The sequence below is a fragment of the Dryobates pubescens genome, chromosome 41 (genome assembly GCF_014839835.1).
Source record: "Dryobates pubescens isolate bDryPub1 chromosome 41, bDryPub1.pri, whole genome shotgun sequence".
In the NCBI taxonomy this organism is placed as follows: Eukaryota; Metazoa; Chordata; class Aves; order Piciformes; family Picidae; genus Dryobates; species Dryobates pubescens.
In genome coordinates this window covers 412,073-541,942 of record NC_071652.1, presented here as the reverse complement: position 1 = coordinate 541,942, position 129,870 = coordinate 412,073, and the positions used below count along the sequence as shown (strand labels likewise).

General features: G+C 60.2%; 27 protein-coding genes across 27 annotated transcripts in view; 14 read left to right on the top strand and 13 right to left on the bottom strand.

The window, feature by feature from the left end:
• The first annotated feature begins 18,124 nt into the window (after window positions 1-18,124).
• On the top strand, window positions 18,125-19,896 carry LOC104305799 (claw keratin). The gene is made up of 2 exons (XM_054177620.1): window positions 18,125-18,225; window positions 19,111-19,896. Exon 2 carries the CDS (start codon window positions 19,120-19,122, stop codon window positions 19,438-19,440), a length of 321 nt encoding a protein of 106 aa, XP_054033595.1. The 5' UTR covers window positions 18,125-18,225; window positions 19,111-19,119; the 3' UTR covers window positions 19,441-19,896.
• Window positions 19,897-24,111: 4,215 nt separating this feature from the next.
• On the bottom strand, window positions 24,112-24,774 carry LOC104305798 (keratin-associated protein 19-2-like). The gene has a single exon (XM_009906706.2). It carries the CDS (start codon window positions 24,686-24,688, stop codon window positions 24,404-24,406), a length of 285 nt encoding a protein of 94 aa, XP_009905008.1. The 5' UTR covers window positions 24,689-24,774; the 3' UTR covers window positions 24,112-24,403.
• A 5,184-nt stretch (window positions 24,775-29,958) lies between these two features.
• LOC128899194 (keratin-associated protein 21-1-like) lies at window positions 29,959-30,381 on the top strand. The gene has a single exon (XM_054177544.1). It carries the CDS (start codon window positions 29,959-29,961, stop codon window positions 30,379-30,381), a length of 423 nt encoding a protein of 140 aa, XP_054033519.1.
• A 15,511-nt stretch (window positions 30,382-45,892) lies between these two features.
• On the bottom strand, window positions 45,893-52,657 carry LOC104305797 (claw keratin). Its single transcript, XM_054177565.1, has 2 exons — window positions 52,438-52,657; window positions 45,893-46,487 (listed from the first exon to the last, which is right to left on the bottom strand). The coding sequence occupies exons 1-2, from the start codon at window positions 52,609-52,611 to the stop codon at window positions 46,095-46,097; spliced, it is 567 nt and encodes a 188-aa protein (XP_054033540.1). The 5' UTR covers window positions 52,612-52,657; the 3' UTR covers window positions 45,893-46,094.
• Window positions 52,658-55,904: 3,247 nt separating this feature from the next.
• LOC128899193 (claw keratin-like) lies at window positions 55,905-56,288 on the top strand. Its single transcript, XM_054177543.1, has one exon. It carries the CDS (start codon window positions 55,905-55,907, stop codon window positions 56,286-56,288), a length of 384 nt encoding a protein of 127 aa, XP_054033518.1.
• Window positions 56,289-57,606: 1,318 nt separating this feature from the next.
• LOC128899192 (claw keratin-like) lies at window positions 57,607-59,352 on the bottom strand. Its single transcript, XM_054177542.1, has 2 exons — window positions 58,989-59,352; window positions 57,607-57,683 (listed from the first exon to the last, which is right to left on the bottom strand). The coding sequence occupies exons 1-2, from the start codon at window positions 59,350-59,352 to the stop codon at window positions 57,607-57,609; spliced, it is 441 nt and encodes a 146-aa protein (XP_054033517.1).
• Window positions 59,353-63,041: 3,689 nt separating this feature from the next.
• Window positions 63,042-63,425, top strand: LOC128899191 (claw keratin-like). The gene has a single exon (XM_054177541.1). The coding sequence runs from the start codon at window positions 63,042-63,044 to the stop codon at window positions 63,423-63,425; it is 384 nt and encodes a 127-aa protein (XP_054033516.1).
• A 2,247-nt stretch (window positions 63,426-65,672) lies between these two features.
• Window positions 65,673-66,161, bottom strand: LOC128899190 (claw keratin-like). Its single transcript, XM_054177540.1, has one exon. It carries the CDS (start codon window positions 66,159-66,161, stop codon window positions 65,673-65,675), a length of 489 nt encoding a protein of 162 aa, XP_054033515.1.
• A 5,711-nt stretch (window positions 66,162-71,872) lies between these two features.
• Window positions 71,873-72,256, top strand: LOC128899189 (claw keratin-like). Its single transcript, XM_054177538.1, has one exon. The coding sequence runs from the start codon at window positions 71,873-71,875 to the stop codon at window positions 72,254-72,256; it is 384 nt and encodes a 127-aa protein (XP_054033513.1).
• Window positions 72,257-74,424: 2,168 nt separating this feature from the next.
• Window positions 74,425-74,913, bottom strand: LOC128899188 (claw keratin-like). Its single transcript, XM_054177537.1, has one exon. The coding sequence runs from the start codon at window positions 74,911-74,913 to the stop codon at window positions 74,425-74,427; it is 489 nt and encodes a 162-aa protein (XP_054033512.1).
• A 3,724-nt stretch (window positions 74,914-78,637) lies between these two features.
• LOC128899187 (claw keratin-like) lies at window positions 78,638-79,021 on the top strand. The gene has a single exon (XM_054177536.1). It carries the CDS (start codon window positions 78,638-78,640, stop codon window positions 79,019-79,021), a length of 384 nt encoding a protein of 127 aa, XP_054033511.1.
• Window positions 79,022-81,269: 2,248 nt separating this feature from the next.
• Window positions 81,270-81,758, bottom strand: LOC128899186 (claw keratin-like). Its single transcript, XM_054177535.1, has one exon. The coding sequence runs from the start codon at window positions 81,756-81,758 to the stop codon at window positions 81,270-81,272; it is 489 nt and encodes a 162-aa protein (XP_054033510.1).
• A 3,643-nt stretch (window positions 81,759-85,401) lies between these two features.
• Window positions 85,402-85,785, top strand: LOC128899185 (claw keratin-like). Its single transcript, XM_054177534.1, has one exon. It carries the CDS (start codon window positions 85,402-85,404, stop codon window positions 85,783-85,785), a length of 384 nt encoding a protein of 127 aa, XP_054033509.1.
• Window positions 85,786-87,942: 2,157 nt separating this feature from the next.
• Window positions 87,943-88,431, bottom strand: LOC128899184 (claw keratin-like). Its single transcript, XM_054177533.1, has one exon. The coding sequence runs from the start codon at window positions 88,429-88,431 to the stop codon at window positions 87,943-87,945; it is 489 nt and encodes a 162-aa protein (XP_054033508.1).
• Window positions 88,432-92,189: 3,758 nt separating this feature from the next.
• LOC128899183 (claw keratin-like) lies at window positions 92,190-92,573 on the top strand. Its single transcript, XM_054177532.1, has one exon. The coding sequence runs from the start codon at window positions 92,190-92,192 to the stop codon at window positions 92,571-92,573; it is 384 nt and encodes a 127-aa protein (XP_054033507.1).
• Window positions 92,574-96,089: 3,516 nt separating this feature from the next.
• Window positions 96,090-96,488, bottom strand: LOC128899204 (claw keratin-like). Its single transcript, XM_054177558.1, has one exon. It carries the CDS (start codon window positions 96,486-96,488, stop codon window positions 96,090-96,092), a length of 399 nt encoding a protein of 132 aa, XP_054033533.1.
• A 1,366-nt stretch (window positions 96,489-97,854) lies between these two features.
• Window positions 97,855-98,238, top strand: LOC128899205 (claw keratin-like). Its single transcript, XM_054177559.1, has one exon. It carries the CDS (start codon window positions 97,855-97,857, stop codon window positions 98,236-98,238), a length of 384 nt encoding a protein of 127 aa, XP_054033534.1.
• A 5,031-nt stretch (window positions 98,239-103,269) lies between these two features.
• On the bottom strand, window positions 103,270-103,659 carry LOC128899214 (claw keratin-like). Its single transcript, XM_054177581.1, has one exon. The coding sequence runs from the start codon at window positions 103,657-103,659 to the stop codon at window positions 103,270-103,272; it is 390 nt and encodes a 129-aa protein (XP_054033556.1).
• Window positions 103,660-105,130: 1,471 nt separating this feature from the next.
• LOC128899210 (claw keratin-like) lies at window positions 105,131-105,514 on the top strand. Its single transcript, XM_054177576.1, has one exon. It carries the CDS (start codon window positions 105,131-105,133, stop codon window positions 105,512-105,514), a length of 384 nt encoding a protein of 127 aa, XP_054033551.1.
• A 4,037-nt stretch (window positions 105,515-109,551) lies between these two features.
• LOC128899216 (claw keratin-like) lies at window positions 109,552-109,941 on the bottom strand. The gene has a single exon (XM_054177583.1). It carries the CDS (start codon window positions 109,939-109,941, stop codon window positions 109,552-109,554), a length of 390 nt encoding a protein of 129 aa, XP_054033558.1.
• A 1,452-nt stretch (window positions 109,942-111,393) lies between these two features.
• LOC128899209 (claw keratin-like) lies at window positions 111,394-111,777 on the top strand. Its single transcript, XM_054177574.1, has one exon. It carries the CDS (start codon window positions 111,394-111,396, stop codon window positions 111,775-111,777), a length of 384 nt encoding a protein of 127 aa, XP_054033549.1.
• A 3,578-nt stretch (window positions 111,778-115,355) lies between these two features.
• On the bottom strand, window positions 115,356-115,763 carry LOC128899219 (claw keratin-like). Its single transcript, XM_054177587.1, has one exon. The coding sequence runs from the start codon at window positions 115,761-115,763 to the stop codon at window positions 115,356-115,358; it is 408 nt and encodes a 135-aa protein (XP_054033562.1).
• Window positions 115,764-117,225: 1,462 nt separating this feature from the next.
• LOC128899211 (claw keratin-like) lies at window positions 117,226-117,609 on the top strand. The gene has a single exon (XM_054177577.1). It carries the CDS (start codon window positions 117,226-117,228, stop codon window positions 117,607-117,609), a length of 384 nt encoding a protein of 127 aa, XP_054033552.1.
• A 3,604-nt stretch (window positions 117,610-121,213) lies between these two features.
• LOC128899212 (claw keratin-like) lies at window positions 121,214-121,621 on the bottom strand. The gene has a single exon (XM_054177578.1). It carries the CDS (start codon window positions 121,619-121,621, stop codon window positions 121,214-121,216), a length of 408 nt encoding a protein of 135 aa, XP_054033553.1.
• Window positions 121,622-123,062: 1,441 nt separating this feature from the next.
• On the top strand, window positions 123,063-123,521 carry LOC128899213 (claw keratin-like). Its single transcript, XM_054177580.1, has one exon. It carries the CDS (start codon window positions 123,063-123,065, stop codon window positions 123,519-123,521), a length of 459 nt encoding a protein of 152 aa, XP_054033555.1.
• Window positions 123,522-126,151: 2,630 nt separating this feature from the next.
• On the bottom strand, window positions 126,152-126,535 carry LOC128899182 (claw keratin-like). Its single transcript, XM_054177530.1, has one exon. The coding sequence runs from the start codon at window positions 126,533-126,535 to the stop codon at window positions 126,152-126,154; it is 384 nt and encodes a 127-aa protein (XP_054033505.1).
• Window positions 126,536-129,812: 3,277 nt separating this feature from the next.
• The window catches only part of LOC128899245 (claw keratin-like), a 318-nt gene continuing 260 nt past the window's right edge, over window positions 129,813-129,870 (top strand). The window contains exon 1 of the mRNA XM_054177624.1: window positions 129,813-129,870. This exon is cut by the window's right edge and continues 260 nt beyond it. Within this exon, the coding sequence (XP_054033599.1) occupies window positions 129,813-129,870 (58 nt within the window).

Genomic DNA, 129,870 nt, shown 5'->3' with positions numbered 1-129,870 from the left:
GCTCAGTCCACCCAAGCAGCCTCCCTGCCCTGCAAGCCACCCCCCCCCCCCCAGCAGATGTCCTTCAGCCAAGGCAGCAGAAGGGCTCCCAGCTGGCAGCAGAGGACAGGACTCACCCTGGCTGGCTCTGAGGGAGATCCACAGGGAGCAGCGAATGGAGCTCTGGGAGAGCTCCACCGACTTTTATAGCCTGCCCAGTTTGCCCTGGTGGGAAGTGAGGCACCCAGAGGAATGGTGATGGTTTTATTTACTGCCCCAAGTGTCCTCCTTCTGCCCACTTGCCCTGACTCACTCACCCCAGCTGATCGATGCCTCCCCAGTGCCTCACTTCCGAGGCTGCCTGCAGCTCTCCCATGTGAGCTCAGCTCCCACACTGCCTGCCCAGGGAGGGCTGTGGGGCTCCGGCTTGGACCTTCCCCTGCAGCTGGGACAGGCTGCTGGGGGGGACCCTGGCAGCACCCTTTGGGTCTTAGAGGCCTGCACCAAGCCTGGCTGCTGTCACTGGGACCCCCCAGTGCCTGAGGGACTGCCCAGGGCGGCAGGGAGGTGTTGGCCATGGAGCCTGTGGGAGTGGGCAGCACAGAGGTCAGCCAGGAGGGGCTTGGGCTCTGCTCCCAAGGGACAGGGCAAGAGGAAACGGCCTCAAGGTGCCCCAGAGGAGGTTCAGGGTGGCCATGAGGAGCAATTTCTGCCCTGCAAGAGTGGTCAGGGCCTGGCCCAGGCTGCCCAGGGAGGTGGTGGAGTCCCCAGCCCTGGAGGGGTTCCAGAACCCTGTGGCCATGGCAGCTGGGGCCAGGCTTTGGTGGCCCTGGTGGGGTTGGGGGGGTTGGGCTGAGGGTTGGCCTGGGTGAGCTTAGAGATCTCATCCAACCAAAACAATTCCATGACTCTAGGGGTGGCACTTGCCACATGTGGAAGATGATGGTGCCTGGAAGCAGGCTGGAGCAGGGGCTTGGCACTGCCACCTCCTCCTCCAGGCACAGAGCAGCTCTGGTTCCTGTGCTGTGCTTTGGTGGCCGTGGTGGGGTTGGGTTGCTGGTTGGAGTGGATGATCCCAGAGAGCTTTCCCAGCCTCCATGGCTCTGTGTGGGAAAGGACTTGAAGTGGTGTGGGCACCCTGAGTGCCCATCAGGGGGGCTGGGATCCAGCCCAGGCTGGCAGCTGGCTCTGGAGAGGCAACAAGAGCTCAGGATGGGCACCTGAGAGCCTCTGAGCCTTGCCCATGCCTGGCTGTGTGGATGTCCAACAGCAGCACTCCCACCCCTTGCCAGGGGGCACCCCCAAGGCTCCCTCCAGCACTGTCCAGGCAGTGGCAGTGCTCCTGCAGCTCCCAGCCAGTGGAATTTTGTCCCCCTCTGACTGTCCACAGCAAGGTCCCAGCAGCTCAGCTGTCCTGGGGGCAGCCCAGGCTGGAGGAGCCTGTCCAGACCTGCTTTGAGAGCCTGCACACCCCTGGGCTCCCCAGGAAGGGGAGAGCTGGAGGGCAGAGGACCTCAGGAACGTGAAGCTCTTCACCTGCTGCAGCTCTGGGTCCCTCCTGTCTCTGCTGGGAAGCTTCCAGGCCTCTGTCACCTGCCTGGGGCAGGACAGGACAGCTCAGGAGCTTCATTTCCCTTTCCTGCTAATTGCCAGAAGCTGCCACATCAAAGGGAGCTCTTCCCTCACCGGGCTGCCACTGGAGACTCATCCCTGGGGCTCTGTTCTGTTCCTGTGGCAGGGAGAACCTCTCTGGTCCCTCCAGGCTGAACTTCTCAGCCTTGGGAAGAGGTTTCCTGGAGCCCTGCTGCGGGCTCCAGTGGGGGCTCAGGGCTGGAGAAGGCTGGGGGCAGCCCCCCCCCCCCCATTTCATGGGACCATGGAATGCTGCAGGCTAGAGGCAGCTTCTGAAGCTCATCTCATCCAACCCCCCCCAGCCCTGCAGGGGCATTCTCAACATCTTCAGCTGGGGCAGGCTGCCCAGGGGCTGCCTTCCAGAGCTGGAGCTCCTGCACCATGCACCGGGCAGGGCCTCAGCTCCACGGCCCCAGGAGCCCCTTGGCAACCTCTGTGCCAGCCCTGGCAGCTTTCCTCCTTCCTTGGGCACTTGAGCCTGAGGAGAGGTTGCCCTGGCCCTGTGGTGCCTTGGGCAGCAGTCAGGATCACAGAACCAGGGACTTGCTGTGGTTGGAAGAGGTCTTTCAGATCACTGAGCCCAACCTTCAACCTCAGACCACCATGGCCACCAAACCACGTCCCCAGGTGCCACATCCCCAGGTCTCAGCACAAGACCCTAAAAGCTGCCCTGGGGAGGTTCAGTGAACCCAGCAGCTCCTCCCAGGGGGCTTCTCAGTGCTGCTGTGCACTGGAGCTCCACCACAACAGCCCCAGCTCAGAAGTCCAAGCCCAAGCCCAAGCAGTGCCAGGGCCAAGCAGGCAGACACAGAGGCTCTCCAGAACTGCAGCTTTTATTGGCTTGTGTGGCACCAGAAAAGAGAGGCAGGAAACAGACAGAGGGAGCAGCCCTGGCTGGCAGTCCTTGGCATGGCACCAGCAGAGGTTCTGCTCAGCTGGGCAGCTGCCCAGGACGATGCCAAGGGAGAGGAGAAAGGGAGGAGGCAAAAAGAGTCTTCAGCTGAACAGGGAAGGAGATGTGAGGTGAGTCCAAGCCTTGGGCTTCCTGCAGCTCCTCTGCAGCCTCTACTTGTGCTTGGTCTGTGGTGGCCAGGAGATGGGTTGGGTCTGCTGCTGCATGGACTGAGCTCCAGAGCTGGAGGAGCCTCCTCCTCCCCCTCCTCCAGAGCCACCTCCCCCAATGATGCAGATGGATCCTTGGCCCTGGTGGCCTGAGCCACCTCCACCACCACCACCACCACCACCACCACTGATGCAGATGGGGCCTTGGCCCTGGTGGCCTCCACCTCCACCACCTCCACCACCTCCACTGCTTCCTCCACCAATACAGATGGGGCCTTGACCTTGATGACCTGAGCCACCACCACCACCACCTCCACCTCCACCAATGCAGATGGGACCTTGGCTCTGGTGGCTGGAACCACCTCCTCCTCCTCCTCCCATGCCACCACCTCCAATGCAGATGGGACCTTGGCCTTGGTGACCTGAACCACCTCCTCCTCCTCCTCCCATGCCACCACCTCCACCAATGCAGATGGGACCCTGGCCTTGGTGGCTGGAACCACCACCTCCTCCTCCTCCCATGCCACCACCTCCAATGCAGATGGGACCTTGGCCTTGGTGGCTGGAACCACCACCTCCTCCTCCTCCTCCTCCCATGCCACCACCTCCAATGCAGATGGGACCCTGGCCTTGGTGGCTGGAACCACCACCTCCTCCTCCTCCTCCTCCCATGCCACCACCTCCAATGCAGATGGGACCTTGGCCTTGGTGGCTGGAACCACCACCTCCTCCTCCTCCTCCTCCCATGCCACCACCTCCAATGCAGATGGGACCCTGGCCTTGGTGGCTGGAACCACCACCTCCTCCTCCTCCTCCTCCCATGCCACCACCTCCAATGCAGATGGGACCCTGGCCTTGGTGGCTGGAACCACCACCTCCTCCTCCTCCTCCTCCTCCTCCCATGCCACCACCTCCAATGCAGATGGGGCCTTGACTTTGTTGGCCTGAACCACCTCCACCTCCTCCTCCCTTGCCACCACCTCCTCCTCCCATGCCACCTCCACCTCCTCCCATGCCACCACCTCCAATGCAGATGGGGCCTTGACTTTGTTGGCCTGAACCACCTCCACCTCCTCCTCCCTTGCCACCACCTCCTCCTCCCATGCCACCTCCACCTCCTCCCATGCCACCACCTCCAATGCAGATGGGACCTTGACTTTGTTGGCCTGAACCACCACCACCACCTCCTCCTTCTCCTCCAACAATGCAGATGTGTCCTTGGTGGCCTGAACCACCACCACCACCACCACCTCCACCCCCAATGCAGATGGGACCTTGGCTTTGTTGGCCTGAACCTCCACCCCCTCCTCCTCCCATGCCACCACCCCCAATGCAGATGGGACCTTGGCTTTGTTGGCCTGAGCCACCACTGCCTCCACCACCTCCTCCTCCTCCTCCTCCAATAATGCAGACATGTCCTTGGTGGCCTGAACCACCACCACCTCCTCCTCCTCCTCCTCCTCCTCCAAAGGGTGATGATGAAATGTGGGTCTGGTAGATAGCAGCTCCGCCGCCGCCGCCGCTGCCTCCGTGGCATCCCTGGGACTGGTATCCTCCTCCACCACCCCCGTGGCAGGAACCTCCTCCTCCTCCTCCTCCTCCTCCACAGCCACCATGGCATCCACCAGACTGCTCAGACATCCCTTGGCCATCTCCTTTCTGCTGATGGGACCCCATTGTCCCAGGCAAGTCCTGCAAGGGAGAGAAGAACCAAGCCTTAGAGACCCATGGGAGGAAGGTTTGTGCTCCTCTGCCTCCCCAGCCCCTTCCACAGCAGGAAAGGTCTTCCTCTGTCCCCTGTTTGCCCTCCCTCCACCTTTGACAGCTGCTGCTCAGGAGCCTCAGGAGCTGCCAGGAAGGACCTGAGACCTTTTCAGCTCATTCCATAGCCCTCAATGAGGCTCTTCTTCAGGTCCTCCTCCGGTCCTTGGGTGCCCAAGGTGGCTTCAGCCATAATCCCTGCTGAATGATTCCTTCTAGCAGCAAGTTGTTGGAGCAGGAAGAGACACTGGGCAGCACAGGTCCGTGCTGCAGGCCCTGCAGGGAGCGCTGGGCTGGGGTCATCGTTTGCATGACAATAGCTTCATCACCCTTGGCAGCTCTCCCACCTCTGCCTCGAGGAGCAGCGGAGAAGCCATCAGCAAGGCCACCTCCCCCCCTGCTTCAAACAGCCACACAGAGCCTCGGCAGGAGGCTCCGGGCCACCCCCTGCAAGCCCTCGGGGGGAAGCCTGCCTTGGACTCTGCGAGCCTCAAGCTGCTCCCCCCAGCAGCCACCCCCCCCCCAGCGGCTGGCAGGACCTTACCGTGTCCCACGGCAGGACCTGGTGGAGAGAGCGCAGGGCAGTGAGGAGCTCTGCCTCGGGAGAGCTTTTTATAGCTCGGCTGAAGCCTCCTCCTGGAAAGAGAACTCTGATTGATTTATTTACAGCCCAGCCCTGCGCCGCTGCCCCCCTCCCTGCCTAATGTGTGGCTGTCACCGCTGATGCTATCTACCTCCGGGGCTGTCACCTCCCTCCCACCGCCTCCCTCAAGGTCCTGCCCGGCTCCACCTGCCCGCGGGGGAGGAAGCCCGAAGGGAGCTGCTGCCGGGCAGGACCTCCGCAGCCGACCCCCGCGGAGGGGTCCGGGGAGGGGCTGCCAGGAGCTCTTGCTCCCGACAGACACAGAACCTTCATTTCTGGCTGGAGGAAACGTGTCTGAGCAGCGGGACGTGGCCCTGGCCCTGTCATTATGGGATGGTGTAACCTGGTAGGAGTGTTTGATATGCTCCCGGTGGCCACCCACGTCCCTGCCAGGGCCTGCAGGGGCTCAGGTCCCACGAGCTGGAGCTCCCCAGAGGACAACAGCTGCCCACAGAGGCAGAGGAAGGAGGTGATGCAAACCTGGGAGGCTCCAGGGGATTTACAGCCTTGCAGGCTTTGACCTACAGAGAGAGGAAGGACAGAAACCCAGGGAGCCAAGGATGCAGTGAAGAGCTCTTCCCCTGGGCTTGCAGGGGTGGGGGTTGGACTCCAAGACCTCCAGAGGTCCCTTCCAACCCCTAGCATCCTGTGATCCTTGATCCTGTGATCCCTGATCCTGTGATCCTGTGATCCTTGAGCCTGTGGTCCTTGAGCCTGTGGCTGTGATCTTTGCTCCTGTGGTCCTGTGATCATTGCTCCTGTGATCCTGTGAGCCTTGATCCTGTCATCCTTGATCCTGTGATGCTGTGAAATGGCCTCAGGCTGCCCCAGGGCAGGTTCAGGTTGGCCATGAGGAACAATTTCTGGCCCTTGAGGGTTGTGCAGCCCTGGCCCAGGCTGCCCAGGGCGGTGGTGGAGTCCCCATTGGCCACATTTTCTCATGGGCTGAGAGCCAAAAGAGGTCACCTTTGCCAGCCTCCTCTTGGGACCTCCTCACCCCCTGGCTGCAAGGCCACAGCTGCTTCTGCTCTCCCTCCCCAGGACTTTCTTCTGCCAGAGTGGAGTCATTAGGAAGAGCAGCAGGAAGCTCCTCCACCACCTCCCTCCAGCTCCATGGCTCCCTCTCTTTCTTCTGCCAAGCTGGGATCATCACCAAGAGCTGCAGGAGGTTCCTCCACCACCACCCTGCAGCTCCAGGCAAGCTCTGCAGGGCAGCTCTGGAGGGATCCTCACCCAGCTCTGGCTGGCAGAGGCTGCACTTTGCTGCATGCCCACAGAGCCACAGGGCTGAGGGCTGTGCCAGCTGCAGCCTCTGCCAGCTGCAGCCTCTGCCCAGTGCCTCCTTCCCTGCTTTGCCCAACTCTGATCCTGCCCTGCAGCAGGAGCCCTGCTCAGCCTCCTCTCCTCTCTGCCCTCCCAGGCGGTGCTGTGCCAGCGGTGCTGTGCCAGCGGTGCTGTGCCAGCCTGGGGGGCCTGCCAGCCTGGCTGTGTGGCCAAGCACCCCGGGAGGAGGCACCCAGGAGGGTGCTGGGGACCCTGCAGCAGGGAGGTGGCTGAGGCTCCATCCCTGGAGGCACTCAGGGTCAGGCTTGACACAGCTCTGAGCCACCTTGCTGTGGTGGAGGCTGCTCCCTGCTCCCCATCCTCCTGGCCTGGCCCTGGGGGCTTGCTGCAGGGCTTCCAGCTAGGAACACCCAGAGGGGAGCAAGAGCTTCCTCATGGGATGGAGGCACAGGGAGCACCAGAGGCCCTCCTGGCTGGAGGAGAGCAGGGTGGGGCGGGGCGGGGCAGGGCGGGGCAGGTGTTCTGTGTTGGCAGGGCAGAGGAAGGGCTGTGGCTGCAGTGGGAGCAGTTTGTTTGTGCCTTGCTCTGCAGATCCAGGGCAGCCAGGATGCAGTGGGAAGAGGCTCAGCACATCCTGGCACATAGGAGAGGTCCTCCTCAGAGAGCAGCGATGCTGGGGAGGGGCTGGAGAAGAGGGCTGGGGGGGAGCAGCTGAGGGGCCTGGAGGGGGGGTGGGGTGTGAGGCTGGAGAAGAGGAGGCTGAGGGGAGACCTTCTGGCTCTCTTCAACACCCTGAAAGGAGGCTGGAGGCAGGTGGTGGTGGGGGTGTGTGTCACAGAATCATTATCAAAGCTTCTCTGAGGCCATCCAGCAACCACCACCCCAGCACCACCCTGGCCCCAGCTGCCATGGCCACAGGGGTCTGGAACCCCTCCAGGGCTGGGGACTCCACCACCTCCCTGGGCAGCCTGGGCCTGGCTCTGACCACTCCTGCAGGGCAGAAATTGTTCCTCATGGCCAAGCTGAACCTGCCCTGGGGCGACTTGAGGCCTTAAGGTGAGGAAAAGTCCATGGCAGGGGCTGAGCTCTCTCTCTCTTCCAGCCACTTCCTGCAGAAGCCTCCCAAGAGCTCTTTGTGCTGCCAGCTCCAGGGCTGGACCAGCAGGGTGGGGCAGGGAGATTGCCACAGAGCCCTGATGCCATCCCCTGCGTGGGAGCTGGGAGCCTCACATCCATCCTGGCTGTGGGTGAGGGGCACACTGCTGCTGGTGGCATGGCCTGGACGTGGCTGGGACCAAGGAAAGCTCTGCCCTGGAGCTCTGCCCAGCCCCTGCAGCCCTCAGCTTGTTTCCTGTTTCAGCCTCTCCTCCAGCTGTGCTTTTTGCACCCCAGGGGCTGGTGTGGGGAGGGTGAGGAGGCAGAGGTGATGTGGCCGGAGGGAGGGAGCAGCACAGGAGCAGTAGGGTTGGGGAAGCTCTTCTGAGACCATCCAGCAGCCCTCAGCCCAGCACCAAACCATGGCCTTGAACCCCTGCAGGGCTGGGGACTCCACCACCTCCCTTGGGCAGCCTGTGCCAGGCCCTGACCACCCTTGCAGTGAAGAAAATTCCCTTCCAGCCCAACCCATTCCCTGCCTCTCTGAGGTGGTTGTGAGCCAAGGGCAGGACCCAGCACTGCACAGGAACCTCCAAAGCAGCTGACCTCAGAGCATGGCTGCAGGTTCATGAAGGATGTTCAGAGCAGCTTCATCTCCTCCCCAGCTGAGTGCCAGCAGAGCAGGACCTGCCCAGCTGTGCCCCGGGCAGGCAGCCTGCCCGCGCTGCCAGGCGCCTGGGTGGTGCCAGGCTGGCTGCTGGGGGTGGCAGACAGACAGACAGCCAGCTGCAGAGTGCCTGGTGTGCACAGCTGACAGCTCCTGCTGATGGCCCAGGCTGCTGCCAGGCTCTCTGTGGTGGTGGCCCCTGCCCAGCTGTGCTCTGAGGACATGGATCCAGCTCTGCTCCTCCTTCCAGAGCACTCAGTGACCTTAGAGGTCTCTCCTCCAGCCCCTGGGATCCTGTCCTGCTCTCTGCCCTCTCTCCAGACAAGCCACAGCCTGCCCCTGCCCAGCCCAGCCCTGGTGTCTGAGTGGTGCAGGGACTGGAAGGCAAAGGATTAGCTTTAATCTGGAAGGGTTTCTGCCTCCACCCCTTGGCTTCTGCTTCTATTTTGGGGATCTGAACTTTCAATCCTTTCCTGTCCTCACTGCCAGCTTCCCCCCAGGTCTCACCACTGAGGAGTTGCCCTTTTTGCCCTTATTCTGATCCTTAACAGCCTTGGCCAGGGCCCTTGCTGAGCTTTTCTCCTCCTTTCCACGTGAGCCATTTGCTCTCCAGGACTCCCTTGAAAGGAGGCTGGCGAGAGCTGGGGACTGCTCTCAAGCAGCAGGTGATAGGGTGAGAGGAAAGGGCCTCAAGCTGCCCCAGGGGAGGTTCAGGGTGGCCACGAGGAACAGTTTCTGCCCTGCAAGAGTGGTCAGGGCCAGGCCCAGGCTGCCCAGGGAGGTGGTGGAGTCCCCAGCCCTGGAGGAGTCCAAGCACCTCCTGGCCATGGCACTTGGGGCCAGGCTTTGGTGGCCATGGTGGGGTTGGGTTGCTGCTGGGCCTGGATGACCTCAGAGGCTTTTCCCAGCCTTGATGATTGCCTGCTTTGTGCCTCTCTGCCCAGGAACATGGACAGAGGTGGCTGAGGTTTGGGTACCCCGAGCAGAGCGACTTTCCCCGGTGGCAGGCAGCAGCCAGGCCTCCAGCACTGCCTCCCTGCCCTGGTTTCACTTTTTTTTTGGCTGGTGCCTGCAGCTGGCCTCACACATCCCAGCCACAGCCCCACCCTGCTTTCTGCTTCCTTCTTTCCCCATCTCAGTTCCTCAGCCTTGGGAAATGGCTGGAGCAGCAGTGGGGATGTGGGAGGCAGGGCAGAGGAGGGCTTGGGACTGCCCTGGCAGCAGCAGCAGCAAACAGAATTGGTTGCTTCCAACCTGGGGAATTGTCTGACACCAACATCTTGGTGGGGGAGGGAGGGGGAAAGCCTTCTGTGTGAGCTCAGCCTAGGAACAGATCTGACCAAGTGAGATGGCCACAGGCAGAGAGAGCAGAGAGGAGGAGAAACCAGAGTTGAGCAAGATGCCTGCTGCAGGAGAGCTGCAGATCTCTTATCACACCCACGGGCTCCTCACTGGGAGGTTTTGTAACCACAGCAAAGCTTTGGAGCACGGAGGGGAAGGTGCTGAAAGGCAGCACAGAGCTGCTGGCAGCCTGCCCTCTGCCACCACGGCTGCCCTGCCCCTCCTCACGCTGCTGCTGCTGGAAGCCATGGGCTGAGACAGAGCCAGGAGCAAGCTCTGGGCTGGAGGGAAGCTGCAGGAAGGCTGCAGAGGGACTTTGGATGAGGATGTCTGAAGCAGGCCAAGGGGGAATGGCTTGGTGCTGAGGCAGAGTAGGGTCAGGCTGGAGCTGAGGGAGAGAAGTTCTTCATACCAGGGTGGTGGAACACCAGAACAGGCTGTCCAGGGAGGTGGTGGAGGCCTCATCCCTGGGGACATTCCAGGTCAGGCTGTTTGGGGCTGTGAGCAGCCTGCTCCACTTGGGGATGTCCCTGCTGGCTGCAGTGGGGTTGGACAGGATGAGCTTCAAACCTTCCCACCCAGCACATCCTCTGGTCCCATGGGATGAAGGCCATTCCTCAGCAGCTTATTGTTCATCCAAACATCTCCAGCAGTTCCTCCTTGTGCCCTCTCCAAGAGGGAGCAGGAGCATTGCTGAGATGCCAGGGGAGGAGCAGGCCTGGGGAACCTCTCATTTGTCACCTGGGCACCAGCACCACTCAGGATGTGTCACGGCCAAGCTCAGCTGCGTGGAGCCCTGGTGACAGAGGCTGTGCAGAGCAGCAGCTCCCTGGGCAGCCCTTGCTGCTCATCCCCTGGCCAGTTCCACTGCATAGCTCCCTGGTTTTGGGACCCACCCAGTGGGTCACTGCCCAGCCTTTACCTCTGCCAGGAAGGCAGCTTCCTCCCCCCGTGCCCCAGCCCAGTAAATTACAGTCATCAAATGGAAAGTCTTAATTGCCCCATTCATTAACTCCACTGCTCATATCCCACTCTTAATTTGTTTGCCTGGGAACTCCCCACAGGCTTCAGGGACTCCTCATGAGGGTGTCTCAGGCAGGAAAGGGCTGAAGCTGAGGCACAGCAGGCTTGGAGTGGAGCTGAGGAAGAAGTTCTTCAGTCCCAGGGTGGTGAGACCCTGGCCCAGGCTACCCAGGGAGGCTGTGGATGGCTCCTCCCTGGGGGTGTTCAAGGCCTTGAGCAGCTGAGTGTAGCTGAGAGGTGAACCTCAGCACCACAGCTCTGCCTCCCTGAAACCCCTCCAGGGATGGGCATTCAGCCACCTCCCTGGGCAGCCTGGGCCAGGCCCTGAGAACCCTTTCAATGAAGAAGTTTCTCCTCATGTCCAACCCAGACCTCCCCTGGGGCAACCTGAGGCCAATTCCTCTTGTCCTGTGCCTTGTTCCTTGGCAGGAGAGCCCAACCCCACCTGGCTCCAGCCTCCTCTCAGGGAGCTGGAGAGAGTGAGGAGGTCTCCCCTCAGCCTCCTCTTCTCCAGGCTGAGCAGATGGAGGCTATGGAGCTGAAGTCAAGCAGCAGCTTCCTCGGGGAGGGGAAGGAGTTGGCACAATTGGACCAAGGATCTTGCAAGGTTCAGAGCTGTGACCTCCACGGCTGAGGGAGGCTCAGAGCTTTGGAGCTGAACCTTTCTGTTCCTCACCACAATCTGATGTTTGCCAGCTCTGCCACTTCTCTCCTCCCGAGGCTGTCCCAGTGCTCCACACCTCCCTGGCTCACAGGCAGGCCAGTGCCACCACGCAGGGCAACGCCTGGCACCACGCAGGGCAACGCCTGGCACCACTCAGCTGCTCTTCCGCATCTCCACCGCTGCCTGGGCTCGCAGCGCTTCGCGGCCGGAGTTTGCCACCAGCAGGCTGCAGGCTCCACAGCAGGACACCTTCCCTCCTGCCGCTCTGCCTCCCACATCCTCCTCCAGCTGCCAGCATCCCCTGGCGCCACACCCCCGATGCTGCCTTCCGAGCCGGGAGCCGCGAGGTCGCCTCTTGCACCGGCACAAGCCGAGGGCTGAGCCCCGCAGAGCCCCCGCGGAGAGCAGCGGAGCTCGCAGGGGCGCTGAGCAGGGGTGCGGAGCTCCCGGGGGCGCTGAGCAGGGGTGCGGAGCTCGCAGGGGCGCTGAGCAGGGGTGCGGAGCTCGCAGGGGCGCTGAGCAGGGGTGCGGAGCTCCCAGGGGTGCTGAGCGTGGTTGCTCAGCTCCCAGCCTCAGCCCGAGCAGGCTCCGGGCTGGGGAGCAGCTGAGCTTTGGGAGCTGCAGCAGCGAATCACAAGGGAGCAGCCGAGGCAGGAATGAGGAAGCGGTGGGGCAGGAGGGGACACATTCCCGCGGCTCAGCACCTGCGCTGCCGCAGGATGGTGCTCTCTGACCGCCTTTGCTCGGGAGAAGCCTCGAAGCAGGGCAGGGTTCGAGGTCTCCGCAGCTGCCAGAGCGATTGGGAAGTTAAAACAGCTGCAGGGAGACCTGGAGACGCCTTCCCCAAAAGCTGCCTCAGCCGCTTGGTGCCACTGCTCCCCAGGCTTGGCAGAAGAGCCTGAACCCCACCTGGCTCCAGCCTCCTCTCAGGGAGCTGGAGAGAGGCAGAAGGTCTCCCCCAGCCTCCTCTTCTCCAGGCTGAGCTCCCCCAGGTCCCTCAGCTGCTCCTCACAAGATGCATCTTGGCTTAGCAGCAAGGGAGCAGCTGCTGGAACTCCTGTGGAACCCAGGGGCTGTGGAAGCTGGAGGTGCCCAGAGGAGGGCCCAGAGAGGGGCACAGCCCAGCAGCCTTAGCCAGGCTGTGACTGCAGAGCTGGGGCCCAGCAGACACAAACCCCAAGCAGGGGTCCAGGAGTGGTGGAGCTCAGCAGAGCTGGGGGGGGGGGGGGGGGGGAAGTGCTGGTGGGCAAGGGGTGAAGAGACCACAAGGAAGGGAGAGAGGAGCTCTGGGAGCAGCTCCCCAGCTGAACACACAGTGGGGAGGCCTTTGGCCAGCCAGGACCCCTTGGAGTCTGATGGGTGCAAAGCCCCAGGGAGAGCTGCAGAAAGGCTCCTTGGCTCCTGCTAGGCATCATCCTGCTGAGGTGCTGAGGCCACAGGGTGGCAGCCAGGAGAGGCAGAGCCCTTGCTGGGCACCACCACGGAGCTGCACCCTCCCTGGGACGCCACCACATTACAGCTTTGCCCTTTGGCTGCTTGGTGTGGAGCACAACTTCATCACTTCCCTCCCAGCAGGCAGATCTGGAGCAGCCTCTGTTGGCTCTGGGGGAGGCTCTGCCACGTCAGAGCTGCTGCCTCTGGGTTTCAGCCAGGGCTGGGCACCAAGGCTGTCTGCTGCCTGTGCTCTGGGCACCAACCTCGGGGCCCTTCACCAGGCACTCCCCTGCTGCTCAGAGCAAACCGAGTTTGGAGCCCTGGAGCCTGCCCAATCGTCTCATGATGTGACCTCACTGCCAGCAGGACACTGAGGGGCTGGAGTGGGGCCAGAGAAGGGCAAGGAGGCTGGGGAAGGGTCTGGAGGTGCTCAGCCTGGAGAAGAGAAGGCTGAGGGCAGACCTCCTGGCTCTCTACAGCTCAGCAGTGGGGCCCAGGGGTGGGAGCACTGCCCAGGCAGCTCCAGTGCCTGCTGGTAGCTGCTTGATTCGTGGCCTTGGTCACCCCAAAGCTGCCTCAGCTCTTCTGGAAGCTGCTTGGAGATTCACTGTGGGGACCTGAGCGTGTGTCAGCTGCTCTCCATGGTGGCTCTGCAGCTGTGGAAGCTCAGCTCTGAGTCAGTGAAGTGGGAGGGAAGGGAAAAGAACAAAAAAACCCAAAGCAGAACAGGAATTGGTTGGTTGCAGGAGAGGCTTTATTAGGGGAGGTGTTAATTCCACAGCAGTTAGTGCAGACTGCAGCAAGTGTCCTGCAGCTGCTGCATCACAGCTGGGGACTGGAAGAAGTTAGGAGGAAGTTCTTCCCCATGAGGGTGGTGAGAGCCTGGCACAGGCTGCCCAGGGAGGTGGTGGAAGCCTCCTCCCTGGAGGTGTTTAAGGCCAGGTTGGAGGTGGCTCTGAGCAACCTGCTCTGGTGTGAGCCCATGGCAGGGAGGTTGGAACTGGATGAGCCTTGAGGTCCCTTCCAACCCTGACCATTCCATGACTGCAAAGGGCTTCCAGAGCCAGCTGCTCCTCACAGCAGAACCCCTTGGCTTCAAAGCCAGGTCCTGCTTGGCACCAGGTCAGGTTTGCTCGTCCCATGCCTGCTGGCTATGAGGAAGGAAACTTCAATTTCTATGCAGAATCTCCTCTGGAGCCATGCTGAGAGCAGCAGTGAGGCCTCAGCAGGGGCAGTGTCTTCATGCAGCTGAGGTCCAAGCCCAGGAGACTGCAGAGGTGAAGCTATGGGACCTTGAAACTGAACACAGAGGATAAGGTGGAGAGGACTAAAGGGGGGCTGGTTTGGGGAGCTGTCTGTCCAGGAGCCTCAATGCCTGCAGCAGGAGCTGTGAGCTCAGCTCTGGCTGTGCTCTCCATCTCCTGCGTCTTCTGTGGGCGCCTCCAGGGAGCTCACTGCTAAACACACTTGTAGTGGTAGCAGTTGGACCACTGGTAGGAGCTGTGCTGGCACACAGGGACTCGAGCACAGGGCTGGGAGCAGCCCACGAAGCTCTGCCCTCCGCAGTAGGGCACACAGAGGGCAGGCGCGGGGCCGCAGGGGGAGCAGGAACGTTCCACAACCTCCACGCAGCCTGAGCAGCAGGGGGCGCAGCAGGGGGCAGAGCAGGGGGCAGAGCAAGGGCTGGAGCAGGGGGCGGAGCAGGGGGGGCTTCTCTGCAGGGTCTTCTTCACGGTGCAGGGCTTGGCGACCTTGGCAGTGCAGGGGGAGCAGGAAGCACAGCACCCAGAGCAGGGGCGGTGGCACTGGGTGGCACACTTCCCCCCACACTTCCCCCCACACTTCCTCCCGCAGGGCACAACGCACTGCTGCTGGTACTGGTAGTCGTAGTAAGACATCGTCCTGGGCTGGAGGGGGACCTGAGAACCAAAGCAGGGAAGGAAGGTGAAGGAATCCCCTGCAGGGCTGCTCTGGAAGCTGCCTTGCTGCTGCTGGAGCTTCCTGCTCTCAGCGTCGGCTCTGATCTGCTCCAGCCTGTGCCAGCAGGGAGCAATTCCAGCGTCAGCAGCCAGAGAGCAAACAGTGACAGCTCCTGCCAGGGAAGGATGAGAACCCCAGCACCGACCCCCACCCACCACTGCTCACTGACTGCAGCAGCTGATGCCTCCAGGCTCCCCCCACCCTGGTACTGAAGAGCTCCTTCCAGTCCAACCCTGCTCTGCCTCAGCTCCAAACCCTTCCCCCTCAGCCTGTCTCAGACCCCCTCATGCAAAGTCCATCTGCAGCCTTCCTGGAGGATCCCTTCAGGTCCTGGCAGGCAGCTCTGAGGTCCCCCTGGAGCCTTCTCCCCTCCAGGCTGCACACCCCCAGCTCCCTCAGCCTCCCAGCAGAGCTGCTCCAGCCCTTGGCTCATCCTTGTGGCCTCCTCTGGCCTCTCTCCAGCAGCTCTGTGGCCTCCTCCTGCTGGGGCCACTAGAGTTGGAGGCAGGATTTGAGGGGAGGTCTCACAGACACAAATCAGCCTCTGGTACCACAGCAGTCACCTACCTCAGAGGGGGGGGGGTCAGGGTCAGCCACTGAAAAGAGAGGAGAAAAACAGCAATTCAGAAGCTGCCAAAGCAAGTTGGAGTTGTTGGTCCCTGAGTTACCAGGCTCAGAGGGGAGAGGTCAGCTCAGACTGGCTGAAGCTCTGCAAATCTCAGGCTCAAGCTCAAAGCCCCTGAGCTGGCTGTGGGTGGCAAAGGACAGAGAGGCAGAGATGGCCCAAGGGGGGCAGAGGGAGAGGAAAGAAGAAGGACAGAGGAGGCTCTGGGGGGCCCAAGAAGCCTTCAGAAGCAGCAGCAGCAGCAGCCCTCTTCATCTGCAGTGCCAGAGCAGCTCTGCAGGACCCAGCTCCAGGCTCCCAGTGCCACCAGAGGTCAATTTTGCTGGCTGGGAACAGAAAGAAGTCAGCAACTCACCGAGCTCCCAGCTGGGGGGGGATGAGACCTGGGCTGGCAGCCTGCAGCCAGGTGGTTTTTATATAGCCTTTGAGGGTGCCTGGAAGAGCTGAGCCACCCTGGCTCAGACCCTAATTGGGCACAGGGGGGGATTTGCTCCTGCCCTGCGTCTCCCCTGCTGTAATTACTTACTTTACTCACTTGGGAGCATCATGAGATTGTTATCCCCAGAGGAGGTGAGGTCCTCCTCACACCCTGCACCGGATTTCCAGGCCAAACCTTTATGGGAGAAGCAGAAGCCACCTCTGGTCCTTTGACCTCATTAGTGGTCACCTTGCCCTCCTCTCTGGAAGCTTCCTTCAGCAGGCTGAGGAGCAGGCAGCAGTGGTGGGCAGGGTCAGTGCTCATCATCCTTACTCCCTTTCCCTCTTCTTCACAGACCCCCAGCATGGTGGGAAGGGACCTTCCCCCAAGCCCCCTGCTCCAGCTGGGCTCCCACAGCAGCTTGCCCAGGGGCACAATGCCTGGGGGGGGGGTTGGGTCTGGAAGCTCTCCACACCAGGAGACTCCACAACCTCTCTGGGCAGCCTGCTCCAGGCCTCCAGCAGCCTCACACCAAACAAGTTTCTCCTCCTGCTCAGCTACAACCTCCTGGGCTCCACTTTGTGCCACTTGCCCTGGTCTGGGGCACCGCTGAGAAGAGCTCAGCCCTGGCCTTGGGGGTTTGTCCCTTCCCCCTAGGTGATGGAAGGGGAGGAAATGGCCTCAAGTTGCACCAGGGGAGGTTGGACATGAAGGACAATTTCTTGACTGAAGGACAATTTCTTGACTGGAAGAAGGGTCAGGGGCTGGAGCAGGCTGCCCAGGGGGGTGGTGGAGTCCCCATCCAGGCAGGTGCTCAAGAGGAGCCTGTGGCCGTGGCACGTGGGGCTGTGGTCTGGTGGCCACGGTGGGGCTGGGCTGGACTCAATGATTCCAACCTCAACGATTCTATGAGGTCAGGATGGAGAAGCTGCTGCCCCTCTGCCCTGCTGGCAGTGCCTGCTGGCTCAAGCTCTTGCCATCCCTGGCATCTTGCTGCCTCTGCTGAGCCTCAGCTTCCTGCTCAGGCTCCCATTTATCAGGGGTGAGAGCCCCACTCTGGCAGCTGCCACTCAGCACTGATTGGAGGGTTCCAGGGAGGCATCTTCCACTCCTTGCTCCCTGTTGCAACACAGCTTATGAGCATCACAGCTTCAGGTGACCTTTTATTGACCAAGCCACTCGCTGGAATAAATGCCTGGGAAGATCCTGCCTGGGCCACACCTTAACTGTGCTCCTTTTGTTTTGGTTTTATTTTTGGCCAATTCACTAATCAGGTCAGGATTTACAGCTCCCCAGGAGGGGCTGCTTCACCTCCCTGCCATCTGCCCTCTCCCTTTGCTCTCTTTTTTCAGCTTGGTTTTTACATTGCTGAAGCCTGGGTTATGGTTTTTGAGGTGTTGAAGAAGCATGAGGTTCCAGAGCTCCAGAGAGGGGCAGGAGGTGGGTGGGAAATGGTAAACCTTCTGTATTTCAATCCCACAAGGCCTGCATCTCTATAAAACCCAGCCTTTGGGGTTTGCTCTGCTCTCTTCAGAGGGAGAATCAAGCCAGTGGGGGTGTGATGGAAACACTGAAGCTGTGTCTGAGCCTTGCAGCTTCACAAGCCTCAGTAATCCTTGGGGATGGAGAATGTGACACTTCCTGAGCTGAAACTCCCTGCAAGAGTTCCCTCTTTCCAGCCCTCTGTCCATGGGCTGCTGGCTCAGTGGTGTTAATTCAGCTCAGAGGATGTTAGGGGTTGGAAGGGACCTAGGGTTGGCCCAGCTGAGGGCTGAGGCCAGGAGAGGTCTGGAGAACCTCTGCTATGAAAACAGCCTGGGAGAGCTGGAGAAGAGAAGGCTCCAGGGAGACCTCAGAGCAGCCTTCCAGTGTGTGAAGAGGGCTCCAGGAGAGCTGGAGAGGGACTTTGTGCAAGGGCCTGGAGTGACAGGACCAGGGGTGATGGCCTCCAACTGGAAGAAGCTGCACTGAGATGGGACATGAGGAGGAAGTTCTTCACCAGGAGGGTGCTGAGGCGCTGCAACAGGTTATCCAGAGGACTTGTGGAGGCTCCAAGCCTGGCAGTGTTCAGAGCCTGGTCTGATAGGAAGTGGCCATGGCAGGGGGTTGGAACTGGAAGATCTTTCAGGTCCCTTCCAACCCAGCCCAACCCAACCCAACCATTCTGTGACTCTATCACAGATTCCTCCCCCCCCCCCTCCAGCTTCTGCAACCCTTCCTGGGCTGACTCAAGGACATTTTCTCCCAAGCCAATTTGCTGTTCAGCAGCTGCCTTAGGCACAAGCCCATCCATGGAGCACATCAGCAGGAACCAGATAAACTTCTTGCCTCTCTCTGCAGGGTCAGCAGAGCAGCCCTGTGCAAAGCTCTGACACAGCAGGGGCTGGAAGGGCAGGGAAGCAGAGGGCAGGGGGGTGGGAGCTCAGGCTGCTAATTACAAAGGGCAGCTCCTGTAAAGCTGCTGCCATCGATTAGCAAAGGTAAGGACAAAAAAACGTGCTGGGGAGGTTCGTGTGGGGCTGAGTCATGCCCTGGGCACTCCAAGGGCGGTATAAAAGAGCTCCTCAGCAGCTCCTGGGCATCAGTTCCCTCCTTTGCTTTCTCTTTGTGCACTAAGGTAAGTCTGAGCTGAATTCCTCCTCCTAACCAACCCTCTGCTTGTGGTTCTACGGCAAGGTGCAGCCTGTGCCCTGACACCAGCCTGAGGCTTTCCTGCTGTAGGCTAAGTGTTGACTTTCCAGCTGTTGGCTTGCTGGATGCAGAAGTGGCTGATGAGCTCCAGCTGACGTTCTGGGCAAGCCTCCTGCCCGGCTGTGGTGGTGCCCGGCAGAGCCGCAGGGGGCTCCCAGGAGCTGAGCTCTGACACTTCTGCCTCTGCTGCTCAGCTTCTCCTGGGATGCTTGAGGACAAAACTGTCAGGAATTTGCCTTTTTTCCCCCCTCCTCTTTTTAAAGCACTCTTCCCTTGTGCCTCAGCTTCCCCTGGGCTGAGCTCTGACATTTCTGCCACTTTCCCCTGCTGCTCAGTTTTTCCTGGGAGGTTTGAGGACAAAACTTCAGGAATTTGCCTTTCTTTCTCTCTCTCTTTCTTTTAACACTCTTCCCTTGTGCCTCAGCTTGCCCAGCCCTGAGGAATGCACTTGCTGAGCTCCTTGGGATTGAGCTCCTGGGCTTGAGCTCTGACACTTCTGCCTCTGCTGCTCAGCTTTTCCTGGGAGGTTTGAGGACAAAACTGTCAGGAATTTGCCTTTCTCTCTCTCTCTCTCTCTCTTTCTTCTAACGCTCTTCCCTTGTGCCTCTGCTCGCCCAGCCCCGAGGAATGCACTCGCTGAGCTCCTTGGGCTTCAGCTCCTTGGGCTTCAGCTCCTTGGGCTTCAGCTCTGACACTTCTGCCTCTGCTGCTCAGCTTTTCCTGGGAGGTTTGAGGACAAAACTGTCAGGAATTTGCCTTTCTCTCTCTCTCTTTCTTCTAACGCTCTTCCCTTGTGCCTCTGCTCGCCCAGCCCCGAGGAATGCCCTCCCTGAACTCCTGCGCCGCCGGCGGTGCCTCGCCGTGCGGGGTGGCCGCGCCTCAGCCCATCGCCGACAGCTGCAACGAGCCCTGCGTGCGGCAGTGCCCGGACTCCACCGTGGTCATCTACCCCCCGCCCGTGGTGGTCACCTTCCCCGGGCCCATCCTCAGCACCTTCCCGCAGCAGAGCGTGGTGGGCTCCGAGGGAGCCCCCGAAGTCGGGAGCGCCGCCGGCGCTGCCCGGGTCCCGGGGGGCTCTCGCGTGTACGGCGGTGCCATCTGGGGTCGGGGGTACCCCGTTGGAAGCTGCAGACCTTGCTAGACCCGGCGGGGGCCGCTGCTGACGGAGGAGCCATGCCCAGGGGATGGCAAAGAGGACGGGGGCTGAGCACCGCAGAAGGGTTGGGGCTTTGGGGCTGCCATTAAACGCATCTGGAGGTGCTCAGATCTCCTGCACAATGCCTTTGTGTCCTCACATTGTCCTTTCCCGGTTTGCTGATGGGGTTTTTTTTTCCTGCTGCCCTCCACGGGGGCTGGGGTTGGATCATCTCCAAGGTCCCTTCCAACCCAACCCATTCTGTGGCTCTCAGTGCTCTGCTCTCAGTGGCCTGGACGGTGCTGCTGCCTCCTTCCTCGGGGCATGCAGGACTCACTGTGGGGTGAGGGATCTGCTATCAGCTCCATCTTAGCTCTTTGTAAGCTCTTTCTGTGGCTGCTGATGCAGGGCTGTGGAGTCAGCCAGCCCCTGCTCCTTGTTCCCCTCCTGCATTGATCAGGGCCCAGGGAGGTGGTGGAGTCCCCGGCCCTGGAGGTGTTCAAGAGAGGATTGGAGCCATGGTTTAGTTAGTCAGGAGGGTGATAAGTTGGATTTGATGATCTCTGAGGTCTTTTCCAACCTTGTTGATTCTCTGATCACCACAGGGCTTGGAACAGGGCAGCAGCATCAGTGGTTAGGTGACTCAGGGAGCAGCAGAGCAGCTTGTGGGCAATCTGTGCTCTGTCATCCTGCTCATTAAGCAGCACCTTGCAACACCCCTGTGCCTGCCTCTGCGTCCCCCCCTGCTGCTCCTGGCTCAGCAGCTTTCTCCTGCTGCACCAGGCTGGTCCTGCTGGGCTGCTTCAGCCTCCTGGAGAGGCTTAGCAGTGGGGCTCTGAGCAGCTCCTTCCCACAGCAGCCTCCAAGCTGTGGCTGCCACTTGGTGAAGCTGCTGCCCACAGCTTTGCTTTCGTTGCTCCTGGGGGTGCTTGGCTCTGTGGAGACCTTTCCTCAGCCTGGCTCCTCCTGATGCTGTCACCTGGCATCCCCAGGCTCATCCACAAGGAGCAGAGCTGCTGGGGGAAAGAATCTGAATGCCAAGCCTGGGCCAGCAGCTGCTTTGGGTGGGAGAATGCATTCCTGGCACTGTGTGCTGGGTTAACACAGCCCAGGCCCTGCCTCTGCTGCTCTGCTCCAGCTTCTACACCACCTGGGGCTGGTGATGCCCATCCATGGGATCTGGAACTTCCCCAGGACTGTGCTGATAATAAAACCTTTAACAAGATCTGTGCTGCTGCCTGTCTGTGCTGTGCTGTGTTGGACATTTTGCCCAGGAGGAAGCAGAATTCAGAATTCAGATGGGGATGGGAAATGCTGACTCAGCTCCCAGCAGTCCCTCCTTGGCTGGGTGCTGGCCAGGAGCTGGGGCAGTGAGTAACTGACTGCTGGGGAGCCTTGCACCAGGTGATTAAAGCAGATTCTCACCAACCACAGGAATCCTGCCCTGCAGAAGAGAAATCCCCCAAAAGCTAGGCTGGAGGGATCCTCTTTGTGCTGCTCATGGCTCATTGGGAAAGGAACTGGAGGTTCTTGGTGGTGGTTGGACTGGATAATCTGAGAAGGCTTTTTCAACCTTCATGATTCCATGAGGCCTCCCAAGGGCAGAGGGTTGGCTTGGAAGGGACCTTCAAGATCATCTCTCCTTCTCTCAAGCAGTTCCACAGAGATCATCTCTGCTTGAAAGCCTTCAGATGGATTATTGCTCTCCACCTGCTTTATAATGGTGAAACACTGCAGGGACCTTCAAAGCTTACCCAGCCCAGAGCCTCTGCAGCCAGCAGGGACAGCCCCAACCAGAGCAGGCTGCTCACAGCCCCAGCCAACCTGAGCTGGGCTGGTGCCAGCCAGGGGGCATCTCCCACCCCTCTGGGTGACCTGGGCCAGGCTCTGCCCACCCTCAGCAGCACCAATTGCTCCTTCTCTCCACTCTCCATCTCCCTCTTGCACTTCCAAACCATCCCCCCACTTGTCCTGCCACCACAGGCCCTGCTCCAAACTCTGTCCCCAGCTTTCTGCTCAGGTTTCCAGAAGGTCTCCCTGGAGCCTTCTGTCCTCCAGGCTGAACTCCCCCAAGTCTCCCAGCCTGGAGCCTCCCAGCAGAGGGCTTCCAGCCCTGCCCCAGCACTGCTGTGGCCTCCTGCACCTGCAGCTCTTCCCCTCCCAGGCTGCTCAGCAGTCAGGGATAGGTTTGGGACAAATTTCCTCTTTCAGGAGGTTCTCAGCCCAGCAGTGAAGCTCAGTGCTGGAGGCAGGTCCTGTGGCCTGCCTCATCCCTGGGTTGCTCACAAGGTCCATTTAAATGTCTAATGGGATAAAGACATCCTGCTCTCAGGAATTTGAATGGAATGAGAGGAGCTGAGTTTCTGTTAGCTAAATGAGCCTCCTGCCTCTGTTAGGATAACGTCTGGGAGGCAGGCAAGGAGCTCCTCTCCTCAGCTTTCCTTCAGCCTTAGGGCTTAAAGCCCCAGGGAAGGGGGGAAAAATGCTGCTCTCACCCCCAGCCAGCTCTGTGCTGACCCTGCTGGAGCAGGGGCTTGGACTGGATGATCTCCAAGGTCACTTCCAACCCCTCTCTGTGAAGGGAAGCAGCAGCAGGGGTGCTGCTGTGTTGGCAAATGTGGTCCTGATGCTGTTGGCTCCAAGGGACCTTGAGCAGGTTGAGAATTTGACCCAAATCTTTGGCTCTTTCCCTTCCTTTCTCCCCGCAGCCTCCTCCCTGGAGCCTCCTCCCTGCAGCTTCCTGTGCTGTGCTGCAGGTGGGCAGAGCTGGGCAGGGCAGCCGAGGCAGCAGAGCTGAGTTTATGGAGCTGGGAGACTCCAACATTTCCTCCACCTTTCCCAGGGGCACCCAGCCCTGTTTGCTGCTGACTGCAGCGAGCTGCAGGATTACTGAGGATGTCTTAAGAGCTCTGCCAGCAAGAAAGGGCTGAGCTGATGTCCTGCCAAGCTGCCCTCCTAGGAGGCCAGGGTGGAGGTTGCTGCCCTTGACCTGATGCAGCTCCATCTTGCCCCAGTTAGGACACAGAGTTCTGAGCAGCGAGGCAGCAGGCCAGGCACATCCCTTGGCTGTGGCTGCTCCTTCCTGCAGCCTGATGGAGTTGAAGGAGTCCCTGCTGAGGACTTGGACAGGATGCCCTTGGAGGGTTCCTCCTGACCAGATGCATTCTGTGGCTCTGTGACTCTCAGGGGCTCTTCTCCTGCTGCTCTCCAGTTCAAGGTGAAAGGGTTGAAGGAAAGCAACGGCCTGGGTGTGGAGAGATGGACTTGGGACTGCAGCTGGGGAATGCAGAACTGCCTGAGTGGCCTCCAGGAGAAGGGAAGGGGAAAGCAACTCTTGAAAATCAGCCCCAAGGTGCCCCCTCACAGTCACTGCTGTCAGGGCTTTGGGATGACATCCCTGGGATGTCTTTGATGCTGGGATCCCTGCCCAGGCTGTGCTTGCTGAACCTCTTTCCATGCTCCACCATCACCCTTTAATGTTCCAAATCTGAGCTCAGGCTGCTCTGTCTCCTGAGGTGACCTGGCAGAGGCTGGCAGGAGCTCCCTGCAGAACCTGGCTGCTCAGTTTGCAAAGGAGATGAACTCTGCAGCAGCTCCTCCTGACTTTGTTCCCTTTGGTCTTTCCTCCCAGGAGTCTTTAACCTTGGCTGTCATTGCCCTCTTTGCTTGGCAGCCCAGGAGACTTCCACCTATTCCCTAAGATCATTGAGTCCAAGCACTGACCCAGCACCACCATGGCCACCAAACCATGGCCCCAGCTGCCATGGCCACAGGGTTCTTCAACACCTCTCTGGATGGTGACTCCAGCACCTCCCTGGGCAGCCTGGGTCAGGCCCTGACCACTCTTGCAGGGCTGAAATTGTTCCTCAGGTCCAACCTGACCCTCCCTTAATGCAACTTGAGGCTATTCCCTCTCCTTCTGCCACCTGAGACTAGGGAGAAGAGCCCAACCCCCACCTCACTCCAACCTCCTCTCAGGGAGCTGTAGAGAACAATGAGGTCTTGCCTCAAACTTCTTCCTATGGGAAGTGAGTTGGGATTGGAGCATTCCAGGTGGAGATGTGGTGGTGCTCAGTGTGGTGATGCTCAATGTGGTGATGCTCAATGTGGTGATGCTCCAGCATCTCCCTTTTCTTCTCTGCTTGCTCAGAGCAGCATCCTGGCTGGTCCCTATGCAGTGGTGTGTGAGCAGAGACCAAAGAAGCCTGGAGCCCAGGTACTACCAAGCAGAGAGATTTTAATGAAGATAAGGAGGAGTGACAGAGAGAAGAGGTTCAGAGTTTTACAGAAGGGTCTTCAGCAAGCAGAGTGAGCTGGTTGGATGCTGGCTGGGTGCTGGCTGATGCCATCTCCCTGTGGAATGCTGGAGTTTGGCAGTCCAGATATGGTCCTTGCTCACAGAGCTGCTCACAAGATGATGTGCAGATGAGGCACAGCAGGGATGCACAGCAGGGAGGCACAGCAGGAACCTCTCTATCAGATGTGATCTGTGCTGAAGCTCAGAGCTGAGCACAGAGGACTTGCTCATGCTGGCTGCAGAGACTCTTTTGCTCTGGCTGTGTATTAACTCAGGATGCACTGGGCCCACACCTGAGAGTCTCTCTTTGCTCCACCAGTGTGGAGCTGCCTCAGTGCTTGTGCTCTGGAGCTGCCTCAGTGCTTGTGCTCTGGAGCTGCCTCGGTGCTTGTGCTCTGGAGCTGCCTCGGTGCTTGTGCTCTGGAGCTGCCTTGGTGCTTGTGCTCTGGAGCTGTCTCGGTGCTTGTGCTCTGGAGCTGCCTCAGTGCTTGCTGTGATTCATGTTGCCCTTTTTTTTTAGAGGAATAGCTGCAGAAAGAGGAGAAGTCAGAGAGGGGCCTGGGGCAGCCTGGCACCCCCTGGCCTCAGCCAGAGCAGGGGTGCTCAGCGTTTCTCAGCGCCGTAACCTTAGCCGTGAGCCTGGGTCCTGCAGGTCAGTGCTGGGCTGCTCAGTCAGTAGAAGGCTCTGTTGCCAAACCCAGAGAAGAAGGGGTAGCCAAACCCAGAGCCATACAGGTCCCCATGCCCATAGAAGCTACCAAACCCAGCCCAACCCCTGCTGCCCTCCAGGTTCCTGAAGCTTCCGTAGCTGGAGGGGCTGCCGTAGCGGTGATGCTCCTGGTAGTAGCCGTAAGGGCCTCCAAATCTGTAGCCATTCAGCCCCCCAAAGCCATAGAGGTCTTCCCAGCCCAGCAGGGAGCAGCAGCCAGCATCGTAGAAGTCCCTGTAGAAGGTCATGGTTGGTGGATGCAGGCAAACCTGAAAGGCAGAGCCAGGAGCAAGGTGAGTCCACAAGCTGCTGACAGCAGGAGGAGAGGCTCAGAGCTTGCTGAGAGCGGAGGAAATGCAGCCTGCTCCCTCCTGCAGGCTTCTTAATACTCCTAAACACAGCTTATTACTGCTCCTAATCTCCTCAATCCCAAACAACTTCCCTGTTTTGTTTTCCCCCCACACCCCCCCACACCCCTCAACATTTCAAAATGGCTTCAAAGTTCACAGGATGCTAGGACTTGGAAGGGACCTCTGGAGACCTTCGAGTCCAAGCCCAAGCTGGGCTTTTGCCAGCTGAGAACTGAACTTCCCCGGCCCAGAAGTCAAAGAAATTCGAATGAATGAAAGAAAAAAGACACAATTCAGGCAGCAAAGCTTGAGAGCAGCAGCAGCAGCCTGCCACAGGCACCCCCTGATCCCCTGCAGCTCTGTGAGCCACTCACCAGGGGATGAGCTCCAAGAAAGCAACAAAAGGGCAGAATTCCCTGCCGGGTGTCTGCCTGCAGCAGGCAATGCCTCAGGAAGGGTTAACCCAAGGGGCTGAGTCCCAGCACTTCATCATCTGAGTGAGTCCCAGCACTTCATCATTTGAACTGTTAGGCTATGGTTGGAATCAGTGAACCGAAGGCCTTTTCCAACCAGGCAACACTGTGAGCTCCCAACACTTCGTGATCTGAGCTCCCAACCCTTTGTGATCTGAGCTCCCAACCCTTTGTGATCTGAGCTCCCAACCCTTTGTGATCTGAGCTCCCAACCCTTTGTGATCTGAGCTCCCAACCCTTTGTGATCTGAGCTCCCAACCCTTCGTGATCTGAGCTCCCAACCCTTCGTGATCTGAGCTCCCAACCCTTCGTGATCTGAGCTCCCAACCCTTCGTGATCTGAGCTCCCAACCCTTCGTGATCTGAGCTCCCAACCCTTCGTGATCTGAGCTCCCAACCCTTCGTGATCTGAGCTCCCAACCCTTCGTGATCTGAGCTCCCAACCCTTTGTGATCTGAGCTCCCAACCCTTCGTGATCTGAGCTCCCAACCCTTCGTGATCTGAGCTCCCAACCCTTTGTGATCTGAGCTCCCAACCCTTTGTGATCTGAGCTCCCAACCCTTCGTGATCTGAGCTCCCAACCCTTCGTGATCTGAGCTCCCAACCCTTCATGATCTGAGCTCCCAACCCTTCGTGATCTGAGCTCCCAACCCTTCATGATCTGAGCTCCCAACCTTTCCTGATCTGAGCTCCCAACCCTTCGTGATCTGAGCTCCCAACCCTTCGTGATCTGAGCTCCCAACCCTTCGTGATCTGAGCTCCCAACCCTTAATGATCTGAGCTCCCAACCCTTCATGATCTGAGCTCCCAACCCTTCGTGATCTGAGCTCCCAACCCTTCCTGATCTGAGCTCCCAACCCTTCCTGATCTGAGCTCCCAACCCTTCGTGATCTGAGCTCCCAACTCTTCGTGATCTGAGCTCCCAACCCTTTGTGATCTGAGCTCCCAAACCTTCGTGATCTGAGCTCCCAACCCTTCGTGATCTGAGCTCCCAAACCTTCGTGATCTGAGCTCCCAACCCTTCCTGATCTGAGCTCCCAACCCTTCGTGATCTGAGCTCCCAACCCTTTTTGATCTGAGCTCCCAACCCTTCCTGATCTGAGCTCCCAACCCTTTTTGATCTGAGCTCCCAACCCTTCCTGATCTGAGCTCCCAACCCTTCGTGATCTGAGCTCCCAACCCTTCGTGATCTGAGCTCCCAATCCTTAATGATCCGAGCTCCAAATCCTTTGTGATCTGAGCCCCCAACCCTTCGTGATCTGAGCTCCCATCCCTTTGTGATCTGAGCTCCCAACCCTTAATGATCTGAGTTCCCAACCCTTTTTGATCTGAGCTCCCAACCCTTTGTGATCTGAGCTTCAAATCCTTCATGATCTGAGCTCCCAACACCCAATGAACATAACCTGGACCTGCAAACGCCTCACATCTCACCTTGTGGCACCAAACTTTCCTCCTTCAGAGCCTTTCTAAGCTCCCTCTCTATCTGCCCCACATAAACCCTCCCACAGCCAAGCATCTGCACCTCCAAGCAGAGGGACCTCAGGGAGAGGCCAGAGTGGCACCGACTCACCTGGTGCTCCGAGGGGGATGAGGTGAGAGCAGTGACTGCAGCCCTGGGTGCTGTGGGTCCCTATATATGGGGTGCCGGTGTCCAGCTGATGTCCTTGGCCGCCTTGTGCCCTCAATTGGTGTAATTGGAGGGGCTGATTTCCATAGGTTTGAAGTCTGTGACGCAGCAGCTGACACCTCCAGACCTCCTTTCATCTCAAGAGCGGAAGGAAAGGGGCTCAGCACATGGAGTGCAAAATTGCTGGGGATGCTTTGTAGCTGGCTGGGAATCATTTTGGGGAACATTTAGATCATTCCTGCTTGCTCAACCTGCTCCTGGGGACTTCCAGTGGCTTGGATGAGCTTTGGCTTCGCTGCTCCAGAAGGCAGCAGAGCCTCTGCTCAGCGTTGGAGGACCACAGAGGTGTTTGGGTTGGAAGGGAGCTCAAATCCCATCGAGCCCAACCTCCAACCTGAGGTCACCAAACCACGTCCCCAGGTGCCACCTCTCCACGTGGCTCTTGACCATCGTGGCCTCTGACCTTGGTGGAGACCTCTTGCCACCAGCTTTCTGTCTCTCTGCTTCCACAGCAGGGATTTGGAGGAGGTTTTGCTGCTGCCTTAGGAATTGCTTACAGATTCCACCCCCCTCACCCCACTCCCTATTTTAAATGAATCTTCTAGCAGCTTTGGGCTTTTTTGTTGGTGTGTTTTGGCATCAAATTCTCAGGGCTTGGAAAGAGGAGACCTCAATGTGCCTGGGCTGGGAGCAGGTTATTAAAAGTGGGGGTGTCCCTGGGTGACAAACTATTAATATTGAAATAGTGCAACACTTTGCAAATTGGAAACATTAATGAGTGCTGAGGAAGGGCTTTGGCATTCAGAATTCTGAGGCAGCCTCAGCATCCTGCTTGCTCATTATTGCCTTTGTTTTTCAGTCAAATTAGTGCCAGGAACTAGGTGAAGGTCACCCAAGGAGCTTTGCAGCCAGCTCCTGCAGCTGATGCAGGGAGGTTTGAGCCTCTGAGAGGCAAAAACTCAACACAAGCAGCAGCTGAAAGTCTTTTATGGCTTAGCCTTTTCCAGCCCAAGTTCCTGCTTGCTTCCTTCCCTTTGCTCTGCTGGGCTCAGGGTCAAGCCCTGCAGCGAACTCCAGCACCAACCAGGCTGCAGCTTTCAGTTTGGGGCTTTTGGTTGTTTCCCTGCCCAAAGCTTTCCTTCTGCTCAAGCAGCAACAGGATCCTTCCTGGGGCAGGAATGCAGCTGCAGCTGATTCGTTGTTTGTGCTGCTCCTGTTTCCTGCAATCTTGCAGTTTGACATCAAATGCCTGAATCCCTTGGAGGTGTGCAGGAAATGGGTGGCTGTGCCTCTCCCCCCCTACCCCCCCCCCCCCAACCCCGGGGATGTGGCTTAGTGGCTGTGGGGGGGTCTTAGGTTGAAGGTTGGACTTGACCTGGGAGGACTTCTCCAACCCCAAATGCTTCTAGGATGCATCAAAACTGCTTTAAGCAGGGAGCCTGTGCCCCAGTGCCTCAGCTTCAGGGATTTTCAGACCTGTGGAGAGAGCCTTTTTTTTCCCCCACTGTTTTGACTAAAAGTTTCCTCTCTCTCTCCCCAAGGGCTTCTGAGGGAAGCTTGGAATGGGAAGGGGAAAAAAAAACAAACCACAACCCCAACCTGACAACAAAACCAAACCCAAACCCAGACCCAACCTTCAGTTTTGACAGCAAAGACAATAAAATGCTATCAGGAATGTGGTTGGCCCAGCACATTTTTCAGATGAAAGAAACCTGTAATATGTGTGCCAGGGGAGGCTGGGAACACAATAATAATCCCAAACAAAGAGGAAAATTACATTAATTGAAGATATGACGCGGAGAGGCAAATTTGTTTTCCAACCAATAAGGCTCCAAAGCTTTGGGCTCCTCAGGGCAGCTCAGATAAGCCAGGCAGGCAGAGGCAGAGTATAAAAAGGGCTCAGGACTGCAGCTCCTCATCAGCTCCTCTCCTGCCATCCTCCTCCCAACTAGCTTGGTAAGGCTCTGCTCCTGGCTGTCTCTTCCTAAGGCTCAGAGGTTTTGGGGTTGGTTCGTGTCAGGGTTGAGGCTTCTCTGCTTGGGGACCTTGTGGCTGCATGCAGGGGTTTGGGGGGGGGGGGGCTCAGGATTTAGAGGTGGGGATGAAGCTGTCCTGGTTCTGTTGGCACATTCTGAGGGCGTCTTGGTTGCCCAGCAAAGGTGATGAGGTCTGCAGAGATGCTTCCAGCAGCGGCAGGGAAGGGTTTCCTCACCCCTTCCCTAAACCTTCTGCTGGCTGCCTCCAAAACTCTTCTGCTTTGTCTCAAGGGAGGTCTCCAGCTCTGCTGGCAGGGCAGCAGCTGTCCCTGAGTGCTCCTTGAGCCTCTGGCACCTGCTGCCAGCATTGCCAGACACAAAACTGCTGTAAATGACTGAAATGGGACTTGGAGAAATGGCCCCAAAAGCTGAGGTGTGTGAGCAGGGCCAAGATCAGACACTGCCAGCTTGCCTGGGGACTTTCTTGGAGGATTTGGGAATGCAGAGCTCAATTCAAAGCTGACAGCCTACAAGAAATTTGGGGCTCTTCACTCCTAACAACGTTCCCCAAAGAGCAATCCTGGGACAGCCACAAGGAGGCTTTGGTCCAAGCTGGCAGGTTCCAGAGTCAGCCCTTTCCCCAGCAAGAGAAGAAATGGTTTGAAAGCAGAGGGGGAGTGAGGGAAGGGCAGGAGCAGGAGGGAGCTGAGTGAGAGAGGGGCAGGAGCAGGAGGGAGCTCAGGAGTGACCAGGAGGGAGCTGAGTGAGAGAGGGGCAGGAGCAGGAGGGAGCTCAGGAGTGACCAGGAGGGAGCAAGGAGCTGAGGAGTTTGCTCCTCATTTTTCTGGAATAGTTTGGGTTGGAATGGATCTCCAAGACCATCCAATCCCAACCCTTCTGCCATGGGCAGGGACGACTCCTCCTCGAGCAGCTTCCTCAAGGCTCCGTTCTTTGCTTCTGCCCTTGCTCCGCTGGGGCCAGGGAGGAGCTCTCTGTGTCCGGAGCCTGCTCCTGCCGCTGCAGGCATTCACTGACGACTCCTCCTCCTTTCCTCCCCAGCGCTGCATCCCAGGCTCACCTCCACCTCAGCAAGATGACTTTCCTCCAAGGGCAGTGTGAGGACGACTGCTACTCCCCCTGCAGCTACGGCAGCGTCTACACCTACCGCAGCTACGACTGCGGCAGCCCCTGCGGCTCCCGCAGCTACGGAGGTCTCTACGGCTCCCGCGGCCTCTGCGGCTTTGGGGATCGCTATGGCTGGGGTGGTCTCTACGGCTCCCGGAGCCTCTTTGGCTCTGGGGACTGCTATGGCTACGGGGGGCTGTACAGTGGCTCCCGGAGCCTCCTGGGCTCTGGGGACTGCTATGGCTACGGGGGGCTGTACGGTGGCTCCCGGAGCCTCTTTGGCTCTGGGGACTGCTATGGCTACGGGGGGCTCTACTCCAGCCGCTACGGCTACCCCTTCAGCTCTCGCTACGGCCAGAGGTTCGGCTATGGGGGCTGCTACTCCTGCTAGACACCAGGAGGGGAAAAGCTTCCTGAGGTGAAGCTCAGCCCAGGCCTGCTGGGCACGGAGTGCTGCTGACCCTTGGCAGCAGCAGCAGCAGCCCCTGACCGGCAGAGCCCTGGTGCTGGCAGCCCTGCAGCGCGGGGCCCCGGAGCGCTCCGCGATGCTGCGCGGAGGCTCCTGATGGCCTCTCCTGGTCCTGCTCTGGGGCTGCTTGATCTCAGGCCACTCAAACTCTTTCCTCTTGATCAAACAATGTTCCTGCTCCTTGGGTTCTTTGTAAATGGCCTTACTGTTTCTGGGAGAAGACATCAGCTGTGAATGACTTGGGGAGGGGGGGAGGGGAGGGAAGGGTCTCTGGGGATGTTGGATTTCAGCTCTCTCTGTGCCTTCCAAGGTGTCTCTGTCTCTGACTCACAATAAAAACCTGCTGCATCACTTCTGCATTTCTGGGTTTATTCCTCATTGGTGTCTCTGGAAACCTCTCCAGCACCACAGGGGCTGCGTGGCACAGCTCTTAACCTGCTGTGCTCAAGGGTCTGCCTGCTGCAGGGGAGCTGCAGAGGGACTTTGTGCAGTCTGGAGTGGGGAGTGTGGGGGGGGACAGCTTCAGACTGGGAGAGGCTGGGCTGGGAGGAGATATGAGGAGGGAACTCCTCCCCATGAGGCTGGCGAGGTGCAGGAACAGGTTGCCCAGGGAGGTTGTGGAGGCTCCAAGCCTGGCAGTGTTCAAAGCCAGGCCTTGAGCAAGCTGCTGGAGGAGGAGGTGTCCCTGCCCATGGAACTGGATGATCTTGAAGGTCCCTTCCAGCCCAAGCCACGCTGTGATTTCAAGCATCATAAAAGCTGCTGCAACCCCATGGGGCTGAAATGTGCTCACACGAAGCTGGGCAGAGGTTCAGGGAGGTAAAGGGAAATCTTGTGGCTGAGGGACAGAAGGGAGGAAAGATTTGCACCCAGTTTGGTGGTGAATGGTGCCACATCCAGCTGGCAGCCAGGCACCAGTGGTGTCCCCCAGGGATCAGTGCTGTGCCCCATGCTGTTCAATATCTTTATTGATGACCTGGATCAGCAGTGAGTTTGCAGATGACACCAAGCTGGGGGCAGGAGTTGAGCTGTTAGAGGGCAGGAGAGCTCTGCAGATGGATCTTGCCAGGCTGGGCAGATGGGCAGAGGCCAAGGGCATGAGGTTGAACACATCCAAGTGCCAGGTTCTACACATTGGCCACAACAACCCCAGGCAGTGCTACAGGCTGGGGTCAGAGTGACTGAGACCAGCCAGGCAGAAAGGGACCTGGGGGTAATGGTTGACAGCAGCTGAGCATGAGCCAGCAGTGTGCCCAGGCAGCCAGGAGGGCCAATGGCATCCTGGCCTGCAGCAGGAAGAGTGTGGCCAGCAGGAGCAGGGAGGTCATTCTGCCCTATACTCAGCACTGCTGAGGCCACACCTTGAGTCCTGTGTCCAGTTCTGGGCTCCTCGGGTTAGGAAAGAGGTTGAGCTGCTGGAAGGTGTCCAGAGAAGGGCAACAAAGCTGGGGAGAGGTCTGGAGCACAGCCCTGTGAGGAGAGGCTGAGGGAGCTGGGGTTGCTTAGCCTGCAGAAGAGGAGGCTCAGGGGAGACCTTCTTGCTCTCTCCAACTCCCTGAAGGGAGGTTGTAGCCAGGTGGGGGTTGGTCTCTTCTCCCAGGCACCCAGCACCAGAACAAGAGGACACAGTCTCAAGCTGTGCCAGGGGAGATGTGGGATGGCTGTTAGGAAGAAGTTCTTCCCAGAAAGAGAGATTGGCCCTTGGGATGTGCTGCCCAGGGAGGTGGTGGAGTCACCATCCCTGGAGGTGTTTGAAAAGAGCCTGGCTGAGGCCCTTGGTGCCATGGTTGAGTTGATCAGATGGTGCTGGGTGAGAGGTTGGACTGGATGACCTCTGAGGTCTTGCCCAGCCTGGTTCATTCTGTATTCTGTATCCCAACCAATTGCATTCCCTGGGACCAGCAGCTCTGGAAGTGGAGGGCTGTGAAGTCCTTTGCCACCACTAGGGCCAGAAAGTCCCTTCAGGATGCCACCAACCTCACATCCAGGCAAGGTGGGGGGCAGGGAAGGAAAGAACTGCAACTCTGCTTCGGCTTAGGGTTTGCTTTTGCATGCAGGAAAATTTTAATGCAATAAGAAAAGAAGGTGACAGAGGTGTGGGGAGAGGACAGCTTGGGGATGCTGGGAAGAGCTGCAGGAGATGACTCACTGCAGTCTGCACCAGGGAAGGTTTCTGTCTGCCTGGGCTGTGGTGTTCAGCCTCCAGGCGCTTGTAAATCCAGATCAAAGGGGAGCCAGCTGCAATCCTCCTCCATTACTCAGCACTGCAGCAGCTCACTGCAAGCAGCTGTGGAAAATGCAGCTGACAGCAAAGCTGAGTCTGCAGAAGTCCTTCGAGTGAGCTGCAGGAGGCTGCTGGAGGCTCGGGAAGGGGCTTCCAGGCAGGAGGGTTTGAGGAGAGGACTCACAGCAGAGAAAGGCAGGAGGGAGCAGGCAGGAGGGAGAAGAAGAAAAGCAGAGGTGCCAGGAGGGTTTGGTGAGCAGCCAAGCTGCCCTCGGCCAGGAGCCTCAGCTGCTGCCACAGGGGCTCAGGGCTGCCCTGAGCTCCGCCCCTGGGCTCAGCCTTCCGTCGGCGCTCGCCGGGTCGGGTCCAGTCGGGTCGGGTCGGTGCCGGTCCTGGGGACATTGCCTCTGGGTTTAGCAGCAGGGGTAGCAGCAGCTGTAGCTGCAGCAGGTCGGGTAGTAGTAGCGAGTGGTGCAGGAGGTGCCGCAGCTCCTGCTCCGGTAGCTGCAGAGGGTGCGGTAGCTGCAGGGGCTGCAGCAGCTGTAGGTGCGGCGCACGGTCCGGTAGCAGGGGGAGCAGCAGAGGCTGTAGCAGGGGGAGCAGCGGACGCTGTAGCAGGGGGAGCAGCAGAGGCTGTAGCAGGGGGAGCAGCAGGACATCTTGGGGTGCTGGGTGGAGCGGGGGAGGCAGCAGAACCTGAAAGAAGGCAGCAGGTTAAGGGTAGGCTTCAGCCTGCAGGCAGCAGAGGCTTGGTGAGGGTGTGGTGGGTCTGGAAAGAAACCTTGAGCCTGGCCCTCAGCCTTTGGTGCCATTTTGGCTTTCCTGGTACCCAGCCCCTCTCTCTGCCCCCTCCAGATTCGACCCCCAGACCCAGTTTCCACTCTTTAGCTCCTCCTACTGCAGACCAGAGCTGCTCCACCGACTGCAGAGAGCCTGAGGCAGCTCCTGTGGCCTGCCCACACTCCTGGGTGCAGCACCAAACCCACTCTGTGTGCCACACAACTCTGCCCACAGGACTCAGTGTCAGGGGGAAGGAGCACCAGGTTCAGCAGGAAATCTCAGTTGCATTTAGAAAGCCAAAGAAGCAGAGCTGAGGATTTTTCTGTGGCCAAGACAGAACCATACAGGTTGGAGAAGAGCTCTGGGATCAAACCCAGCTGTCCATGGCCACCAGACCATGGCCCCAAGTGCCATGGCCCCAGGTTTCTTGAGCACCTCCAGGGATGGCGACTCCACCACCTCCCTGAGCAGCCTGGGCCAGTCCCTGACCACTCTTGCAGCAAAGAGATTTTTCCTAACCTCCAACCCAGCCCTTCCCTGGCACAGCTTCAGGCCATTTCCTCTCATTCTATCTGAGACTGGGCAGAAGAGCCCAGCCTGGCTCCAGCCTCTTCTCAGGGAGCTGTGGAGAGCCAGGAGGTCTCCCCTCAGCCTCCTCTTCCGCAGACCAAACAACCCCAACTCCCTCAGCCGCTCCTCAGATTTGTTCCCCAGGCCTTCTCCCATCTCCCAGGGCTCCACATCTCCCCACTGACACCTGAGCCTCCCTCCCTCAATGTCCCCAACCGTTTTTCACTCTCCAGAGCAAACCCACGCAGGAGAAAAAGCTTCCCCCAGAGGATGCCAGCAGAGGACTCATTCCCAAGGCAAAGGACCCTCTAGGATAACAAGATCTGAACTTACCAAGCTCAGCAAGGAGAGCAAAGCAAGAGGCAATGTGAGGAGTGTGGGGCTCTGGGCCCTTTTATATGGGTTCCTAGAGCTGGGAATTCCATGCAGCTTTCCAAGCACTTCCACCCTGTTTAGTCACAGCCCCACTTGGGAAGCAGCTCAGCAGCCCAATTGCTGTAATTATTTTCCCTCCACACTTAGGACAATTTTCAGATTCCTCTGGTACCACTTGGTGATTAAATCTGGCAGAGATTCTTTCATCTTCCAACTTTCCAGGACAAAGGAGTTTCGTGGAATTCACCAGGGGACAGCTGGGAATGAGCCTGGAGGTTACGAGGAGCAGCTCCAGAGGGCTGCTTAGCTGGCAGCTCCTGGGGTTCCTTAGGGTATGGCCCCACAAGGGAGCTGCATTCTGCAGGTTATTTGGGGCAGGGCAAAATCCCCCAAGGAGGGCAGAGGCCTTTGCAGGCCTTGGCCCAGGGCCTGCACCAACACTTTTGATTCATTTCCGTCACAATTAATGAAGGGATTCCATCGATTCCTGCAGCTTCTGCTCCTGCCTCTAATTTGGTGTCTGCAGTGTGAGAGGCTCAGGCCAAGGCAGGGATCAATTATCCAAGGGGCTGAGCAAGGAGGCTCACATGTAGGGAATGGATTTGGAATTTCCCACCCCCCCCTTTACTCTGGATGAAATCATTAGAAAAGGATGCTTGAATCAATGCCTCCTGAGACCCCCTCTGCCCTGCTCTGCCCTGCACTGCTCTGCTCTGCCCTGCTCTGCTCTGCCCTGCACTGCTCTGCTCTGCCCTGCTGTGCTCTGCCCTGCCCTGCTCTGCTCTGCCCTGCTCTGCTCTGCCCTGCACTGCTCTGCCCTTCACTGCTCTGCCCTGCACTGCTCTGCCCTGCTCTGCCCTGCACTGCTCTGCTCTGCCCTGCACTGCTCTGCCCTGCACTGCACTGCTCTGCTCTGCCCTGCCCTGCACTGCTCTGCTCTGCCCTGCACTGCTCTGCCCTGCTCTGTTCTGCTCTGCCCTGGGGAGGACACCTCTGGAGTGCTGGGGCCAGGACTGGGCTCCCCCCAAGTTGCAGAGGGCCTGGGAGCTACTGGGGAGGGTACAGGGGAGGCTGGGAAGCAGCTGAGGGGCCTGGAGCAGCTCTGGGAGGAGCAAAGGCTGAGAGCTCCCTGGGGCTGAGAGCCTGGAGGAGAGCAGCCCCAGAGGGTGTCTGAGCAATGCTCAGCAAGAGCTCAAGGGTGGGGGGCAAGAGGCTGGGGCTGGCATCTGCTCAGTGGTGCCCAGGGCCAGGCCAAGGGGCACAAACTGGACCCCAGGAGGTTCCATCTGCTGATTCCCCAAACAGCAGCTCAGAGAAGTGAGGATTTAATACATTTCAGTCAGTACTTGGTGAGTGCACTGCAGCCCCATTTGTGCAGCATTTGAGGATCCAGAGTGCACTGAGACACAAAACCTGAACCTCCCCCAGGCTTCTGCAGCTCTGCCACAAGAAACAAGGCAGGAGAACAGGCAGCAGCTCATGGTCAGCTCTGCCCAGCACCTGCCAAGGCTTCCCTGCTGCCATTTCCCCAGGCAGCAGCTCAGGCTCAGCTCTGCCCAGCACCTGCCAAGGCTTCCCTGCTGCCATTTCCCCAGGCAGCAGCTCAGGCTCAGCTCTGCCCAGTACCTTCCAAGGCTTCCCTGCTGCCATTTCCCCAGGCAGCAGCTCAGGCCAGCTCTGCTCAGCACCTGCCAAGGCTTCCCTGCTGCCATTTCCCCAGGCAGCAGCTCATGGTCAGCTCTGCCCAGCACCTGCCAAGGCTTCCCTGCTGCCATTTCCCCAGGCAGCAGCTCAGGCTCAGCTCTGCCCAGCACCTTCCAAGGCTTCCCTGCTGCCATTTCCCCAGGCAGCAGCTCAGGCTCAGCTCTGCCCAGCACCTTCCAAGGCTTCCCTGCTGCCATTTCCCCAGGCAGCAGCTCAGGCTCAGCTCTGCCCAGCACCTTCCAAGGCTTCCCTGCTGCCATTCCCCAGGCAGCAGCTCAGGCTCAGCTCTGCCCAGCACCTGCCAAGGCTTCCCTGCTGCCATTTCCCCAGGCAGCAGCTCAGGCTCAGCTCTGCCCAGCACCTTCCAAGGCTTCCCTGCTGCCATTTCCCCAGGCAGCAGCTCAGGCTCAGCTCTGCCCAGCACCTGCCAAGGCCATTTCCCTTCTGCCATTTCCCCAGGTCCTGTGTGTGAGCTGCCAGCTGGGACCTTGCCACCCTTGCCCGGGCTGGGCACACAGTAGGGATTGTGCTAAGCAGGGGAAGGAGAAATCCCTCCTTGGATGTTTGGTGGTGAGATGGAGCTGGATCCCTGCCTGCCTGCATTGCAATCCCTCAGTTTTGCTTGGGACAAACCCTGCCTAGCCCCAGGGGTTCCCTTCCCAGAGCTGTTTATTGTAGAGCAACCAGCACCAACCACTCCTGCTGCAGGGACAGAGGCACTGCCAAATGAAGTCCTTTAATGACTGTTTTGGGATTGATACCAGAAATTCTGATGAGGTTCAGCACTTTTGGCCTGTCTGTTATTAAGCTCATTTAATATGCAAATGAGGCATGGCTCACTGCAATGAAGGTCACACCAGCAGGGTAGGGGGGTGGAAAAAAAAGACCCAAAGGTGGCTTTGTGGCTTTGTTGTGTTCCTCTGGGAAGCCAGAGTGGGATGAAGCTGAAACCCAGGGACAGGGCATCCCTCACCCCTCTGGGCAGCCTGGGCCAGGCTCTGCCCACCCTCAGCAGCACCAATTGCTCCTTCTCTCCACTCCCAATCTCCCTCTTGCACTTCCAAACCACCCCTCCTTGTCCTGCCACCACAGGCCCTGCTCCAAACTCTGCCCCCAGCTTCCTGCTCAGCACTGGGAGGTCTCCAGAAGGTCTCCCTGGAGCCTTCTCCTCTCCAGGCTGAACTCCCCCAAGTCTCCCAGCTGAGGGCTTCCAGCCCTGCCCAGCATTGCTGTGGCCTCTTCTGGCCCTGCTCTACCAGGTCCCTGTCTGTGCTGTGCTGAAGGCTCCAGAGCTGCCCCCAGCCCTGCAGGGAGGTCTCAGCAGAGCTCAGCAGTGTCAGAAGTTTCTTCCTTGGATCTAGGTTTGAGTTTCCCTGCCTGTCAGGGGCAGGGTACAAGAAGCTGTGTTTTCCTGCAGGAAATTGGGCTACAATCCAGGCTGATGTGGTAGAAATACCCCAAATCCATGAACTTTGATCCTCAGCTACCTCCTGTGCCAGGGTCTCCAGCACTCCCTTGGCCTGGCACCTTGATCTGAGGATTTAAAGCAGAGGCTGACCCAAAACCAAGGAATACAGAGAGAAGGTCCTCACTTTGGCTCTGTCACGTGGGGCTGAGGACAGACTGCTGCTGATGATGAAGAAACCAATTAAATTAATTGGAGTTGTGACGTGGGCAGAAAAATTTTGGCTTTGTTGCTGCTTGTGCAGGTTGGAAGATGCTAATTTGGGGGTGACCAAGCAGCCTGTGCCATCAGCACTGAGGCCAAGTGTGTGTGTGTCCCCCAGAAATAGCTGGGCACTGAAACCATCCCCAGAGGTCCCTTCCAACCTCTCCATGCTGGGATTCTGTGGCTCTGAAGTGGGAGATCCACAGGATCCTGACAGCTGCTTTTAGCCTGAGCAAAGCAAGGAAGGGCCCAAAGCAGAGGTCCCTGCCAGGGGGCACCTCCAGGTATGAGCTTAGCCCTGGTGACCAGCTGAGGGAAACACTGATTTGCATTTTCCAGCTGCTAGGTCAGCTGAGAATGTCTGCAGGACAAGGCACAGCTCAGCAGGGTGAGCACAGAGAGCCTCTGTCAGGTGGTGATCAGACCCTGGGGTCCCTCTGCAGGAGGCCCAGAAAGGGGAACCTGCAAAGCAGGGTTTGAAGGATGCCCTTGTGGTGCTCACATCCCCTCTGGGGCTGCTCTTCTCCAGCCTCTCAGCCCCAGGGCTCCTCACAGAGCTGCTTCAGGTCCCTCAGCACCTTCCCAGCCTCTCCTGGACTCTCTCCAGTAGCTGCCAGTCTGTCTGGAACTGGGGAGCCCAGCCCTGGCCCCAGCACTCCAGAGGTGTCCTCCCCAGGGCAGAGCAGAGGAGCAGCAGAACCTCTCTGGTTGTGCTCTGCTCACACTCAGTCACCTCAGACCCTACAGGCTGCTCAGAACTGCAGCTCTGCCAGGCCTGGGACTGCCCTCTGTGTGCCACCTGCCAGGCAAATGCTCACCAAAGCCCAGCAGAAAAAACAAACCCCAAGCACTGGAAGGCAGCAGAGAGCAGAACTTGGATGCTTGATCTTTTAATGAGAATCAGAAGCACTGCACACAGCAGTTACACCTTGTAGTAGTACAGAGTAGGAGTACCCAGGGGGTCACACAACTACACAGAGGGTTACTACACTTCACAGCAGATGCTCTGGGGGCCGTGGAGCTGTTGGCTGAGGAGCAGCTCCCTCAGCACAGCAAAATAAAAGGCTCTGCCGGGGGCCTCAACCCCTGCCACCAAGCTGCACAGCCAAGCACAGAGCATCTCCACCACCCAAGGCTACAAAGGAAGAATTCACCCTGAGAGCAGCTTACTCAGAGCAGCTGCGGACATTGAGGAGCAGCACTAAGCCCTCAGCGCCCTCCCTGCGCAGCGCTCAGGACCGTGGCTGGCCGCAGCCGCTGGGGGCTGAGCAAAGCTCCCCCGGGGGGCATCGGCCTCAGGTCGCTTCCCGGGCGCTGCGGGGAGGTCTCGGGGGGCTCGGCAGGGGGAGCAGGGGGAGCAGCTGCTTCCTTGGTGGAGCTTCAGCAGCGGAAAGGTATCCATGGGGACACTGGGACAGGTCCCCTCTCGATGTCACTCAGTCACCTGCGGCAGAGCCGCAGGGGAGTGAAGCTTCCCCCCGTTAAGCCCAGAGTCCCTCACAGCCCCAGATCCGCGCAGGGCTAAGAAGTCAAAAAGAGAGAAAAGGAATCATTTGGGTAGAAGATTGAAGACGTTTCAGAGAAGCAGCGAGACTGCCAAACCCCCAGCCCCAGCTTCCCGCCGCGGGGCTGGGCTCAGCGCTCCCGCGGAGCTTCCTGCCGAGCGCAGCCGCGCTCCGCTGCCGGGGCTGCTGTGCCGGGGGCTCGGGGGGCTCAGCAGGGGTAGCACGGGTAGCAGCTGCCGTAGCTGTAGCGGCCGCTGTAGCAGGAGGCGGAGGGGAAGCAGTAGCGAGAGCTGTAGGACGGCAGGCAGCTGCGGTAGCCGCACTGGGCGCCGTAGCCGCGGGGGCCGCAGGGGCTGCCGCAGTCGTAGCTGCGGTAGCTGTAGACGGTGCCGTAGCTGCAGGGAGCGTAGCAGGGCTCGGCACACTGCGTCTGGTAGCAGAAAGTCATCTTGGTGAGGCGGAGGGAGGCGAGCCTGGAACACAGCAAGGGAGAAATGTGTTTAAGGGGATCTTGATCAACAGGTGGGGGGCAAGAGGCTGGGGCTGGGAACCTTCTCAGTGCTGCTCAGGGGCAGGACATGGAGCAAAGGGCACAAACTGGAACCCAGGAGGTTCCACCTGAACCAAACTTCTTCACTTTGAGGCTGCTGGAGCCCTGCAGTAGTCTGCCCAGAGAGGCTGTGGAGTCTCCTTGTGTGGAGAGCTTCCAACACCCCCTGGCCATTGTGCCCCTGGGCAAGCTGCTGTGGATACCCTGCTGGAGTAGAGGGGGGTGGGGGAGATGCTCTCCAACCCCTCACATGCTGGCATTTTGTGGAGGTTTGTCCCAGAGATCAAGCAGCAGCATCCTGCCTCTAGCAAACCCCAGACAAGCAGAGGAGAGGAGAGAAGAACCAACCAGACAGCTCCGCTCCAGCCTATACCTTGACTCCTTCTTGCCCATCTCACTCCTTCCTATTTTTCCCTCTCTTTTGAAGCTGGGAGAGGGGAGATTGAGATTGGAGATGAGGAAGAAATTCTTCAGAGTGAGGATGGAGAGAGCCTGCTACAGGTTGCCCAGGGAGGCTTTGGATTCCCCATCCCTGGAGGTGTTCCAGGCCAGGCTGGATGAGGCCTTGAGCAGCCTGGGCTGCTGGAGGTGTCCCTGCCCATGGCAGGGGGTTTGGAACTGGATGAGCTCTAAGGTCCCTTCCAACCCAACCCATTGCATGGATCTCTGAGAGAGCAGCAGGAGGAGAGGGCACAGAGCAGGAGGAGCTTGCAGCCTGACTTACCGAGCAGAGGGAGGCTGCAGGTCTGGAGCTGCGAGGAGTGCAGAGCCTGAGCTTCCTCTGCCTTTTATTCATTTATCTGCCCCAGCCCAGAGTGCTTTCAGGTCCCATTCATCACAGCTCACATTTCCTGGTGCCTGTCATCCCCTTCTGTTGCTGCAATTGTCTGCCTTTGTTTGTGACAATTACTCAGCTCTTGGCTTCCCAAAACCATGACCTTGCACTGCAGTTTCCTTTCATCTTCAGACTTCCTGGGTCAATTCCATTTGCAGAACTTGCAGTGTGGTGAAACCTGAGTTATAACAGGACAGGCAAGGGAGGATGTTGGGAGCAGGATGGACTGATGTCCCCAGTCCCAGTTTTGGAGGAATGGGCACATTTCTGGACATGAAGCCTGCACTGCTTTGGATTGGTTTGAGGAAGGAAGATTTTAGGCTTGTTTTGCAGAATAATAATCTTTCAAGAGGTTTTTTTTCTGCTTGGTTTTACTGATGAGACCTCCCTGCAGGGCTGGGGGCAGCTCTGGAGTCCTCAGCACAGACAGGGACCTGGTGGAGCAGGGCCAGAAGAGGCCACAGCAATGCTGGGAAGGGCTGGAAGCCCTCAGCTGGGAGACTTGGGGGAGTTCAGCCTGGAGAGGAGAAGGCTCCAGGGAGACCTTCTGGAGACCTCCAAGTGCTGAGCAGGAAGCTGGGGACAGAGTTTGGAGCAGGGCCTGTGGTGGCAGGACAAGGGGAGGGATGGTTTGGAAGTGCAAGAGTGAGACTGGGAGTGGAGAGAAGGAGCAATTGGTGCTGCTGAGGGTGGGAAGAGCCTGGCCCAGGCTGCCCAGAGGGGTGGGATATGCCCCCTGGCTGGCACCAGCCCAGCTCAGGTTGTCTGGGGCTGTGAGCAGCCTGCTCTGGTTGGGGCTGTCCCTGCTGGCTGCAGGGGCTCTGGGCTGGATAAGCTTTGAAGGTCCCTGCAGTGTTTCATCATTCCAAAGCAGGTGGAAATCAATAATCCATCTGAAGGCTTTCAGGCAGAAAGGATCTCTGTGAAACCTGCAGGATTTGCACCATGCATGAAACACACTGACAGGCTCAGGGCACTTGGAGAGCCAGGCAGATGCCACTGGAGCCACAAATATCTGCTGGGTGCTTGCACAAAGATCTGTCTTGGTCCTTGTCACCAAGGACCAAGACAACAGAGAGAGGAAGATGGCTGTGTGCTGGCTGCTGTCCGTACGAGCAGACCCCCCAGGTGCCACCCATGGCTCCATGTGCCACCCTCAGCTCCATGTGCCACCCTCTTGGTGCTGCTGAGGTGTTTAATTCAATGCTGCTAATGACAGTGAACAATGCTGAGCCCTGTGGATGTCACCTGCTGAGCAGCAACATCCTGGCCTTGCCTGGGTGACCTTCAGCTCCAAGCACTGCTGTTTGCTGGCAGCCAGAGGAAGGATAATGACAGAGGTGCCCAGGTGTCCAGGGCCTTTCTCTGCATGTGGAACATCCAGGCCTTTATTAATACTTATTAAAGATTTACACATCCAGAGAGGGGAATGGTTTGAGGATGAATTCTAGGTGAGAGGAAGCCACCCTGCTCTTGTGTAACCTGCTGTTCAAAGCTATTGATCAGGGGCTCCTGCTCCTGTGCTTCATTAAAGCTGTAATTTATAGCTGCAGAATTGGGGCTTAAAGTTCTTGGGGTTTCCTCCCCTCCCTTCTACCAATGTCACCTCCAGACCTCTTTGATGCTTGCAGGGCAATTTTGGAGCTGAATCAATTGGTACTACAGGGACAGGTTGAGGGATTTGGGCCTGTTCAGCTTGGAGAAGAGAAGGCTCCAGGGAGACCTCAGAGCAGCTTTCCAGTATCTGAAGGGGCTCCAGGAGAGCTGGGGAAAGACTTTGGACAAGGGCTGGGAGTGCCAGGCCAGGGGACAATGGCTTTGAGCTGGGAGAGAGGAGTTTGAGACTGGAGAGGAGGAAGGAATTCTTGACAGGATGCAGAGACACTGGCACAGGTTGCCCAGGGAAGCTGTGGCTGCCTCCTCCCTGGAGGTGCTCAAGGCCAGGCTGGATGAGGCCTTGAGTACCCTGGGCTGGTGAGAGGTGTCCCTGCCTATGGCAGGGGGTTGGAGCTGGCTGAGCCTTGAGGTGCCTTCCAACCCAACCCATTCCATGAATCCCTGATGGCATTGAATCAAAGGCATGGCTGGGCTCCATGGCCTGAAAGATGCTTTCCAACTACAACAACTCTCTGGTTCCAGGAGTGGTCTGTTCCCCTTTGCCAGTCACAGGAAATGTGAGGAGGGTTTGGCAAGAAGGTGCTGGTTCATAGGTCATTAAAGTGATGAAATAGATGAAAAGGGGAGGTTGCCCCTGCCACAAATAGCCCAGAACTAAATTAAGAGCCCACAAAGCAGAGGAGCACAGGGAGGCTCCTGTTGGGTAACTCCTTGGGTCTCTGCACACTCTGCACTGTGCCGAAGCAGTGAGCTCAGCAGGATGAGCCCAGGAGTTAATTGTGCTGAGATGAAAGAGCTCTGCAGGGTGCAGCCTGCACGTCACGGTGCTGGGGCCATAATCAGAGACCCTGTGGAGAAGCAGCATCTCCGTGAGGGGGAAGTGACGAGGGGGGAGTGACGAGGGGGCAGCCGTGAGGGCAGCCAAATGGAATTGGGAAGCTGGGGCTGGCCCAGGCTGCAGACATCTACACACGGGGCGGGACTGGCAGCTCCATAAAAACCCCAACTGCGGAGGGGGAGGCAGCCACTGCTCCTGCCTGGTCCTCCTGTACAGCTGGGTGAGTTGCAGGAGACTTGGGAAAGCCAGGGAATGAGGGCAGAGATGGGACTGACCCTGCAGCGCTGGGCTCAAGGGTGGATGATGGTCTTGAAGGTCTCTTACAACCAAAGATCTTCTGGGATTGTTTTCCCTCCCTCTTTTCCTCCCTCCCACTAATCCTTAAGTGCTGCTCAGGACTGCAGTGGGGGTAAGGCTGTGAGTGGATGAGTTGCTGAGGGGGGAGATGCTCTCTCCTCCCTGGATTTTCATTAATATTGGAGTGTTTGAATCTGTGTCAGCCCTGCAGGGCTCCCTCTTTCCCCTTCAAGCCTTTAGCTCAGCTGGGCTAGGAAGCATTTTTGTTCCCAGCTCATCTCCTGACAGCTCCCTTTGGACACTGGCCCCAGGATTCACAACCCCTTCTCCTGCCACGATCCAGGAGTGCAGCCAGTGGGGCTCTGTGCAGGGCAGCTCAGGAAGGCTACCGAGGAGAAAACTCAGGACAGAAGAACAGCTGAGCACAGAGGGTGCCAGGCAACCTGTCCGGATTTGCTGCCTCTCCCCTCCCGCCCTGCTCAGAGCATTTGTTTGGGATTTACTCACTGGGACCGGTGCCTTACAGCTTCTTCTCCCTTGCTGTGTTCCAGGCTCGCCTCCCTCCGCCTCACCAAGATGACTTTCTGCTACCAGACGCAGTGTGCCGAGCCCTGCTACGCTCCCTGCAGCTACGGCACCGTCTACAGCTACCGCAGCTACGACTGCGGCAGCCCCTGCGGCCCCCGCGGCTACGGCGCCCTGTGCGGCTACCGCAGCTGCCTGCCGACCTACAGCTCTCGCTACTGCTTCCCCTCCGCCTCCTGCTACAGCGGCCGCTACAGCTACGGCAGCTGCTACCCGTGCTACCCCTGCTGAGCCCCCCGAGCCCCCGGCACAGCAGCCCCGGCAGCGGAGCGCGGCTGCGCTCGGCAGGAAGCTCCGCGGGAGCGCTGAGCCCAGCCCCGCGGCGGGAAGCTGGGGCTGGGGGTTTGGCAGTCTCGCTGCTTCTCTGAAACGTCTTCAATCTTCTACCCAAATGATTCCTTTTCTCTCTTTTTGACTTCTTAGCCCTGCGCGGATCTGGGGTTGTGAGGGACTCTGGGTTTAACAGGGGGAAGCTTCACTCCCCTGCGGCTCTGCCGCAGGTGACTGAGTGACATCGAGAGGGGACCTGTCCCAGTGTCCCCATGGATACCTTTCCGCTGCTGAAGCTCCACCAAGGAAGCTGGAAACCATCAGAGCCGATTCGTTGGGCTTAAAGCAAGTGGAAACCATTGGGAATGGCAACAGAAGGCAGAATGCTGCTGCAGCAGCAAATCTGCCACCAAGAAACCAGGAGGTTTCCTGCAGCTGTGAAGGAATCTCTGCAGCCCTCCCTTCTGCTCCTGCATCCTGTGCTGGTTCAGATCCTCTTTGTCAGATTTATTCTTATTAAAAACCTCAAGAGCATCACCACAGCTCCCTGTCTGCATTGTTCACTTGGAGCTGCAGAGGTTTCTGCTCCCCTCCTTGGCTGACTGGGCAGAGCCATGCTGCACCCTGCAGCTTCCATGTGCACAGAGGCTGAACCTCAGCTCCCCTTCTGCAGGCCTGCAAGGTCACCAAGTCCAACCCTTCCCTAACTTCACCAAGGCTGCTGGTAAACCATGGCCCTCAGCACCACAGCTCTGAAGCTTTTCTACACCTCCAGGGATGTGGATTCAACCAATCAATCCTTAAGGAAAATGGGATGTGAATTCCATCTGCACGGGGTGGGGCTGAGGGAGCTGGGGGTGTTTAGCCTGGAGGGGAGGCTGAGGGGAGACCTTCTGGCTCTCTACAGCTCCCTGAAAGGAGGCTGGAGCCAGGAGGGGGTTGGGCTCTTCACCCAAGGAACAAGGGAACAAATGAGAAGAAATGGCCTCAGGCTGCACCAGGGGAGGCTTAAGTTGGACATTAGAAGAAAATTGTTGCCTGAGAGGGTTCAGGCTGCCCAGGGAGGCTGTTGAATTCTCACCCCTGGAGGTGTTTACAAGCCATGTGGATGTGGTGCTGAGGGCTGTGGTTTAGCACCAGGCTTGGCAGAGTTGGAGAATGTTTGGGCTGGAGCAGCTTGAAAGCTCTTTCCAGCCCAAACAATTCTCTGATTCTATCCAGCACAAGCTGCTGAGAGCCTCACAAACCCTGGTCACTGACCCCTGTGCCACTAGCCCTGTGGCTTGAGCTTCACTGTCAGCTTAATCCTGGGGAATGAGGAGAGCTGGCAGAGCAGACTCACACAAAGCAGCCAGAAGCCAAAGTCTTGATGCAAGGCAAACTCTTTAATTCAGATGGAAAATACAACAGGCAGCGAAACAAAGCCACAGAGAAACCCTCAGCTGCAAACACAAGCAGCAGGAGGCTGCAGCAGGGCACAGCCCAGGCCTCCAGCCCAAGGATTCTCCCCTCCTGGTGCAGGTAGGGAGTCCCAGAGCTGGGCAGAGCAGAGGACACTCAGCCGAGGAGCAGCACAGCTCCGCTGGGGCACAGGCACAGAGGAGCTCCTGGAGGCAGAGCTGCAAAGCCTGAAGCCTCCGGCTGGGGCTCCGCAAGGTTGCTCTGAGCCAATAAGGAGGACCAGAAAGGTCAAGCAGCAGCTTGGCAGCAGCCTAGAGAGGGGCTGAGAGCTTTGCATCTGCTGGTAGAAGGCAAAAGAGGCTGCGTGAGCAGGCCCAGGGCAGATGCAGCAGGGAAGTCCAAGGACATCTGGGGCTTAGCAGATCCCACAGCCGCTCCCATAGCTTCCATAGCAGCCATAGGCTCCGTAGCCTCCATAGCCTCCACAGCTGCCATAGCCTCCATAGCCTCCATAGCTGCCAGAGCCTCCAAAGCCTCCGTAGCCCCCACGGCCCCCAGAGCCCCCACGGCCTCCAAAGCCTCCCATCACAGGGGCTCCTGAGGAGCCCACCACGCTGGACTGGGGGAAGTTGCTGAGGATGGGCCCGGGGAAGGTGACCACCGTGGCCGGGGGCTGGATCACCACCGTGGAGTCAGGGCACTGCTGCACGCAGGGATGGTTGCAGGTGTCGGCCAGGGGGGTAGGGCTGCACACCCCACAGGGAGCACACAGGCTGGAGCAGGACATCTTGGCCTTCAGGAAGGAGAGCTGCAAGACAAGGCAGAGCTGTGCTCAGAGTCACAGAGCAATAGGTTTTGGAAGGGACCTCTGGAGATCATCAAGTCCAACCCAAAGCAGTGACCCAGGGCAGGGCACAAAGGAACTCACCACAGAATCACAGAAACATTCAGGTTGGAGAAGAGCCTCAGGATCACCAAGTCTAACCCAGAACCCTACTCTACAAGGTTCACCCCTAAACCATATCCCCAAGCACCACATCCCAACCACCTTTAAACACATCCAGGGCTGGTGACTCCACCACCTCCCTGGGCAGCACATTCCAGTGCTTGACCACTCTGGCTGGGAAAAAAATTCATCCTAATGTCCAGTCTGATCCACACAGGTCTGGAAAGTGCACAGAGAAGGAGACTCCACACCTCCTCTGGGCAGCCTGCTTCAGGGCTCCAGCACCATCAAATAAAGAAGTTGCCCCTCGTGTTGAGGTGGCACTTCCTGGCTTCCAGCTTACATCCATTGTCCCTTGTCCTGTTCATGGGCACTACTGGAAGGAGCCTGGCACCTTCCTCTGGACACCCACCCTCAGATATTTATAGACATTGGTAAGGTCCCCTCTCAGCCTTCTCTTCTCCAGACTAAACAGCCCAAGCCCAAAGCCCTCCTGGCCCTCTGCCCTGGCAGCCTGCAGCCCAGGACCTGCTCTGCAGCTGCTCAGGAGGCTGCAGCACAATCCCTTGGGAGCACAGCTGCAATGCTGCTTCCCAGCTCTCCCTCCCCTCATGCTCCCTCCTGCTTCCTGGCCCACAGCAGGCAGCAACAACTGCCCCAAGCTGCCCAAGGACTGGAGTCCAGTGGAGCACTCAGGACCTTGGGGCTCCAAGCTGCCATTTGCAGCCCTGACAGAGCTCTCAGGCAGCAGCATCACATCCCAGCCCTGTGCTGGGAGAGGCAGAGGAGAGCCAAAGAGCCCTGGAGAAAGCCTGGGCTGGGCAAGGGAAGCTGCAGGCAGGACTTGGCCTTACCTGGGTGCTGAGGAGAGTGGAGTGGAGGAAGGTGGATGGAGGCTGTGGGGCCCTCAGCCCTTTTATACCATCCCAGAGCCCCAGGGGGCATCGGCCAAGGGGTGGTGGCACAAGCCCCAGCTAATCCCCTCACCAAGTGGACCTGATGAAACAAAGCCAGATGCCAGCCAATTACATGCACTCTAATTGGCTACAGAAGCCAGCAAAGGTGCCCTGGAGAAGCCAGAGCTGGTGGGAGGGCTGCAGGGTGACACAGAGACATGAAAGGCTCAGTGCTGCTGGGGGTGACCTCACGGCTCCCACAAACCCCAACCTGTCCCTAATCCCCCTGCAGGACCTGCTGTGGAGGAGTCCTGGGCAGCCTGCAGGAGCTCTCTCCACTGTTGGGCACAGCCTCTCATTACCTCTCTTTTACAAGCTGCTAAACAGGGGCTTGGGCAAGTGAAGCCATCACACCCCAGCCAGGAAGCTCCCAAGGGCCAGCCATTGCCCTACGCTGGCACAGGCTGAGGAGATGGCAGCAGTGCAGCCCAAGTGCAGCCTAAAGCCTTGGGCATTTTCCTGTCACTGCAGGAAAGGCTAAGTTGGAGCTTGACTGCTGCCTTGGTGGTCGTGCCAAGAGCAGAGGAGATGAAGCTCCGTGTGTGAGGAGTGGGGGCACAGAAGTGGGGGGGCTGTGGTGGCACAGAGGAGGGAGGGAAGTGGTGGCAGAGAAGTGGGAGAGCAATGGTGGCACAGAGGTGGGAGGGCAGTGGTGGCACAGAGGTGGGAGGGCAGTGGTGGCACAGAGGTGGGAGGGCAGTGGGACACTGGGCACCTGTGTGAGGGGAGATGTGCAGAGAGTGTCAGGAGGACAAGGACAGGAGCAGGACACTCTCAGCTGCTTTAGCTAAGTCTGTCAGTGAGGGCTTCCCTCAGCCCTCCTCTCAGGCTGCTTGGGCCCAGAGATCTTCTGCAAGAGGCCCAGGACCCCTGCCCATGGGCAGAGGGGGGATTAGGGGCACCCTGGGGCGTCTGGGTGCCGCCAGCTCAGCTCCAGAAGCCCCTGGTCTGTGCTGCTGCTGTGTCACCTCCTGACCCTCCCTCCGCGTCCCCTCTGCAGCTCAGGAGTGCAGAGCAGTGCTGCCAGCACCAAGCACATAAATGTCTCAGCCCAGTGTCATGAAGCTTCTCTGCTTGGCTGCAGCAGCAGCTGCACTTTTACAAGCAGCCCTTGGCTGTGGGGTTTCTGGGATGGTATAAAAGGGCTGAGGGCCCCACAGCCTCCATCCACCTTCCTCCACTCCACTCTCCTCAGCACCCAGGTAGCAGCTTCCCTTGCCCAGCACAGGCTTTCTCCAGGGCTCTTTGGCTCTCCTCTGCCTCTCCCAGCACAGGGCTGGGATGTGATGCTGCTGCCTGAGAGCTCTGGCAGGGCTGCAAATGGCATCCTGAGTGCTCCACTGGACCCCAGTCCTTGGGCAGCTTGGGGCAGTTGTTGCTGCCTGCTGTGGGGCAGGAAGCAGCAGGGAGCATGAGGGGAGCGAGGGCTGGGAAGCAGCATTGCAGCTGTGCTCCCAGGGGATTGTGCTGCAGCCTCCTGAGCGGCTGCAGAGCAGGTCCTGGGCTGCAGGCTGCCAGGGCAGAGGGCCAGGAGGGCTTTGGGCTGGGGCCCTGCAGTGATCACAGCTCTGCCTTGTCTTGCAGCTCTCCTTCCTGAAGGCCAAGATGTCCTGCTCCAGCCTGTGTGCTCCCTGTGGGGTGTGCAGCCCTACCCCCCTGGCCGACACCTGCAACCATCCCTGCGTGCAGCAGTGCCCTGACTCCACGGTGGTGATCCAGCCCCCGGCCACGGTGGTCACCTTCCCCGGGCCCATCCTCAGCAACTTCCCCCAGTCCAGCGTGGTGGGCTCCTCAGGAGCCCCTGTGATGGGAGGCTTTGGAGGCCGTGGGGGCTCTGGGGGCCGTGGGGGCTACGGAGGCTTTGGAGGCTACGGAGGCTCTGGCAGCTGTGGAGGCTATGGAGGCTCTGGAGCCTATGGCTGCTATGGCAGCTATGGAGGCTCTGGCAGCTGTGGCGGTTGGGGCCGAGGCAGCTGTGGCATCTGCTAAGCTCCACGCTGCATGCAGCCACAGCTGAAGGAGAGCTCCAGAGATGCTCCTGGCACCTCCTGACTCCTGACACCTCTGCAGGAATGCCTCTGGCACTGCTGGGCTCTGGAGCTGCTCCCCCCAGGGCCTGCCTGAGGCCCAGCTCCGCACTCCTCCTGCTCCTCCTCTCCATCCATTCAGGATTCCCTTCCCCTGAGCACGCAGCCCTGTGCTGCCTGCCTGCTGCTGTGGCTCAGCCCATGGCAGCCTCCCTCTGCCCCATGCCAGGAGCCGTGAGCTGCTCTTGCTGAGGGCACTGCTCCTGGCCCTGCCCCCTCCTCCCCTGCCCCTTCAATAAAAGCTTTCTTGCATTGCAACATTGATCTTTGCTTGGAGTTGATCCTTCAGCCACAGCCAAGAGCCCAAGGCTCAGGCACTTTAGATCAAGACACTCTGAGGTGTTGAAGGAGAAGAAGGAAGGACCAAGAACAGCCATGGGTCAACACTGCACTGTCAGAGAGATTTTCTTACAGCTCCAGGGGAGTAGGGAGGTGAGAGAAGAGCAGGGCCAGGGCCAAGGGCAGGAGACAACTCCTGGCAGCAGGCAGAGGGACAGCAAGCAGGAGCTGTGCCAAGGCAGCAGGCATCCAGTCCAGGCCTGCAGCATCTGGAGGCAAAGTCTTGGAGGACAGCAGAGATGCAGGAGGGGAGGGCAGAGTTGGTCCCAGAGCCAGCATCAGAGTCCTGCAGCAGAGCAGTGCAGCAGGGGAGTCCTTCCTTGGGTGGTTGACCTGGGACGTGCCAGGGCACCCCTGGAGATCTTCATCCCTGGCTAGCTGCAGCCTGGGGCTCAGCAGGGGCCAGAGTTGTCATTCAGGTCCTGGTGGCCTCGGCACCAGCCCCCCCAGCCCTAGCTGCCAAAGCCTCCAGAGCCCCCCCAGCCCTTAAAGCCTCCAGAGGCCCCCAGCCCCCAAGGCCTTTAGAGTCCCCAAAGCCTCCACAGTCACCAAAAGTACCACCAGAGCCAGCCCAGACCCCTGCGCTCCTGCAGAGCCAAAGTCACTGGAGAGGGGCAAGGAGCTGAGGATGGCCCCAGGGAAGGAGACCACAGCAGGAGGGGGCTGAGCTCAGGCACTGACACGGAAGGGTCTCCCGAGCCCGGCCCTAGCACCGGTGGGAACCTGCAGCACACCAGGGCCGCCCAGCACCCCCTGCAGCGAAACCTCTCCTCAGCCTCGAGGTGTGGTGTGGCTCAGTTGGTAGCACCTAAAACCCTTAATGGAAAGCTTGTGAGTTCAAGCCTGCAGTGGGCACTATTGTCCTCCCTACTCTAGTCATGAGGTCTGTGGTGACAGGTTGGACTCGATGATCTTTGAGGTCTCTTCCAACCTTAGTAATACTGAATACTGAGCCCTGTGGCATCCCCAGCCTCAGCTGCTGGACTCCCACTAAGACCGCCCTGGCTCCGCCCTGGCTCCGCCCCGGCCCCGCCCCGCGGCTCCATTGCAGCTCTCCCAGCAGCCTCGGGAGCTCCTTGGGACGTTTGCAGCGGAGCCTGCGCCGCCTGCTGGCGGGGACGGTGCAGCAGCACCGCGAGGATGCCCTAGGGAGCGGCGTTCCGGTGTCCTTTAGCAGCAGCCTGGGGGCACAGCTGTGCCCAGCAGCCTCTGCTCCTCTTGCTTCTTGCTTGGGACAAGGAACTGAATCCCCCCTGCCTCCAGCTTCCTTGCAGGGAGCTGTCGAGAGCCAGGGGATATCCCCTCAGCCTGTTCCAGGTGCAGCAGCCCCAGCTGCCTCAGCTGCTCCTCCCCAGCCCTCTTCTCCAGACCCTTCCCCACCTTCCTTGCCCTTCTCTGGTCCTGCTCCAGAAGCCAAGCTTCTGAGCTGCCCCCAGCTCTGGGCTGCAGGGTTAGAAGGGAAGCATCAAGCACAACCAGGAGGCAATGTTGTGATGCAAGGGAGATTTTATTGCAGTCCCAGGGCAGGACGAAGCTTAGAGAAGAGCAGAGCTGTGGCCAAGGGCAGCTCACGACCCCTGGCAGGAGGCAGGCAGCCAGCATCAGCTGTGCTGCAGGAGCAGGTAGCCAGCAGGGACCCTCCCCAGCAGTGGGCCAAGGGTCCTGCAGGGATGCTGAGGCAGAGCAGGGGAAAGGCAGAGCTGGGCTGAAAGCAGGAAGGAGGCAGCCAGGCTCCAGAGCCCAGCGCAGACAGCAGCAGGTCCTTTCCTCAGGGCTGAGTGGGGACCTGCCAGGGGTTTTCTGGAGCTCTCCTTCATCTGTGGCTGGATGCAGGCTGGGTCTTAGCAGGACCCACAGCCACGGCCCCAGCCCCCATAGCCACCCCAGCCCCCATAGCCCCCACAGCCCCCAAAGCCTCCATAGCCTCCCCAGCCTCCAAGGCCTCCATAACCACCCCAGCCCCCACGGCCTCCATAGCATCCGTAGCCCCCAAAGCCTCCATAGCCCCCAAAGCCTCCATAGCCTCCATAGCCACCAAGGCCTCCATAGCCACCCCAGCCCCCAAAGCCTCCATAGCCACCCCAGCTTCCATAGCCTCCATAGCCCCCACGGCCTCCAAAGCCTCCCATCACAGGGGCTCCTGAGGATCCAACAAAGCTAGACTGGGGGAAATTGCTGAGGATGGGCCCAGGGAAGGTGACCACAGCAGGAGGGGGCTGGATCACCACGTTGGAGTCAGGGCACTGCCGCACACAGGGCTCGTTGCAGGTGTCGGCCAGGGGGCAAGGGGCGGCCACCCCACAGGGAGAGCACAGGCTGGAGCAGGACATCTTTCAGGCAGGCAAGAGACCTGGAAAAGGGAGCAGGGGTGAGGGGAGGCTGGGCAGGGCAGGGACAGGTCCCCAAAAGGCTTCCAGGAGCTGGACTTACCCAGGAGATGAGGAGAGTCGAGCGGAGAAAGCTGGATGGAGGCTGTGGAGCCCTCAGCTCTTTTATACAGGTCCCAGAGCGCCTGGGGCAGCGGCCAAGGGGTGGTGGCACCAACCCCAGTAGGTAATCACCCAAACAAGCCAGGCCCACCCTCTGCACCAGGGGCACTGCCATGATAATGGTGCTGGGGAAGGAAGGACAGGAGGGACGCGCCGTGACACACCAGGGCATGCCAGGCACGAGGCTGCTGCAGCTGATCTGGTGCCACCACCGCAGCCTTGATCTGCCCTAATCCCCCCCTCTGCTGATGCTGCCCAACCCCAGGCACAAGGCTCTGCCCACCCGTGCCCTGCACACCTCTCATTAGCTCTCTTTTACAAGCTGCCAAACAGAGGCATTGCAGCTGGGCAGCTCCAGGTCCACCTGCTCCACTCCGTCCCAGCTGCCCTGGGGGCTGGGGCCCTGCTGGGGCACGTGAGGAGCATCCCTGAACCTTGGCCACTTCTAAGCCCCTGCTTGCCTTGGGCTATTTGGAGCTCCCTGACTGAGATCCCTGTGATGGGCAGGGGAGGCTCTGCTGTGTGGGGTAGGGACCCGATGGTGCTGGGGCTCAGCCAGCAGGTGGCGCTTCAGACACCTCCTGCCCTGCAGACCTCACCCGAATCCACTTCCTTCTCCTGCCCTGCAGCCACCCCTGTCCCCCACAGCCACCTCCTGCCCTGCAGACACCTCCTGTTCCTCTCCCACAGCCCCCTCCTTCTCCTGCCCTGCAGCCACCTCCTGATCCTCCAGATCCTCCTGCTGTCCCCGCTCAGCCAGCTGCATCTTCTCCCGGGAGGAGGGATGCAGTGCTCGCAGTCATCCTGCAGCTGCAGGAGAAGCTCACTGGCAAGACAGAGAAGCTGCCTGCAGAGATGGCAAAGCTGGGAGAGCTGGAAGGGAGGATTGAGCAGGTTGGCACAGCTGTGTCTAGATGGGAGAGGGAGGATGACACTTCCCCTGCTCCTGCTGCATGGCTCTGGGGCACAGCCAGCAGGGAGTGCAGTGCTGCAGAGCGGCCAGCTCAGGCTGGGCCCTGCCACTCCCCACAGGCAGTGTGGAACCTCCTGGGTGCCCCTGGGAAGGACAGGAAGTGCTGGCACCATAAGGCCACCTCTGAGCTTCCATCCAGACCCAAGGAGCTGCTAGATGGCAGCGCCAGGGCTGGTGCTGCAAGGGGGTAGCTGTCACTGAGACACTTCCTCAGCACTAGAGGGGCCCTGGCTCCAGGCAGAGGGAGGGAAGGCACTGCTGGACCTGCTGCTGCCCTGCCTGGAACTGGGGGCTTGGCAGGTTGAAGAGATGGAGCCTGGCTGTGACAGAGGCCTCTTGGCTCCTGCATACCTTGGAAGCTGAGAATGCAAAGGAGGCCACAGATTGCTTCTCCCTGGAGGGCTGAAAAGTCACAGGACTCAACTGCTTGACTCAGATGCCCCAGGGCTGGAAACAGCACTTGGGAATGGTCCAGACTGGGACTGACCCAGGTGCTGGAGTTCCAGAGAATGTGCAGTGAGCAATGTGCTGTGCTGCACAGAGGGACCTCACTCTGAGTGAGGATGGCCAGGGACTGCTCCTTGCTGTCCATTGTTGGATGCTGCTTGGTGCTGGGCAGGAGACCAAGTGAGACTTAAGCTGGAAATGCTGAGGGGAACTGCTCTGAGCTGGCTGGGCTCAACATTTCCTCTGCTCCCGGGGAAGTCCTATTTCATGTCCTCTGAGCAGAGCAAGACCTCTTTCCTGATCCTGAGGGGTGAAGAATGATCTCCTGCTGGGAAGCTACTGAATGTTTCTTGTTTGAGGCTGTGTTTGGCACAGGAACTATGGAAGGAAATAAAGGCTGGGATGTCAGGGTTGGAGATGGGTGCCTTTACGAGGCATAAAGATGAGGCCCTCCAGGAGGTGCAGAGTGTGCAGGGCTGGAGAGGACATTGTGATGTTTGTCATTTCATTCCCAGAATGCCTGCATCTGGCCTTGAGAAGGGGACAGCACAAGCTGCCTCTTCTCCCTCTCCTCTCCCTGCTTCCTTCTGACCTGGCTCCCTTAGCTGCCCTTTATAATGGGGGAGGGGTTAGGGCTGGGGCAGCCTGCTGGCAGCCTGGGCAAAGCTCATTTTCAGCTGAGTCATTTTGGGCCTGGCATCTGGGGCAAGCCCCTGCCCAGCACACCTCTCATTTTCTATTACAAGCTGGTAAACTGAGGCAGCATGAGGCCAAGCCGAGTCAGAAGCCATTCCACACACTCAGAGTGGCTTCCAAATGCCACCAATGCCACCATGAGTGCCAGCACTAGCTGCACCTCTCATGGCCTTGGGCACCACAGACATCTCTGCCAGCTGCCTGCTCTGAGGCACTGCAGCACAATGGCACTGTCATGTTGGGCACACAAGGAGGAAAGTCTTCAGGGACTGCAAACACACAGGGGGCTGTCAGAGACACACTGGGCATGGAGATGGGAATGGCATGAATGGGGGAATGGCACAGGCATGGGATGGAGCGTGGGAGAGCTCCAAGGGAGGGGATGTGCATGGAAGAGCTGAAGGGCTGCAGAGGGAGCAGGGCACTGTCAGCTCTCACAGCCTCATGTCTGTGGGCAGAGAACCTCCCTGGGCACTGCTGCCTCATGGCCTGCAGCTGAGATGCTGCTGAGGTGACCTGCTTGGGCCCAGAGATCTTCTGCAAGAGGCCCAGGACCCCTGCCCATGGGCAGAGGGGGGATTAGGGGCACCCTGGGGTGTCTGTTTGCCACCAGGTCAGCTCCAGAAGCCCCTGGTCTGTGCTGCTGCTGTGTCACCTCCTGACCCTCCCTCCGCGTCCCCTCTGCAGCTCAGGAGTGCAGAGCAGTGCTGCCAGCACCAAGCACATAAATGTCTCAGCCCAGTGTCATGAAGCTTCTCTGCTTGGCTGCAGCAGCAGCTGCACTTTTACAAGCAGCCCTTGGCTGTGGGGTTTCTGGGATGGTATAAAAGGGCTGAGGGCCCCACAGCCTCCATCCACCTTCCTCCACTCCACTCTCCTCAGCACCCAGGTAGCAGCTTCCCTTGCCCAGCACAGGCTCTCTCCAGGGCTCTTTGACTCTCCTCTGCCTCTCCCAGCACAGGGCTGGGATGTGATGCTGCTGCCTGAGAGCTCTGGCAGGGCTGCAAATGGCATCCTGAGTGCTCCACTGGACTCCAGTCCTTGGGCAGCTTGGGGCAGTTGTTGCTGTCTGCTGTGGGTCAGGAAGCAGCAGGGAGCATGAGGGGAGCGAGGGCTGGGAAGCAGCATTGCAGCTGTGCTGCCAGGGGGTTGTGCTGCAGCCTCCTGAGCGGCTGCAGAGCAGGTCCTGGGCTGCAGGCTGCCAGGGCAGAGGGCCAGGAGGGCTTTGGGCTGGGGCCCTGCAGTGATCACAGCTCTGCCTTGTCTTGCAGCTCTCCTTCCTGAAGGCCAAGATGTCCTGCTCCAGCCTGTGTGCTCCCTGTGGGGTGTGCAGCCCTACCCCCCTGGCCGACACCTGCAACCATCCCTGCGTGCAGCAGTGCCCTGACTCCACGGTGGTGATCCAGCCCCCGGCCACGGTGGTCACCTTCCCCGGGCCCATCCTCAGCAACTTCCCCCAGTCCAGCGTGGTGGGCTCCTCAGGAGCCCCTGTGATGGGAGGCTTTGGAGGCCGTGGGGGCTCTGGGGGCCGTGGGGGCTACGGAGGCTTTGGAGGCTACGGAGGCTCTGGCAGCTGTGGAGGCTATGGAGGCTCTGGAGCCTATGGCTGCTATGGCAGCTATGGAGGCTCTGGCAGCTGTGGCGGTTGGGGCCGAGGCAGCTGTGGCATCTGCTAAGCTCCACGCTGCATGCAGCCACAGCTGAAGGAGAGCTCCAGGGATGCTCCTGGCACCTCCTGACTCCTGACACCTCTGCAGGAATGCCTCTGGCACTGCTGGGCTCTGGAGCTGCTCCCCCCAGGGCCTGCCTGAGGCCCAGCTCCACACTCCTCCTGCTCCTCCTCTCCATCCATTCAGGATTCCCTTCCCCTGAGCACGCAGCCCTGTGCTGCCTGCCTGCTGCTGTGGCTCAGCCCATGGCAGCCTCCCTCTGCCCCATGGCAGGAGCTGTGAGCTGCCCTTGCTGAGGGCACTGCTCCTGGCCCTGCCCCCTCCTCCCCTGCCCCTTCAATAAAAGCTTTCTTGCATTGCAACATTGATCTTTGCTTGGAGTTGATCCTTCAGCCACAGCCAAGAGCCCAAGGCTCAGGATGGATTCCCATCGGTGTCCCAGGCAGCTCCCAGCTGGGGCCTTGCCAGGGCAGCCTGCAGGAGCTGCCTCCTTGGCTCCTCCTGCCTGCCCTCAAGCTTCACAACCTCTGCAGCAGGTAGCCAGAGTGGGGACTTCTTCCCAGCCCCTGGCCGCAGCTGCTCCTTCCTTGCCCTCCTGTCCTCTCCCCACTTTGCTCTCCTGCACTCTCAGCCCCAAGAAGAGCTGCAGAACCCCACAGTGGCCTTGCTGCCAGCCTTGGCCATCACCCAGGGGATGCAAGCTGGCTGCTGGCACAGAGGAGATGCTGGAGCAGGGCACCCATGGATCTGCCAACTCCTCAGAGTGGCCTTTGGGGATGTGTTGAGTTTAGGGCTGGAGGGAGGGCAGAGGGAGCTCAGAGTCACCCAGAGGGGACTGTCACCACCAGCTGGAACACACTGAGCTCAGAACCCACCTGCTCCAGAGAAGGGCACCCTGGGGCACTCAGGCTGTGTAGATCAAGACACTCTGAGGTGTTGAAGGAGAAGAAGGAAGGAAAGCAAAAGAAGGAAGGACCAAGAACAGCCATGGGTCAACACTGCACTGTCAGAGAGATTTTATTACAGCTCCTTGGGAGCAGGGAGGTGAGAGAAGAGCAGGGCCAGGGCCAAGGGCAGGTCACAACTCCTGGCTGCAGGCAGAGGGACAGCAAGCAGGAGCTGTGCCAAGGCAGCAGGCATCCAGTCCAGGCCTGAAGCATCTGGAGGCAAAGTCTCGGAGGGCAGCTGACATGCAGGAGGGGAGGGCAGAGTTGGTTCCAGAGCCAGCATCAGAGCCCTGCAGCAGAGCAGTGCAGCAGGGGAGTCCTTCCTTGGGTCTTGACTTGGGGTATGCCAGGGCACCTCTGGAGATCTTCATCCCTGGCTAGCTGCAGCCTGGGGTGCAGCAGGGCCCAGAGTTGCCATTCAGGTCCTGGTGGCCTCGGCACCAGCCCCCCAGCCCTAGCTGCCGAAGCCTCCAGAGCCCCCCCAGCCCTAAACGCCTCCAGAGGCCCCCAGCCCCCAAGGCCTTTAGAGTCCCCAAAGCCTCCACAGTCACCGAAAGTACCACCAGAGCCAGCCCAGACCCCTGCGCTCCTGCAGAGCCAAAGTCACTGGAGAGGGGCAAGGAGCTGAGGATGGCCCCAGGGAAGGAGACCACGGCAGGAGGGGGCTGAGCTCAGGCACTGACACGGAAGGGGCTCTCAAGCCCGGCTCTAGCACCGGTGGGAACCTGCAGCGCACCAGGGCCGCCCAGCAACCTCCACAGCGAGACCTCTCCTCAGCCCTGTGGCATCCCCAGCCTCAGATGCTGGACTCCCACTAAGACCGCCCTGGCTCCGCCCTGGCCCCGCCCTGGCCCCGCCCCGCGGCTCCACTGCAGCTCTCCCAGCAGCCTCGGGAGCTCCTTGGGACGTTTGCCGCGGAGCCTGCGCCGCCTGCTGGCGGGGACGGTGCAGCAGCACCGCGAGGATGCCCTAGGGAGCGGCGTTCCGGTGTCCTTTAGCAGCAGCCTGGGGGCACAGCTGTGCCCAGCAGCCTCTTCTCTTGGTGCTTCTTGCTTGGGACAAGGAACTGAATCCCCCCTGACTTCAGCTTCCTTGCAGGGAGCTGTCGAGAGCCAGGGGATATCCCCTCAGCCTGTTCCAGGTGCAGCAGCCCCAGCTGCCTCAGCTGCTCCTCCCCAGCCCTCTTCTCCAGACCCTTCCCCACCTTCCTTGCCCTTCTCTGGTCCTGCTCCAGAGGCCAAGTTTCTGAGCTGCCCCCAGCTCTGGGCTGTAGGGGTAGAAGGGAAGCATCAAGCACAACCAGGAGGCAATGTTGTGATGCAAGGGACATTTTATTGCAGTCCCAGGGCAGGACGAAGCTTAGAGAAGAGCAGAGCTGTGGCCAAGGGCAGCTCACGACCCCTGGCAGGAGTCAGGCAGCCAGCAGGGACCCTCCCCAGCAGTGGGCCAAGGGTCCTGCAGGGATGCTGAGGCAGAGCAGGGGAAAGGCAGAGCTGGGCTGAAAGCAGGAAGGAGGCAGCCAGGCTCCAGAGCCCAGCGCAGACAGCAGCAGGTCCTTTCCTCAGGGCTGAGTGGGGACCTGCCAGGGGTTTTCTGGAGCTCTCCTTCATCTGTGGCCGGATCCAGGCTGGGTCTTAGCAGGACCCACAGCCACGGCCCCAGCCCCCATAGCCACCCCAGCCCCCATAGCCCCCACAGCCCCCAAAGCCTCCATAGCCTCCCCAGCCCCCAAGGCCACCGTAACCACCCCAACCCCCACGGCCTCCATAGCATCCGTAGCCCCCAAAGCCTCCATAGCCCCCAAAGCCTCCATAGCCACCCCAGCCTCCAAGGCCTCCATAGCCTCCATAGCCCCCAAGGCCTCCATAGCCACCCCAGCTTCCATAGCCTCCATAGCCCCCACGGCCTCCAAAGCCTCCCATCACAGGGGCTCCTGAGGAGCCAACAAAGCTAGACTGGGGGAAGTTGCTGAGGATGGGCCCAGGGAAGGTGACCACAGCAGGAGGGGGCTGGATCACCACGTTGGAGTCAGGGCACTGCCGCACACAGGGCTGGTTGCAGGTGTCGGCCAGGGGGCAAGGGGCGGCCACCCCACAGGGAGAGCACAGGCTGGAGCAGGACATCTTTCAGGAAGGCAAGAGACCTGGAAAAGGGAGCAGGGGTGAGGGGAGGCTGGGCAGGGCAGGGAGAGGTCCCCAAGAGGCTTCCAGGAGCTGGACTTACCCAGGAGATGAGGAGAGTCGAGCGGAGGAAGCTGGATGGAGGCTGTGGAGCCCTCAGCTCTTTTATACAGGTCCCAGAGCGCCTGGGGCAGCGGCCAAGGGGTGGTGGCACCAACCCCAGTAGGTAATCACCCAAACAAGCCAGGCCCACCCCCTGCACCGGGGGCACTGCCATGATAATGGTGCTGGGGAAGCAAGGACAGGAGGGACGCGCCGTGACACACCAGGGCATGCCAGGCACGAGGCTGCTGCAGCTGATCTGGTGCCACCACCGCAGCCTTGATCTGCCCTAATCCCCCCTCTGCTGATGCTGCCCAGCCCCAGGCACAGGGCTCTGCCCACCCGTGCCCTGCACACCTCTCATTAGCTCTCTTTTACAAGCTGCCAAACAGAGGCATTGCAGCTGGGCAGCTCCAGGTTCACCTGCTCCACTCCCTCCCAGCTGCCCTCGGGGCTGGGGACCTGCTGGGGCATTTGAGGAGCATCCGTGAACCCTGGCCACTTCTAAGCCCCTGCTTGCCATGGGGTATTTGGGGATCCCTGACTGAGATCCCTGTGATGGGCAGGGGAGGCTCTGCTGTGTGGGGTAGGGACCCGATGGTGCAGGGGCTCTGCCAGCAGGTGGCGCTTCAGACGCCTCCTGCCCTGCAGACACCTCCGGTTCCTCTCCCACAGCCACCACCTCGTCCTGCCCTTCAGTCACTCCTGTGCCCCAGCTCAGCCACCTGGTGCCCTGCAGACACCTCCTGATCCTCCAGCTCCTCCTCCTCCCACTGCTCAGCCAGCTGCACCTCCTCGCAGGACACGAGCAGGGCAGCCTGTGCCCAGGAAATACCCCTGCTGCCAGGGGCCCGTGTTGGTAGCAGACAGCCCTGCCAAGGAGGCACTGGTGTTGAGGGGCACTCCTGGCCCAGCAGAGCCTGGGAGTGGCTCTGACCCTGCAGTGATTCCCCCCGGGGTGCTTCGGGATGCAGTGCTCGCAGCCATCCTGCAGCTGCAGGAGAAGCTCACTGGCAAGACAGAGAAGCTGCCTGCAGAGATGGCAAAGCTGGGAGAGCTGGAAGGGAGGATTGAGCAGGTTGGCACAGCTGTGTCTAGATGGGAGAGGGAGGATGACACTTCCCCTGCTCCTGCTGCATGGCTCTGGGGCACAGCCAGCAGGGAGTGCAGTGCTGCAGAGCGGCCAGCTCAGGCTGGGCCCTGCCACTCCCCACAGGCAGTGTGGAACCTCCTGGGTGCCCCTGGGAAGGACAGGAAGTGCTGGCACCATAAGGCCACCTCTGAGCTTCCATCCAGACCCAAGGAGCTGCTAGATGGCAGCGCCAGGGCTGGTGCTGCAAGGGGGTAGCTGTCACTGAGACACTTCCTCAGCACTAGAGGGGCCCTGGCTCCAGGCAGAGGGAGGGAAGGCACTGCTGGACCTGCTGCTGCCCTGCCTGGAACTGGGGGCTTGGCAGGTTGAAGAGATGGAGCCTGGCTGTGACAGAGGCCTCTTGGCTCCTGCATACCTTGGAAGCTGAGAATGCAAAGGAGGCCACAGATTGCTTCTCCCTGGAGGGCTGAAAAGTCACAGGACTCAACTGCTTGACTCAGATGCCCCAGGGCTGGAAACAGCACTTGGGAATGGTCCAGACAGGGACTGACCCAGGTGCTGGAGTTCCAGAGAATGTGCAGTGAGCAATGTGCTGTGCTGCACAGAGGGACCTCACTCTGAGTGAGGATGGTCAGGGACTGCTCCATGCTGTCCATTGTTGGATGCTGCTTGGTGCTGGGCAGGAGGCCAACTGTGACTTAAGCTGGAAATGCTGAGGGGAACTGCTCTGAGCTGGCTGGGCTCAATATTTCCTCTGCTCCCGGGGAAGTCCTATTTCATGTCCTCTGAGCAGGGCAAGACCTCTTTCCTGATCCTGAGGGGTGAAGAATGATCTCCTGCTGGGAAGCTACTGAATGTTTCTTGTTTGAGGCTGTGTTTGGCACAGGAACTATGGAAGGAAATAAAGGCTGGGATGTCAGGGTTGGAGATGGGTGCCTTTAAGAGGCATAAAGATGAGGACCTCCAGGAGGTGCAGAGTGTGCAGGGCTGGAGAGGACATTGTGATGTTTGTCATTTCATTCCCAGAATGCCTGCATCTGGCCTTGAGAAGGGGACAGCACAAGCTGCCTCTTCTCCCTCTCCTCTCCCTGCTCCCTTCTGACCTGGCTCCCTCAGCTCCCCTTTATAATGGGGGAGGGGTTAGGGCTGGGGCAGCCTGCTGGCAGCCTGGGCAAAGCTCATTTTCAGCTGAGTCATTTTGGGCCTGGCATCTGGGGCAAGCCCCTGCCCAGCACACCTCTCATTTTCTATTACAAGCTGGTAAACTAAGGCAGCATGAGGCCAAGCTGAGTCAGAAGCCATTCCACACACTCAGAGTGGCTTCCAAATGCCACCAATGCCACCATGAGTGCCAGCACTAGCTGCACCTCTCATGGCCTTGGGCGCCACAGACATCTCTGCCAGCTGCCTGCTCTGAGGCACTGCAGCACAATGGCACTGTCATGTTGGGCACACAAGGAGGAAAGTCTTCAGGGACTGCAAGCACACAGGGGGCTGGCAGAGACACACTGGGCATGGAGATGGGAATGGCATGGATGTGGGAATGGCACAGGCATGGGATGGAGCATGGGAGAGCTCCAAGGGAGGGGATGTGCATGGAAGAGCTGAAGGGCTGCAGAGGGAGCAGGGCACTGTCAGCTCTCACAGCCTCATGTCTGTGGGCAGAGAACCTCCCTGGGCACTGCTGCCTCATGGCCTGCCGCTGGGATGCTGCTGAGGTGACCTGCTTGGGCCCAGAGATCTTCTGCAAGAGGCCCAGGAACCCTGCCCATGAGCAGAGGGGGAATTATGGCTCCCTGGGGCGTCTGGGTGCCGCCAGGTCAGCTCCAGAAGCCCCTGGTCTGTGCTGCTGCTGTGTCACCTCCTGACCCTCCCTCCACGTCCCCTCTGCAGCTCAGGAGTGCAGAGCAGTGCTGCCAGCACCAAGCACATAAATGTCTCAGCCCAGTGTCATGAAGCTTCTCTGCTTGGCTGCAGCAGCAGCTGCACTTTTACAAGCAGCCCTTGGCTGTGGGGTTTCTGGGATGGTATAAAAGGGCTGAGGGCCCCACAGCCTCCATCCACCTTCCTCCACTCCACTCTCCTCAGCACCCAGGTAGCAGCTTCCCTTGCCCAGCACAGGCTTTCTCCAGGGCTCTTTGGCTCTCCTCTGCCTCTCCCAGCACAGGGCTGGGATGTGATGCTGCTGCCTGAGAGCTCTGGCAGGGCTGCAAATGGCATCCTGAGTGCTCCACTGGACTGCAGTCCTTGGGCAGCTTGGGGCAGTTGTTGCTGCCTGCTGTGGGTCTGGAAGCAGCAGGGAGCATGAGGGAGCGAGGGCTGGGAAGCAGCATTGCAGCTGTGCTGCCAGGGGATTGTGCTGCAGCCTCCTGAGCGGCTGCAGAGGAGGTCCTGGGCTGCAGGCTGCCAGGGCAGAAGGCCAGGAGGGCTTTGGGCTGGGGCCCTGCAGTGATCACAGCTCTGCCTTGTCTTGCAGCTCTCCTTCCTGAAGGCCAAGATGTCCTGCTCCAGCCTGTGTGCTCCCTGTGGGGTGTGCAGCCCTACCCCCCTGGCCGACACCTGCAACCATCCCTGCGTGCAGCAGTGCCCTGACTCCACGGTGGTGATCCAGCCCCCGGCCACGGTGGTCACCTTCCCCGGGCCCATCCTCAGCAACTTCCCCCAGTCCAGCGTGGTGGGCTCCTCAGGAGCCCCTGTGATGGGAGGCTTTGGAGGCCGTGGGGGCTCTGGGGGCCGTGGGGGCTACGGAGGCTTTGGAGGCTACGGAGGCTCTGGCAGCTGTGGAGGCTATGGAGGCTCTGGAGCCTATGGCTGCTATGGCAGCTATGGAGGCTCTGGCAGCTGTGGCGGTTGGGGCCGAGGCAGCTGTGGCATCTGCTAAGCTCCACGCTGCATGCAGCCACAGCTGAAGGAGAGCTCCAGAGATGCTCCTGGCACCTCCTGACTCCTGACACCTCTGCAGGAATGCCTCTGGCACTGCTGGGCTCTGGAGCTGCTCCCCCCAGGGCCTGCCTGAGGTCCAGCTCCGCACTCCTCCTGCTCCTCCTCTCCATCCATTCAGGATTCCCTTCCCCTGAGCACGCAGCCCTGTGCTGCCTGCCTGCTGCTGTGGCTCAGCCCATGGCAGCCTCCCTCTGCCCCATGCCAGGAGCTGTGAGCTGCCCTTGCTGAGGGCACTGCTCCTGGCCCTGCCCCCTCCTCCCCTGCCCCTTCAATAAAAGCTTTCCTGCATTGCAACATTGATCTTTGCTTGGAGTTGATCCTTCAGCCACAGCCAAGAGCCCAAGGCTCAGGATGGATTCCCATCGGTGTCCCAGGCAGCTGCCACCTGGGGCCTTGCCAGGGCAGCCTGCAGGAGCTGGAGGGAGGGCAGAGGGAGCTCAGAGGCACCCAGTGGGGACTGTCACCACCAGCTGGAACACACTGAGCTCAGAACTCAACTGCTCCAGAGGAGGCCACCCTGGGGCCCTCAGGCACTGTAGATCAGGACACTCTGAGGTGTGAAAGGCGAAGAAGGAAGGAAAGGAGAAGAAGGAAGGACCAAGAACAGCCATGGGTCAACACTGCACTGCCAGCGAGATTTTCTTAGAGCTCCAGGGGAGCAGGGAGGTGAGAGAAGAGCAGGGCCAGGGCCAAGGGCAGGACACAACTCCTGGCTGCAGGCAGAGGGACAGCAAGCAGGAGCTGTGCCAAGGCAGCAGGCATCCAGTCCAGGCCTGCAGCATCTGGAGCCAAAGTCTTGGAGGGAAGCAGAGATGCAGGAGGGGAGGGCAGAGTTGGTCCCAGAGCCAGCATCAGAGCCCCGGAGCAGAGCAGTGCAGCAGGGGAGTCCTTCCTTGGGTGGTTGACCTGGGACGTGCCAGGGCACCTCTGGAGCCTGGGGCTCAGCTGGGCCCAGAGTTGACATTTAGGTCCTGGTGGCCTCAGCACCAGCCCCCCCAGCCCTAGCTGCCAAAGCCTCCAGAGCCCCCCCAGCCCTAAAAGCCTCCAGAGGGCCCCCAGCCACCAAGCCCTCCAGAGCCACCAAAAGTGCCACCGAAAGTGCCACCCCCTACCCTGAGGCTCCTGCAGAGCAATGCTGCTGGACTGGGGGAAGGGGCTGAGGATGGCCCCAAGTGAGGTGCCCACGGCAGGGGGGGCCGAGCTCAGGCACGGACACGGAAGGGGCTCTCAAGCCCGGCTCTAGCACCGGTGGGAACCTGCAGCGCACCAGGGCCGCCCAGCACCCCCCGCAGCGAGACCTCCCCTCAGCCTCGTGGCACCCCCAGCCTCAGCTGCTGGATTCCCACTAGGGTGGCCCTGGCCCCTCCCCGGCCCCGCCCCGCGGCTCCATTGCAGCTCTCCCAGCAGCCTCGGGAGCTCCTTGGGACGTTTGCAGCGGAGCCTGCGCCGCCTGCTGGCGGGGACGGTGCAGCAGCACCGCGAGGATGCCCTAGGGAGCGGCGTTCCGGTGTCCTTTAGCAGCAGCCTGGGGGCACAGCTGTGCCCAGCAGCCTCTTCTCCTGGTGCTTCTTGCTTGGGACAAGGAAGTGAACCCCCCCTGACTTCAGCTTCCTTGCATGGAGCTGTTGAGAGCCAGGGGATATCCCCTCAGCCTGTTCCAGGCACAGCAGCCCCAGCTGCCTCAGCTGCTCCTCCCCAGCCCTCTTCTCCAGACCCTTCCCCACCTTCCTTGCCCTTCTCTGGTCCTGCTCCAGAGGCCAAGTTTCTGAGCTGCCCCCAGCTCTGGGCTGTAGGGGTAGAAGGGAAGCATCAAGCACAACCAGGAGGCAATGTTGTGATGCAAGGGAGATTTTATTGCAGTCCCAGGGCAGGATGAAGCTTAGAGAAGAGCAGAGCTGTGGCCAAGGGCAGCTCACGACCCCTGGCAGGAGGCAGGCAGCCAGCATCAGCTGTGCTGCAGGAGCAGGCAGCCAGCAGGGACCCTCCCCAGCAGTGGGCCAAGGGTCCTGCAGGGATGCTGAGGCAGAGCAGGGGAAAGGCAGAGCTGGGCTGAAAACAGGAAGGAGGCAGCCAGGCTCCAGAGCCCAGCGCAGACAGCAGCAGGTCCTTTCGTCAGGGCTGAGTGGGGACCTGCCAGGGGTTTTCTGGAGCTCTCCTTCATCTGTGGCCGGATCCAGGCTGGGTCTTAGCAGGACCCACAGCCACGGCCCCAGCCCCCATAGCCACCCCAGCCCCCATAGCCCCCACAGCCCCCAAAGCCTCCATAGCCTCCCCAGCCCCCAAGGCCACCGTAACCACCCCAGCCCCCACGGCCTCCATAGCATCCGTAGCCCCCAAAGCCTCCATAGCCCCCAAAGCCTCCATAGCCACCCCAGCCTCCAAGGCCTCCATAGCCTCCATAGCCCCCAAGGCCTCCATAGCCACCCCAGCTTCCATAGCCTCCATAGCCCCCACGGCCTCCAAAGCCTCCCATCACAGGGGCTCCTGAGGATCCAACAACGCTGGACTGGGGGAAGTTGCTGAGGATGGGCCCGGGGAAGGTGACCACAGCAGGAGGGGGCTGGATCACCACGTTGGAGTCAGGGCACTGCCGCACACAGGGCTCGTTGCAGGTGTCGGCCAGGGGGCAAGGGGCGGCCACCCCACAGGGAGAGCACAGGCTGGAGCAGGACATCTTTCAGGCAGGCAAGAGACCTGGAAAAGGGAGCAGGGGTGAGGGGAGGCTGGGCAAGGCAGGGACAGGTCCCCAAGAGGCTTCCAGGAGCTGGACTTACCCAGGAGATGAGGAGAGTCGAGCGGAGAAAGCTGGATGGAGGCTGTGGGGCCCTCAGCTCTTTTATACAGGTCCCAGAGTGCCTGGGGCAGCGGCCAAGGGGTGGTGGCACCAACCCCAGTAGGTAATCACCCAAACAAGCCAGGCCCACCCTCTGCACCAGGGGCACTGCCATGATAATGGTGCTGGGGAAGCAAGGACAGGATGGAGGCGCCGTGACACACCAGGGCATGCCAGGCACGAGGCTGCTGCAGCTGATCTGGTGTCACCAGTGCAGCCTTGATCTGCCCTAATCCCCCCTCTGCTGATGCTGCCCAGCCCCAGGCACAGGGCTCTGCCCACCCGTGCCCTGCACACCTCTCATTAGCTCTCTTTTACAAGCTGCCAAACAGAGGCATTGCAGCTGGGCAGCTCCAGGTCCACCTGCTCCACTCCCTCCCAGCTGCTGTGGGGGCTGGGGCCCTGCTGGGGCACGTGAGGAGCATCCCTGAACCTTGGCCACTTCTAAGCCCCTGCTTGCCTTGGGCTATCTGGGGCTCCCTGACTGAGATCCCTGTGATGGGCAGGGGAGGCTCTGGTGTGTGGGGTAGGGACCCGATGGTGCTGGGGCTCAGCCAGCAGGTGGCGCTTCAGACACCTCCTGCCCTGCAGACCTCACCCGAATCCACTTCCTTCTCCTGCACTGCAGCAGCCTCTGTGCCCCACAGCTAACTGCTGCCCTGCAGACATCACCCGAAGCCAATTCCTTCTCCTGTCCTGCAGCCACCCGTGTCCCCCACAGCCACCTCCCACCTCCTGCACTGGAGCCACCTCCTGCTCCTCTCCCACAGCCCCCTCCTTCTCCTGCCCTGCAGCCACCTCCTGATCCTCCAGATCCTCCTGCTGTCCCCGCTCAGCCAGCTGCACCTTCTCCCGGGAGGAGGGATGCAGTGCTCGCAGTCATCCTGCAGCTGCAGGAGAAGCTCACTGGCAAGACAGAGAAGCTGCCTGCAGAGATGGCAAAGCTGGGAGAGCTGGAAGGGAGGATTGAGCAGGTTGGCACAGCTGTGTCTAGATGGGAGAGGGAGGATGACACTTCCCCTGCTCCTGCTGCATGGCTCTGGGGCACAGCCAGCAGGGAGTGCAGTGCTGCAGAGCGGCCAGCTCAGGCTGGGCCCTGCCACTCCCCACAGGCAGTGTGGAACCTCCTGGGTGCCCCTGGGAAGGACAGGAAGTGCTGGCACCATAAGGCCACCTCTGAGCTTGCAGCCAGACCCAAGGAGCTGCTAGATGGCAGCGCCAGGGCTGGTGCTGCAAGGGGGTAGCTGTCACTGAGACACTTCCTCAGCACTAGAGGGGCCCTGGCTCCAGGCAGAGGGAGGGAAGGCACTGCTGGACCTGCTGCTGCCCTGCCTGGAACTGGGGGCTTGGCAAGTTGAAGAGATGGAGCCTGGCTGTGACAGAGGCCTCTTGGCTCCTGCATACCTTGGAAGCTGAGAATGCAAAGGAGGCCACAGATTGCTTCTCCCTGGAGGGCTGAAAAGTCACAGGACTCAACTGCTTGACTCAGATGCCCCAGGGCTGGAAACAGCACTTGGGAATGGTCCAGACTGGGACTGACCCAGGTGCTGGAGTTCCAGAGAATGTGCAGTGAGCAATGTGCTGTGCTGCACAGAGGGACCTCACTCTGAGTGAGGATGGCCAGGGACTGCTCCTTGCTGTCCATTGTTGGATGCTGCTTGGTGCTGGGCAGGAGACCAAGTGAGACTTAAGCTGGAAATGCTGAGGGGAACTGCTCTGAGCTGGCTGGGCTCAACATTTCCTCTGCCCCCGGGGAAGTCCTATTTCATGTCCTCTGAGCAGAGGAAGACCTCTTTCCTGATCCTGAGGGATGAAGAATGATCTCCTGCTGGGAAGCTACTGAATGTTTCTTGTTTGAGGCTGTGTTTGGCACAGGAACTATGGAAGGAAATAAAGGCTGGGATGTCAGGGTTGGAGATGGGTGCCTTTAAGAGGCATAAAGATGAGCACCTCCAGGAGGTGCAGAGTGTGCAGGGCTGGAGAGGACATTGTGATGTTTGTCATTTCATTCCCAGAATGCCTGCATCTGGCCTTGAGAAGGGGACAGCACAAGCTGCCTCTTCTCTGTAATGGGTTGGGGCAGGTCCCCTCCCCACCACAGGCAGAAATAACGACTCAGGCAAACGGATTGCAAAAGTGATGAAAGTTTAAATAGAAAGCAGTGAATGTTACAGAAAACCCAAAGCACAGTGACAAAGAAAGATCCCATCCCCACCTGAGGGTGCATGCAAAACCCCCAGGGCTCCTTCTTCCCCCTCCCTCTGCTGGGCTAGTCTCAGCTGGCCAGGCCTGAGACTGCCCATCCCCCTGTGGCCTTGGGCCTAATCAGGCCCATGGCCGGGAGATCTCTCCCCCAGTTACCAAGTCTCGGAGAGGGAAGGAAAGAGGAAGTGCCAGACTCCGCACTGGATCTTATAGTGGTGCAAAGAATTATGGTAGGGAATACACAATTTCCTGTGTCCATCCCTCTGGGCTGGACTTCTGGACACAGGAAGTGAATGCACCAGGGGGGCACCCAACTCAAACTACAACATGCCACCCCTGTATTTCATACCATAATCTTTGCACCCAAACACATCATCAGATCAGAAAACTTCTGATGACAAGTCCGGCGGAGTCCATCTCTTCATCTGGGCGTCCACTCAAACAGTCTCTCATTCAGGCTCAAGCATCAGTCCATTCCAGTTGTTCTTCCTCATGTGATGGAACCTCCCAGCGACGCAGTCCTTCTCCTGCAGTGTGAATTCCTTGTGGACTCCTTGGGACATCCTGGTCACCTGGAAATACCTCACAACTTCTCAGCCAAGCCTTTACTCTCCTATTCAGCGGCAAATTCTCCACCCCTGGGGCAGGCCAGTCGGAACAATCCGGCTCCACGACTGCCTTTTTCAATCCATCCAGGGTGCCGCAGCCAACCGCTTTCACGCGGACCAAAGCTACACGGATGCATGTCAGAGGCACTCCGCACCCCCCGGCTGGGCGCTCGCGTACCGAGGCAGGACAGCATCCGGCTGCACAACCTCCACCCCCGGAAGAGGGAGGAGCTGCGCCACAGCCCGCTGAAGAAGCAGGGAGGCGGAGCCAGGTGCTCGGCGCCATTTTCGGAACACGTCCGAAAACACCAGGGAAAGATTTACAGCTGCCGCCGCCGCCTGAACGCAGCCCGGCTCGGGCGGTGCCGCCGCCGCCGCTTGAATGCGGCCCGGCCCGGCCCCCGCCGTCTCTGTCGCCGCGATGCAGAGTCCGAGTCACCTGCAGCAGTCGCTTGCCCACTCGCCGCGGGTGTCCGCTCCCCGCAGCGGCCGCGGGCCGACCACGCTCTGCTTGCCGCTGCCCCTCCTCCGCTCCCTGCCGCTCCGCAGAGAACGAGGAGAAGGCAGGTCTCGCCTTCTTAGGCTACTAGAGCACTCTTAAGCTACCCTGGGCAGAAAGTCACAGAAAGAGCCACCCCTCGCTGTTCCCAAACAACAGTAGGGAATTCCATGCCATCAGCCACGCACCAGCTATCCTGCAGTCCACAGGAGTTCACACAGTCGCCCCGGTAACACAAAACCTGAGCCCCAACTTTCCAAACCCAGACCGACGCCCAGAACTAAATTTAAACTCTCCATCTTTTGCAATCCGAGCTGCAGTCGAGCCCCACGTTGGGCGCCAAAATGTAATGGGTTGGGGCAGGTCCCCTCCCCACCACAGGCAGAAATAACGACTCAGGCAAACGGATTGCAAAAGTGATGAAAGTTTAAATAGAAAGCAGTGAATGTTACAGAAAACCCAAAGCACAGTGACAAAGAAAGATCCCATCCCCACCTGAGGGTGCATGCAAAACCCCCAGGGCTCCTTCTTCCCCCTCCCTCTGCTGGGCTAGTCTCAGCTGGCCAGGCCTGAGACTGCCCATCCCCCTGTGGCCTTGGGCCTAATCAGGCCCATGGCCGGGAGATCTCTCCCCCAGTTACCAAGTCTCGGAGAGGGAAGGAAAGAGGAAGTGCCAGACTCCGCACTGGATCTTATAGTGGTGCAAAGAATTATGGTAGGGAATACACAATTTCCTGTGTCCATCCCTCTGGGCTGGACTTCTGGACACAGGAAGTGAATGCACCAGGGGGGCACCCAACTCAAACTACAACATTCTCCCTCTCCTCTCCCTGCTCCCTTCTGACCTGGCTCCCTTAGCTGCCCTTTATAATGGGGGAGGGGTTAGGGCTGGGGCAGCCTGCTGGCAGCCTGGGCAAAGCTCATTTTCAGCTGAGTCATTTTGGGCCTGGCATCTGGGGCAAGCCCCTGCCCAGCACACCTCTCATTTTCTATTACAAGCTGGTAAACTGAGGCAGCATGAGGCCAAGCCGAGTCAGAAGCCATTCCACACACTCAGAGTGGCTTCCAAATGCCACCAATGCCACCATGAGTGCCAGCACTAGCTGCACCTCTCATGGCCTTGGGCGCCACAGACATCTCTGCCAGCTGCCTGCTCTGAGGCACTGCAGCACAATGGCACTGTCAGGTTGGGCACACAAGGAGGAAAGTCTTCAGGGACTGCAAACACACAGGGGGATGGCAGAGACACACTGGGCATGGAGATGGGAATGGCATGGATGTGGGAATGGCACAGGCATGGGATGGAGCATGGGAGAGCTCCAAGGGAGGGGATGTGCATGGAAGAGCTGAAGGGCTGCAGAGGGAGCAGGGCACTGTCAGCTCTCACAGCCTCATGTCTGTGGGCAGAGGACCTCCCTGGGCACTGCTGCCTCATGGCCTGCAGCTGGGATGCTGCTGAGGTGACCTGCTTGGGCCCAGAGATGATCTGCAAGAGGCCCAGGAACCCTGCCCATGAGCAGAGGGGGAATTATGGCTCCCCGGGGCGGCTGGGTGACGCCAGCTCAGCTCCAGAAGCCCCTGGTCTGTGCTGCTGCTGTGTCACCTCCTGTCCCTCCCTCCGCGTCCCCTCTGCAGCTCAGGAGTGCAGAGCAGTGCTGCCAGCACCAAGCACATAAATGTCTCAGCCCAGTGTCATGAAGCTTCTCTGCTTGGCTGCAGCAGCAGCTGCACTTTTACAAGCAGCCCTTGGCTGTGGGGTTTCTGGGATGGTATAAAAGGGCTGAGGGCCCCGCAGCCTCCATCCACCTTCCTCCACTCCACTCTCCTCAGCACCCAGGTAGCAGCTTCCCTTGCCCAGCACAGGCTTTCTCCAGGGCTCTTTGGCTCTACTCTGCCTCTCCCAGCACAGGGCTGGGATGTGATGCTGCTGCCTGAGAGCTCTGGCAGGGCTGCAAATGGCATCATGAGTGCTCCACTGGACTCCAGTCCTTGGGCAGCTTGGGGCAGTTGTTGCTGCCTGCTGTGGGCCAGGAAGCAGCAGGGAGCATGAGGGGAGCGAGGGCTGGGAAGCAGCATTGCAGCTGTGCTCCCAGGGGGTTGTGCTGCAGCCTCCTGAGCGGCTGCAGAGCAGGTCCTGGGCTGCAGGCTGCCAGGGCAGAGGGCCAGGAGGGCTTTGGGCTGGGGCCCTGCAGTGATCACAGCTCTGCCTTGTCTTGCAGCTCTCCTTCCTGAAGGCCAAGATGTCCTGCTCCAGCCTGTGTGCTCCCTGTGGGGTGTGCAGCCCTACCCCCCTGGCCGACACCTGCAACCATCCCTGCGTGCAGCAGTGCCCTGACTCCACGGTGGTGATCCAGCCCCCGGCCACGGTGGTCACCTTCCCCGGGCCCATCCTCAGCAACTTCCCCCAGTCCAGCGTGGTGGGCTCCTCAGGAGCCCCTGTGATGGGAGGCTTTGGAGGCCGTGGGGGCTCTGGGGGCCGTGGGGGCTACGGAGGCTTTGGAGGCTACGGAGGCTCTGGCAGCTGTGGAGGCTATGGAGGCTCTGGAGCCTATGGCTGCTATGGCAGCTATGGAGGCTCTGGCAGCTGTGGCGGTTGGGGCCGAGGCAGCTGTGGCATCTGCTAAGCTCCACGCTGCATGCAGCCACAGCTGAAGGAGAGCTCCAGAGATGCTCCTGGCACCTCCTGACTCCTGACACCGCTGCAGGAATGCCTCTGGCACTGCTGGGCTCTGGAGGGAGCTGCTCCCCTCAGTGCCTGCTCGAGGCCCAGCTCCACACTCCTTCTGCTCCTCCTCTCCATCCATTCAGGATTCCCTTCCCCTGAGCACGCAGCCCTGTGCTGCCTGCCTGCTGCTGTGGCTCAGCCCATGCCACCCTCCCTCTGCCCCATGCCAGGAGCCGTGAGCTGCCCTTGCTGAGGGCACTGCTCCTGGCCCTGCCCCCTCCTCCCCTGCCCCTTCAATAAAAGCTTTCTTGCATTGCAACATTGATCTTTGCTTGGAGTTGATCCTTCAGCCACAGCCAAGAGCCCAAGGCTCAGGCACTTTAGATCAAGACACTCTGAGGTGTTGAAGGAGAAGAAGGAAGGAAAGGAGAAGAAGGAAGGACCAAGAACAGCCATGGGTCAACACTGCACTGTCAGAGAGATTGTCTTACAGCTCCAGGGGAGCAGGGAGGTGAGAGAAGAGCAGGGCCAGGGCCAAGGGCAGGACACAACTCCTGGCTGCAGGCAGAGGGACAGCAAGCAGGAGCTGTGCCAAGGCAGCAGGCATCCAGTCCAGGCCTGCAGCATCTGGAGGCAAAGTCTCGGAGGGCAGCTGAGATGCAGGAGGGGAGGGCAGAGTTGGTTCCAGAGCCAGCATCAGAGCCCTGCAGCAGAGCAGTGCAGCAGGGGAGTCCTTCCTTGGGTCTTGACTTGGGATGTGCCAGGGCACCTCTGGAGATCTTCATCCCTGGCTAGCTGCAGCCTGGGGCTCAGGAGAGCCCAGAGTTGTCATTCAGGTCCTGGTGGACTCGGCACCAGCCCACCCAGCCCTAGCTGCCAAAGCCTCCAGAGCCCCCCCAGCCCTAAAAGCCTCCAGAGGCCCCCAGCCCCCAAGGCCTTTAGAGTCCCCAAAGCCTCCACAGTCACCGAAAGTACCACCAGAGCCAGCCCCGAAATCCCTGGGATCCTGCACAGCCAAAGCCACTGGAGTGGGGGAAGGAGCTGAGCATGGCCCCAGGAAACGTGACCACAGCAGGAGGGGCCTGAGCTCAGGCACGGACACGGAAGGGTCTCCCGAGCCCGGCCCTAGCACCGGTGGGAACCTGCAGCGCACCAGGGCCGCCCAGCACCCCCCGCAGCGAGACCTCTCCTCAGCCTCGAGGCATCCCCAGCCTCAGCTGCTGGACTCCCACTAAGACCGCCCCGGCCCCGCCCCGGCCCCGCCCCGGCCCCGCCCCGGCCCCGCCCCGGCCCCGCCCCGGCCCCGGCCCGGCCCCGCCCCGCGGCTCCATTGCAGCTCTCCCAGCAGCCTCGGGAGCTCCTTGGGGACCTTTGCAGCGGAGCCTGCGCCGCCTGCTGGCGGGGACGGTGCAGCAGCACCGCGAGGATGCCCTAGGGAGCGGCGTTCCGGTGTCCTTTAGCAGCAGCCTGGGGGCACAGCTGTGCCCAGCAGCCTCTGCTCCTCTTGCTTCTTGCTTGGGACAAGGAAGTGAACCCCCCCTGACTTCAGCTTCCTTGCATGGAGCTGTCGAGAGCCAGGGGATATCCCCTCAGCCTGTTCCAGGCGCAGCAGCCCCAGCTGCCTCAGCTGCTCCTCCCCAGCCCTCTTCTCCAGACCCTTCCCCACCTTCCTTGCCCTTCTCTGGTCCTACACCAGAGGCCAAGCTTCTGAGCTGCCCCCAGCTCTGGGCTGTAGGGGTAGAAGGGAAGCATCAAGCACAACCAGGAGGCAATGTTGTGATGCAAGGGAGATTTTATTGCAGTCCCAGGGCAGGACGAAGCTTAGAGAAGAGCAGAGCTGTGGCCAAGGGCAGCTCACGACCCCTGGCAGGAAGCAGGCAGCCAGAATGAGCTGTGCTGCAGGAGCAGGCAGCCAGCAGTGACCCTCCCCAGCAGTGGGCCAAGGGTCCTGCAGGGATGCTGAGGCAGAGCAGGGGAAAGGCAGAGCTGGGCTGAAAGCAGGAAGGAGGCAGCCAGGCTCCAGAGCCCAGCGCAGACAGCAGCAGGTCCTTTCCTCAGGGCTGAGTGGGGACCTGCCAGGGGTTTTCTGGAGCTCTCCTTCATCTGTGGCCGGATCCAGGCTGGGTCTTAGCAGGACCCACAGCCACGGCCCCAGCCCCCATAGCCACCCCAGCCCCCATAGCCCCCACAGCCCCCAAAGCCTCCATAGCCTCCCCAGCCCCCAAGGCCACCGTAACCACCCCAGCCCCCACGGCCTCCATAGCATCCGTAGCCCCCAAAGCCTCCATAGCCCCCAAAGCCTCCATAGCCACCCCAGCCTCCAAGGCCTCCATAGCCTCCATAGCCCCCAAGGCCTCCATAGCCACCCCAGCTTCCATAGCCTCCATAGCCCCCACGGCCTCCAAAGCCTCCCATCACAGGGGCTCCTGAGGATCCAACAAAGCTAGACTGGGGGAAATTGCTGAGGATGGGCCCAGGGAAGGTGACCACCGAGGCCGGGGGCTGGATCACCACGTTGGAGTCAGGGCACTGCCGCACGCAGGGCTCGTTGCAGGTGTCGGCCAGGGGGCAAGGGGCGGCCACCCCACAGGGAGAGCACAGGCTGGAGCAGGACATCTTTCAGGCAGGCAAGAGACCTGGAAAAGGGAGCAGGGGTGAGGGGAGGCTGGGCAGGGCAGGGACAGGTCCCCAAGAGGCTTCCAGGAGCTGGACTTACCCAGGAGATGAGGAGAGTCGAGTGGAAGAAGCTGGATGGAGGCTGTGTGGCCCTCAGCTCTTTTATACAGGTCCCAGAGCGCCTGGGGCAGCGGCCAAGGGGTGGTGGCACCAACCCCAGTAGGTAATCACCCAAACGAGCCAGGCCCACCCCCTGCACCGGGGGCACTGCCATGATAATGGTGCTGGGGAAGCAAGGACAGGAGGGAGGCGCCGTGACACACCAGGGCATGCCAGGCACGAGGCTGCTGCAGCTGATCTGGTGCGACCACCGCAGCCTTGATCTGCCCTAATCCCCCCTCTACTGATGCTGCCCAGCCCCAGGCACAGGGCTCTGCCCACCTGTGCCCTGCACACCTCTCATTAGCTCTCTTTTACAAGCTGCCAAACAGAGGCATTGCAGCTGGGCAGCTCCAGGTCCACCTGCTCCACTCCCTCCCAGCTGCCCTGGGATGTGGGGCCCTGCTGGGGCATCTGAGGAGCATCTGTGAACCCTGGCCACTTCTAAGCCCCTGCTTGCCATGGGGTATTTGGGGTTCCCTGACTGAGATCCCTGTGATGGGCGTGGGAGGCTCTGCTGTGTGGGGTAGGGACCCGATGGTGCTGGGGCTCAGCCAGCAGGTGGCGCTTCAGAAACCTCCTGCCCCACAGCCACCTCTTGCCCTGCAGACACCTCCTGTTCCTCTCCCACAGCCAACTCCTTCTCCTGCCCTGCAGCCACTTCTGTGCCCCAGCTCAGCCACCTGGTGCCCTGCAGACACCTCCTGATCCTCCAGCTCCTCCTCCTCCCACTGCTCAGCCAGCTGCACCTCCTCGCAGGACACGAGCAGGGCAGCCTGTGCCCAGGAAATACCCCTGCTGCCAGGGGCCCGTGTTGGTAGCAGACAGCCCTGCCAAGGAGGCACTGGTGTTGAGGGGCACTCCTGGCCCAGCAGAGCCTGGGAGTGGCTCTGACCCTGCAGTGATTCCCCCCGGGGTGCTTCGGGATGCAGTGCTCGCAGCCATCCTGCAGCTGCAGGAGAAGCTCACTGGCAAGACAGAGAAGCTGCCTGCAGAGATGGCAAAGCTGGGAGAGCTGGAAGGGAGGATTGAGCAGGTTGGCACAGCTGTGTCTAGATGGGAGAGGGAGGATGACACTTCCCCTGCTCCTGCTGCATGGCTCTGGGGCACAGCCAGCAGGGAGTGCAGTGCTGCAGAGCGGCCAGCTCAGGCTGGGCCCTGCCACTCCCCACAGGCAGTGTGGAACCTCCTGGGTGCCCCTGGGAAGGACAGGAAGTGCTGGCACCATAAGGCCACCTCTGAGCTTCCAGCCAGACCCAAGGAGCTGCTAGATGGCAGCGCCAGGGCTGGTGCTGCAAGGGGGTAGCTGTCACTGAGACACTTCCTCAGCACTAGAGGGGCCCTGGCTCCAGGCAGAGGGAGGGAAGGCACTGCTGGACCTGCTGCTGCCCTGCCTGGAACTGGAGGCTTGGCAGGTTGAAGAGATGGAGCCTGGCTGTGACAGAGGCCTCTTGGCTCCTGCATACCTTGGAAGCTGAGAATGCAAAGGAGGCCACAGATTGCTTCTCCCTGGAGGGCTGAAAAGTCACAGGACTCAACTGCTTGACTCAGATGCCCCAGGGCTGGAAACAGCACTTGGGAATGGTCCAGACTGGGACTGACCCAGGTGCTGGAGTTCCAGAGAATGTGCAGTGAGCAATGTGCTGTGCTGCACAGAGGGACCTCACTCTGAGTGAGGATGGCCAGGGACTGCTCCTTGCTGTCCATTGTTGGATGCTGCTTGGTGCTGGGCAGGAGACCAAGTGAGACTTAAGCTGGAAATGCTGAGGGGAACTGCTCTGAGCTGGCTGGGCTCAACATTTCCTCTGCTCCCGGGGAAGTCCTATTTCATGTCCTCTGAGCAGAGGAAGACCTCTTTCCTGATCCTGAGGGATGAAGAATGATCTCCTGCTGGGAAGCTACTGAATGTTTCTTGTTTGAGGCTGTGTTTGGCACAGGAACTATGGAAGGAAATGAAGGCTGGGATGTCAGGGTTGGAGATGGGTGCCTTTAAGAGGCATAAAGATGAGGCCCTCCAGGAGGTGCAGAGTGTGCAGGGCTGGAGAGGACATTGTGATGTTTGTCATTTCATTCCCAGAATGCCTGCATCTGGCCTTGAGAAGGGGACAGCACAAGCTGCCTCTTCTCCCTCTCCTCTCCCTGCTCCCTTCTGACCTGGCTCCCTTAGCTGCCCTTTATAATGGGGGAGGGGTTAGGGCTGGGGCAGCCTGCTGGCAGCCTGGGCAAAGCTCATTTTCAGCTGAGTCATTTTGGGCCTGGCATCTGGGGCAAGCCCCTGCCCAGCACACCTCTCATTTTCTATTACAAGCTGGTAAACTGAGGCATCATGAGGCCAAGCCGAGTCAGAAGCCATTCCACACACTCAGAGTGGCTTCCAAATGCCACCAATGCCACCATGAGTGCCAGCACTAGCTGCACCTCTCATGGCCTTGGGCGCCACAGACATCTCTGCCAGCTGCCTGCTCTGAGGCACTGCAGCACAATGGCACTGTCAGGTTGGGCACACAAGGAGGAAAGTCTTCAGGGACTGCAAACACACAGGGGGCTGTCAGAGACACACTGGGCATGGAGATGGGAATGGCATGGATGGGGGAATGGCACAGGCATGGGATGGAGCATGGGAGAGCTCCAAGGGAGGGGATGTGCATGGAAGAGCTGAAGGGCTGCAGAGGGAGCAGGGCACTGTCAGCTCTCACAGCCTCATGTCTGTGGGCAGAGAACCTCCCTGGGCACTGCTGCCTCATGGCCTGCAGCTGGGATGCTGCTGAGGTGACCTGCTTGGGCCCAGAGATCTTCTGCAAGAGGCCCAGGACCCCTGCCCATGAGCAGAGGGGGAATTATGGCTCCCTGGGGCGTCTGGGTGCCACCAGGTCAGCTCCAGAAGCCCCTGGTCTGTGCTGCTGCTGTGTCACCTCCTGACCCTCCCTCCGCGTCCCCTCTGCAGCTCAGGAGTGCAGAGCAGTGCTGCCAGCACCAAGCACATAAATGTCTCAGCCCAGTGTCATGAAGCTTCTCTGCTTGGCTGCAGCAGCAGCTGCACTTTTACAAGCAGCCCTTGGCTGTGGGGTTTCTGGGATGGTATAAAAGGGCTGAGGGCCCCACAGCCTCCATCCACCTTCCTCCACTCCACTCTCCTCAGCACCCAGGTAGCAGCTTCCCTTGCCCAGCACAGGCTTTCTCCAGGGCTCTTTGGCTCTACTCTGCCTCTCCCAGCACAGGGCTGGGATGTGATGCTGCTGCCTGAGAGCTCTGGCAGGGCTGCAAATGGCAGCGTGGAGCTCCAGCGTCCTGAGTGCTCCACTGGACTCCAGTCCTTGGGCAGCTTGGGGCAGTTGTTGCTGTCTGCTGTGGGCCAGGAAGCAGCAGGGAGCATGAGGGGAGTGAGGGTTGGGAAGCAGCATTGCAGCTGCGCTGCCAGGGGATTGTGCTGCAGCCTCCTGAGCGGCTGCAGAGCAGGTCCTGGGCTGCAGGCTGCCAGGGCAGAGGGCCAGGAGGGCTTTGGGCTGGGGCCCTGCAGTGATCACAGCTCTGCCTTGTCTTGCAGCTCTCCTTCCTGAAGGCCAAGATGTCCTGCTCCAGCCTGTGTGCTCCCTGTGGGGTGTGCAGCCCTACCCCCCTGGCCGACACCTGCAACCATCCCTGCGTGCAGCAGTGCCCTGACTCCACGGTGGTGATCCAGCCCCCGGCCACGGTGGTCACCTTCCCCGGGCCCATCCTCAGCAACTTCCCCCAGTCCAGCGTGGTGGGCTCCTCAGGAGCCCCTGTGATGGGAGGCTTTGGAGGCCGTGGGGGCTCTGGGGGCCGTGGGGGCTATGGAGGCTTTGGAGGCTACGGAGGCTCTGGCAGCTGTGGAGGCTATGGAGGCTCTGGAGCCTATGGCTGCTATGGCAGCTATGGAGGCTCTGGCAGCTGTGGCGGTTGGGGCCGAGGCAGCTGTGGCATCTGCTAAGCTCCACGCTGCATGCAGCCACAGCTGAAGGAGAGCTCCAGAGATGCTCCTGGCACCTCCTGACTCCTGACACCTCTGCAGGAATGCCTCTGGCACTGCTGGGCTCTGGAGCTGCTCCCCCCAGGGCCTGCCTGAGGCCCAGCTCCGCACTCCTCCTGCTCCTCCTCTCCATCCATTCAGGATTCCCTTGCCCTGACCACACAGCCCTGAGCTGCCTGCCTGCTGCTGTGGCTCAGCCCATGCCACCCTCCCTCTGCCCCATGCCAGGAGCCGTGAGCTGCCCTTGCTGAGGGCACTGCTCCTGGCCCTGCCCCCTCCTCCCCTGCCCCTTCAATAAAAGCTTTCTTGCATTGCAACATTGATCTTTGCTTGGAGTTGATCCTTCAGCCACAGCCAAGAGCCCAAGGCTCAGGATGGATTCCCATCAGTGTCCCAGGCAGCTGCCACCTGGGGCCTTGCCAGGGCATCCTGCAGGAGCTGGAGGGAGGGCAGAGGGAGCTCAGAGGCACCCAGTGGGGACTGTCACCACCAGCTGGAACACACTGAGCTCAGAACCCAACTGATCCAGTGGAGGCCACCCTGGGGCCCTCAGGCACTGTAGATCAGGACACTCTGAGGTGTTAAAGGAGAAGAAGGAAGGAAAGGAGAAGAAGGAAGGACCAAGAACAGCCATGGGTCAACACTGCACTGTCAGAGAGATTTTCTTACAGCTCCAGGGGAGCAGGGAGGTGAGAGAAGAGCAGGGCCAGGGCCAAGGGCAGGACACAACTCCTGGCAGCAGGCAGAGGGACAGCAAGCAGGAGCTGTGCCAAGGCAGCAGGCATCCAGTCCAGGCCTGCAGCATCTGGAGGCAAAGTCTTGCCGGGAAGCAGAGATGCAGGAGGGGAGGGCAGAGTTGGTCCCAGAGCCAGCATCAGAGCCCCGGAGCAGAGCAGTGCAGCAGGGGAGTCCTTCCTTGGGTGGTTGACCTGGGACGTGCCAGGGCACCTCTGGAGCCTGGGGCTCAGCTGGGCCCAGAGTTGACATTTAGGTCCTGGTGGCCTCAGCACCAGCCCCCCCAGCCCTAGCTGCCAAAGCCTCCAGAGCCCCACCCAGCCCTAAAAGCCTCCAGAGGGCCCCCAGCCACCAAGCCCTCCAGAGCCACCAAAAGTGCCACCGAAAGTGCCACCCCCTACCCTGAGGCTCCTGCAGAGCAATGCCGCTGGACTGGGGGAAGGGGCTGAGGATGGCCCCAAGTGAGGTGCCCACGGCAGGGGGGGCCGAGCTCAGGCACGGACACGGAAGGGGCTCTCAAGCCCGGCTCTAGCACCGGTGGGAACCTGCAGCGCACCAGGGCCGCCCAGCACCCCCCGCAGCGAGACCTCCCCTCAGCCTCGTGGCACCCCCAGCCTCAGCTGCTGGATTCCCACTAAGGTGGCCCCGGCCCCGCCCCGGCCCCGCCCCGCGGCTCCATTGCAGCTCTCCCAGCAGCCTCGGGAGCTCCTTGGGACGTTTGCAGCGGAGCCTGCGCCGCCTGCTGGCGGGGACGGTGCAGCAGCACCGCGAGGATGCCCTAGGGAGCGGCGTTCCGGTGTCCTTTAGCAGCAGCCTGGGGGCACAGCTGTGCCCAGCAGCCTCTGCTCCTGGTGCTTCTTGCTTGGGACAAGGAAGTGAACCCCCCCTGACTTCAGCTTCCTTGCATGGAGCTGTCGAGAGCCAGGGGATATCCCCTCAGCCTGTTCCAGGCGCAGCAGCCCCAGCTGCCTCAGCTGCTCCTCCCCAGCCCTCTTCTCCAGACCCTTCCCCACCTTCATTGCCCTTCTCTGGTCCTGCTCCAGAGGCCAAGTTTCTGAGCTGCCCCCAGCTCTGGGCTGTAGGGGTAGAAGGGAAGCATCAAGCACAACCAGGAGGCAATGTTGTGATGCAAGGGAGATTTTATTGCAGTCCCAGGGCAGGACGAAGCTTAGAGAAGAGCAGAGCTGTGGCCAAGGGCAGCTCACGACCCCTGGCAGGAGGCAGGCAGCCAGCATCAGCTGTGCTGCAGGAGCAGGCAGCCAGCAGGGACCCTCCCCAGCAGTGGGCCAAGGGTCCTGCAGGGATGCTGAGGCAGAGCAGGGGAAAGGCAGAGCTGGGCTGAAAGCAGGAAGGAGGCAGCCAGGCTCCAGAGCCCAGCGCAGACAGCAGCAGGTCCTTTCCTCAGGGCTGAGTGGGGACCTGCCAGGGGTTTTCTGGAGCTCTCCTTCATCTGTGGCCGGATCCAGGCTGGCTCTTAGCAGGACCCACAGCCACGGCCCCAGCCCCCATAGCCACCCCAGCCCCCATAGCCCCCACAGCCCCCAAAGCCTCCATAGCCTCCCCAGCCCCCAAGGCCACCGTAACCACCCCAGCCCCCACGGCCTCCATAGCATCCGTAGCCCCCAAAGCCTCCATAGCCCCCAAAGCCTCCATAGCCACCCCAGCCTCCAAGGCCTCCATAGCCTCCATAGCCCCCAAGGCCTCCATAGCCACCCCAGCTTCCATAGCCTCCATAGCCCCCACGGCCTCCAAAGCCTCCCATCACAGGGGCTCCTGAGGATCCAACAACGCTGGACTGGGGGAAGTTGCTGAGGATGGGCCCGGGGAAGGTGACCACAGCAGGAGGGGGCTGGATCACCACGTTGGAGTCAGGGCACTGCCGCACACAGGGCTCGTTGCAGGTGTCGGCCAGGGGGCAAGGGGCGGCCACCCCACAGGGAGAGCACAGGCTGGAGCAGGACATCTTTCAGGCAGGCAAGAGACCTGGAAAAGGGAGCAGGGGTGAGGGGAGGCTGGGCAAGGCAGGGACAGGTCCCCAAGAGGCTTCCAGGAGCTGGACTTACCCAGGAGATGAGGAGAGTCGAGCGGAGAAAGCTGGATGGAGGCTGTGGGGCCCTCAGCTCTTTTATACAGGTCCCAGAGTGCCTGGGGCAGCGGCCAAGGGGTGGTGGCACCAACCCCAGTAGGTAATCACCCAAACAAGCCAGGCCCACCCTCTGCACCAGGGGCACTGCCATGATAATGGTGCTGGGGAAGCAAGGACAGGATGGAGGCGCCGTGACACACCAGGGCATGCCAGGCACGAGGCTGCTGCAGCTGATTTGGTGTCACCACTGCAGCCTTGATCTGCCCTAATCCCCCCTCTGCTGATGCTGCCCAGCCCCAGGCACAGGGCTCTGCCCACCCGTGCCCTGCACACCTCTCATTAGCTCTCTTTTACAAGCTGCCAAACAGAGGCATTGCAGCTGGGCAGCTCCAGGTCCACCTGCTCCACTCCCTCCCAGCTGCCCTGGGGGCTGGGGCCCTGCTGGGGCACGTGAGGAGCATCCCTGAACCTTGGCCACTTCTAAGCCCCTGCTTGCCTTGGGCTATCTGGGGCTCCCTGACTGAGATCCCTGTGATGGGCGTGGGAGGCTCTGGTGTGTGGGGTAGGGACCCGATGGTGCTGGGGCTCAGCCAGCAGGTGGCGCTTCAGACACCTCCTGCCCTGCAGACCTCACCCGAATCCACTTCCTTCTCCTGCACTGCAGCAGCCTCTGTGCCCCACAGCTAACTGCTGCCCTGCAGACATCACCCGAAGCCAATTCCTTCTCCTGTCCTGCAGCCACCCGTGTCCCCCACAGCCACCTCCCACCTCCTGCACTGGAGCCACGTCCTGCTCCTCTCCCACAGCCCCCTCCTTCTCCTGCCCTGCAGCCAGCTCCTGATCCTCCAGATCCTCCTGCTGTCCCCGCTCAGCCAGCTGCACCTTCTCCCGGGAGGAGGGATGCAGTGCTCGCAGTCATCCTGCAGCTGCAGGAGAAGCTCACTGGCAAGACAGAGAAGCTGCCTGCAGAGATGGCAAAGCTGGGAGAGCTGGAAGGGAGGATTGAGCAGGTTGGCACAGCTGTGTCTAGATGGGAGAGGGAGGATGACACTTCCCCTGCTCCTGCTGCATGGCTCTGGGGCACAGCCAGCAGGGAGTGCAGTGCTGCAGAGCGGCCAGCTCAGGCTGGGCCCTGCCACTCCCCACAGGCAGTGTGGAACCTCCTGGGTGCCCCTGGGAAGGACAGGAAGTGCTGGCACCATAAGGCCACCTCTGAGCTTCCATCCAGACCCAAGGAGCTGCTAGATGGCAGCGCCAGGGCTGGTGCTGCAAGGGGGTAGCTGTCACTGAGACACTTCCTCAGCACTAGAGGGGCCCTGGCTCCAGGCAGAGGGAGGGAAGGCACTGCTGGACCTGCTGCTGCCCTGCCTGGAACTGGGGGCTTGGCAAGTTGAAGAGATGGAGCCTGGCTGTGACAGAGGCCTCTTGGCTCCTGCATACCTTGGAAGCTGAGAATGCAAAGGAGGCCACAGATTGCTTCTCCCTGGAGGGCTGAAAAGTCACAGGACTCAACTGCTTGACTCAGATGCCCCAGGGCTGGAAACAGCACTTGGGAATGGTCCAGACTGGGACTGACCCAGGTGCTGGAGTTCCAGAGAATGTGCAGTGAGCAATGTGCTGTGCTGCACAGAGGGACCTCACTCTGAGTGAGGATGGCCAGGGACTGCTCCTTGCTGTCCATTGTTGGATGCTGCTTGGTGCTGGGCAGGAGACCAAGTGAGACTTAAGCTGGAAATGCTGAGGGGAACTGCTCTGAGCTGGCTGGGCTCAACATTTCCTCTGCCCCCGGGGAAGTCCTATTTCATGTCCTCTGAGCAGAGGAAGACCTCTTTCCTGATCCTGAGGGATGAAGAATGATCTGCTGGGAAGCTACTGAATGTTTCTTGTTTGAGGCTGTGTTTGGCACAGGAACTATGGAAGGAAATAAAGGCTGGGATGTCAGGGTTGGAGATGGGTGCCTTTAAGAGGCATAAAGATGAGCACCTCCAGGAGGTGCAGAGTGTGCAGGGCTGGAGAGGACATTGTGATGTTTGTCATTTCATTCCCAGAATGCCTGCATCTGGCCTTGAGAAGGGGACAGCACAAGCTGCCTCTTCTCCCTCTCCTCTCCCTGCTCCCTTCTGACCTGGCTCCCTTAGCTGCCCTTTATAATGGGGGAGGGGTTAGGGCTGGGGCAGCCTGCTGGCAGCCTGGGCAAAGCTCATTTTCAGCTGAGTCATTTTGGGCCTGGCATCTGGGGCAAGCCCCTGCCCAGCACACCTCTCATTTTCTATTACAAGCTGGTAAACTGAGGCAGCATGAGGCCAAGCCGAGTCAGAAGCCATTCCACACACTCAGAGTGGCTTCCAAATGCCACCAATGCCACCATGAGTGCCAGCACTAGCTGCACCTCTCATGGCCTTGGGCGCCACAGACATCTCTGCCAGCTGCCTGCTCTGAGGCACTGCAGCACAATGGCACTGTCATGTTGGGCACACAAGGAGGAAAGTCTTCAGGGACTGCAAACACACAGGGGGCTGGCAGAGACACACTGGGCATGGAGATGGGAATGGCATGGATGTGGGAATGGCACAGGCATGGGATGGAGCATGGGAGAGCTCCAAGGGAGGGGATGTGCATGGAAGAGCTGAAGGGCTGCAGAGGGAGCAGGGCACTGTCAGCTCTCACAGCCTCATGTCTGTGGGCAGAGAACCTCCCTGGGCACTGCTGCCTCATGGCCTGCAGCTGGGATGCTGCTGAGGTGACCTGCTTGGGCCCAGAGATGATCTGCAAGAGGCCCAGGAACCCTGCCCATGAGCAGAGGGGGAATTATGGCTCCCCGGGGCGGCTGGGTGACGCCAGCTCAGCTCCAGAAGCCCCTGGTCTGTGCTGCTGCTGTGTCACCTCCTGACCCTCCCTCCGCGTCCCCTCTGCAGCTCAGGAGTGCAGAGCAGTGCTGCCAGCACCAAGCACATAAATGTCTCAGCCCAGTGTCATGAAGCTTCTCTGCTTGGCTGCAGCAGCAGCTGCACTTTTACAAGCAGCCCTTGGCTGTGGGGTTTCTGGGATGGTATAAAAGGGCTGAGGGCCCCACAGCCTCCATCCACCTTCCTCCACTCCACTCTCCTCAGCACCCAGGTAGCAGCTTCCCTTGCCCAGCACAGGCTTTCTCCAGGGCTCTTTGGCTCTACTCTGCCTCTCCCAGCACAGGGCTGGGATGTGATGCTGCTGCCTGAGAGCTCTGGCAGGGCTGCAAATGGCATCATGAGTGCTCCACTGGACTCCAGTCCTTGGGCAGCTTGGGGCAGTTGTTGCTGCCTGCTGTGGGCCAGGCAGCAGCAGGGAGCATGAGGGGAGCGAGGGCTGGGAAGCAGCATTGCAGCTGTGCTCCCAGGGGATTGTGCTGCAGCCTCCTGAGCGGCTGCAGAGCAGGTCCTGGGCTGCAGGCTGCCAGGGCAGAGGGCCAGGAGGGCTTTGGGCTGGGGCCCTGCAGTGAGCACAGCTCTGCCTTGTCTTGCAGCTCTCCTTCCTGAAGGCCAAGATGTCCTGCTCCAGCCTGTGTGCTCCCTGTGGGGTGTGCAGCCCTACCCCCCTGGCCGACACCTGCAACCATCCCTGCGTGCAGCAGTGCCCTGACTCCACGGTGGTGATCCAGCCCCCGGCCACGGTGGTCACCTTCCCCGGGCCCATCCTCAGCAACTTCCCCCAGTCCAGCGTGGTGGGCTCCTCAGGAGCCCCTGTGATGGGAGGCTTTGGAGGCCGTGGGGGCTCTGGGGGCCGTGGGGGCTACGGAGGCTTTGGAGGCTACGGAGGCTCTGGCAGCTGTGGAGGCTATGGAGGCTCTGGAGCCTATGGCTGCTATGGCAGCTATGGAGGCTCTGGCAGCTGTGGCGGTTGGGGCCGAGGCAGCTGTGGCATCTGCTAAGCTCCACGCTGCATGCAGCCACAGCTGAAGGAGAGCTCCAGAGATGCTCCTGGCACCTCCTGACTCCTGACACCGCTGCAGGAATGCCTCTGGCACTGCTGGGCTCTGGAGGGAGCTGCTCCCCTCAGTGCCTGCTCGAGGCCCAGCTCCACACTCCTTCTGCTCCTCCTCTCCATCCATTCAGGATTCCCTTCCCCTGAGCACACAGCCCTGTGCTGCCTGCCTGCTGCTGTGGCTCAGCCCATGCCACCCTCCCTCTGCCCCATGCCAGGAGCCGTGAGCTGCCCTTGCTGAGGGCACTGCTCCTGGCCCTGCCCCCTCCTCCCCTGCCCCTTCAATAAAAGCTTTCTTGCATTGCAACATTGATCTTTGCTTGGAGTTGATCCTTCAGCCACAGCCAAGAGCCCAAGGCTCAGGCACTTTAGATCAAGACACTCTGAGGTGTTGAAGGAGAAGAAGGAAGGAAAGGAGAAGAAGGAAGGACCAAGAACAGCCATGGGTCAACACTGCACTGTCAGAGAGATTGTCTTACAGCTCCAGGGGAGCAGGGAGGTGAGAGAAGAGCAGGGCCAGGGCCAAGGGCAGGACACAACTCCTGGCTGCAGGCAGAGGGACAGCAAGCAGGAGCTGTGCCAAGGCAGCAGGCATCCAGTCCAGGCCTGCAGCATCTGGAGGCAAAGTCTCGGAGGGCAGCTGAGATGCAGGAGGGGAGGGCAGAGTTGGTTCCAGAGCCAGCATCAGAGCCCTGCAGCAGAGCAGTGCAGCAGGGGAGTCCTTCCTTGGGTCTTGACTTGGGATGTGCCAGGGCACCTCTGGAGATCTTCATCCCTGGCTAGCTGCAGCCTGGGGCTCAGGAGAGCCCAGAGTTGTCATTCAGGTCCTGGTGGACTCGGCACCAGCCCACCCAGCCCTAGCTGCCAAAGCCTCCAGAGCCCCCCCAGCCCTAAAAGCCTCCAGAGGCCCCCAGCCCCCAAGGCCTTTAGAGTCCCCAAAGCCTCCACAGTCACCGAAAGTACCACCAGAGCCAGCCCCGAAATCCCTGGGATCCTGCACAGCCAAAGCCACTGGAGTGGGGGAAGGAGCTGAGCATGGCCCCAGGAAACGTGACCACAGCAGGAGGGGCCTGAGCTCAGGCACGGACACGGAAGGGTCTCCCGAGCCCGGCCCTAGCACCGGTGGGAACCTGCAGCGCACCAGGGCCGCCCAGCACCCCCCGCAGCGAGACCTCTCCTCAGCCTCGAGGCATCCCCAGCCTCAGCTGCTGGACTCCCACTAAGACCGCCCCGGCCCCGCCCCGGCCCCGCCCCGGCCCCGCCCCGGCCCCGCCCCGGCCCCGGCCCGGCCCCGCCCCGCGGCTCCATTGCAGCTCTCCCAGCAGCCTCGGGAGCTCCTTGGGGACCTTTGCAGCGGAGCCTGCGCCGCCTGCTGGCGGGGACGGTGCAGCAGCACCGCGAGGATGCCCTAGGGAGCGGCGTTCCGGTGTCCTTTAGCAGCAGCCTGGGGGCACAGCTGTGCCCAGCAGCCTCTGCTCCTCTTGCTTCTTGCTTGGGACAAGGAAGTGAACCCCCTCTGCCTTCAGCTTCCTTGCATGGAGCTGTCGAGAGCCAGGGGATATCCCCTCAGCCTGTTCCAGGCGCAGCAGCCCCAGCTGCCTCAGCTGCTCCTCCCCAGCCCTCTTCTCCAGACCCTTCCCCACCTTCCTTGCCCTTCTCTGGTCCTACTCCAGAGGCCAAGCTTCTGAGCTGGCCCCAGCTCTGGGCTGTAGGGGTAGAAGGGAAGCATCAAGCACAACCAGGAGGCAATGTTGTGATGCAAGGGAGATTTTATTGCAGTCCCAGGGCAGGACGAAGCTTAGAGAAGAGCAGAGCTGTGGCCAAGGGCAGCTCACGACCCCTGGCAGGAGGCAGGCAGCCAGAATGAGCTGTGCTGCAGGAGCAGGCAGCCAGCAGTGACCCTCCCCAGCAGTGGGCCAAGGGTCCTGCAGGGATGCTGAGGCAGAGCAGGGGAAAGGCAGAGCTGGGCTGAAAGCAGGAAGGAGGCAGCCAGGCTCCAGAGCCCAGCGCAGACAGCAGCAGGTCCTTTCGTCAGGGCTGAGTGGGGACCTGCCAGGGGTTTTCTGGAGCTCTCCTTCATCTGTGGCCGGATCCAGGCTGGGTCTTAGCAGGACCCACAGCCACGGCCCCAGCCCCCATAGCCACCCCAGCCCCCATAGCCCCCACAGCCCCCAAAGCCTCCATAGCCTCCCCAGCCTCCAAGGCCTCCATAACCACCCCAGCCCCCACGGCCTCCATAGCATCCGTAGCCCCCAAAGCCTCCATAGCCCCCAAAGCCTCCATAGCCACCCCAGCCTCCAAGGCCTCCATAGCCTCCATAGCCCCCAAGGCCTCCATAGCCACCCCAGCTTCCATAGCCTCCATAGCCCCCACGGCCTCCAAAGCCTCCCATCACAGGGGCTCCTGAGGATCCAACAAAGCTAGACTGGGGGAAGTTGCTGAGGATGGGCCCAGGGAAGGTGACCACAGCAGGAGGGGGCTGGATCACCACGTTGGAGTCAGGGCACTGCCGCACGCAGGGCTCGTTGCAGGTGTCGGCCAGGGGGCAAGGGGCGGCCACCCCACAGGGAGAGCACAGGCTGGAGCAGGACATCTTTCAGGCAGGCAAGAGACCTGGAAAAGGGAGCAGGGGTGAGGGGAGGCTGGGCAAGGCAGGGACAGGTCCCCAAGAGGCTTCCAGGAGCTGGACTTACCCAGGAGATGAGGAGAGTCGAGTGGAAGAAGCTGGATGGAGGCTGTGTGGCCCTCAGCTCTTTTATACAGGTCCCAGAGCGCCTGGGGCAGCGGCCAAGGGGTGGTGGCACCAACCCCAGTAGGTAATCACCCAAACGAGCCAGGCCCACCCCCTGCACCGGGGGCACTGCCATGATAATGGTGCTGGGGAAGCAAGGACAGGAGGGACGCGCCGTGACACACCAGGGCATGCCAGGCACGAGGCTGCTGCAGCTGATCTGGTGTCACCACTGCAGCCTTGATCTGCCCTAATCCCCCCTCTGCTGATGCTGCCCAGCCCCAAGCACAGGGCTCTGCCCACCCGTGCCCTGCACACCTCTCATTAGCTCTCTTTTACAAGCTGCCAAACAGAGGCATTGCAGCTGGGCAGCTCCAGGTCCACCTGCTCCAGTCCCTCCCAGCTGCCCTGGGAGCTGGGGCCCTGCTGGGGCATCTGAGGAGCATGTGCGAACCCTGGCCACTTCTAAGCCCCTGCTTGCCATGGGGTATTTGGGGTTCTCTGACTGAGATCCCTGTGATGGGCAGGGGAGGCTCTGGTGTGTGGGGTAGGGACCCGATGGTGCTGGGGCTCAGCCAGCAGGTGGCGCTTCAGACACCTCCTGCCCCGCAGCCACCTCCTGCCCTGCAGCCACCCCTGTCCCCCACAGCCACCTCCTGCCCTGCAGACACCTCCTGTTCCTCTCCCACAGCCAACTCCTTCTCCTGCCCTGCAGCCACTCCTGTGCCCCAGCTCAGCCACCTGGTGCCCTGCAGACACCTCCTGATCCTCCAGCTCCTCCTCCTCCCACTGCTCAGCCAGCTGCACCTCCTCGCAGGACACGAGCAGGGCAGCCTGTGCCTAAGAAAGACTCCAGCTGCCAGGGGACCCTGTTGGTAGCAGACAGCCCTGCCAAGGGGGCATTTGGTGTCAAGGGGCACTCCTGGCCCAGCAGAGCCTGGGAGTGTCTCTGACCCTGCAGTGATTCCCCCCGGGGTGCTTCGGGATGCAGTGCTCAGAGCCTTCCAGCAGCTGCAGGAGAAGCTCACTGGCAAGACAGAGAAGCTGCCTGCAGAGATGGCAAAGCTGGGAGAGCTGGAAGGGAGGATTGAGCAGGTTGGCACAGCTGTGTCTAGATGGGAGAGGGAGGATGACACTTCCCCTGCTCCTGCTGCATGGCTCTGGGGCACAGCCAGCAGGGAGTGCAGTGCTGCAGAGCGGCCAGCTCAGGCTGGGCCCTGCCACTCCCCACAGGCAGTGTGGAACCTCCTGGGTGCCCCTGGGAAGGACAGGAAGTGCTGGCACCATAAGGCCACCTCTGAGCTTGCATCCAGACCCAAGGAGCTGCTAGATGGCAGCGCCAGGGCTGGTGCTGCAAGGGGGTAGCTGTCACTGAGACACTTCCTCAGCACTAGAGGGGCCCTGGCTCCAGGCAGAGGGAGGGAAGGCACTGCTGGACCTGCTGCTGCCCTGCCTGGAACTGGGGGCTTGGCAGGTTGAAGAGATGGAGCCTGCCTGTGACAGAGGCCTCTTGGCTCCTGCATACCTTGGAAGCTGAGAATGCACAGATTGCTGAGAATGCCACAGATTGCTTCTCCCTGGAGGGCTGAAAAGTCACAGGACTCAACTGCTTGACTCAGATGCCCCAGGGCTGGAAACAGCACTTGGGAATGGTCCAGGCTGGGACTGACCCAGGTGCTGGAGTTCCAGAGAATGTGCAGTGAGCAATGTGCTGTGCTGCACAGAGGGACCTCACTCTGAGTGAGGATGGCCAGGGACTGCTCCTTGCTGTCCATTGTTGGATGCTGCTTGGTGCTGGGCAGGAGACCAAGTGAGACTTAAGCTGGAAATGCTGAGGGGAACTGCTCTGAGCTGGCTGGGCTCAACATTTCCTCTGCCCCCGGGGAAGTCCTATTTCATGTCCTCTGAGCAGAGGAAGACCTCTTTCCTGATCCTGAGGGGTGAAGAATGATCTCCTGCTTGGACCTTACTGTTTGTTCCTCTTGTTTGAGGCTGTGTTTGGCACAGGAACTATGGAAGGAAATAAAGGCTGGGATGTCAGGGTTGGAGATGGGTGCCTTTAAGAGGCATAAAGATGGGGAGCTCCAGGAGGTGCAGAGTGTGCAGGGCTGGAGAGGACATTGTGATGTTTGTCATTTCATTCCCAGAATGCCTGCATCTGGCCTTGAGAAGGGGACAGCACAAGCTGCCTCTTCTCCCTCTCCTCTCCCTGCTCCCTTCTGACCTGGCTCCCTCAGCTGCCCTTTATAATGGGGGAGGGGTTAGGGCTGGGGCAGCCTGCTGGCAGCCTGGGCAAAGCTCATTTTCAGCTGAGTCATTTTGGGCCTGGCATCTGGGGCAAGCCCCTGCCCAGCACACCTCTCATTTTCTATTACAAGCTGGTAAACTGAGGCAGCATGAGGCCAAGCCGAGTCAGAAGCCATTCCACACACTCAGAGTGGCTTCCAAATGCCACCAATGCCACCATGAGTGCCAGCACTAGCTGCACCTCTCATGGCCTTGGGTTCCACAGACATCTCTGCCAGCTGCCTGCTCTGAGGCACTGCAGCACAATGGCACTGTCATGTTGGGCACACAAGGAGGAAAGTCTTCAGGGACTGCAAGCACACAGGGGGCTGGCAGAGACACACTGGGCATGGAGATGGGAATGGCATGGATGGGGGAATGGCACAGGCATGGGATGGAGCGTGGGAGAGCTCCAAGGGAGGGGATGTGCATGGAAGAGCTGAAGGGCTGCAGAGGGAGCAGGGCACTGTCAGCTCTCACAGCCTCATGTCTGTGGGCAGAGAACCTCCCTGGGCACTGCTGCCTCATGGCCTGCAGCTGGGATGCTGCTGAGGTGACCTGCTTGGGCCCAGAGATCTTCTGCAAGAGGCCCAGGACCCCTGCCCATGAGTAGAGGGGGGATTTGGGGCACCCTGGGGTGTCTGTTTGCCACCAGGTCAGCTCCAGAAGCCCCTGGTCTGTGCTGCTGCTGTGTCACCTCCTGACCCTCCCTCCGCGTCCCCTCTGCAGCTCAGGAGTGCAGAGCAGTGCTGCCAGCACCAAGCACATAAATGTCTCAGCCCAGTGTCATGAAGCTTCTCTGCTTGGCTGCAGCAGCAGCTGCACTTTTACAAGCAGCCCTTGGCTGTGGGGTTTCTGGGATGGTATAAAAGGGCTGAGGGCCCCACAGCCTCCATCCACCTTCCTCCACTCCACTCTCCTCAGCACCCAGGTAGCAGCTTCCCTTGCCCAGCACAGGCTTTCTCCAGGGCTCTTTGGCTCTCCTCTGCCTCTCCCAGCACAGGGCTGGGATGTGATGCTGCTGCCTGAGAGCTCTGGCAGGGCTGCAAATGGCATCCTGAGTGCTCCACTCGACTGCAGTCCTTGGGCAGCTTGGGGCAGTTGTTGCTGTCTGCTGTGGGTCAGGAAGCAGCAGGGAGCATGAGGGAAGCGAGGGCTGGGAAGCAGCATTGCAGCTGTGCTGCCAGGGGATTGTGCTGCAGCCTCCTGAGCGGCTGCAGAGCAGGTCCTAGGCTGCAGGCTGCCAGGGCAGAGGGCCAGGAGGGCTTTGGGCTGGGGCCCTGCAGTGATCACAGCTCTGCCTTGTCTTGCAGCTCTCCTTCCTGAAGGCCAAGATGTCCTGCTCCAGCCTGTGTGCTCCCTGTGGGGTGTGCAGCCCTACCCCCCTGGCCGACACCTGCAACCATCCCTGCGTGCAGCAGTGCCCTGACTCCACGGTGGTGATCCAGCCCCCGGCCACGGTGGTCACCTTCCCCGGGCCCATCCTCAGCAACTTCCCCCAGTCCAGCGTGGTGGGCTCCTCAGGAGCCCCTGTGATGGGAGGCTTTGGAGGCCGTGGGGGTTCTGGAGGCCGTGGGGGCTACGGAGGCTTTGGAGGCTACGGAGGCTCTGGCAGCTGTGGAGGCTATGGAGGCTCTGGAGCCTATGGCTGCTATGGCAGCTATGGAGGCTCTGGCAGCTGTGGCGGTTGGGGCCGAGGCAGCTGTGGCATCTGCTAAGCTCCACGCTGCATGCAGCCACAGCTGAAGGAGAGCTCCAGAGATGCTCCTGGCACCTCCTGACTCCTGACACCTCTGCAGGAATGCCTCTGGCACTGCTGGGCTCTGAAGGGAGCTGCTCCCCTCAGTGCCTGCTCGAGGCCCAGCTCCACACTCCTTCTGCTCCTCCTCTCCATCCATTCAGGATTCCCTTCCCCTGAGCACGCAGCCCTGTGCTGCCTGCCTGCTGCTGTGGCTCAGCCCATGCCACCCTCCCTCTGCCCCATGGCAGGAGCCGTGAGCTGCCCTTGCTGAGGGCACTGCTCCTGGCCCTGCCCCCTCCTCCCCTGCCCCTTCAATAAAAGCTTTCTTGCATTGCAACATTGATCTTTGCTTGGAGTTGATCCTTCAGCCACAGCCAAGAGCCCAAGGCTCAGGATGGATTCCCATCGGTGTCCCAGGCAGCTGCCACCTGGGGCCTTTCCAGGGCAGCCTGCAGGAGCTGCCTCCTTGGCTCCTCCTGCCTGCCCTCAAGCTTCACAACCTCTGCAGCAGGTAGCCAGAGTGGGGACTTCTTCCCAGCCCCTGGCAGCTACTGCTTCTTCCTTGCCCTCCTGTCCTCTCCCCGCTTTGCTCTCCTGCACTCTCAGCCCCAGGAAGATCTGCAGGACCCCACAGTGGTCTTGCTGCCAGCCTTAGACATCATGCAAGCAGGCTGCAGGCACCAAGGAGCTGCTGGAGCAGGGCACCCATGGATCTGCCAGGTCCTCAGAGTGGCCTTTGGGGATGTGTTGAGTTTAGGGCTGGAGGGAGGGCAGAGGGAGCTCAGAGGCACCCAGTGGGGACTGTAACCACCAGCTGGAACACACTGAGCTCAGAACCCACCTGCTCTAGAGGAGGCCACCCTGGGGCACTCCGGCAGTGTAGATCAAGATACTCTGAGGTGTTGAAGGAGAAGAAAGAATGAAGGAAGGGAGAAGAAGGAAGGGCCAAGAACAGCCATGGCTGAAGACTGCACTGCCAGCGAGATTTTATTATAGCGCCAGGGGAGCAGGGAGGCGAGAGAAGAGCAGGGCCAGGGCCAAGGCGAGGTCATAACTCCTGGCTGCAGGCAGAGGGACAGCAAGCAGGAGCTGTGCCAAGGCATCAGACATCCAGTCCAGGCCTGCAGAGTAAGGAGGCAAAGTCTCAGAGGGCAGCTGAGATGCAGGAGGGGAGAGCAGAGTTGGCCCCAGAGCCAGCATCAGAGCCCCGCAGCAGAGCAGTGCAGCAGGGGAGTCCTTCCTCGGGTCTTGACTTGGGATGTGCCAGGGCACCTCTGGAGATCTTTGAATCATTGAATCACAGAATCATAAAATTAATATGCTTGGAAAAGACCTCAAAGATCATCAAGTCCAACCTCTCACCCAAGACCTCATGACTACAAAACCATGGCACTAAGTGCCACATCCAATCCCCTCTTGAACACCTCCAAGCATGGTGACTCCACCACGTCCCTCGGCAGCACATTCCAATGGCTAGCAACTCTCTCTGTGAAGAACTTTCTCCTCACCTTCAGCCTAAAGTTCCCCTGGCACAGCTTGAGACTGTGTCCTCTTGTTCTGGTGCTGGGTGCCTGGTAGAAGAGGCCAACCCCCACCTGGCTACAACCTCCCTTCAGGTTGTTGTAGAGAGCAAGAAGGTCACCCCTGAGCCTCCTCTTCTCCAGGCTAAGCAACCCCAGCTCCCTCAGCCTCTCCTCATAGGGCTGTGCTCCAGACCCCTCCTCAGCCCCATTGCCCTTCTCTGGACACCTTCAAGAGTCTCAATGTCCTTCTTAAATTGAGGGGCTCAGAACTGGACACAGGAGTCAAGGTGTGGCCTAACCAGTGCTGAGTGCAGGGGAAGAATGACTTCCCTGCTCCTGCTGGCCACGCTATTCTTGATGCAGGCCAGAATGCCACTGGCCTTTTTGGCCACCTGGGCACACTGTTGGCTCATGTTCAGCCAGCTGTCAATCTACTGATTGACAGGTCCCTTTGTGTTCGGCTGCTCTCCAGCCATTCTGACCCCAGCCTGTAGCACTGCCTGGGGTCGCAGGGGACAAAGTGCAGCACGTGGACTTGTTAAATGACATCATGTTGGACTCTGCCCACCTGTCCAGCTGGTCAAGGTCCCTCTGAGAGCCTTTCTACCCTCTGACAGATCAGCATCTGCTCCCAGCTTGGTGTCATCTGCAAACTTACTGATGACTGACTCAATCCCCTCATCCAGATCATCAATGAAGATATTAAACAGGATCTTCAGGGATCTTCATCCCTGCCTAGCTGCACCATGGGGCTCAGCAGGGCCCAAAGTTGACATTCAGGCCCTGGTGGCCTTGACATCAGCCCCCAGAGCCATAGCTGCCGAAGCCTACAGATGCCCCCACCCGGACGTAAAGTCTCTGGAGTCACCCCAGCCACCAGAGCCACCCCTACCCTGGGGGTCCTGCAGAGCCAAAGACGCTGGACTGGGGGAAGCAGCTGAGGATGGCGCCAGGGAAGGTGACCACAGCAGGGGGTGCTGAGCTCGGGGACTGACACGGAAGGGCCTCCCAAGCCTGGACCTAGCACCAGATCAGAACTTGCAGTGCACCAGGGCCGCCCAGCATCACCTGCAGCAAGACATCTCTGACCCCTGTGGCTAGCACAGCCTCAGCCATTCGCCTCCCACTAAAGTGGCACAACCCTGGCCCCGCCCCGGCCCCACCCCGCGGCAGCATTGCAGCTCTCCCAGCAGCCTCGGAAGCTCCTTGGGACGTTCGCTGTGGAGCCTGCGCCGCCTGCTGGCGGGGACGGTGCAGCAGCACCGCGAGGATGCCCTAGGGAGCGGCGTTCAGGTGTCCTTTAGCAGCAGCCTGGGGGCACAGCTGTGCCCATCAGCCTCTTCTCCTGGTGCTTCTTGCTTAGGCCAAGGAACTGAATTCCCTCTGCCTTCAGCTTCCTTGCAGGGAGCTGTGGAGAGCCAGGAGCTCTCCCCTCAGCCTCTTCCAGCCTCAACACCCCCATCTCCCTCAGCTGCTCCTACCCAGCCCTCTTCTCCAGACCCTTCCCCGCTTTCCTTGCCCTTCTCTGGACCTGCTCCAGAGACCAAGCCTCTGAGCTGCGCCGAGGTCTGGGCTGTAGGGGTAGAAGGGAAGCATCAAGCATAACCAGGAGGCAATGTTGTGATGCAAGAGAGATTTTATTGCAGTCCCAGGGCAGGACGAAGCTTAGAGAAGAGCAGAGCTGTGGCCAAGGGCAGCTCACGACCGTGGCAGGAGGCAGGCAGCCAGCATCAGCTGTGCTGCAGGAGCAGGCAGCCAGCAGGGACCCTCCCCAGCAGTGGGCCAAGGGTCCTGCAGGGATGCTGAGGCAGAGCAGGGGAAAGGCAGAGCTGGGCCGAGACCAGGAAGGAGGCAGCCAGGCTCCAGAGCCCAGCACAGACAGCAGCAGGTCCTTTCGTCAGGGCTGAGTGGGGACCTGCCAGGGGTTTTCTGGAGCTCTCCTTCATCTGTGGCTGGATCCAGGCTGGGGCTCAGCAGGACCCACAGCTACCACTGAGGTATCGAGAGCCACGGCGCCAGCCACCGTAGCCCCCAAAGCCTCCATAGCCTCCACAGCCCCCAAAGCCTCCATAGCCTCCATAGCCACCAAGGCCTCCATAGCTTCCATAGCCACCAAGGCCTCCATAGCCTCCATAGCTACCGAAAGTGCCACCATAGCCACCCCCAACCCCGGGGACTCCTGCAGAGCCAACGAAGCTAGACTGGGGGAAGTTGCTGAGGATGGGCCCAGGGAAGGTGACCACAACAGGAGGGGGCTGGATCACCACGTTGGAGTCAGGGCACTGCCGCACGCAGGGCTCGTTGCAGGTGTCGGCCAGGGGGGCCGGGGCGGCCACCCCACAGGGAGAGCACAGGCTGGAGCAGGACATCTTTCAGGCAGGCAAGAGACCTGGAAAAGGGAGCAGGGGTGAGGGGAGTCTGGGCAAGGCAGGCACAGGCCCCCAGGAGGCTTCCAGGAGCTGGACTTACCCAGGAGATGAGGAGAGTCGAACGGAGGAAGCTGATGGAGGCTGTGGAGCCCTCAGCTCTTTTATACAGGTCCCAGAGCGCCTGGGACAGCGGCCAAGGGGAGGTGGCACCAACCCCAGTAGGTAATCACCCAAGCGAGCATCATGCCGCTGATTGTGTGTGATGCAAGACTAATGGAGGCCTTGTCCTTGTGGAGCAGAGATGCCCTGGAGAGGAAAGGAGTGATGGGAGGACAGGAAGTGTCAGATCTTTACGAGGCAAGGAGGAAGAGCTGGGGCATTACTGGCAGCACCAATCAAGCCTGCTCTGGCGCTAATCCCCCACTCTGCTTACACAGAGCAATGCCAGGCCTCTGGCAGAAGATGTCTGGAACCAAGCAGGTCACCTCAGTAGCATCCCAACTGCAGACCACGGGGCAGAGTGCCCAGCGTGCCTGTGTGCAGCCTGGCCACGTGAAGCCTGGCTCTGCGTGGGTGCTGAGCCAGCAGCTCCTGGCACAGTGCTCCAAGTGCACCAGGGTGGGCTGAGGGAAGACCTCACTCAGGCACGAGGCCAAGGCTTCTGAGAGCATCCTGGTGCCCTTCCTGCCCTCCAGCTCCTCTCTGCCCTTCCAGCCATGGCACAAGACACTGATGCCTGAGCTGGCTGCTCCCGTTCACTGACCTGAGTCCCAGAACCACTTGTCCCTGACCCACACAACAGAGCCTCCCCTGCTCATCACAGGGATCTCAGTCAGCAAGCCCAAGGCAAGCAGGGGCTTGGAAGTGGCCAAGATTCAGGGATGCTCCTCACGTGCCCCAGCTGGGCCCCAGACTCCAGGGTGGTTGGGAGGGACTGGAGCAGGTGGGCCTGGATCTGCATAGCTGCAGTGCAGGCCTGGGCAGCATCAACAGAGGGGGGATTAAGGCAGATCAGCTGCAGCAGCCTTGTGCATGGAATGCCCTGGTGTGTCACGGCACATCCCTCCTGTCATTCCTTCCAAGCACCATTATCATGGCAGTGCCCCCGGTGCAGGGGGTGGACCTGACTCATTTGGGTGATTACCTACTGGGGTTGGTGCCACCACCGCTTAGCCACTGCCCCAGGCACTCTGGGACCTGTATAAAAGAGCTGAGGGCTCCACAGCCTCCATCAGCTTCCTCCGCTGGACTCTCCTCATCTCCTGGGTAAGTCCAGCTCCTGGAAACCTCCTGGGGACCTGTCCCTGCCTTGCCCAGCCTCCCCTCACCCCTGCTCCCTTTTCCAGGTCTCTTGCCTGCCTGAAAGATGTCCTGCTCCAGCCTGTGCTCTCCCTGTGGGGTGGCTGCCCCGGCCCCCTTGGCTGACACCTGCAACGAGCCCTGTGTGCGGCAGTGCCCTGACTCCACGGTGGTGATCCAGCCCCCGGCCTCGGTGGTCACCTTCCCTGGGCCCATCCTCAGCAACTTCCCCCAGTCCAGCGTTGTTGGCTCTGCAGGAGTCCCCGGGGTTGGGGGTGGCTATGGTGGCACTTTCGGTAGCTATGGAGGCTATGGAGGCTTTGGAGGCTATGGGGGCTGGGCTGGTTATGGAGGCCTTGGTGGCTATGGAGGCTATGGAGGTTTTGGGGGCTGTGGGGGCTATGGAGGCCGTGGCTCTCGGTACTTCAGTGGCAGCTGTGGGCCCTGCTGAGCCCCAGCCTGCAGTCAGCTACAGCTGAAGATCTTCAGAGGTGCCCTGGCCCGTCCCAACTTGACCACCCAAGGAAGGACTCCCCTGCTGCACTGCTCTGGATGCCTCACATCCCCTTGTGTCCCAGCTCCGCTTTCCTCCTGCCCTGCTGATTGTCCCTCTGCAGCCTGCTGAGCCCTGCTGCCAGAGACCTGCCCTGGGCGCCTGCTGCTGGGGCACAGCTCAGGCTCATGTTCACCGTGCCCCCTGCCTGCATATGTGGCCTGGCCCCAGCCAGAGCCTTGCTCTTCTCCCACCGCCCTGCTCTGACACTCCAATAAATCTCTCTTGCATCCCAGCACTGACCTCTGGGTTTCTTTCACAAGTCTGGATGCTGGGGGGGGGGCACCCACACAGGGAGCACCCTTCCCCATCCTCCCTCTGCCTTGCAGGCCATTCCCTGTGGCCTCTCTTGGCTCAGAGGAGGTAAAATCCTTCAGCCTCTCCTCTGTTCAACCTCCAGCCAGCTGGGTTTCAGGGAAGTAGTTCAGGCGGGGCTGGAACAGCAGCCAACATCTGCACTGCTAAGCCCCAATAAACCTGAGGTGCATTTTGGGCTCTCTCCAGCCCCCACACCCTCAGCTTGAGCAGGAAATCTTCATTTACACATTTGCCTAGCCAGGAGCAGGGCCCAGGTGCCCTGAGCTGAGCACCAGAAATCCAACCTCAACACAAGGAGAGACTTCTTTGGTGTGAGGCTGATGGAACCTGGAGCAGCTGCCCAGAGAGGCTGTGGAGTCTCCTTCTCTGGAGAGCTTCCACACCCCTCTGGATTTGCCCCTGGGTGTCCCTGCTCTGGCAGGGGGCTGGGGCTGGCTGATCTCCAGAGGCCATTTGCAACCCCAACCATTCTGTGGCACCAGGAGAGGCCACAGAGCTGAGCACACAGCTGCTGCTGGGAGAAGAGCTTTGGGTGGAAGGAGTCTTCTTGCAGGCAGTGTCTCCAGAGGCCAAGTGTCCTGGTTCCTGAGGAGGCCTTCAGAAGCCAGGGTCGATTGGCCTGCTTGGCAGAACCATGCTGAAGAGGGCATGTGCCCTGTCGTGTGGCTGCCCAGGAAAGTAAAGGCAGAGCTTGCCCAGGAGGTGACCTGGCCAAAACTTGTTGCTGTTTGATATCTTATTGTGCTGGGTATGTGTAATGGGTTGAGGCAGACCCTCTCCCCACCATGGTCAGAAATAATGACTCAGACAAACTGATTGCACAAAAATGGTGGAAAGTTTAAATGGAAAAAAACCCAAAAAATAAACAACAATGAAAGTTTTACAGAGAACCACAAGCACCATAACAAGAGAGAGAGAGATCCCAGAACATACCCTAGAATGTCCCATCCCCACCTGGGGGTACACCCAACACCCCCCCCAACCCAGCCTTGGGCCTGGGCAGTCCCACGGGAGGCAACTCATGCCATTTTGCCTAGGCAGCAGCAGGGGGCAAAAAAGGAAGTAGGGAGCCCTCGTGGATGTTTTATGGAGGAGCAGAGAATTATGGGTGAAATACCTGTTTTGCTGTGACCACCCAGTGGGCTGGACCCTTTTGGGACCTCCCAGGTGTGGTCTGTGCGGTGGCATCCGGGCCAGCACCCAGCCTAAACCACCACATGCCACCCCTTATTTCATCCATAATCTCTGCTCCCAAAACATATCATCAGATTAGAACTCTTCTGATGACATATCTAGTGAGAGACCCTGTCTTCATCTGGGCATCCTTCCACACAGTCTCTCCTTCAGGGTCAAGTATCAGTCCATTCCAGTTCTTCTTCCTCATACAATGGAACCTCCCAGTGACACAGAGTCATTCTCCTGCAGTGGGAATTCTTCGTGGACTCGTTGGGACATCCTGGTCACCTGGAAGAACCTCACAGCTTCACAGCTGGACCCTTTTGGGACCTCCCAGGTGTGGTCTGTGCAGTGGCATCCGGTCCAGCACCCAGCCTAAACCACCACAGGGTGCCTGGGGAAACCAGAGGGGAAAAGGAGGAACAATAAAGGAGAGCACAGCAGGCTGCACAGCTGGGCAGCTTCCCTGCTTCCCTGAGCAAGGGCAGACACTACCCATGGTCACCACCACCCATGACCACCACCACCCATGGTCACCACTACCCATGGTCACCACTACCCATGACTACCACCACCCATGGTCAGCACTGCCCATGGTGGCCATGCCCATCACTGTGGGGTGAAGCAGCAGCACCCCTGTGATGTCACAGCAGATGCTGAGCTGGCAGCAGCTCTCCTGTGTTCTGCTCTGGCCTCCCTGATCCACTGCTAGCACCTCTGCTCCTGGCCGCTGCGGGCAGGTTTGCCAGCCAGCCACTGCTCTAGCCTGCCCAGGCTGTCCAGCCCAGCTCCAAGCCTTCTGCCCTCAGTCCAAACCTTGGCTGCCTGTGGATTCTTCCCTGTGTAGGAGATGAGCTCTGGGAAGCTAAGGCTGTGTGCCCCCTGCTGGGCCAGATGCAAGGCAGAGAAATGTCAGAGGCCACAGCGTGGCTCAAGCTGGAAGGGACCTGGGAACTCATCTGCTCCAACCTCCCGCCAGGGGCAGGGGCAGGAGCAGCTCTGCCAGTGAAGGCTCAGTGTGGGCACAGCCATACCTGGCCCCTTGGCAGCCTGCTGCCCTGTCTGCCGGCTTGCTCTGGAGGCATTCTTGGCAAAGGAACCCTTCCTGCTTCTCTCTTCTCCTCTTCCTACTTCCTTCTGGCCATGGATGCCTCCAGCTTTCGTCTGCTGTGCATCCCAGAGACAGGAATGCAAGAGGAGCAGTCAGGCTCAATTGGTTCTTTTTGCTTTCTTCTCCTTTCCCCCTCTCTTTCTCTTTCTTTCCTTTTCCTTTCTTTTCAAAACCCTGCTCTGCTCTTTTCTCTCTCATCCTCCCTTTGTTCCACTTTCTATTGACAGAAAGGTCTCTGAGATGCAGCCAGGCAGCCCTTCCGCTATGACCAATGAACTAAAGCATCAGAAAGCTTCTTCTAGCAAAGGGCAACAAAACCTTTCCTGAGATGCGCAGAACCCAAAGGAAGTAACAGGGAAATGAGCCCCAGGAAAATACCTTCCTGGCATCAGTGTCTGTGTATTTTATACATCCCTGCTTCTCCTGAGAGGTCCCCACTTGATTTTCTATCCCCAAGTGAGACAAGAGCTGCCTCAGTGCACCTGAGCTACCTGTCCTGTCCTGTCTGTGCTCTTCCAAGCAGGCAGTGGCAGTCCCAGGCTCTCAAAGTGAGCTTCTCTTCCTGCTGCGTTCCATCTGTGGCAGCAGCCTGAGAACACACCAGGAGCAGGCAGAGTTTCTGCTCTATCCTGAACTCTCTTCACGCAGTGTCTGCCCCTCCACAGGGTCAAGGACACAGAGGTGCAGGAGGCTTCCCCATGACTCCTGGAGGTGTGAGCTACCTGAAGACTTGCAGGGAAGTGGAGGGTTTGGGGCATGGAGTTGGAATGAGGAGGGGTTGTGTGACAGGGGCAGCTGTCACAGATGGGCACCACCACATCACCCCTGTGCTGGCTGACACAGATGGGCACCACCACATCACCCCTGTGCCTGTTGTAACAGATGGGCACCACCACAGCGACCCTGTGCCTGCTGACCAGGCCAAGTTGGATCCTGCAGTGAGAAGTGTGGCACCAGGTGCTATGCCAAGGGTCATTTACCTGCACTAAGCCATAACCATGGAACCCCAGAACTCTTTCAGCTGGGAAAGACCTCGGAGATCATCAGAGTCCAACCTTCAAGCTGAGACTACTAAGGCACCTCCGCGGGTGATGGCTTTGCTCTTTGCAACCCTAGCTGGGAACCCAGCAAGACCAAACAGTTTGATCTTGTCCCAGGAGAATGAATTTGAGACTCAATGACTTGGCAGCCAACTGAACCCTGCCACAGAGCCTTAGGAGAAAGCTGTCAGTGCCACCAACACCATGCAGATGGCACAGAGCAGATGGCACAGAGCCGAGGGCAGGCTGAGAGCAGACAATAGTTGATTGACAGGGAAGGGCCTCCCTAGCCCAGCCCTAGCACCAGATCGGAACTTGAGCGAACCAGGGCCGCCCAGGATCCCCAGCAGTGAGGCCTCTCTGACCCCCTGGGGCGTTTCCTGCCTCAGCTGCTCATCCCCACTAAGGCGGCCCCGACCCGGCCCCTCCCCGGTCCAGGCACCGCACCAGCCCGTCTCCCGCCCCGGCCCCACCCCGCGGCTCCATTGCAGCTCTCCCAGCAGCTTGGAAGCTCCTTGGGGACCTTTGCCGCAGAGCCTGCGCCGCCTGCGGGCAGGGACGGTGCAGCAGCACCGCCAGGATGCCCTAGCGAGCGGCGTTCCGGTGTCCTTTAGCAGCAGCCTGGGGGCACAGCTGTGCCCAGCAGACTCTTCTCCTGGTGCTTCTTGCTTGGGACAAGGAAGTGAACCCCCCCTGCCTCCAGCTTCCTTGCAGGGAGCTGTAGAGAGCCAGGAGGTCTCAGCCCAGCCTCCTCTTCTCCAGCCACAAAACCCCCAGTTCCCTCGGCTCCCTCCCCAGCCCTCTTCTCCAGACCCTTCCCCACCTTCCTTGCCCTTCTCTGGACCTGCTCCAGAGGCCAAGCTTCTGAGCTGCCCTGAGGTCTGGGCTGCAGGGGAAGAAGGGAAGCATCAAGCACAACCCGGAGCCAATGTTGTGATGCAAGAGAGATTTTATTGCAGTCCCAGGGCAGGACGAAGCTTAGAGAAGAGCAGAGCTGTGGCCAAGGGCAGCTCACGACCCCTGGCAGTAGGCAGGCAGCCAGCATGAGCTGGGCTGCAGGAGCAGGCAGCCAACAGGGACCCTCCCCAGCAGTGGGCCAAGGCTCCTGCAGGGATACTGAGGCAGAGCAGGAGAAAGGCAGAGCTGGGCTGAAAGCAGGAAGGAGGCAGCCAGGCTCCAGAGCCCAGCGCAGACAGCAGCAGGTCCTTTCCTCAGGGCTGAGTGGGGACCTGCCAGGGGTTTTCTGGAACACTCCTTCATCTGTGGCTGGATCTAGGCTGGGGCTCAGCAGATTCCACAGCTGCCACTGAGGTATCGAGAGCCACGGCGCCAGCCTCCATAGCCTCCACAGCTCCCAAAACCTCCATAGCCTCCATAGCCACCAAGGCCTCCATAACCAGCCCAGCCCCCATAGCCTCCAAAGCCTCCATAGCCTCCATAGCTACCGAAAGTGCCACCATAGCCACCCCCAACTCCGGGGACTCCTGCAGAGCCAACAACGCTGGACTGGGGGAAGTTGCTGAGGATGGGCCCAGGGAAAGTGACCACCGAGGCCGGGGGCTGGATCACCACCGTGGAGTCAGGGCACTGCCGCACGCAGGGCTGGTTGCAGGTGTCGGCCAGGGGGGCCGGGGCAGCCACCCCACAGGGAGAGCACAGGCTGGAGCAGGACATCTTTCAGGCAGGCAAGAGACCTGGAAAAGGGAGCAGGGGTGAGGGGAGGCTGGGCAAGGCAGGGACATGTCCCCAGGAGGCTTCCAGGAGCTGGACTTACCCAGGAGATGAGGAGAGTCGAGCGGAGGAAGCTGGATGGAGGCTGTGGGGCCCTCAGCTCTTTTATACAGGTCCCAGAGTGCCTGGGGCAGTGTCAAGGGGAGGTGGCACCAACCCCAGTAGGTAATCACCCAAGCGAGCATCATGCCGCTGATTGTGTGTGATGCAAGACTAATGGAGGCCTTGTCCTTGTGGAGCAGAGATGCCCTGGAGAGGAAAGGAGTGATGGGAGGACAGGAAGTGCCAGATCTTTACAAGGCAAGGAGGAAGAGCTGGGGCATTACTGGCAGCACCAATCAAGTCTGATCTGGCGCTAATCCCCCACTCTGCTTACACAGAGCAATGCCAGGCCTCTGGCAGAAGATGTCTGGAACCAAGCAGGTCACCTCAGTAGCATCCCAACTGCAGACCACGGGGCAGAGTGCCCAGCGTGCCTGTGGGCTGCGTGCCCACATGAAGCCTGGCTCTGCATGGGTGCTGAGCCAGCAGCTCCTGTCACGGTGCTCCAAGTGCACCAGGGTGGGCTGAGGGAGGACCTCACTCAGGCACAAGGCCAAGGCTTCTGAGAGCATCCTGGTGCCCTTCTTGCCCTCCAGCTCCTCTCTGCCCTTCCAGCCATGGCACAAGACACTGATGCCTGAGCTGGCTGCTCCCATTCACAATAGTGCTCAGTCCCAGCAACATTGGGTCCCTGCCCCACACAGCAGAGCCTCCCCTGCTCATCACAGGGATCTCAGTCAGGGAGCCCCAAATACCCCATGGCAAGCAGGGGCTTGGAAGTAGCCAAGGTTCAGGGATGGTCGTCACATGCCCCAGAAGGGCCCCAGTCCCAATGGCAACCTGGGAGGGACTGGAGCAGGTGGGCCTAGATCTACTCAGATGCAATGCCTCTGTTTGGCAGCTTGTAAAAGAGAGCTAATGAGAGGTATGCAGGGCAAGGGTGGGCAGAGCCCTGTGCTTGGGGCTGGGCAGCATCAGCAGATTAGGGCAGATCAAGGCTTCATTGGTGGCACCAGATCAGCTGCAGCAGCCTCATGCCTGGCATGCCCTGGTGTGTCACGGCGCGTCCCTCCTGTCCTTGCTTCCAAGCACCATTATCATGGCAGTGCCCAAGGTGCAGGGGGTGGGCCTGGCTTGTTTGGGTGATTACCTACTGGGGTTGGTGCCACCACCCCTTGGCCGCTGCCCCAGGCGCTCTGGGACCTGTATAAAAGAGCTGAGGGCTCCACAGCCTCCATCAGCTTCCTCCGCTCGACTCTCCTCATCTCCTGGGTAAGTCTGGCTCCTGGAAGCCTCTTGGGGACCTGTCCCTGCCTTGCCCAGCCTCCCCTCACCCCTGCTCCCTTTTCCAGGTCTCTTGCCTGCCTGAAAGATGTCCTGCTCCAGCCTGTGCTCTCCCTGTGGGGTGGCCGCCCCTTGCCCCCTGGCCGACACCTGCAACGAGCCCTGCGTGCGGCAGTGCCCTGACTCCACGGTGGTGATCCAGCCCCCGGCCTCGGTGGTCACCTTCCCTGGGCCCATCCTCAGCAACTTCCCCCAGTCCAGCGTTGTTGGCTCTGCAGGAGTCCCCGGAGTTGGGGGTGGCTATGGTGGCACTTTCGGTAGCTATGGAGGCTATGGAGGCTTTGGAGGCTATGGGGGCTGGGCTGGTTATGGAGGCCTTGGTGGCTATGGAGGCTATGGAGGATTTGGGGGCTGTGGGGGCTATGGAGGCCGTGGCTCTCGGTACTTCGGTGGCAGCTGTGGGCCCTGCTGAGCCCCAGCCTGCAGTCAGCTACTGCTGAAGATCTTCAGAGGTGCCCTGGCCCGTCCCAACTTGACCACCCAAGGAAGGACTCCCCTGCTGCACTGCTCTGGATGCCTCACATCCCCTTGTGTCCCAGCTCCGCTTTCCTCCTGCCCTGCTGATTGTCCCTCTGCAGCCTGCTGAGCCCTGCTGCCAGAGACCTGCCCTGGGCGCCTGCTGCTGGGGCACAGCTCAGGCTCATGTTCACCGTGCCCCCTGCCTGCATATGTGGCCTGGCCCCAGCCAGAGCCTTGCTCTTCTCCCACTGCCCTGCTCTGACACTCCAATAAATCTCTCTTGCATCCCAGCACTGATCTCTGCATTTCTTTCACCCTTCCCCCATAACCAGGACCCCAGGGGCAGCGTTGGCTCCTTGGGCCCTTCCAGCTGGCTCCCAACGGAGGGCTTCTAGGGGTACCTGCAGGAGCTGCCTCCTTGCTTCCTCCTGCCTTGTGGCATCACATCCCAGCACCACTCCATTTCCTGCAGATGGGGCTTGCTCATCTCCTTCACCAACACCTTCTCCCTCTTTGCCTTCCCTGTCTTCTCCCCACTTTGGCCTCCTCCCCTCCTCCCCTCTGCTCCCCACCTTCCCTCCTTTAGGATTCTGATCAATATCTCTGGTCCTGCACCTGTGTGTGGCTTCCTGCCTGCAGGCTGGGAGCAGATGCACCAGAGCCCCCCAGAGCTGCCCTGGGTGCACAGGACCCCAGCTGGGTCACCAGACAGCTCTGGTCCCAAGGGCAGGTTCTTTCCCCTACTGTGCAAGGAGCCAGCCTCACCCCGAGGCAAAAGGATCAATTTATTAACAAAGCTGCACAAGTCTGGATGCTGGGGGGGGGCACCCACACAGGGAGCACCCTTCCCCATCCTCCCTCTGCCTTGCAGGCCATTCCCTGTGGCCTCTCTTGGCTCAGAGGAGGTAAAATCCTTCAGCCTCTCCTCTGTTCAACCTCCAGCCAGCTGGGTTTCAGGGAAGTAGTTCAGGCGGGGCTGGAACAGCAGCCAACATCTGCACTGCTAAGCCCCAATAAACCTGAGGTGCATTTTGGGCTCTCTCCAGCCCCCACACCCTCAGCTTGAGCAGGAAATCTTCATTTACACATTTGCCTAGCCAGGAGCAGGGCCCAGGTGCCCTGAGCTGAGCACTAGAAATCCAGCCTCAACACGAGGAGAGACTTCTTTGGTGTGAGGCTGATGGAGCCTGGAGCAGCTGCCCAGAGAGGCTGTGGAGTCTCCTTCTCTGGAGAGCTTCCACACCCCCCTGGATGTGCCCCTGGGTGTCCCTGCTCTGGCAGGGGGCTGGGGCTGGCTGATCTCCAGAGGCCATTTGCAACCCCAACCATTCTGTGGCACCAGGAGAGGCCACAGAGCTGAGCACACAGCTGCTGCTGGGAGAAGAGCTTCGGGTGGAAGGAGTCTTCTTGCAGGCAGTGTCTCCAGAGGCCAAGTGTCCTGGTTCCTGAGGAGGCCTTCAGAAGCCAGGGTCGATTGGCCTGCTTGGCAGAACCATGCTGAAGAGGGCATGTGCCCTGTCGTGTGGCTGCCCAGGAAAGTAAAGGCAGAGCTTGCCCAGGAGGTGACCTGGCCAGGACCTGTTGCTATTTGATGTCCTATCCTGCAGGGGATGCCTGGGAGAACAAAGGAGGGGGGAAAAAGGAACAATAAATGTCTGAGAGCACAGCAAGCTCTGCAGAGCTGGGCAGCTTCCCTGCTTCCCTGCCAAGCAGCAGCTCCCTGGGCTCTGCAGCCCCAGGAAGCTGTGCCAGGGCTGTGTTGGTCCTCACCTGCTGCTATTTGATATCTTATCTGTTGGAGATGCCTGAGGAAAGCAGAGGGGAAAAGGAGGAGCAATAAAGGAGAGCACGGCAGGCTGCAGAGCTGGGCAGCTTCATAGCTTCCCTGAGCAAGAACAGACACAACCCATGGTCATCACTAGCCATGGTCACCACCACCCATGGTGGCCATGCTCATCACTGTGGGGTGCAGCATCAGCAACCCTGTGATGGCACAGCAGATGCCACCTCCCTTTGCTTACATCCTGGCCCTGGCTTGTGGCTGAGCTAGCAGCAGCTCTTCTGTGTCACAGATTGTGACCGTTTGAGGCTGTGCCTGTAAGGAAGGGGCACACTGGCTAAATGTTTATAAAATATTTTGGTATTCTAAAGGAATTTCATTGGTAGGATTATGGGAGGTGAGATTGTTGGACCTGGAGCAGCTGGGAGTTTCTCTCAGTTTTCTCTTCCTTCGCTGTTCCTTTCGGCTGGACTGCTTCTGGGCTTCTGGCCAACTAAGATAAGAGACACTAACTCCTGTACCAGGCCTCTCTTTCTTTCCTGCCCTGTTAACCACCCTTGTCTCCTTTTCTACCTCTTTGGGGGGAGAAGGGAGGTAGGGGGGGTAAGGGGGGCAGAGGGGGAAGCCCCCTCTGTTGGGGGTCTGGTTTCTGGTTGAGTTCATTTGCTGTGTATTTCTGTATATATTGTAAAATACCTGTATTTGTGGTGTTACATATAATCTGCTTCCTAGATATATACTTGCAAATATAGTCTGCTTTTCTAATTACTGAGTTAGCCCCAGTTTCTTTGTCAGTGGGGGAGGGAAAGCAGAGCCTTTCCTTTCAACCCACCACACAGATGGGCACCACCACATCACCCCTGTGCCTGCTGTCACAGATGGGCACCACCACAGCGACCCTGTGCCTGCTGACCAGGCCAAGTTGGATCCTGCAGTGAGAAGTGTGGCACCAGGTGCTGTGCCAAGGGTCATTTACTTGCACTAAGCCATAATCATGGAACCCCAGACCTCTTTCAGCTGGGAAAGTCCTCTGAGATCATCAGAGTCCAACCTTCAACCTGAGACCACTAAAGCACCTCCCCAGGTGATGGCTTTGCTCTTTGCACCCTTAGCTGGAAACCCAGCAGGACCAAACAGTTTGGTTTTCTTCCACAAGAATGAATTTGAGACTCAGTGACTGGCAGCCAAATGAACCCTGCCACAGAGCCTTAGGAGACAGCTGTCATGGCCACCAACACCATCAGGTGGCACAGAGCAGATGGCACAGAGCCGAGGGCAGGCAGAGAGCAGACATTTGGTAACTGACAGGGGAGGGCCTCCCTACCCCAGGCATAGCACCGGCTCAGAACCTGCAGCGCACCAGACCCGTCCAGGACCGCCCGCAGCGAGTCCTCTCCAACCCCAGCCTCAGCTGCTCCACTGCCGCTAAGGCTGCCTGGGCCCTGCCCCTGCTCCGTCCGCGGCAGCATTTCAGCTCTCCCAGCAGCCTTGGAAGCTTCTTGTCGACTTCTGCCGCGGAGCCTGTGCCGCCTGCGGGCGGGGATGGTGCAGCAGCACCGCGAGGATGCCCTAGCGAGCGGCGTTCTGGTGACCTGTAGCAGCAGCCGCTTCTGCTTTTGCTTCTTGATGGGACAAGGAACTGAACCCCCCCTGCCTCCAGCTTCCTTGCAGGGAGCTGTAGAGAGCCAGGAGATCTCCCCTCAGCCTTCTCTACTACAGCCTCGACACCCCCAGTTCCCTCAGCTCCCTGCCCAGCCCTCTTCTCCAGACCCTTCCCCACCTTCCTTGCCCTTCTCTGGACCTGCTCCAGAGGCCAAGCCCTGTGAGCTACCCTGAGGTTCGGGCCGCAGGGGTAGAAGTGAAGAATCAAGCACAACCAGGAGGCAATGTTGTGATGCAAGAGAGATTTTATTGCAGTTGCAGGGCAGGACGAAGCTTAGAGAAGAGCAGAGCTGTGGCCAAGGGCAGCTCACGACCCCTGGCAGGAGGCAGGCAGCCAGCAGGGACCCTCCCCAGCAGTGGGCCAAGGGTCCTGCAGGTATGCTGAGGCAGAGCAGGGGAAAGGCAGAGCTGGGCCAAATCAGGAAGGAGGCAGCCAGGCTCCAGAGCACAGCACTGACAGCAGCAGGTCCTTTCCTCAGGGCTGAGTGGGGAACTGCCAGGGGTTTTCTGGAGCTCTCCTTCATCTGTGGCTGGATCCAGGCTGGGGCTCAGCAGATCCCACAGCTGCCACTGAGGTACCGAGAGCCACGGCGCCAGCCTCCATAGCCACCACAGCCCCCAAAGCCTCCATAGCCTCCATAGCCACCAAGGCCTCCATAACCAGCCCAGCCCCCATAGCCTCCATAGCCTCCATAGCCTCCATAGCTACCGAAAGTGCCACCATAGCCACCCCCAACCCCGGGGACTCCTGCAGAGCCAACAAAGCTAGACTGGGGGAAGTTGCTGAGGATGGGCCCAGGGAAGGTGACCACAACAGGAGGGGGCTGGATCACCACGTTGGAGTCAGGGCACTGCCGCACACAGGGCTGGTTGCAGGTGTCGGCCAGGGGGGCCGGGGCGGCCACCCCACAGGGAGAGCACAGGCTGGAGCAGGACATCTTTCAGGCAGGCAAGAGACCTGGAAAAGGGAGCAGGGGTTAGGGGAGGCTGGGCAAGGCAGGAACAGGTCCCGAGGAGGCTTCCAGGAGCTGGACTTACCCAGGAGATGAGGAGAGTCGAGCGGAGGAAGCTGGATGGAGGCTGTGGAGCCCTCAGCTCTTTTATACAGGTCCCAGAGCGCCTGGGGCAGCGGCCAAGGGGAGGTGGCACCAACCCCAGTAGGTAATCACCCAAGCAAGCATCATGCCACTGATTGTGTGTGATGCAAGACTAATGGAGGCCTTGTCCTTGTGGAGCAGAGATGCCCTGGAGAGGAAAGGAGTGATGGGAGGACAGGAAGTGTCAGATCTTTACAAGGCAAGGAGGAACTGGGGCTTCAATGGCATCACCAATCAAGCCTGATCTGGTGCTAATCCCTCATTCTGCTTACACAGAGCAATGCCAGGCCTCTGGCAGAAGATGTCATGGACCAAGCAGGTCACCTCAGTAGCATCCCAACTGCAGACCACGGGGCAGAGTGCCCAGCGTGCCTGTGTGCAGCCTGGCCACGTGAAGCCTGGCTCTGCGTGGGTGCTGAGCCAGCAGCTCCTGGCACAGTGCTCCAAGTGCACCAGGGAGGGCTCATGGAGGACCTCACTCAGGCACGAGGCCAAGGCTTCTGAGAGCATCCTGGTGCCCTTCCTGCCCTCCAGCTCCTCTCTGCCCTTCCAGCCATGGCACAAGACACTGATGCCTGAGCTGGCTGCTCCCATTCACAATGGTGCTGAGCCCCAGCACCATCGGGTCGCTGCCCCACACAGCAGAGCCTCCCCTGCTCATCAAAGGGATCTCAGTCAGGGAGCCCCAAACAGCCCATGGCAAACAGGGGCTTGGAAGTGGCCAAGGGTCAGGGATGTTCCTGACACACCCCAGGGCAGCTGGGAGGGACTGGAGCAGGTGGGCCTAGATCTACTCAGATGCAATGCATCTGTTTGGCAGCTTGTAAAAGAGAGCTAATGAGAGGTGTGCAGGGCAAGGGTGGGCAGAGCCCTGTGCTTGGGGCTGGGCAGCATCAGCAGATTAGGGCAGATCAAGGCTGCGGTGGTGGCACCAGATCAGCTGCAGCAGCCTCGTGCCTGGCATGCCCTGGTGTGTCACGGCGCGTCCCTCCTGTCCTTGCTTCCCCAGCACCATTATCATGGCAGTGCCCCTGGTGCAGGGGGTGGGCCTGGCTCGTTTGGGTGATTACCTACTGGAGTTGGTGCCACCACCCCTTGGCCGCTGCCCCAGGCGCTCTGGGACCTGTATAAAAGAGCTGAGGGCTCCACAGCCTCCATCCAGCTTCCTCCGCTCGACTCTCCTCATCTCCTGGGTAAGTCCAGCTCCTGGAAGCCTCTTGTGGACCTGACCCTGCCGTGCCCAGCCTCCCCTCACCCCTGCTCCCTTTTCCAGGTCTCTTGCCTGCCTGAAAGATGTCCTGCTCCAGCCTGTGCTCTCCCTGTGGGGTGGCCGCCCCGGCCCCCCTGGCCGACACCTGCAACGAGCCCTGCGTGCGGCAGTGCCCTGACTCCACGGTGGTGATCCAGCCCCCGGCCTCGGTGGTCACCTTCCCTGGGCCCATCCTCAGCAACTTCCCCCAGTCCAGCGTTGTTGGCTCTGCAGGAGTCCCCGGGGTTGGGGGTGGCTATGGTGGCACTTTCGGTAGCTATGGAGGCTATGGAGGCTTTGGAGGCTATGGGGGCTGGGCTGGTTATGGAGGCCTTGGTGGCTATGGAGGCTATGGAGGCTTTGGGGGCTGTGGGGGCTATGGAGGCCGTGGCTCTCGGTACTTCGGTGGCAGCTGTGGGCCCTGCTGAGCCCCAGCCTGCAGTCAGATACTGCTGAAGATCTTCAGAGGTGCCCTGGCCCGTCCCAACTTGACCACCCAAGGAAGGACTCCCCTGCTGCACTGCTCTGGATGCCTCACATCCCCTTGTGTCCCAGCTCCGCTTTCCTCCTGCCCTGCTGATTGTCCCTCCGCAGCCTGCTGAGCCCTGCTGCCAGAGACCTGCCCTGGGCGCCTGCTGCTGGGGCACAGCTCAGGCTCATGTTCACCGTGCCCCCTGCCTGCATATGTGGCCTGGCCCCAGCCAGAGCCTTGCTCTTCTCCCACCGCCCTGCTCTGACACTCCAATAAATCTCTCTTGCATCCCAGTACTGATCTCTGCATTTCTTTCACCCTTCCCCCATAACCAGGACCCCAGGGGCAGCTTTGGCTCCTTGGGCCCTTCCAGCTGGCTCCCAACGGAGGGCTTCTAGGGGTACCTGCAGGAGCTGCCTCCTTGCTTCCTCCTGCCTTGTGGCATCACATCCCAGCACCACTCCATTTCCTGCAGATGGGGCTTGCTCATCTCCTTCACCAACACCTTCTCCCTCTTTGCCTTCCCTGTCTTCTCCCCACTTTGGCCTCCTCCCCTCCTCCCCTCTGCTCCCCACCTTCCCTCCTTTAGGATTCTGATCAATATCTCTGGTCCTGCACCTGTGTGTGGCTTCCTGCCTGCAGGCTGGGAGCAGATGCACCAGAGCCCCCCAGAGCTGCCCTGGGTGCACAGGACCCCAGCTGGGTCACCAGACAGCTCTGGTCCCAAGGGCAGGTTCTTTCCCCTGCTGTGCAAGGAGCCAGCCTCACCCCGAGGCAAAAGGATCAATTTATTAACAAAGCTGCACAAGTCTGGATGCTGGGGGGGGGCACCCACACAGGGAGCACCCTTCCCCATCCTCCCTCTGCCTTGCAGGCCATTCCCTGTGGCCTCTCTTGGCTCAGAGGAGGTAAAATCCTTCAGCCTCTCCTGTGTTCAACCTCCAGCCAGCTGGGTTTCAGGGAAGTAGTTCAGGCGGGGCTGGAACAGCAGCCAACGTCTGCACTGCTAAGCCCCAATAAACCTGAGGTGCATTTTGGGCTCTCTCCAGCCCCCACACCCTCAGCTTGAGCAGGAAATCTTCATTTACACATTTGCCTAGCCAGGAGCAGGGCCCAGGTGCCCTGAGCTGAGCACCAGAAATCCAACCTCAACACGAGGAGAGACTTCTTTGCTGTGAGGCTGATGGAGCCTGGAGCAGCTGCCCAGAGAGGCTGTGGAGTCTCCTTCTCTGGAGAGCTTCCACACCCCCCTGGATGTGCCCCTGGGTGTCCCTGCTCTGGCAGGGGGCTGGGGCTGGCTGATCTCCAGAGGCCATTTGCAACCCCAACCATTCTGTGGCACCAGGAGAGGCCACAGAGCTGAGCACACAGCTGCTGCTGGGAGAAGAGCTTCGGGTGGAAGGAGTCTTCTTGCAGGCAGTGTCTCCAGAGGCCAAGTGTCCTGGTTCCTGAGGAGGCCTTCAGAAGCCAGGGTCGATTGGCCTGCTTGGCAGAACCTTGCTGAAGAGGGCATGTGCCCTGTCGTGTGGCTGCCCAGGAAAGTAAAGGCAGAGCTTGCCCAGAAGGTGACCTGGCCAGAACCTGTTGCTATTTGATGTCCTATCCTGCAGGGGATGCCTGGGAGAACAAAGGAGGGGGGAAAAAGGAACAATAAATGTCTGAGAGCACAGCAAGCTCTGCAGAGCTGGGCAGCTTCCCTGCTTCCCTGCCAAGCAGCAGCTCCCTGGGCTCTGCAGCCCCAGGAAGCTGTGCCAGGGCTGTGTTGGTCCTCACCTGCTGCTATTTGATATCTTATCTGCTGGAGATGCCTGGGAAAAGCAGAGGGGAAAAGAAGGAGCAATAAAGGAGAGCACAGCAGGCTGCAGAGCTGGGCAGCCTCACTGCTTCCCTGAGCAAGAGCAGACATGACCCATGGTCACCACTACCCTTGTTCCCCATTACCCATGGTCACCACTACCATGACCCCTACCCATGGTTACCACCACCCATGGTGACCACTGCCCATCGTGGCCATGCTCATCACTGTGGGGTGAAGCAGCAGCACCGCTGTGATGGCACAGCAGATGGCACCTCCCTTTGCTTACATCCCAGTCTTTGCTTGTGGCTGAGCTAGTAGCAGCTCTCCTGTGTCACAGATGGGCACCACCACATCACCTCTGTGCCTGCTGTCACAGATGGGGATCACCACAGCGACCCTGTGCCTGCTGACCAGGCCATGGTGGATCCGGCAGTGAGAAGTGTGGCACCAGGTGCTGTGCCAAGGGTCATTTACCTGCACTAAGCCATAACCATGGAACCCCAGACCTCTTTCAGCTGGGAAAGACCTCTGAGATCATCAGAGTCCAACCTTCAACCTGAGACCACTAAAGCACCTCCCCAGGTGATGGCTTTGCTCTTTGCACCCTTAGCTGGAAACCCAGCAGGACCAAACAGTTTGGTTTTCTTCCACAAGAATGAATTTGAGACTCAGTGACTGGCAGCCAACCGAACCCTGCCACGGAGTCTTAGGAGACAGCTGTCAGTGCCACCAACACCATGTAGATGGCACAGAGCCGAGGGCAGGCAGAGAGCAGACATTTGTTAACTGACAGGGGAGGGCCTCCCAAGCCCGGCCCTAGCACTGGCTCAGAACCTGCAGCGCAACAGACCCGTCCAGGACCGCCCGCAGCGAGTCCTCTCCAACCCCCCTGAAGCGCCCCCAGCCTCAGCTGCAGGACTCCCGCTAAGGCCCCGCCCCGGCCCCGCCCCGCGGCTCCATTGCAGCTCTCCCAGCAGCCTCGGATGCTCCTTGTGGACCTTTGCAGCGGAGCCTGCGCCGCCTACGGGCGGGGACGGTGCAGCAGCACCGCCAGGATGCCCTAGGGAGCGGCGTTCCGGTGTCCTTTAGCAGCAGCCTGGGGGCACAGCTGTGCCCAGCAGCCTCTTCTCCTGGCGCATCTTGCTCGGAACAAGGAAATGAACCAACCCTGCCTTCAGCTTCCTTGCAGGGAGCTGTAGAGAGCCAGGAGATCTCCCCTCAGCCTCCTCTTCTGCAGCCTCAACAACCTCAGCTCCCTCCCCAGCCGTCTTCTCCAGACCCTTCCTCACTTTCCTTGCCCTTCACTGGACCTGCTCCAGAGGCCAAGCTTCTGAGCTGGCCCCAGCTCTGGGCTGTAGGGGTAGAAGGGAAGCATCAAGCACAACCAGGAGGCAATGTTGTGATGCAAGAGAGATTTTATTGCAGTCCCAGGGCAGGACGAAGCTTAGAACAGAGCAGAGCTGTGGCCATGGGCAGCTCATGACCACTGACAGGAGGCAGGCAGCCAGCATGAGCTGTGCTGCAGGAGCAGACAGCCAGCAGGGACCCTCCCCAGCAGTGGGCAAAGGGTCCTGTAGGGATACTCAGGCAGAGCAGGTGGAAGGCAGAGCTGGACCGAAATCAGGAAGGAGGCAGCCAGGCTCCAGAGCACAGCGCAGACTTCTCAGGGCTGAGTGGGGGCCTGCCAGGGGTTCTCTGGAGTTCACTTTCATCTGTGGCCAGATCCAGGCTGGGTCTTAGCAGATTCCACAGCTGCCACTGAGGTATCGAGAGCCACGGCGCCAGCCCCCGTAGCCACCCCAGCCCCCATAGCCTCCACAGCCCCCAAAGCCTCCATAGCCTCCATAGCCACCAAGGCCTCCATAACCAGCCCAGCCCCCATAGCCTCCATAGCCTCCATAGCCTCCATAGCTACCGAAAGTGCCACCATAGCCACCCCCAACCCCGGGGACTCCTGCAGAGCCAACAATGCTGGACTGGGGGAAGTTGCTGAGGATGGGCCCAGGGAAGGTGACCACCGAGGCCGGGGGCTGGATCACCACCGTGGAGTCAGGGCACTGCCGCACACAGGGCTGGTTGCAGGTGTCGGCCAGGGGGGCCGGGGCGGCCACCCCACAGGGAGAGCACAGGCTGGAGCAGGACATCTTTCAGGCAGGCAAGAGACCTGGAAAAGGGAGCAGGGGTGAGGGGAGGCTGGGCAAGGCAGGGACAGGTCCCCAAGAGGCTTCCAGGAGCTGGACTTACCCAGGAGATGAGGAGAGTCGAATGGAGGAAGCTGGATGGAGGCTGTGGAGCCCTCAGCTCTTTTATACAGGTCCCAGAGCGCCTGGGGCAGCGGCCAAGGGGAGGTGGCACCAACCCCAGTAGGTAATCACCCAAGCAAGCATCATGCCACTGATTGTGTGTGATGCAAGACTAATGGAGGCCTTGTCCTTGTGGAGCAGAGATGCCCTGGAGAGGAAAGGACTGATGGGAGGACAGGAAGTGTCAGATCTTTACAAGGTGAGGAGGAAGAGCTGGGGCTTTACTGGCAGCACCAATCAAGCCTGCTCTGGCACTAATCCCCCACTCTGCTTACACAGAGCAATGCCAGGCCTCTGGCAGAAGATGTCTGGTACCAAGCAGGTCACCTCAGTAGCATCCCAACTGCAGACCACGGGGCAGAGTGCCCAGCGTGCCTGTGGGCAGCCTGGCCACGTGAAGCCTGGCTCTGCGTGGGTGCTGAGCCAGCAGCTCCTGGCACAGTGCTCCAAGTGCACCAGGGAGGGCTCATGGAGGACCTCACTCAGGCACGAGGCCAAGGCTTCTGAGAGCATCCTGGTGCCCTTCCTGCCCTCCAGCTCCTCTCTGCCCTTCCAGCCATGGCACAAGACACTGATGCCTGAGCTGGCTGCTCCCATTCACAATGGTGCTGAGCCCCAGCACCATCGGGTCGCTGCCCCACACAGCAGAGCCTCCCCTGCTCATCAAAGGGATCTCAGTCAGGGAGCCCCAAACAGCCCATGGCAAACAGGGGCTTGGAAGTGGCCAAGGGTCAGGGATGTTCCTGACACACCCCAGGGCAGCTGGGAGGGACTGGAGCAGGTGGGCCTGGAGCTGCCCAGCTGCAATGCCTCTGTTTGGCAGCTTGTAAAAGAGAGCTAATGAGAGGTGTGCAGGGCAAGGGTGGGCAGAGCCCTGTGCTTGGGGCTGAGCAGCATCAGCAGATTAGGGCAGATCAAGGCTGCGGTGGTGGCACCAGATCAGCTGCAGCAGCCTCGTGCCTGGCATGCCCTGGTGTGTCACGGCGCGTCCCTCCTGTCCTTGCTTCCCCAGCACCATTATCATGGCAGTGCCCCCGGTGCAGGGGGTGGGCCTGGCTCCTTTGGGTGATTACCTACTGGGGTTGGTGCCACCACCCCTTGGCCGCTGCCCCAGGCACTCTGGGACCTGTATAAAAGAGCTGAGGGCCCCACAGCCTCCATCCAGCTTCCTCCGCTCGACTCTCCTCATCTCCTGGGTAAGTCCAGCTCCTGGAAGCCTCTTGGGGACCAGTCCCTGCCTTGTGCAGCCTCCCCTAACCCCTCACCCCTGCTCCCTTTTCCAGGTCTCTTGCCTGCCTGAAAGATGTCCTGCTCCAGCCTGTGCTCTCCCTGTGGGGTGGCCGCCCCTTGCCCCCTGGCCGACACCTGCAACGAGCCCTGCGTGCGGCAGTGCCCTGACTCCACGGTGGTGATCCAGCCCCCGGCCTCGGTGGTCACCTTCCCTGGGCCCATCCTCAGCAACTTCCCCCAGTCCAGCATCGTGGGCTCTGCAGGAGTCCCCGGGGTTGGGGGTGGCTATGGTGGCACTTTCGGTAGCTATGGAGGCTATGGAGGCTTTGGAGGCTATGGGGGCTGGGCTGGTTATGGAGGCCTTGGTGGCTATGGAGGCTATGGAGGTTTTGGGGGCTGTGGGGGCTATGGAGGCCGTGGCTCTCGGTACTTCAGTGGCAGCTGTGGGCCCTGCTGAGCCCCAGCCTGCAGTCAGCTACTGCTGAAGATCTTCAGAGGTGCCCTGGCCCGTCCCAACTTGACCACCCAAGGAAGGACTCCCCTGCTGCACTGCTCTGGATGCCTCACATCCCCTTGTGTCCCAGCTCCGCTTTCCTCCTGCCCTGCTGATTGTCCCTCCGCAGCCTGCTGAGCCCTGCTGCCAGAGACCTGCCCTGGGCGCCTGCTGCTGGGGCACAGCTCAGGCTCATGTTCACCGTGCCCCCTGCCTGCATATGGGCCCTGGCCCCAGCCAGAGCCTTGCTCTTCTCCCACCACCCTGCTCTGACACTCCAATAAATCTCTCTTGCATCCCAGCACTGACCTCTGGGTTTCTTTCACCCTTCCCCCATAACCAGGACCCCAGGGGCAGCTTTGGCTCCTTGGGCCCTTCCAGCTGGCTCCCAACGGAGGGCTTCTAGGGGTACCTGTAGGAGCTGCCTCCTTGCTTCCTCCTGCCTTGTGGCATCACATCCCAGCACCACTCCATTTCCTGCAGATGGGGCTTGCTCATCTCCTTCACCAACACTTTCTCCCTCTTTGCCTTCCCTGTCTTCTCCCCACTTTGGCCTCCTCCCCTCTGCTCCCCACCTTCCCTCCTTTAGGATTCTGATCAATATCTCTGGTCCTGCACCTGTGTGTGGCTTCCTGCCTGCAGGCTGGGAGCAGATGCACCAGAGCCCCCCAGAGCTGCCCTGGGTGCACAGGACCCCAGCTGGGTCACCAGACAGCTCTGGTCCCAAGGGCAGGTTCTTTCCCCTGCTGTGCAAGGAGCCAGCCTCACCCCGAGGCAAAAGGATCAATTTATTAACAAAGCTGCACAAGTCTGGATGCTGGGGGGGGCACCCACACAGGGAGCACCCTTCCCCATCCTCCCTCTGCCTTGCAGGCCATTCCCTGTGGCCTCTCTTGGCTCAGAGGAGGTAAAATCCTTCAGCCTCTCCTGTGTTCAACCTCCAGCCAGCTGGGTTTCAGGGAAGTAGTTCAGGCGGGGCTGGAACAGCAGCCAACGTCTGCACTGCTAAGCCCCAATAAACCTGAGGTGCATTTTGGGCTCTCTCCAGCCCCCACACCCTCAGCTTGAGCAGGAAATCTTCATTTACACATTTGCCTAGCCAGGAGCAGGGCCCAGGTGCCCTGAGCTGAGCACCAGAAATCCAACCTCAACACGAGGAGAGACTTCTTTGGTGTGAGGCTGATGGAGCCTGGAGCAGCTGCCCAGAGAGGCTGTGGAGTCTCCTTCTCTGGAGAGCTTCCACACCCCTCTGGATGTGCCCCTGGGTGTCCCTGCTCTGGCAGGGGGCTGGGGCTGGCTGATCTCCAGAGGCCATTTGCAACCCCAACCATTCTGTGGCACCAGGAGAGGCCACAGAGCTGAGCACACAGCTGCTGCTGGGAGAAGAGCTTCGGGTGGAAGGAGTCTTCTTGCAGGCAGTGTCTCCAGAGGCCAAGTGTCCTGGTTCCTGAGGAGGCCTTCAGAAGCCAGGGTCGATTGGCCTGCTTGGCAGAACCATGCTGAAGAGGGCATGTGCCCTGTCGTGTGGCTGCCCAGGAAAGTAAAGGCAGAGCTTGCCCAGAAGGTGACCTGGCCAGAACCTGTTGCTATTTGATGTCCTATCCTGCAGGGGATTCCTGGGAGAACAAAGGAGGGGGAAAAAAGGAACAATAAATGTCTGAGAGCACAGCAAGCTCTGCAGAGCTGGGCAGCTTCCCTGCTTCCCTGCCAAGCAGCAGCTCCCTGGGCTCTGCAGCCCCAGGAAGCTGTGCCAGGGCTGTGTTGGTCCTCACCTGCTGCTATTTGATATCTTATCTGCTGGAGATGCCTGGGGAAAGCAGAGGGGAAAAGGAGGAGCAATAAAGGAGAGCAGAGCAGGCTGCAGAGCTGGGCAGCCTCACTGCTTCCCTGAGCAAGAGCAGACACAACCCATGGTCACCACTACCCATGTTCCCCATTACCCATGGTCACCACTACCATGACCCCTACCCATGGTTACCACCACCCATGGTGACCACTGCCCATCGTGGCCATGCTCATCACTGTGGGGTGAAGCAGCAGCACCGCTCTGATGGCACAGCAGATGGCACCTCCCTTTGCTTACATCCCAGTCTTTGCTTGTGGCTGAGCTAGCAGCAGCTCTCCTGTGTCACAGATGGGCACCAGCACATCACCTCTGTGCCTGCTGTCACAGATGGGGATCACCACAGCGACCCTGTGCCTGCTGACCAGGCCAGGTTGGATCCTGCAGTGAGAAGTGTGGCACCAGGTGCTGTGCCAAGGGTCATTTACTTGCACTAAGCCATAATCATGGAACCCCAGACCTCTTTCAGCTGGGAAAGACCTCTGAGATCATCAGAGTCCAACCTTCAACCTGAGGCCACTAAAGCACCTCCCCAGGTGATGGCTTTGCTCTTTGCACCCTTAGCTGGAAACCCAGCAGGACCAAACAGTTTGGTTTTCTTCCACAAGAATGAACTTGAGACTCAGTGACTGGCAGCCAACCGAACCCTGCCACAGAGCCTTAGGAGACAGCTGTCAGTGCCACCAACACCATGTAGATGGCACAGAGTAGATGGCACAGAGCCGAGGGCAGGCTGAGAGCAGACATTTGTTAACTGACAGGGGAGGGCCTCCCAAGCCCGGCCCTAGCACCGGCTCAGAACCTGCAGCGCACCAGGGCCGCCCAGAACCCCCCGCAGCGAGTCCTCTCTAACTCCCCTGGAGCGCCCCCAGCCTCAGCTGCAGGACTCCCGCTAAGGCCCCGCCCCGGCCCCGCCCCGCGGCTCCATTGCAGCTCTCCCAGCAGCCTCGGGAGCTCCTTGGGACGTTTGCAGCGGAGCCTGCGCCGCCTGCTGGCGGGGACGGTGCAGCAGCACCGCGAGGATGCCCTAGGGAGCGGCGTTCCGGTGTCCTTTAGTAGCAGCCTGGGGGCACAGCTGTGCCCAGCAGCCTCTTCTCCTGGCACTTCTTGCTTGGGACAAGAACTGAAACCCCCCTGCCTCCAGCTTCCTTGCAGGGAGCTGTAGAGAGCCAGGATATCTCCCCTCAGCCTCCTCTTCTCCCGCCACAACACCCCCAGTTCCCTCAGCTCCCTGCCCAGCCATCTTCTCCAGACCCTTCCCCACCTTCCTTGCCCTTCTCTGGACCTGCTCCCGAGGCCAAGCCTCTAAGCTACCTCCAGGTCTGGGCTGTAGGGGTAGAAGGGAAGCATCAAGCACAACCAGGAGGCAATGTTGTGATGCAAGAGAGATTTTATTGCAGTCCCAGGGCAGGATGAAGCTTAGAGAAGAGCAGAGCTGTGGCCAAGGGCAGCTCACGACCCCTGGCAGGAGGCAGGCAGCCAGCATCAGCTGTGCTGCAGGAGCAGGCAGCCAGCAGTGACCCTCCCCAGCAGTGGGCCAAGGGTCCTGCAGGGATGCTGAGGCAGAGCAGGTGGAAGGCCGAGCTGCGCCGAAAGCAGGAAGGAGGCAGCCAGGCTCCAGAGCCCAGCGCAGACAGCAGCAGGTCCTTTCCTCAGGGCTGAGTGGGGACCTGCCAGGGGTTTTCTGGAGCTCTTCTTCATCTTTCATCAGATCAAGCCTGAGGCTCAGCAGATCCCACAGCTGCCACTGAGGTACCGAGAGCCACGGCGCCAGCCCCCGTAGCCACCCCAGCCCCCGTAGCCTCCACAGCCCCCAAAGCCTCCATAGCCTCCATAGCCACCAAGACCTCCATAACCACCCCAGCCTCCATAGCCTCCAAAGCCTCCATAGCCTCCATAGCTACCGAAAGTGCCACCATAGCCACCCCCAACCCCGGGGACTCCTGTAGAGCCAACGAAGCTAGACTGGGGGAAGTTGCTGAGGATGGGCCCAGGGAAGGTGACCACAACAGGAGGGGGCTGGATCACCACGTTGGAGTCAGGGCACTGCCGCACACAGGGCTCGTTGCAGGTGTCGGCCAGGGGGGCCGGGGCAGCCACCCCACAGGGAGAGCACAGGCTGGAGCAGGACATCTTTCAGGCAGGCAAGAGACCTGGAAAAGGGAGCAGGAGTGAGGGGAGGCTGGGCAGGGCAGGGTCAGGTCCCCAAGAGGCTTCCAGGAGCTGGACTTACCCAGGAGATGAGGAGAGTCGAGCGGAGGAAGCTGATGGAGGCTGTGTGGCCCTCAGCTCTTTTATACAGGTCCCAGAGCACCTGGGACAGCGGCCAAGGGGTGGTGGCACCAACCCCAGTAGGTAATCACCCAAGCAAGCATCATGCCACTGATTGTGTGTGATGCAAGACTAATGGAGGCCTTGTCCTTGTGGAGCAGAGATGCCCTGGAGAAGAAAGGTGTGATGGGAGGACAGGAAGTGTCAGATCTTTACAAGGCACTGAGGAGCGTCTGGGGCTTAACTGGCAGCACCAATCAAGTCTGATCTGGCACTAATCCCCCACTCTGCTTACACAGAGCAATGCCAGGCCTCTGGCAGAAGATGTCTGGAACCAAGCAGGTCACCTCAGTAGCATCCCAACTGCAGACCACGGGGCAGAGTGCCCAGCGTGCCTGTGTGCAGCCTGGCCACGTGAAGCCTGGCTCTGCGTGGGTGCTGAGCCAGCAGCTCCTGGCATGGTGCTCCAAGTGCACCAGGGAGGGCTGAGGGAAGACCTCACTCAGGCATGAGGCCAAGGCTTCTCTGCCCTTCCAGCCATGGCAGAAGACACTGATGTCTGAACTGCCTGCTCCCATTCATAGCAGTGCTGCGCCCCAGCACCGCTGGGTTCCTGCCCCACACAGCAGAGCCTCCCTTGCTCATCACAGGGAACTCAGTCAGGGAGCCCCAAACAACCCATGGCAAGCAGGGTCTTGGAAGTAGCCAAGGTTTAGGGATGCTCCTGACATACCCCAGGAGGGCCCTGTCCTCCAGGGTGGCTGGGAGGGACTGGAGCAGGTGGACCTGGAGCTGCCCAGCTGCAATACCTGTGTCTGGCAGCTTGTAAAAGAGAGCTAATGAGAGGTGTGCAGGGCAAGGGTGGGCAGAGCCCTGTGCTTGGGGCTGGGCAGCATCCACAGAGGGGGGGATTAGGGCAGATCAAAGCTGCGGTGGTGGCACCAGATCAGCTGCAGCAGCCTCGTGCCTGGCATGCCCTGGTGTGTCACGGCGCGTCCCTCCTGTCCTTGCTTCCCCAGCACCATTATCATGGCAGTGCCCCCGGTGCAGAGGGTGGGCCTGGCTTGTTTGGGTGATTACCTACTGGGGTTGGTGCCACCACCCCTTGGCCGCTGCCCCAGGCGCTCTGGGACCTGTATAAAAGAGCTGAGGGCTCCACAGCCTCCATCCAGCTTTCTCCGCTCGACTCTCCTCATCTCCTGGGTAAGTCCAGCTCCTGGAAGCCTTTTGGGGACCTGTCCCTGCCTTGCCCAGCCTCCCCTCACCCCTGCTCCCTTTTCCAGGTCTCTTGCCTGCCTGAAAGATGTCCTGCTCCAGCCTGTGCTCTCCCTGTGGGGTGGCCGCCCCTTGCCCCCTGGCCGACACCTGCAACCAGCCCTGCGTGCGGCAGTGCCCTGACTCCAACGTGGTGATCCAGCCCCCGGCCTCGGTGGTCACCTTCCCTGGGCCCATCCTCAGCAACTTCCCCCAGTCCAGCGTTGTTGGCTCCTCAGGAGCCCCTGTGGTGGGAGGCTTTGGAGGCCGTGGGGGCTATGGAGGCTATGGAAGCTGGGGTGGCTATGGAGGCTTTGGGGGCTGGGGTGGCTACGGAGGTCTTGGAGGCTGGGGTGGCTATGGAGGCTTTGGGGGCTGTGGGGGCTATGGAGGCCTTGGCGGCTGGGGAGGCTACGGAGGCTTTGGAGGCTGTGGGGGCTATGGGGGCTGGGGTGGCTACGGGGGCCGTGGCTCTCGGTACTTTGGAGGCAGCTGTGGGATCTGTTAAGACCCAGCCTGGATCCGGCCAGAGATGAAGGAGAGCTCCAGAGACCCCCTGGCAGGTCCCCACTCAGCCCTGAGGAAAGGACCTGCTGCTGTCTGAGCTGTTCTCTGGAGCCTGGCTGCCTCCCACCTGCTTTCAGCCCAGCTCTGCCTTTCCCCTGCTCTGCCTCAGCATCCCTGCAGGACCCTTGGCCCACTGCTGGGGAGGGTCCCTGCTGGCTGCCTGCTCCTGCAGCACAGCTGATGCTGGCTGCCTGCCTCCTGCCACGGTCGTGAGCTGCCCTTGGCCACAGCTCTGCTCTTCTCTAAGCTTCGTCCTGCCCTGGGACTGCAATAAAATCTCTCTTGCATCACAACGTTGCCTCCTGGTTGTGCTTGATGCTTCCCTTCTACCCCTACAGCCAAGACCTCGGGGCAGCTCAGAGGCTTGGTCTCTGGAGCAGGTCCAGAGAAGGGCAAGGAAGGTGGGGAAGGGTCTGGAGAAGACAGCTTGGGAGGGATCTGGGGGTGTTGAGGCTGGAGTAGAGGAGGCTAAGGGGAGATCTCCTGGCTCTCTACAGCTCCCTGCAAGGAAGCTGGAGGCAGGGGGGGTTCACTTCCTTGTCCCAGGCAAGAAGAGCCAGAAGAAGAGGCTGCTGGGCACAGCTGTGCTCCCAGGCTGCTGCTACAGGACACCGGAACGCCGCTCCCTAGGGCATCCTCGCGGTGCTGCTGCACCGTCCCCGCCAGCAGGCGGCGCAGGCTCCGCGGCAAAGGTCCGCAAGGAGCTTCCGAGGCTGCTGGGAGAGCTGCAACGGAGCCGCGGGGCGGGGCCGGGGCGGGGCCGGGGCGGGGCCGGGGCGGGGCCGGGGCGGGGCCGGGGCGGGGCTTGGGCCACCTTAGCAGGAGTCGATTGGCCGAGGCTGGGTGTGCCGCTGGGGTCCAGAGAGGTCTCGCTGCGGCAGGTCCAGGGTGGCCCTGGTGCGCTGCACGTTCCGAGCCGGTGCTAGGGCCGGGCTTGGGAGCCCCTTCTGTGTCAGTCCCTGAGCTCAGCCTCCCCTGCCGTGGTCACCTTCCCTGGGGCCATCCTCAGCTCCTTCCCCCACTCCAGCGTCATTGGCCCTTCAGGAGCCCTGCGGTACAGGGTGGCTGTGGTGGCACTTTGGATGCCTCTGGAGGCTTTGGGGGCTCTGGAGGGCTTGGGGGCTGGGGAGCCTCTGGAGGGTTTTTGGGCTGGGGGGGGCTCTGGAGGCTTCAGCAGCTATGTTTCTTGGGGCTGGTGCCAAGGCCACCAGGACCTGAATGGCAACTCTGGCCCCTGCTGAGCCCCAGGCTGCAGCTAGCCAGGGATGAAGATCTCCAGGGGTGCCCTGGCACATCCCAAGTCGACCACCCAAGGAAGGACTCCCCTGCTGCACTGCTCTGCTGTGGGGCTCTGATGCTGGCTCTGGGACCAACTCTGACCTCCCTTCCTGGATCTCAGCTTCCCTGCAAGACTTTGCCTCCTAATGCTGCAGGCCTGGACTGGATGCCTGCTGCCTTGGCACAGCTCCTGCTTGCTGTTCCTTCTGCCTGCTGCCAGGAGTTGTGACCTGCCCTTGGCCCTGGCCCTGCTCTTCTCTCACCTCCCTGCTCCCCTGGAGCTGTAATAAAATCTCTCTGACAATGCAGTGTTGACCCATGGCTGTTCTTGGTCCTTCCTTCTTCTTTCCTTCCTTCTTCAACACCTCAGAGTTTGTTGATCTACACTGCCTGAGTGCCCCAGGGTGGCCTCCTCTGGAGCAGCTGGGTTCTGAGCTCAGTTGTGTTCCAGCTGGTGGTGACAGTCCCCACTGGGTGCCTTTCGGTTCCCTCTGCCCTCCCTCCAGCCCTAAACTCAACACATCCCCAAAGACCACTCTGAGGAGTTGGCAGATCCATGGGTGCCCTGCTCCAGCAGCTCCTCTGTGCCAGCAGCCTGCTTGCATCCCCTGGGTGATGGCCAAGGCTGGCAGCAAGACCACTGTGGGGTTCTGCAGCTCTTCTTGGGGCTGAGAGTGCAGGAGAGCAAAGTGGGGAGAGGACAGGAGGGCAAGGAAGGAGCAGCTGCTGCCAGGGGCTGGGAAGAAGTCCCCACTCTGGCTACCTGCTGCAGAGGTTGTGAAGCTTGAGGGCAGGCAGGAGGAGAGAAGGAGGCAGCTCCTGCAGGCTGCCCTGGCAAGGCCCAAGGTGGCAGCTGCCTGGGACACCGATGGGAATCCATCCTGAGCCTTGGGCTCTTGGCTGTGGCTGAAGGATCAACTCCAAGCAAAGATCAATGTTGCAATGCAAGAAAGCTTTTATTGAAGGGGCAGGGGAGGAGGGGGCAGGGCCAGGAGCAGTGCCCTCAGCAAGGGCAGCTCACAGCTCCTGGCATGGGGCAGAGGGAGGCTGCCATGGGCTGAGCCACAGCAGCAGGCAGGCAGCACAGGGCTGCGTGCTCAGGGGAAGGGAATCCTGAATGGATGGAGAGGAGGAGCAGGAGGAGTGCGGAGCTGGGCCTCAGGCAGGCCCTGGGGGGAGCAGCTCCAGAGCCCAGCAGTGCCAGAGGCATTCCTGCAGAGGTGTCAGGAGTCAGGAGGTGCCAGGAGCATCTCTGGAGCTCTCCTTCAGCTGTGGCTGCATGCAGCGTGGAGCTTAGCAGATGCCACAGCTGCCTCGGCCCCAACCGCCACAGCTGCCAGAGCCTCCATAGCTGCCATAGCAGCCATAGGCTCCAGAGCCTCCATAGCCTCCACAGCTGCCAGAGCCTCCGTAGCCTCCAAAGCCTCCGTAGCCCCCACGGCCCCCAGAGCCCCCACGGCCTCCAAAGCCTCCCATCACAGGGGCTCCTGAGGAGCCCACCACGCTGGACTGGGGGAAGTTGCTGAGGATGGGCCCGGGGAAGGTGACCACCGTGGCCGGGGGCTGGATCACCACCGTGGAGTCAGGGCACTGCTGCACGCAGGGATGGTTGCAGGTGTCGGCCAGGGGGGTAGGGCTGCACACCCCACAGGGAGCACACAGGCTGGAGCAGGACATCTTGGCCTTCAGGAAGGAGAGCTGCAAGACAAGGCAGAGCTGTGCTCACTGCAGGGCCCCAGCCCAAAGCCCTCCTGGCCCTCTGCCCTGGCAGCCTGCAGCCCAGGACCTCCTCTGCAGCCGCTCAGGAGGCTGCAGCACAACCCCCTGGCAGCACAGCTGCAATGCTGCTTCCCAGCCCTCGCTCCCCTCATGCTCCCTGCTGCTGCCTGGCCCACAGCATGCAGCAACAACTGCCCCAAGCTGCCCAAGGACTGAAGTCGAGTGGAGCACTCAGGATGCCATTTGCAGCCCTGCCAGAGCTCTCAGGCAGCAGCATCACATCCCAGCCCTGTGCTGGGAGAGGCAGAGGAGAGCCAAAGAGCCCTGGAGAAAGCCTGTGCTGGGCAAGGGAAGCTGCTACCTGGGTGCTGAGGAGAGTGGAGTGGAGGAAGGTGGATGGAGGCTGTGGGGCCCTCAGCCCTTTTATACCATCCCAGAAACCCCACAGCCAAGGGCTGCTTGTAAAAGTGCAGCTGCTGCTGCAGCCAAGCAGAGAAGCTTCATGACACTGGGCTGAGACATTTATGTGCTTGGTGCTGGCAGCACTGCTCTGCACTCCTGAGCTGCAGAGGGGACGCGGAGGGAGGGTCAGGAGGTGACACAGCAGCAGCACACACCAGGGGCTTCTGGAGCTGACCTGGCGGCACCCAGACGCCCCAGGGAGCCATAATTCCCCCTCTGCTCATGGGCAGGGGTCCTGGGCCTCTTGCAGAAGATCTCTGGGCCCAAGCAGGTCACCTCAGCAGCATCCCAGCTGCAGGCCATGAGGCAGCAGTGCCCAGGGAGGTCCTCTGCCCACAGACATGAGGCTGTGAGAGCTGACAGTGCCCTGCTCCCTCTGCAGCCCTTCAGCTCTTCCATGCACATCCCCTCCCTTGGAGCTCTCCCATGCTCCATCCCATGCCTGTGCCATTCCCCCATCCATGCCATTCCCATCTCCATGCCCAGTGTGTCTCTGACAGCCCCCTGTGTGCTTGCAGTCCCTGAAACTTTCCTCCTTGTGTGCCCAACATGACAGTGCCATTGTGCTGCAGTGCCTCAGAGCAGGCAGCTGGCAGAGATGTCTGTGGAGCCTAAGGCCATGAGAGGTGCAGCTAGTGCTGGCACTCATGGTGGCATTGGTGGCATTTGGAAGCCACTCTGAGTGTGTGGAATGGCTTCTGACTCGGCTTGGCCTCATGCTGCCTCAGTTTACCAGCTTGTAATAGAAAATGAGAGGTGTGCTGGGCAGGGGCTTGCCCCAGATGCCAGGCCCAAAATGACTCAGCTGAAAATGAGCTTTGCCCAGGCTGCCAGCAGGCTGCCCCAGCCCTAACCCCTCCCCCATTATAAAGGGGAGCTAAGGGATCCAGGTCAGAAGGGAGCAGGGAAAGGAGAGGGAGAAGAGGCAGCTTGTGCTGTCCCCTTCTCAAGGCCAGATGCAGGCATTCTGGGAATGAAATGACAACCATCACAATGTCCTCTCCAGCCCTGCACACTCTGCACCTCTTGGAGGTCCTCATCTTTATGCTTCTTAAAGGCACCCATCTCCAACCCTGACATCCCAGCCTTTATTTCCTTCCATAGTTCCTGTGCCAAACACAGCCTCAAAAAAGAGGCATTCAGTAAGGTCCAAGAAGGAGACTTTTCCAGCCCTCTGGGGAGAAGCAATCTGTGGCCTAGTTTGCATTCTCACCTTCCAAGGCATGCAGGACCCAAGAGACCTCTGTCACAGCCAGACTCCATCTCTTCAACCTGCCAAGCCCCCAGTTCCAGGCAGGGCAGCAGCAGGTCCAGCAGTGCCTTCCCTCCCTCTGCCTGGAGCCAGGGCCCCTCTAGTGCTGAGGAAGTGTCTCAGTGACAGCCACCCCCTTGCAGCACCAGCCCTGGCGATGCCATCTAGCAGCTCCTTGGGTCTGGATGCAAGCTCAGAGGTGGCCTTATGGTGCCAGCAGCTCCTGTCCTTCCAAGGGGCACCCAGGAGGTTCCACACTGCCTGTGGGGAGTGGCAGGGCCCAGCCTGAGCTGGCCGCTCTGCAGCACTGCACTCCCTGCTGGCTGTGCCCCAGAGCCATGCAGCAGGAGCAGGGGAAGTGTCATCCTCCCTCTCCCATCTAGACACAGCTGTGCCAACCTGCTCAATCCTCCCTTCCAGCTCTCCCAGCTTTGCCATCTCTGCAGGCAGCTTCTCTGTCTTGCCAGTGAGCTTCTCCTGCAGCTGCTGGAAGGCTCTGAGCACTGCATCCCGAAGCACCCCGGGGGGAATCACTGCAGGGTCAGAGACACTCCCAGGCTCTGCTGGGCCAGGAGTGCCCCTCGACACCAGTGCCTCCTTGGCAGGGCTGTCTGCTACCAACAGGGTCCCTTGGCAGCTGGAGTCTTTCCTAGGCACAGGCTGCCCTGCTGGTGACACGGGAGAAGGTGCAGCTGGCTGAGCAGGGGCAGGGGGAGGAGTTGCAGGGCGGGAGGTGTCTGTGGGGCACAGGGGTGGCTGCAGGGCAGGAGGTGACTGAGGGAGAGGAACAGCTGTCTGAAGCGCCACCTGCTGGCTGAGCCCCAGCACCATCGGGTCCCTGCCCCACACAGCAGAGCCTCCCCTGCTCATCACAGGGATCTCAGTCAGGGAGCCCCAGATAGCCCAAGGCAAACAGGTACTTGGAAGTAGCCAAGGTTCAGGGATGCTCCTCACATGCCCCAGCAGGGCCCCAGCCCCCCCGGGCAGCTGGGAGGGACTGGAGCAGGTGGGCCTAGATCTGCCCAGCTGCAATGCCTCTGTTTGGCAGCTTGTAAAAGAGAGCTAATGAGAGGTGTGCAGGGCACGGGTGGGCAGAGCCCTGTGCCTGGGGCTGGGCAGCATCAGCAGATTAGGGCAGATCAAGGCTGCGGTGGTGGCACCAGATCAGCTGCAGCAGCCTCGTGCCTGGCATGCCCTGGTGTGTCACGGCGCGTCCCTCCTGTCCTTCCTTCCCCAGCACCATTATCATGGCAGTGCCCCTGGTGCAGGGGGTGGGCCTGGCTTGTTTGGGTGATTACCTACTGGGGTTGGTGCCACCACCCCTTGGCCGCTGCCCCAGGCACTCTGGGACCTGTATAAAAGAGCTGAGGGCCACACAGCCTCCATCCAGCTTCCTCCGCTCGACTCTCCTCATCTCCTGGGTAAGTCCAGCTCCTGGAAGCCTCTTGGGGACCTGTCCCTGCCTTGCCCAGCCTCCCCTCACCCCTGCTCCCTTTTCCAGGTCTCTTGCCTGCCTGAAAGATGTCCTGCTCCAGCCTGTGCTCTCCCTGTGGGGTGGCCGCCCCGGCCCCCCTGGCCG

Bases quoted from the DNA above. Each gene is read 5' to 3' on its own strand.
- LOC104305799 (XM_054177620.1), top strand. From the start codon at position 19,120: ATGCCCTCCCTGAACTCCTGCGCCGCCGGCGGTGCCTCGCCGTGCGGG.
- LOC104305798 (XM_009906706.2), bottom strand. From the start codon at position 24,688: ATGACCTTCTACAGGGACTTCTACGATGCTGGCTGCTGCTCCCTGCTG.
- LOC128899194 (XM_054177544.1), top strand. From the start codon at position 29,959: ATGACTTTCCTCCAAGGGCAGTGTGAGGACGACTGCTACTCCCCCTGC.
- LOC104305797 (XM_054177565.1), bottom strand. From the start codon at position 52,611: ATGGCAGTGCCCCTGGTGCAGAGGGTGGGCCTGGCTTGTTTGGGTGAT. The intron at 46,488-52,437 runs GTAAGTCCAGCT...CTTGTCTTGCAG, and splicing joins CGACTCTCCTCATCTCCTGG to CTCTCCTTCCTGAAGGCCAA.
- LOC128899193 (XM_054177543.1), top strand. From the start codon at position 55,905: ATGTCCTGCTCCAGCCTGTGTGCTCCCTGTGGGGTGTGCAGCCCTACC.
- LOC128899192 (XM_054177542.1), bottom strand. From the start codon at position 59,352: ATGTCCTGCTCCAGCCTGTGCTCTCCCTGTGGGGTGGCCGCCCCTTGC. The intron at 57,684-58,988 runs GTGGGGGTTGGG...TTCGGCAGCTAG, and splicing joins CTACGGATGCTATGGAGGCC to GGCTGGGGGGCTGGTGCCGA.
- LOC128899191 (XM_054177541.1), top strand. From the start codon at position 63,042: ATGTCCTGCTCCAGCCTGTGTGCTCCCTGTGGGGTGTGCAGCCCTACC.
- LOC128899190 (XM_054177540.1), bottom strand. From the start codon at position 66,161: ATGTCCTGCTCCAGCCTGTGCTCTCCCTGTGGGGTGGCCGCCCCTTGC.
- LOC128899189 (XM_054177538.1), top strand. From the start codon at position 71,873: ATGTCCTGCTCCAGCCTGTGTGCTCCCTGTGGGGTGTGCAGCCCTACC.
- LOC128899188 (XM_054177537.1), bottom strand. From the start codon at position 74,913: ATGTCCTGCTCCAGCCTGTGCTCTCCCTGTGGGGTGGCCGCCCCTTGC.
- LOC128899187 (XM_054177536.1), top strand. From the start codon at position 78,638: ATGTCCTGCTCCAGCCTGTGTGCTCCCTGTGGGGTGTGCAGCCCTACC.
- LOC128899186 (XM_054177535.1), bottom strand. From the start codon at position 81,758: ATGTCCTGCTCCAGCCTGTGCTCTCCCTGTGGGGTGGCCGCCCCTTGC.
- LOC128899185 (XM_054177534.1), top strand. From the start codon at position 85,402: ATGTCCTGCTCCAGCCTGTGTGCTCCCTGTGGGGTGTGCAGCCCTACC.
- LOC128899184 (XM_054177533.1), bottom strand. From the start codon at position 88,431: ATGTCCTGCTCCAGCCTGTGCTCTCCCTGTGGGGTGGCCGCCCCTTGC.
- LOC128899183 (XM_054177532.1), top strand. From the start codon at position 92,190: ATGTCCTGCTCCAGCCTGTGTGCTCCCTGTGGGGTGTGCAGCCCTACC.
- LOC128899204 (XM_054177558.1), bottom strand. From the start codon at position 96,488: ATGTCCTGCTCCAGCCTGTGCTCTCCCTGTGGGGTGGCCGCCCCGGCC.
- LOC128899205 (XM_054177559.1), top strand. From the start codon at position 97,855: ATGTCCTGCTCCAGCCTGTGCTCTCCCTGTGGGGTGGCTGCCCCGGCC.
- LOC128899214 (XM_054177581.1), bottom strand. From the start codon at position 103,659: ATGTCCTGCTCCAGCCTGTGCTCTCCCTGTGGGGTGGCTGCCCCGGCC.
- LOC128899210 (XM_054177576.1), top strand. From the start codon at position 105,131: ATGTCCTGCTCCAGCCTGTGCTCTCCCTGTGGGGTGGCCGCCCCTTGC.
- LOC128899216 (XM_054177583.1), bottom strand. From the start codon at position 109,941: ATGTCCTGCTCCAGCCTGTGCTCTCCCTGTGGGGTGGCCGCCCCGGCC.
- LOC128899209 (XM_054177574.1), top strand. From the start codon at position 111,394: ATGTCCTGCTCCAGCCTGTGCTCTCCCTGTGGGGTGGCCGCCCCGGCC.
- LOC128899219 (XM_054177587.1), bottom strand. From the start codon at position 115,763: ATGTCCTGCTCCAGCCTGTGCTCTCCCTGTGGGGTGGCCGCCCCGGCC.
- LOC128899211 (XM_054177577.1), top strand. From the start codon at position 117,226: ATGTCCTGCTCCAGCCTGTGCTCTCCCTGTGGGGTGGCCGCCCCTTGC.
- LOC128899212 (XM_054177578.1), bottom strand. From the start codon at position 121,621: ATGTCCTGCTCCAGCCTGTGCTCTCCCTGTGGGGTGGCTGCCCCGGCC.
- LOC128899213 (XM_054177580.1), top strand. From the start codon at position 123,063: ATGTCCTGCTCCAGCCTGTGCTCTCCCTGTGGGGTGGCCGCCCCTTGC.
- LOC128899182 (XM_054177530.1), bottom strand. From the start codon at position 126,535: ATGTCCTGCTCCAGCCTGTGTGCTCCCTGTGGGGTGTGCAGCCCTACC.